Here is a 141,889-nt window from a genome sequence, read left to right on the forward strand (position 1 = left end):
GCACGTAAAACCACAACTCGTCTCAACGACTACTCAGCTACAATAAATTATTCCCCAAAATCGTGACAAAGCTATGCTATGGAAGACACATCACCGCAGAATGCTCATGAAGATAAATCGCGCGCTATATTTTCGAAATGGATAGAAGCATCCTCGACGAGAGCCACCTTCGTTTTCGGAAATGTCGGAGATATTAAAGTAGGTTTAGAAAAATGCGTGGAAAGGTGCGAGTGACTCGCGCCCTTTTTGTTACGTGGCATCTGCCCATTGACAATGGTAATGGGCGTGAAATTTCGGAAATCTCTGTTGGTCCCGAAGTCGACGAGGCTGGCTAGGGAGCGCTGACAAATTCTAGTTTATGACGGCCAAGGCGACCAGCTGGTCTAAAAACGAATCTCTCGCCTACTTTGGGACCATCTTTTGCATTGTCCAAGACGTCTTTTATCATTTACGCGTTGCGTTGCACGTACTGTAACAGTTTGGATCGTTCCGTTTTTGTTATTACGTGTGCCTAAGAGCCGGGATTAACTATTTTCAAACGATTTAACGATTTAGAGATTTAAAAGGTTCGAGTGAATTAAGGTGGATAAAATATACATGAAATTATATCGAATCTATACACATTATTGTATGAAAGCTGAAAAATTTTGGATGGACTTATTATCTAACGAGTATCTACTTAATTTATAAATTAAGTTTGTTTTTCTAAAAAAAAAAAAATATTTTCTCTATGACAAATAATAATTAATATGTTAATATTTGAAACTTAGAAATCTCAATTTTTTTAATGTAATGTAATTATAGCAGTCGTATTTTTACTAAAAATTATCTTAAAAAATTATGATTTGAATAAATTTAAACGAACATATAAAATTTCTTCTTTTTCTTTTTTTAAAAACAAAAGGATAAATTGTTTTCACTTACCTGTAATACTTCGTGGTAGCGAATAATTCTTGTCTTGAGTGATCGCGATCAGAAGCAATATCGATCGATGTAATCCGGCTATTAAGAGCAAGATCACTTTCTGAAAGGTGAATTTTTTCAGCTGCGACGGCCACACCACGGGGAAATAGAAACGAGTCGAAGGGAAACACGCGGCGAACACGTTGGTGAAGGGAGGCGTTGTCGCGTGAAATCGCGTCTACCCAAAATATTTGTATCTTTCGTGCATTGTCCATTGTATATCGAGGCATGGGTTCCACGGGGTGTCCAACAACTTAGAATGGCTTGTGGCCACGAAATTTTCATGAATGAACGTGGCGTCCCGACCGTTAGCCCACCCAAATCGCTTAAATATCTCTCAATGTCCATCTCTATCACGATCAATGATTTTCTGAAGTGATTATTCGAAGTGGTAATTACAATCTTTCCTTCATTCAATTCTATTATAAAACTAGCCAATATTAATTTAATTGTCTAAAACTCTCAATTGTTTTAACTTTAAACAGAATAGAAAAGACGTCGTCAAATTTTGTACTCATATTATATTTATTTATATTTTATCACTTTTATAACAATTATTATTATTATTACAATTTTCTTTTTCCTTTTTCCTTTCCACATACAATAGCAGAAAACATTTACAATAGGAAAAACTCAACATAGAAAAAAAAGAGTAAAAAGAAAGAAAATCTCACGAGATGGCACTCACGGTACGAACGCATTTAAAACGTTAAAAGTCTCTTTCTTCATTATTCTCTCAAACATTTACTCCAAAACAACAGAGTCAAGCATAAAAAAAAAAATAAAAAGAAAGAAAGGCATAGAGTATTTGAATGAATCTGGAGGACGGATGGAAAGGAGAAGGGAGGGATTCGTGTAAAGGGTGATAGAAGAGGAGGTATCGAGGATGGCACAGAGGGCAAAAGACGAGGTTACTGCGCAAGAAAGTGAGGGGCGGTGGGCGCATGATCCTCCTGAGCCTCGTAAGGTGAGGAGAGCAGCTAATAAGGCGTATCAGTTACCAAGGAGACGAGGTCTCCTTAACGGCGAAGAAGAATGGCGGGCAAGAAGGCAAGAAGAGGAACCCCCGAGGGTTCGCAGCTTGGAAAACTCATAAGTTTCAATTTAGCCGGGGATCAGCGTCCTCCGACGAGCTTTACGGGCTAAGCGCCGCGCCTTATATTGATTTTCGCCCATTTCGACCTTCCCCGACCAAAGCTTTTCCACCTTTTGGAGAACGAACCGTGGATGGAGAACAGGAGGATCGAAGAAAGTAATCAACGTCTGGGTAATACAAGGGTTGAGATACGAAGTGTTTCAGGTCGTCAGGGTATATTGGATGAAGATGTATTTTTTTTTTGTAGGTCTAAATTAGGTCTAAGAATTATTTGATAAAATAATTTGATTTTATTGGGAAAGGAATAATGTCTATCTATCTATATTAAGACTAGAATTGGTAAGTATTTGTGTAATCTAAATATAATATAATATTGCTTACAGATGATAAATATGTATATTATCTTGTTTCTATTTGAATGAAAAGTAACATTAATTTCTAGTTTTACGATTTAATCGAAAGATGCTGGATCAATATTTAATTTCGCACAAAATTTTATGTATCAAGTTCGGTTAAAAATAGAATTTTCAAAGAAATGAGATATCGAATTCTCGATACGATAAAATTTACGAATAAGTAATAAGTAATCCTCAAAGTGACGTTCCCCAATTTCACGTGTCTCGGAATCATCATTATAAAAAAATTAATTTTATCAAGAGAATCAGTCAATTTGATTTGGATTCGTAGTTTTTGAATTAATGCTTCTTGTAATATTTAAATATTTGTAATCTAATAACAAATTTTTCATGATTTCATTTGAAACAAAATTAAATCCCGATCTATAATTTTTCTATAATTTTCAGCATCCAATATCTATCTGAATCTATATCCATTCTACAAAAAATAGAATACAACGTATAGCATACGTATTTGATTCCACTTTGCGTCACTACATTTGAATAATCCACCGATGACTAAATAATCCCGGAAATATCTGTATCATTTACCATAACTGGAATTGATTCCAGGATAGGGGCACGTGTAAAATTAGACGCGTTGGCGGAGATGTAGTATGGTCACGATGCACGGATGTTTGTTATGCCACGGTGCACGAGCGAAGATTCCACGATCCGCGATGCGAATACCTTCGTCATAGGTACAATTTTAACTAACCGTCTCATTCATCGTGTTTCGCAATTCGAATACACCCACGTTATATCCTTAGAAGAGATTTTTAACTTTTATCATCGCGCCTTGATCTTGGTGAAAATTATTTTCTCCACATCGAATGCAAATGGATATTTATCGTTTCTAGTATTTTTTTTTTTTTTCTTTTCTTTCGACAATTTTTAATTAATCTCTCGAACGGACATTGACGAGTATTTTAATCAAAAAGAGCTTCTTATATTGTGAATTATTTTTTTTAATTCTGTAGAATTTTATATTGTAATTTATCATGATTCTTTTATATTACAAAGTTGGAAAAAAATAGTTTATGAATGTAATGTAACGATATTATATCTAAAGTTAATTTTGATATTAAAATGATTAAAATGAAATATTTCAATGTTATTTTTATATAGATTTTGAAATATGTATCTGAATATTAACTAAAAAAGTTGAAAAAAAAATAAAAAAATGAAATATGAAAAGTTTTATTTATCATATAATTATTGTTTTTTGTTTGTACATATAGCCCTTTCATTTATCTTCTGTAAATTTCTTTTGTTATCATTGTTGTGTATATTACTTATTATTGTCTATTATTATTATGTATTGTTCTGTTAACCATTTCTACTTCTAGGAAATAGTCAAAAGTTCAAAAATCTTATTGGTAATATAAAAAAATAAAAATGGATACGTGAAAATATGAAAAATGAACTCGTTTGAAGGACGAGAAAATTATAAAGAAGAAAATATTTTAATGGAAATCTCGAGACATGAACAAGTCGAACAAAATGTTTCACCCTGTACGTGATGACAAGGATGTGGGTGCTGCAAAACGTAGACGTCTAAATTTGAAACGTGAGCAGAGAATTAGGTCAAACGCTGAGAATTAGGCTGTAACGTTTATGGGTTTGCTTGCTTTTTACACGAAAAATTATTATTGATCGATTTAAACAAAATTTAGAAACTTGAAAAGAATTCAATCAATTTAGAATATGTATGTATATTATGAATTATTAAAATAAAACAATTTTTTCCCTAAAAATTGTTGAAAAATTACATTTTTGTAAATTTTAATCTATTTGAGTTTAAACCATTTATTTTTATGATTCAAATTAATTTTGCAATCATCATTTTATTATGTTTTACTCTCTCTTTCTCTTCTCTTCCCTATTTTTCAAAAAGATTTTCTTCCAAATCAAGATTTTAACTGATAAAAGCTACGGAAATCGGAAGTAAAAAATATAGATCTTCCATTTTATTTTAGTTAATAAAAACGAAACGTCAATTGGCATTTTTTTTATTACGCAATTATAAGTATTTTTTTGCTGAACGAAGAAATATAAATATTTAGTTTCTATTACGAATATAAATTACGAATATATATCTTAACGAATTTTAAAAACCTAATAATCAAATAATTTTAAAAAATTGATCACTACATAATATTGTGTACAAACTGTAATGTTACAATTCTCTAGATCGAAACTTTCGCAATCGTCCTTCTTCCACTACCGTGTAACCAGTGTGTACTATTACTGTGCCAACAGGAAATATACGCCCTCTTGTGCAACTTACGATTAGAATGTCTACTGCAGTTTACTTCGAGATGAGCTCAGCAGAACTTATCGGTCTTCGTTTAATTTTCGATCTAATTAGAGGTTGTTGCACTTCTCGTGAAAGAGAAAGGAAGTTTCGAACACGGTCATCATCCAAAAATATCGAGAGAGAGAGAGAGAGAGAGAGAGAGAGAGAGAGAGAGAGAGAGAAAATTAATATGAAATGTAATTAATCTTTCAAAAAAAAAAAAAAAGAAAGACAAATGTCTAACGAAAAACGAAAATTTAAATTAATATAATTTTTCAATGGATATTTATAAATATCTCGCGATACCATTTATGCATTTAATCACAAATAATTCAAGAACAATAACGCGATAATTAATCTTTTAAACGAAAATAAATGCAACGAAAAACGGAAATTTAAATTAATATAATTTTTTGATGGGGGATTATAAATATTACGTAATACCATTGAGTGAATTTTTTTCTTTTTTTAAATAACATAATACAATAACAGGATAATAAATCTTCTTTGCGCAGAAATGGAAAGAGAAATTGGAAAGAGATAATGGATCGATTCAAGTGACTGTGACTGTATAAAACGCGTCATGGGGGTCTATCAACACCACTCGAGTCTGGCCGTGGCCGAATTGAAAATAAATACGCCTCATCCCGATCCGTATCGCTGGGTCGAACGGTACAGGGAACGAAAATAGAGTTGCATTTAGAACACCCGGTATATACGTGCTAGGAGGTCGTCGCGAATGACCGAAGAGTGCCAAATCTGAAAGATCACCTTTCTTCCGTTCTTCTTACGAGCTGCCTATCAGCTCGCCTCTCTTCAACGTGTTTTAATATTCTTTCCTCCTCATTTTTTTCTTTTTTAGATAAAATAAATTTAAATAAAATAATTATCTAGAGGAATAATGGAAGACAGCTATTTACTTCAAAAAGTAAAATGATCTAAGGATTATTTATTGAATATTTTATACGTTGAAAAATTAAGAAATTAGGAAATAAAAATTTTTTGGAAAATTATATATATTTAATAGAAGAATCTTATAATAGTGATACTCCAAATTTCAAGATGCTTTCTTTAATATTTAATCTAGATAAAAATTAAAAAAAAAATCTATCAAATTTGTTAATCGTAGAAATTACTACAATAATCCACTAAAAAAAAAATTTCTGAAGTAACGAGTAATACTTCAAATCGCAAAGATCATTTAATTTAATTTAATAAAAATTCAGTAATTTTCTGAATCATAAAATTTTTTTAACATCCGTTCATCATGTTCAATTTTTTTCAGAATCGTAAAAATCGAGTATCAATTTTTAAAATTGGATCATCTTATAACGAAATTACGATACGACTAAGTTTTGAATACTAGGAAATTCCATTATTCGTATATTAAGTGGCGAGAAGATGTACTCCAGTCGCGTCATCACGTTCATCATTGTATTTTCGTTTCCAGTGACGTACGATTTAAAGATCAATCGACGTCATTCGGATGTTTTTAAACAGATGTATTTGCAACGATGTCGAGATTAAATTCATTGATCAATCACGTTTTCGATTTGATAAATTCCTAATAATGGTGGGCCATTAATTTTAAACAGAATTAAGGAGATTCGCTCTCCTTGTTGAATTATGGATAAAATCGAGAACGAGATAAAAACGATGCGTAATTGATCTTGTTGTTGTCATTCTTTCATCGAATTTGAATTGCAAATTAGATCGAAACGTGTTTAAATGATTGCGCGATGAAATTTCTTTCCATAAATGATTTTGCTTTTCAAAATTTATGAAATTAAATTTTCATTAAATTATATATCGTTTTTGTTCTATTTATATTTATCTTTGTTATAATTTTTCTTCTTTTTTTTTATTCTCATAATTTAATTTTAGCGAAATGAATTCCTTTAAGATTCTCTCTCTCTCTCTCTCTCTCTCTCTCGCTTAAAATAATTGTTGTATTTAACTGAATAGTTGAGATCACTGTTACAAAACATGAGAATGATTCATTGTGTCATTTATCGAACAAACTAAATATTTACGAAATCTTATTCCAGAAAAAAAGAAAAGAAAAGATAAAATACAAGAGTAATCACTTCATAAATTATTAAAGGAATTTCAAATTCTTAACTCACTTTATTTAATTTCAATATTTACTTCAAAAATTTTTTAAATACATTATTTTGAGAAATAAACATTTTTTTCTTTGGAATTAATATTAATTTTTTTCTCTGCCTATTATCTCGTATCATTAAAAAGTTATTTTGAGTTTTAAATGATTCATCCTATACTTTGCATTTCTTAAATAATTCGCCATCCTCGTGTGACATCTGAAACCAACCAACAAGCGAGCAACGAGAACCAAGAAAACCGAATAAAAACATGTCAAGCGTGAACTTTATGCATTTCTATCCAAGAGAACATACACGTGGGAAAATTGTGAAAATGGTGTGAAAAGTGTGTGAAAATTATATTCTGAAATGAATATTTCGTATAACGTACACGTGCAATGACATTTTCGCAACGAATATACGTATACAACCTTAGAGAAGGCCTCATCTCAAGGATTCAAGTATCGGATATTGCCAATGTCAATTTGGCCTGACGCTTGTCAGCATTTAGATATGACTGTGCGTTTAATATCCCTGTTTAATTCGAGAACAATAAAGAATAGCTAAACATCCGCCAATTCTCGGAATACGAAATTTGTCAAATTATAAAATGATGTGTTGCAAAATTATTATTACCAAATATCTATCGATTTCGATATTTTTGTGAGAAAGAAGATATTTATTTTCTCTTTTCATGAATTTATTCTGATAATTTTTATTGAGAAAGAGTAAATTAAATAAGAAGTGACAAAAGTCTCTAACTTCTAAGGTAGGTACTATTTTGGTATGGAATTTATTTAATTTTATTATATTTATTATATTATTATTATATAATATTTAATTAATAATATTCAGTAATGTAATCTTATTGTTTTATTCTTTTTCTTTTTTTTTACATTAATATTTTGTTAATGATTCATCCCGATGGACTATTTGATTGCTAGAAGTTTTTCCTAATATGGTAATGAAGTATTAATGATTTATCACGTCGCATAATGTCTAATTAGATAGTGACTCACGATCAAATGCTCAGACGATTATTTACAAATCAATGTCTTATGATCTATTACTATGAATGTTATTTTGTATACAATATTAATGTTGATTCTCTGTTGCAAATATAAATAAATAATTGTTTACGAATTATAATTATCTTATTTTTGGTGAATAGGAATGTGAATTGTATTATATTATACATTTTATTTTATTATTTAAAATGTTAAAACTATTATGAATATTATTATTATGAATATTATTCTTTTAATGAAAAAATATTTCATATATTAAAACAATTACTATAATTTCTATTATCACTAAATATATTTAATATATGATATTATTACTTATTATTTTTTAATTTTTCATTTATTTAAGATAGTGCTAATATATTTAATTGTACTATCTGAGATATCGCTAAATATTAATTAATATGATATATATCTTAGATAATGCTAATGTATTTAACGTGTACTATCTAAGATAAATAAGAATTATAATTTTGCAATTTTTCAACCTTCATAAAAATTGTCTATTGAAATTTATTTTAAATAACCACGAATCAAGTAGCACACTAGCGCCAACGAATATTAATAGAAGACTCAAGATCCACGTGCGTTCCTTTACTTTACTTTACAGTTAACACGTATTAATCTCAAAATATTTTATGTTCCACGTGCTTAAATTTGAAAGTATTACGCGGAACAATGACAGAAACAAACTACTTCCTGAATGAAAATGTATTCTCGAATCATCGATATCTGACAACCTCAATTGCACGCAAATTATGTATATAAATATTTTCTCATAAATTCTCGTCATTCACTTATGACCATTAATAATAATCGATCACTAATGCATATATTGGTACATATCTAACTGTAAGAAAATATAGCAGTTAAAGATCATTAAAATAAATCTCTATATAGATACCATCATTTATGTTTCTCTAATCTACGAATTTCAAATTATTAAATATCACAGCTAATTGTTCGAAATTTAGTAATATAAGTATTTTGAAATAAATTATTATAGCATTTAAAACAACTATTATATATAACATGAAATTTTTTTCCATTAAAAAATAATATTTTTTTTTATAATATTTACATAAAAAATAATAGGATCTTTTATTTTTCTGATTTTATTTAAATCATAATTTTGTCATACTACGATTATAGAATTATTCATTGATTCTAAAAAGAATCAACCAAGAAAGTATCTAATCCTAAAATTTCAATAAATAAAAAGATAGCTTTTTCAATCCAATAAAAATACGTTTCTAACGACACGCAGATATTTACAGGAAAAAAAAGAGAGAAAGAAAGAAAGAAAAACAGAAAAGCGTGGGCGTAAGGCGACCGTGAGGAAACGCCAACGAGGTAGGAACAAGTAGAGGAAAGGCGCAGTGGTCAGGCGAAGAGGATGAAGATACGCGCGGACTGATCGACCAATCGCGTCACGTTGGCGGGGGTTGTGCCATAAATGTCGCGTGGCGAGTCGCGGAAACTCGCCGACAGGTCGGCGCCACCGTACCGACGCTCGGTATACTAGTCCACATTTTTGGCGGCAGCCGCCCAGTCTAAGGTCCAATCCCCGAACCGAACGGTCGTCCGAAATACTTAGGTAAAAGGGCTAATTTCCAATCGATCACCGAACAACCGACATACGACAGTTTCTTTGCTCAATTGATTCTTTTTTTTCTTCTTCTTTTTCTCTATTCTATTTTTATTCTATTTCTTTACTTATTGAAAAAGAAAAAACGAGAACGATCGAGAAAAGTTTTTTTGATTTGACCGTGGGATCGCGTAACGATTCAATTATTTCGAGAAAGGCAGAGAAAAAGAGAAACAAATCACGTAAAAACGAGAAAGAGATAGATAACCGTGAGTGCGACGCTCTTTGAGGCTGAATCGCGGATGATACCAAGAGGAACGATTCCTTCAAAGGGAAGATTAAGGATTCACGTTCGCGGTATTATTCCGTTCTCCATGTGTGCGCCAGTGAAAAAGAGGGAAAAAAAAAAGGAAAAAAGAACACCTGACTGGACATGGCTACGCCTACGCTTGTCCTCTGCGTATATTTAGTAGGAATTTGCTCTTCCATTAACCTAAACAGATTTTTTTTTTATTGTATTACTTGTTTTGATTGTTTCATCCTTGTGTGCATTTTTCTTTAGGACTAATTAGGATTAATGTTACTAACGATGCGAATAAGAATTATGAAAAGATGATCTCTCTACAATAATCCTTTGAGACGAAAACGATTCAAGTATTATTATTTCACTTAATCGATTAATAAAGTAATTATAATTAACAAAAATTGGATTAATTTAAAATATAAAAAAATAATCGTTACAGTCTCATTTATGGAAAGAAAAAATATATCCCTTGCTGTTTACGCCCTATGTTTTTTACTATGGTAATACATGCATGACAATATTACCGATTGCGCGTGACATTACATTATAACACCCGTTCTTGAGCGTGGCACGATTGAATAACATATAATGTAGAACATATTATCTCATTATCAAACGAAATCTAAAATAAAAAGAGATACGACTAATAGTAATGAAATTATAGAAGTAATGAAATTATAGAATATACGTAGAAAAGTTATCGTCACCATAACCTATAAACCTATTATAAAATTATACAAAACGTTTCAAAATATAAGTGTCTCAGTGCGTTCAACGATCGATCGATCGAATAATACATAACCACGGTTCCGAATCGAAGTTCTAATTTCGTGGAAGCGCGTTTGTAATAGTTGGCGCGACTCACGTCTCGGTTTCGCTTCTATCGCATACCAATTCAAGGCAGACCAGCCGTTCCTTGCCGCGTGTTTCTCAAAAGATAGTACAAACTTACTGAAGATACACGATGGGTTGGTACGCGTGTATATGTGTGTGCCAATCACACAACCGAACAAATTGTTTATAATAATTGGCAGCGATTTGTTTGGCAGTTACGTAACGCTACGCGGCATGCCTGTCGAGATAAAAATATCCACGGGATGCCGCCAAGTCCGACGTGTCTGTTATAGCCGCTCTCTTTCTGCGGCTTAAACGCGAAATACTTTTTTTTCACACGTACATATATATATATGTATATATACATGTATTTATGTTATACAGTAAAGGCATAAAATTTAGCGAATAATACATATATATATTTATGTGATTTATATTTTTTAAATTATGTAGCATATTATAATTCTATTTCTATAATTTTTTTCCTACTCAAAACATTTTCTGCTAACCGAATATGGTTGGATGATCTAATTTTCATTTGTTCCTCAAATGTTATCAAAAATTAATAAATCTTTGAAATATTTCTGATAATGATACTTTTGAGAAAATAATTGAACAATAAAATTACTATTGGATTTAGTAATAAATAAATATAAATTTATTCCCTATGTAAGTTAATAGAAATTTTACGAATTATAAGGTTAAGATATATTTAGAAAATAATTGTTGAGGAAATCGTTGAATATTTTGCAGGAAATTATTTTTCATTTATACTCTTAGTTACTGAAAATTTTCTAAATCTTGAGGTTGAAAAAGAAACCGTGCATGATTTTGATGAAATCTAGATTTTAAAAAGACGAATATAAAATTACAAACGATCAAAATGACACGCTCCAGATTGCTCATTCTCTTAATATCATAGAATACGTCACAAGTGCCAAGAGGCGCCTCGCGCCGTTTGACAAGCTAAACTACGCGTCTGACCGAATTAAGGCGTCACTACTTTCGGCCAATCTGGCTAAATATAACGCTGCAAAAAAGTAACTTTCTAGTCTAGTGACAAAACTTTGAATCAAAACAATCATAGCCGACTGACGTCTCTGTTATCAACATTTCAATTTCCTTGTCATATTTGCCGAGATTTAAATTCCAACAAATTTTTTAAAATTATAATAATCTAATCTATAATTAAAAATATTGGAGTTTAAACTTAAAATAAATGGAATGTAGCTTAATATTAGTGAGATATAATAAATATTTGTTATTAAAAAAAAATAGTATATAATTTGAATATGCAAATAAGTTTTTAACTTTTGATCTTTTAATTTGAATATTTTTAAATATATATATTACATAATAAATAGATTCAATATTGTTTTCATGTGAAATTCAGTTTCTTTTTTTAAATGTGACTTTTTATTTGTTTTGAAAAAAAAATATAGAACATTTATTATTTATTTATAGGTAGATTCAATATTTATAAACAATCAGTAATCTACTTGACCTTGCCTTACATTTGTGACTATTTCTATTCAAGAATTCAACTTGCATTTCTGAGATACTACATTTGGATACGATATTTGTGTCTATTAGTTGTCCAAATCTCTTTACTTAAATTTTCTATTATCTACTTTCTAAATATCACGCAAATTAAAAATTATTCAAATAAAAATTCAGATAAGTGATAAACTTTACTATAAATAGCCAAAATTACAATAATATATATTAATGATTTATTAAATGTTATTGATTTTTAAAAAGTTTCTATTCTCTGATTGTCTACTCGAGCAACGTCAAAGGAAACTTTTGATGTAACCAGACATTTAATATTTTCTGGGAGAAACCGCTTCTCACGTTTCACCGCAATGTGTCAAGCTGACTGTCTCCGCTTAATAGTTAAAGTTTCAACATTGAAGGCCGACGTGCTAAAGTTTCCTCAGACCCTGATACATTCTCGTGCACCTTTTAACGAGTCACGCGAAGCCACACAGAAGAAGAAACTTACTTGGAAAATTCGTTCTTTAACAAATTTTTAGCACGAAAATGAAATTGATAGATAATATAAGATGTTAAAAATCTATAAATCAAAAAATTTTTTTCTCTATTTCTATTTTTTCTATTTCTTATTTTAGAAGAATATATAACTTTTCACTTTCCAATAATTAACATCTTAGTATTTATTGACACTTTTGTGACCAATTCTCTATTCAATTTCTTTCAATCTAAATTTAATTAAACGTAATACAAAATATTCGCAAAACACGCTTAAGATTAAATCGTAAAACATTCGTTCGATGAAAGATTGACATTTTTAAAGCATAATGTCTCGTTTAAATAATTTATACAATCTTTAAATTATCACTAACATTTTTACGATCATTTCATCTCTTCCGATCTAAATTTACAATTTTAATACCGATCGAATTCTATATTTAAAATAAAACCTCCGAACAAAATTAATCTCTCTAAACCCAACCCGAAATACGAAACATTCCCAATCAATCGCGTTCGAAAGTCGACTTATCCAAAGAATCCGCAGATCAAAGCCAAGCCTTGAACAATTGTTCAATTGTGATACGTGTTCTGATTGATCGAACTGGCAGGCGACAATGAAACAATAGGTAACAGGTGTCGGGGGCACCTAACGCTATCAGCTGTCATCGAGATTCATCCACGTGTCTGGCCGGTAGTCTGGCAAACGTCTCGTGTTATTCAATTCCCAATGGCCGCCATTTAACGTATAACGCATACGCGATGACGCACGGAAGTGGAACTCAGCTGGGTGAGAACATAACGCGGTTCTAAGCCAGCAAATGAAAAGTCACACCGGCCACGTATTTTCAATTTTTGGACCTACGCCCCGGATTATTTGCTTGATCGCACCGTGGCTATTTTTGGCAGTCATCTAGATTACACGCGTGCCCACCGAGTGTCGGATAAATCTTATTCGAAGAATGACGAGTAAAAAAAATAACGAATTAATTCGAGCTACTCATAAGAAAGAACAAATCGAATTTGATAAATTTGTGAATTTTTCAATGAATTTTATTTAATTCCTCGTAGGAAAGTTGTTGATAATTGTTGTTGATTATCCGTGCAAAGTTTTTCTTTCTCGAATTTCTTTTCTCGTCAAAAAGAAAAACGAAAAGTAAGGGAAACTTTAATAGATGATAGGAATAGACAAGATTTGAACAAGTTCTGAGAGGAATTAGTTTTATGCTAAGATGGAAGAATATCGTTATCTTAAAAATAATTCGAAATCGCATAAAAATTTCCAAATAATCAATAATATCAAATAATCAATTTCAAATAATCAATCCCGTGAAATAACAAACAAATTCGATCAAATCGATCTTCTGGATCCCGTATGGAATCCCATGGACTCAAGGGTAACCGCGTGCTGTTTAATGGGTCATTATCGTTGCCGCGGACATAAAGGAGTCCATTCCAATGGAGGGTTCGTGAAAATCGGTCAAAGTCAAACTCGTCGGCTATGCTGTCTTCGAACAGCTTGGATGTCCACCTGTTTCCGACTAAAAACGGACCGGGGCCCGGGCATCCTAAATATAGCGACCGCGAATCCGGGACTCTTACGTCACAAAGCATCGTTCTGTGGCTACGACCACCTAGTTTTTTTTTTATTTTCTCTTTTCCTCTAATTACGAACGCGTGGATGTGTATATATACTACCGCTTATAAGGATCCATAAATTTTGATCAATCTTTGGATCAAATATATTAATTTTAATAAATATATAATTATAATATTAATTTTAATTCCAAAATATACAAATTAATGCAAGATTAACGATTAAATGCATTATTTATTGGTTTTGTAACGTTAGATTATGAATTAAAATTGATTGTTAAAAATTTGTTGGTTATCTTTAACAATCTTATGGCAGTTTTGTTATTATTATATAAAAATCAATATTATTATTTAATTATTAGATTAATTATTAATTAATAGAATTGTATGAATCTTTGTATCATTAATTTTTATACTATTACTACTTTTTGAAAATAAATTTATAATAATAATGTATTATTGAATATAGTATAATTATATATATATATATATATATATGTATATAAATAATACAATAGATTTTATTATGTGATACCATATTCAATAAAATAATTTGAAATTTATTATAAATAAGAATTTAAAGTACTTAATAACTTCAAATTTTGATAATATTTGATAATAATGTAAAAAAAATGAAAATTGCACATACTTGTTTCTGATGAAATCCTGAATATTGGAAGAATGATTCCATTAATGTAGCCCCCAGAGACATCTGTTAGTGTAATAGAATACTAGTTATTATTCTATTTTATCTTAAGATTGAAATTGAGAAAAGAAAATATTTAGGTTATTTTTTTGAATTATATGGTAGAAAAATTTCTTATCATAAAACATTTTTACTGTTAATTGTAATGCAATTATTATTAATATTAATTTTTATTAAAATATAATTGCACATAAAAATGAATATACGTTCATGTATATTATTTTTTTTATGCTTTATATAAAGTATTTAAAGATATTTAATAATATATTCTACAAATATTCTATAATAATACATTTATATCGAAACGAAATATTCAAATCTTCAATCAAAAGTAGCTACATTACAAGTTATAAAATTTTCTTTGTAATTTTACTATATTTATAAATATACCAAGAAACAACTAACCTTTTAATAGATATAATTCATTTTGCACATTTGTTTCACTTAATTATTAAGAATTTGTTTCACTTAATTATTAAAAATTTAATTGATACATTATAACAAATTGCACTTCACTTTTTCAACCGAACGTTTAAACAACTATTTCAAATTCAGGTGTACCAATGTTTAAAAAACAAACATTCATATTAGTAATATATCAAACTTTTTAAATAGAAAAAAATTACTATTAAATATTAATGTACATTATATTATTCTTATTTTCGATATTAAAAAGAAATCAATTGATTATTAAAAATTAGATAGTAAATTTTCGATTTTTTATAATAATTTTCTTTGTTAAATACGGAGTTAAAATTTAAGGTTGGCAACAATTATACTATATAACAAAATCGCGCCAATATTTTAAATTATGAAAAAAATTTGAATATAAAGTATTTTTTCCTAATAATATTTACAACATTCAATATTATAAAGTATACAATATTATAAAATAATTATATATTTTAAGACTTTTTACATTTTTATATAATTATATATATATTTCTTTTATTTTTTTGATATTTCTATAAATTTGAAAATCCGTCAAACGTGTAATTATTTTGTTTCTTGTAATATTTAATCATAATTCTTAATTAAAATAACTTGAATAATATATCAACATTCATTAAGTTCCAACAATCAATTCAATTACTATAGAAATATGTTCAGTGATTAACCAAACTATACAATTACGAAGAAATTAATTCGGTCGCCAGAAACAAGCATTAATGGACGAGGATTTAGATCACGTATTCCAAATTTATTTCCGATGACCTTCGATCGCTCTTGCCGAGAATGAAATAGGAATACGTGCGAAAGCGTTCGAATGATCCAGGCCGAGTATGAAGTACGCGCGTTACTAAATTTAGCGACACCATTGCGTCAACAAAAAGAAAAGGCGATGCTCCTGTTTGTGTCGCAGTCTTCGATTGGCTGATCCAAGCAATGCCGCAACCAATCGTAATACACGTAATACTATTCGCTATTCGAAAACGGAACAATCAGATTTTCGCATGATTATCGCTTCCGCATTTTATTTAATGAAATATTTTATTGATATTTAAATTTACATATGTATTACATATTTTTTTTAATTATAAAAAATATAAACATTGATTGATATTATAATAATTAAAAAAAAAATTTGAAAATATAATTAATTTTACATATATATATAAAGATATATGTTATTATATAATTTCATTAAATATAAAATCTAATGTCAATATAAAATATAAAATCAATATAAAATCTAATGTCAATATAATGTTAGTCTTTATATGGTTATATTGAATAGAACTTTTATCTGAATTTTAAATAGTAGTTGTAAGGATACATAATTATATCATGTTTAACAAGAATGATGAAGAAATCGACCGCGAAAAATGTGTGTACTATACTTAGAAAACGACAGAATGCCAACAAGCACCTTTGCGAATTATCATCCATAAGTTCCTTATTTTTAGCGCATTCAATGTCTGCTAGTATTACAAGCCCTAAACTGTAACATTATCATATTTAATACTCAATATTTAATACTCAAAATTAGATATTCAAAATATCTAATTTTAATATAAAAAATTTTAAATTTTCCAATTTTAATATATATATAACTAACAAAAGATTTATTTAATAATTAACATTTTTGATTAATATTTTTTAATAATTTTAAAATTTATATTTATTATTAATATAAATAATTTACGCCAAGAAAGAGCAATTCCTACATTATTTAAATCAAAATCATTTATTTTCCTGATATGAAATATATAAGTACATTAAGCGGAAAAATATGTTTAATATGTTGAAAGAGAAGAAAAAAGAAATAGAGTTACTCACAAATATCATAAAAAAACTATTATAATTTAATTTATAATTTGTTTTTTAGCAAACGAGTGGTTTAGCAGTTCAGTAGAGCGGTAAAATGGACGCGCGCTTTAGAAGCAATCTCGACATGATTGGGCGCAACGAGCCCATCACAAGGAAAGCCAGATTCTGGCAAAGTTATGTTCGAGCTTTAAAAGGTAATCCATTGTTTGTTAACAAAGATTAAATAATTTTAAATTAAACTTTTTTCATTTCATTTCTTTTTAATTTGAATTTTTTTTTAATTTTTTTTTTTAAATTGTTCAATTTCTTTTATAATTTATGTTCATGTGCTTCCAAATCTTCCAGATTTATTGATATATGTTCATATTATCATTATTATTATTTGTATTTTATATTTCATAATTATATTATAATATTAAAATGTATAAAGATGTAAGAATATATAACCTTGAAGAAATTCATGATAATAAAATTATTGATAATGACAGGCACTGATGATATCAGAGCCCCTGAGCACACACACAGACCCCGCAGTATTTTCCGCTCAGATTACCCTGAGCTGCATTCCACCTCGTGGCCATTTGGAAAATCTATCTTTGAAAATCCCATCCACGCAGCTGATCGCATCAACGTTCCTGGATACAGGTAAGATTATTTTAGAATTTCTTACCGAGACTACATAAAAATCAATACTTAAGAATTTTCTAATGAAACTTATAACTTTATATAATACATTATAAATTACAACTAAATTAAAAATGTATCAAATTGATTGATATTTCAAGGGCAGCAATATATTTAAGTAAATTATACTTTTCTGATATTTTTTCTAATAAAAATGAATTCTTATTTTATCAAGGTACCTGCCTGTTCACCGTGAGATCTATGGTTACTCACCGAGGCAGATCTACCCGCATCAATACAAACCTGTAGAACGCTTCATCCCTGGTACGTACTAAAGAACTCTGAGCAAAAGTCCAAAGAGAGTGAACGACGTCATAAAAACAAAAAAATTATATATAAAAATCATAAAAAAAAAAACAAAGAGAAAGAATCGAAAAAGTAAAACGCGAAACGAAACGAAAAGTTTGGAAAGCTTAAAATGTTCTTGTACTACACACGCATCTCGAACGTCTACGAACGAGAGAGAGGAGAATATAACAAAAAGTAAAGCAAAAAAAAAAGAAAAAAATAATGAAAGCAAAAAAGACCTGAGTGAGAAGGAAAAAGAGAATGAACGAAATAAACGCATGAGAATGTGGAACGAAAGCATCATCGTCGCTGTACCATTGAATCCAATTAATATAACTGCTCGTTCTCGGGGTTTTCTTCCTTAGTTAATAATTTAAGTTCTTCTCATTAATTTGTAACCAAGTGTTTTTGGCTTCTACCTTGATTGAACAAATGAACAATTTAGAATAAAGTTCAAACAATTAATAATAATAAAATTAATAAATAAAAAAAAAGAAAGGCAATCGACAAAAACATTTTTGTCGGAGGTGTAAATATTCCAGAATTTGCGAATTTTCCCTCCAAAGTCTTTTTCAGAAGCCAAAAACGCCATCTTGGAAGATCCGTCTTGTATCCTTAGAAAAGCCCTCCACCTTTGCCTGCACCTCAATCGTGACTAAAAAAGAAAGAAAAAAAGTGAAAATGAGTAAAAAGAAACAAGAAAATGTAAAATATATGGGATGTTCTACCTTCACCCTTTTGAAAAAACTTTTGTATTATATATCATCCCTATTCGACATGTAAAATGTATATGTATTCTCGGACATATACGTATTTTTATCGTGTTAATTTATCTCAAATTCATAATTTAATTCTATAATCCGTGTCTCAATACCTCTTCATGTACACGAAATCATGTCATGATATGTGTAATACTAATTTATTTTACTCCATGCACTTTGTATCTAAGTTATTATACTTATATCGCTATATAAAAATGCATCTATACATACGTATAAATATATATAATTATATTTAAAATGTGCCCCAAAACTTGTCTGCCTCGCGATTATATAATTCGTTAAACTGGATTCATTTTTATTTTTCTTTTTAAAATAATACGATATATTATTTTTCCTTTTTTCAAATGAAAAATAAGATTCAATTGACAAAAAAAGAACGGAGCACTTGACATCCACTGATGATCAACGCTCTACTGGTGTTCATTAGTGTTTAAATTAATATATATCATGATGAGATAGAAATAGTTTTAGTAATCAATTAACGATTAACTCGATCATGATAATAAAAAAGTTTATTAAAAATTATTTAAACGTAGATAGTACGTCATCAATAATCAATAATCATTTGTGATACTAGTATAATTTCTGTATCATTAAATCGATAATATAACATGTGCTACAGATCTTCATATACACTAAATACAACTCAATATGTTGTCTTATAATGTGAATAAGCAATTTTAAAAAGTAATAATAATAATTTATAGAAAATAATTTAGCAGCAGATATGATGAATTGATATGCTACAGTCTGTCGAAAATCAATTAACCGTTCAAGGTTGCTTCTTCCATTACAAATAATATAATTGGATACTAACGTGCATATCTTTTACATAATGTGATATTATGCATCTATAGCACTATGACTGAAACAAAATAAAACATATAAATTTAATAATATGATATAACTTAAAACAATAATAAATTTTTAAAAAATTATTTATGTGATTTTATATATATAGAATAATAATAGAAAATAATATAATTGAATTTAATTCCTAATAGCCTTGATTAATTAATTAATTTTTGTCAGACAAAATAATCTATATAATCTATAAATAATCTATATAAATTTCGATGACAATAACAATAAAAAATTAAAAATTGTAAATAGCTGCTCAAGATAATGTCCATCTCTGTTTCTAAAAATCATAAATCTAAATGAAAATTGAAAAATTTAAATAAATTAAACGTAACAAGTGATCGACGCTCGTACTAAGTGATTGAAAGTCCTTATAGAGGCAACATTCAACAGTGAATTAATAATTAAATTAATATAATTAATACGACCAATCACAATAATACGTTAAACATCGGTGGATGTATCTCATGTTGACATCATCAACATGAAAATATCGATGGATGGAAATGCCGACAATCTACGATCAGAAGACAGACAGAAATGTGGCCAGGCATCGTGGATCATCGTTCATCGATCATCGATCACACTATTATCATCATCATCATCATCATCCACGTTTCTGTCTTCCCACTTCGTTGTCCAGTTGAATGAAAACATCTCCAGCTAAGCTACTGTTCTCTAATGGAATATAAACGAATCGCATGCAGCTCTGATTCTAATTTCTTTCCAGGCACTAGACCCAACAAGTGGCTTTATCTCAATAATCTCGTCGATATGAGCAACCTTAGACGACAACAAATTGCACGACACTGGCAGACTAGAGAAACTAAACAGCGAAACACGCTTAGTACCCAAATACGACTTCGTCATTGCATACGAAGGAAGGATACTGACATTTTGCGCGATGCTAATTTACCTATCTTTTAACCCATTCTAATTTTTGGTATTTTCTTAATATTGCATAAAGTCATATCTCTATTTTAAAATTTAGATTAGTATCTTCAAATAATTGAACTAATTATTCACTTTAAATGGTACATTATCAACCAAAAGCATAAAATTATACTAATTTTTTCAATTCAAATTTTGTAAATTTTTTCATAAAGAATTATAAAATGATTATAAAATGATTTTTCACTCATCATAATTATTTAATTAAAAATATAGTATATATATATATACTATATTTTTAATCAAATAATTATGATGATATATATATGTCATTATATATAATATATCATTATCAAGATTATAAATTGTTTAAGTTATCTAATTTCATATCTTTTGGTTTGTATTGTACAATACCTGCAAAAGATACATAAAAATCAAACCCAAGTATATAAGGGTTCAAATCATACTCAATGCACTTACTCGTGCCACGGTATTAATCCATTTTCCTCATCATCAACGAAAGCAATGATTTCATATGCATCTAGTGCTTATATAGTGCTTGGATCTTCATCGATGTAGTCAGACGATCGTCGAGAGAATATCACGATTTTCCATGGTTCAACAAGAGCCTGAGAAAAGGAAATACGATCAAAGCCATCTCGAAACAGTGGCCAATACTACTTATGAATTGCTTATAATAAGCACGAGAAAGCTGCTGTACACTGTATATATATATATGAAATATTTAATAAAATAAACTGACTTAAGGAAGATATTGATTGAAAATAATTTTTCTATTTTTAATACTATAATTTGCTAAATTAATAAATAAATTATATTTTTTTATTTTGAATAGATATTTTTTCCTTTTTCAACAAAATTTCTTGAAAAAATTTATTTTTCTTACCATTTTTGGTGGTATTTTTTAAGATAGTTATTCAAATTATTCATAGACGAGTTTATATTGGAATGCAACAATATTTTTCGTTGCGTTTCGCTTGCGCTTCAGATTTTTGATTTTTCATTTTTTGGTGTAAAATTGAAGGACTTTTCATTTTTTTGCTTTTTTGCCCATAATGACAAATAATATTTAGGAGATATTAATTATTGCAGCTGAGGTGGAGGTCGCAGTTTGATTGACATGTAACAAGCATTCTCAATAATCTGGAAAAGAACGAGATATAAAAAAAATAATAATAATAATAAAAAATTGATTTGATATAGATAATCGCAAAAGAAAGTAAAAAAAAAGAATACAGCAGCGATTCAAACATAATTATAGCAAAGAATTGAATTTATATTTAATAAAAAGAAGATAGTCATAAGATTTAGAATTGAAGAGAAAAAAAAACAAAACAAAAAGAATGAATAAAAGAAAATTCAATATGGCCGCCAAACTTGAAAAAGCTGGAAATTTTCTCTCGACGCTTTCGCGTTTTTGATTACTGATTTATTGAATTCAACATCGTCACTTATCTCCACTTATTATTCAATTATTCGATTTTTATCTTTCTATATAATTTAATATAAATAGAAATAAAATAGAAAAGAATTGAACATAGGAGATGAAAAAACGATGAGGAACAATTGACACTCCAATTAATACACGCTTTATTACGCACGCGTAAAGTATTCTGTTTCTCTGACTAACAAATGATAATCAGCTAGATCCAAAAATTTCTATCTTTTTCAGGAAATGGCATGTCTTTTTTTTCTCTTATTCCAATCCCTTTAGCCTTTCCATTATATCAGCTTATGTACGATAATTGTGGATATTGTGCAAACTTATAATGCATTTATTTGTGTGCATTTATTTTATTTTAAATAAAAATTTTCTATTTAATACACTTTACATATAAAATTTTTTATGCAAATATCCACAAAATGACATAATATAATTATAATTCTTTCCTTCAATAGTGTCTAAATAGTGTCTCATAAATTAATCAAATTAAAAGTAATTTGACAAATTAATAAAATCATAAAGATGAATTGGTGATAGATTGTAAAAAAAAATTGATCTGTATTTCGTTCAATCTCGATGATAGCCACGACTTCCTAATAATAACAGAAATAACATTTTGGGGCGTTTCTAAATATTAAAAATCATTAAGCGATCTACAAGCAGTGTAGAAAAAAAAAAGAAAAACATTTTTGGAAAATATCATACTTTTTATCTCTCTACTTTTAACGGAGAGGATGATGTGATTTTTTGAGGCGGTATTTTTCAACCTCACCAGGTTAGTATACTTTTTTATAGTTACGTGGCGTCGTGTTATATTTCTTTTTTGTGAGAGCGTCTCGAATGTTTCGTTTTTCTCTTTTAGAAGGAAAGAATCGTGAGCTTCGATGGGCTTTATTATACATATGTATATCTATAGCTTGCAGATAGAGGTAGAAACATGCACGGTTTGAAAGAATGAAATATTTATAAACGGGGATAAATCCTTGTAATTCGCACTTTGTACTTTTACTTATTGGTTTCTATCAGATTACAATTGAACATGATTTAACAGAACTTATTAACTTATTATTCTTTTAGTTGAATGAAATATTTTAGAGAGTAAAATACTTTAAAATAAATTGTATGGATAAAAAATGTTATATGATTTTTTATCTTTTTATTATTTTTTAATTATAATATTATCAAAATTATATCAAATTTTATTATATTCTCTCTAAAAAGCACTCTATATTTTTTATTAAAATTACTCACAATATTGCATGATAGCTTAATAATATCAATATTGCTACTAATGATAAAAACATCTTTTTTTACGTTATATAAATGCTTTAAGCTAAAATACTAAAACAGAGAAAATGAAGCGCAAATGAATAATAATAATTCGGATATATTTCGGCCAAATTCGCGAAAAATAAACCGATGATACGCACGGTTTTCATATTAGGTGTTATGATCACATGTAGATTGTAGTATATGATAATTCATATAGAATGATTCATCGAAGAAAGACAATTGAAAAAGATGAATCTCAAATCTTTCTATAGTTTAGTAACATGTTTTTTTATGTGAACCTGTTATTTTTTTTTTTTTTTATAAAATATCATCAGTCCTTCTCGATGGAATATAAGTTCTTCTTCGAGTAAACAAATCTTATTCTCTCTTTCCAAGATTTCAAGTCATTCTATTATATGAAAAAAATTTTATTAAAAATATTATAAATACTTAAAGTATTTTAAAGATTGTATTTCTTTTTTTACTCGAAGACAAGTCCATGCAAAAAATTGAATCGGATTTATAGTATTTGATTCGATTTTTTATTTATATTTTATATACTGAGATCATAAGAGTTATCAACAATTCATTGATAAATCAAATTGAAATAAAATTTTTTTAAATATCTATGGTAATATTACATATAAGATATAAATAATTATTTATTAATCATGATTTATCAAAGAATTTTTTTATAAGATAAAATTCTCTTGTCTTCTCTTCTTACCTTCATTTATTTAAGCACGTAACATCGAGAAATTCGCCTTGTCTTCAATTACAAATCAATATTTCATATAACAACGCGCGTTAAATGTTAAAAGTCACGTAATGCTTGACGAACTGTTGAATTCTCGATGTTGCATAAGTTTATCGATGCGTTTCTGTATAGATCAAACCCTATCGAACTTATTAAAAAATGCTAAAAAAAAATTAAGAAAAAAATTTACAAAGTATAAAAAATTCAGTATAAATATACTTATATACAAGAATTTTAAAATTGTTGCATTTTCATTAGGATTTTTATTCTATTATGTCTAGAAATATAAATAATTTTCTAAATCTAATAATAAATAACATGTATATCCAAAATGTTGCTCACAAATGAACTTACTAGAAATTACTTACTAGAATAATTGCAATGAATATCCAATTATTTTGAGCCAACATCAAAAAGTTCAGGAGGGTGAGATAGACAGGGATGCATGATTGCCACGAACGAATTTTTGTTTCATTGCCATGAATATCACAATACAGCGAAACCATTCGACCCTGAGCAAGCTTGGGCTGATCATCTGAATCGCTTGGCAGACATTGACAAGCTGTATCCAAGCAAATCGCCTTTGTTGGCTCGGCATATTAGCCCTCCTCTCAGTACGAAACGATTATTCGATATCCACGGTGAGTACCACTCGTTGCTTTAACTTCCTCTCAGATGTTTGATTTGATATAAAAGTTTTCATCATAAACATTGGATCTTCACACATAATTTATTAGAATATCAGTGAAATAAGTTTAATAACAAGTGTGAATAAAATAAGTGAAAAAAATAAAGAAGAAAATTCAATTCAATTTCTGTTGCATGCTATGCTATCTCTTTGTGACAAATTGTTGAACATTTGTGTGAAGATTATTAATGTAAATATGAAAACTTATACATAATTTGGATTTTAGTGAAATCATAATCGAAGAAGTTATTATGCTGATGTAGTGAAATGTTTCTATATACTGATTAAAGAGTTATTTGTTCTTTACATGAATAGAAATATCTTTTTACACTATTTTTTATACTTATTAGGTTATTTCACAGTTTCATCATTTGCTGATGAAATTGTGAAATATTTTCAGTCATTTAAATAATTTCTTTCTCTCATTTATTATTAGAATTTGTTTATTCATTATTTTACTTTATATTTCATGAATCTTTTTCTTTTTAAACATCAAATATTTTCACCATTCTTAAATATAAATATTAATTTGTTATTTAAATATAATTATAATGTTTCTTATTTACATCTCAAAATTCAGAATATAATTATGAAATTTATAATAATATTCCATTAAATTATTAAAAAATCTTAAATTATTTATCTTGTATTTTTTAATATGATTCATTAAAATCTCAAATTCCATAATAAAATATTATAATTATCGTATTGTCCAATGTTAAAAAAGATGAATAAAAACCTGTAAATGAAAATTACTTTTAATTTCAGGTAACTTGGTAACCGATTACGATTATTTACCATCGTTCCCTTCGTTGTTACGCAAGAAACCATTATTCGATCTCCTTGAGCCATCAGCAATGGCACCGATCAGCGCTTTCACTAGAGACCCATGGTGGTATCCTAGTTATGCTCCTTATATTCCAAGTTATGCTGCGAAATCCACTCCGTTTTATCTCAGAGATAGTTACCTAAGTCCTGTTAAACGTAGCTATCTATGGAGTCGACATCCCATCAGGCCTTTTGGTACGTATTCACTTTATCTTGTTATTAGAGATACTTTAATGAACAAAAAATAATTCTTTCTCTGAGAAAATAATCTTAGACTTATCTTTTAATAAAGTACGATTAAAAGTACAGTTAGAGTGTTATTGTTCTTTTGAAATATCTATTTTCTTTTGAAGTATACTATTAGTGATACATCAATTATAGATGTTTATATATTTAGAAAATATATATATGGAAACAACAAGATAAATTAATTGTAATAATTACTTCATTTTTTAAAATAATAGTTTTATAAAAACATTTATTTCTTTAAATAAGTCAATTTTTTCAGATAAAGAATGAGAAAAGATTAAAAACAAATTTGAAATAAACTATAATTCTTACCTTTATTTTCTTTTTTCATTATTTTTAATTATTTTTAAAAATCAATTTTTTAAAAAAAAAATCAAAAATTAAATCGTTGATTTCTCTAGAATTTAATAAATTATATACCATCACATAATTCGTCTGCAAACATCTGAAAACATCACATAATTCGTCTAAAAACATTGCAGTCAGCATGATTTAATAAATTACAGAGCAAAATTTATACGTAATACAAATTCAAAAATTTTGCAAACTTCTATTGCAAAATATCAACGAAAATATAAATATCTAAATACATAAGATTGTTCAAAAATTTCTGGACAGTTACCATCTCGTTTTTCACATTCATAAATTCGCTCTAAATTCATGAAATTAGAACATGATATAAATCAACAAAATGAAAAATAATACATAAAACAACTATTTAAAAAATTTTTGACGTTATTATACTTTTTCATAATAAAAGAACACATAATATTGTTATCGACTATTTATAATATCGATATGTCAGCATTTAATTATTTATAAAATTTTACAATTATTTCAAATTTCTTTTCACGAATGTTCGATCGAGCGTTCAATTACATAATATTATAATATAAAATTATGCTTGGCATTATTTGACCAATTGTTTACTATTTGGCTCAAATGTATGTATTGTTACTTCTGCGAATTATCCGCGAAATTCGCGGTAATCCGTGCCAAACGCGAACTTCCGGCTTCGAGCCAAATATACTTCTTTCTTTTGGTAGTCGATTAATTCACGTGTCATCGGATTCTATTAAAATCCTATTATTCAACTCTGTAACTATGTGAATCGAACAATTAATATTGCATAAAAGATTTATTATTAGAAACTCATTAAAATCTGATAGATCATATAGAAATAATAATTATTTCATACAAATTTTACTTAAGATGATTAAATGTTAACAAAACATTATGAATTAAAAATTAAGTTGAATTTTTTTTGTTTAAATTTTTCGAATTTTTAATAAAAGATAAAAAATATGAAGTTTATCAGAATATAAGTCTTATTTTTAAAAAAGCAGATTATATATTGTTATTTTACAAAAAATTCGAATCAATAATCTATTTTTTTATAACAATGACATTATGATAAAGGTAACACTTCCTTGGATAATCGGTATTTAAATATCATTATTATATTAAGATTCAATATCTTCTATTCAATAATAATTCAATATTGAAAAAATTTTTTACAAAAAAAATTATTTATAGATATTTGTAAACCAAAAATTGATAGTTGATTGAATTTAGAGATAATTTTAAAATTTTAAAATATACTTACACAAATACTTGATTTTAAAATTTTAAAATATACTTATACAAATACTTGATAATAAATATTGTCAAAGATGATATTGCAATTTTTAATCTGGTTACTAATTCTGATAATAATGTTGTTGACTTTACAACATTGTTTATCTCGAAAAAATTTTATATCGATATGAAACTATTTATTTTTTCAATATGTGCATTTCGATCGATATTCGTGTGAGAAATATATATCTATTCGATGTTTCTATACAAACAACTCAAATTAATTAATTCAAAAATGAACAGAAGTGATATGCAATTCGAATATATCTGTTATATTTCAGGAGCGTTATACTACTATTATTCGCAGCCAGTTCCACGATTTCACTTTACCCGCCCATGGTACAATAAACGTACCACATATTAAGAAACAAAGTGAGCGATAAGATTAAAATGTGGCCAAGTATTTCACTTACCTTTCATGTTATCCTTACATGTTAATTCTACCAACAAACAATCAGGAAGAACGATCACATCATACTGCTGTATATATTTCTGGCTACGATGAAATTTATTTATCAATTAACATGCAGCTAAATGTAACAAACATAACAGGACAAAAATGAAATTAGTTTTAAATTTAGAATCATTATTATATTTCGTGCCATTTGGATTGTTCGAGTAAACAAATTGAAATATCTGATTCTAACTATGTCATTATAAAATTATAAATTACTTACCTTTTTATAATCCAAAATGATCCAATTAAAAACAAAAAAAGACGAAGAATTCACAAAAAAAAACACCACACATTTTGTCTGTATTTTGTACGTGACTTATGTGCCTGGATTTACAGCGCCCTCTAATAGGATTTTTTTATTTGAAACTTGCTCCTCTATGTATATTTTACTCAACTAATATGCAATATACAATTGTGTACATATCGACTGAATATTGAGGCATGCTCTGCAAACAGAAACTTCTGGAATAAATTCATATAAAGAAAATAAAATCATATAAAGAATATTTATTCTTTATTTTACAATTATTGTTTTCATAAATCCGTAGTTTGTGTTTGTAGATGATGTTCGATATTTAACCAGCAGCTTCAGATGTCTCACGAGATATCGACAGATACCGGAAACACAATCCGTGTCGAAAATATTTTTCTTACCGTGTAAAGATATATTTCCTTTCTCTCCTTTGTTGAAAGATATTCTAATTCTTATTATGTGTACACCTACTATATCCTTATTTTATGTTTTGAGAGTTCTATAGAATACTGTATTGTATTTTTGTATTTTAAAACATGATAAAAATTCATTCATTATTAAAAATTGTAAAATTATTTAAACAATTACATTCCAAAGGTTAGAACTACTTAGAACTCTCGAAGCAATATTCATTTTATTATATTTTTCGATTAATATTTATATCAATCAATCGATTTTTTTGCAGCTCACGCCTATTGATGACTGATCGTCGCCCCGAATGGAACGCGTGATACGAAAATAAGCGATGAAAAAAACCAAATAAAATTACGAAAAAAGATAACAAAAAAAAGATGTGAAAAAGTATTTACATCGTATCCTAAACAACTATTCGATACCTATTGCCTGATTATTTTTTTTCTCACAGTACGTATCATCGTTCACGGAGTTCTATTTATTAACGTTTCTCACCATGGTTTATTGTACTATTCGTTCGTGCTGTCTACGAATAAAATAAACACTGCCCAAATTTTACTACAAATCTTCTTTTTTTACAAAAACAATATGATCATATACACGCGATCTTATCGCTTCCTCTTTCTTATTATTCGCATTTAAACATATTTAATGTAGAGCCAAATGTTAAGCTCACGGAAACAGGTTTGTACAACAATATGCATATTTATTATCTGAAAGTTTTACATCTTTAGGATGTTATTGAATTAGCTTATTCTGTCGAGATTCGATTAATGTAACAATAGCTGATTATGTGCACATAACTAGTATTATTATCTTGTATTTGACAGAGCATTGTCGAATCTCGACCGATCAGCCATTTACAAATATAATATCTATGTGTATAATTTACGAGTCTCAGACAAAACGCATATTATCGAGGGATCACAACCGCTTCTTTTACAATTAAACTTATATCGGGAACGGGAGAGAGAAATAGGGAGAGAGAAATAGGGAAAGTCAATGGCGAATATGAGAGAAGAAAAATGGCCATAATTAAATCGCCTTGTTTAAATCACATAATCAGTATAGAACTTACCTAAATGCTAAAAAAAGAAAATTTAACAGTCACAATTTCATCAAATATGCCCGTTATAATAAATTCATGTTTTTTCTCTATTTAACAATTTATAATAATTAATTCATTTATAATAAATTGATTAAAAATCTCTGAATATATAAAAAAAATTTACTATGATTCATCCTCGTTCCTTAAATAATAATTTTAATATAAATATTTTAATATAATAATTTTAATATAAATATTCATATAAACGAACTTAATAATCGTTTTTAATCGTCTAACAATGCTTTAAAATTGATTTATTTCACTTTCAGATAATAAGTTTGATCATTTCATCATTCACTTCTGAAATTGTATAAGTTAATCTGATGATACGGTGTAATCTAATATATTTTTTGTTTTCTTTTTTTTTTTATTTTTTTTCGTTTTTTTCAAATAATTTATTCTTTTATTTTTCATGTATTTTTGGTAAATATTCTTACTTATCTCTTATACACGTCGATATCAAATCGTTTTTGATATTTTTTCTAGATTTTCATTTATGTAAAAACTATTTTTTATATTGCACAACTTAACAGATAATTATTAAGTAATTAATGCAAAAAAAGTTTTTCTTAAAACAATTAAAAAAAAAGTTAATATTTTAAAGTAAAATAAAAATGAAATATCATATAATTGTTATGTTATTTAAATACTTAATAAGTAGAATTAAATGTATAATATATTTTATATCAGTTAATTATATACCTAAAAATCGAGTTATATTTGAAGAAATAAAGTTCAAAACATCTGAAAGTGAAATAGAAATGACAAAATCTGAGGACTTTCCTTTTTTATCCATTAACAAATATGATTTACATTTTAATAATTTGGTACTTCGTAGATCGATTTAATACATATACTTTTATATACCTATTTTATCGCAAGATTAAAATCTCTCAATGATTGAGATTCTTTTTCTTAAATACAACTTTGTAATAAGTATATTTTGCATCTGAAATAATGTTTAATACCCATTTATTTCTTTCGAGTATATGTCCTTCAAATAAATGCAGTAATAATAATCTGCATAGAATCATCATCTTAAAAATACTGATTCTCTATTTTTTTTCTCTTATTTTTCGTTTTTAGAGAATTAACAATCTAATATTCCTACAACATATCTTAAACGTGCGAATACTAGAAATTAAAGTATTCAAACGTGCTTAGAGATATGATTTAATGATTAAAGAAAAAAATAAAATAGAAAAAAGTATGAAGTGAAATGAAAGAATATCTATGTACATGATATAGCGCATTTCATTAAACAATAATAATTAAATCAGTTGCAAAGCAATGGCAATGATATTATTAAGATATTAAGAGTAATCAGCAATGTATCTAATAATTACACTGAACATTAAACATGGAAGCAATAAATAGTTAAAATGAAAATGATAATTTGAATTCCTTTTAAATACTAATGGCAATTAAAGGACCACTCATATTTAGAAGATACATATAAATAATTTTGAGAACACGGAAGTGATCCTTGATTCAAATGAAATGTATGTGAAAAAAAAGTTTTTCAATAACTATATTAATTATCATATTAAGATGTAAGTCAAGGAAGAGATAATTTCTCTTGATACTTTATTCTAAAACATAAAAGTAATACTCATGGAAAAGCATTAACAAAGTCAGAATTACTTCTTTTTTTTTGTTTTTGTTTGTTTTTAAACTTTTCATAACAAGCACTCGGGAGCCGTTCTATCGATTATTTTTAATTACTAATCAGTCAACATAATAATTACTTAAAATGCTAGATTGAAATTATACTCGAAGGAAAAAATTAAATCTGCTTTTTTTAAAGTCTTTAACGATCACAAAAAATTCTCGACGATCAAATATCACTACGTGTCTCATTCATTCCTTTTGTTTTTTTATTTTTTTGTTTTTTTTTTGTTTTTTTGTTTTTTTTCTTTGCTATGCATCTGTTTGGCATAACCGCTAGTTAGTGATAGAACATATCATACAATGTTATGCTCTTAATGTTCGCGCCTTAACAAAAATTTGGTCGCCTTATCGACGAGTTTCCTTAACTGAAGGAAAAACCGAGTACAAGGCTGTCATTTCTTTTTGGCTGGATTCCTTTGTGGTGTAGATGGTCTAGTGGCTTGACCCGTGTTCAAACTTAAGTACTGGTATTTAGCTTTCTTTTCTGATGGTTTCAAAATCTGCACGTATACGATTAATAAAAATTAAACAAAAATGTAACATGAAAAAATAAATGATAAGTATATTAAATATTGATGAATTTTACCTGAAAACTGCACATTAGAGTTTCGTCGACGCTCATCATTCCTCCAGCATTATCGAATTCTCCGCAATAATTTGGCGCGGAAAACAAGGTAACTAACTGTCTTTTCGCAAAAAATTCATAGCCATCTTCGACTACTTGATGTGCTCTACATATTAAATCCATATCATGACGATTTAAGAACTTCGATACTACATCTGGACCAAATGTGAAAGATACACCTCTATCATTTTCACCCCATCCCTAGAACATAAAAAACAAAGTCCAAATATATTAGATTAAAATTATAGGAAATATCCAGAATATAATCAAATATATAATGAAAAAACATTACCTGGACTTCTTTATCTGGATCTGACCATAACAAATCACAGAGAAGGCCAGTATCAGGTACATCTGTCGGACGCATAATTCTTTTGATTTGTTCCATATTCTGTTGAATAAAGAATAATAAATTTTTTTTGCACTTTTTTTTTAAATTAATAATTTTATAAAATAAATATTATTTATGATAAAATTTGATTACAATAATTATAATTTTTAGTAGAAAAATAAGAAATAATAAAAGCAAAATAACGTTAAGAATTTTTTTTTAAACGATGATTCTTTTATGAATGATAAAAATCAATATTTTATTATATAAAAATAATAATCTTTTGACATTCTAACCAGGATCAAACGTTTAATATTTTTTTTCTTAGGTTTATAAATAGAAAATCAATATTCCAACTGACAAGTTCTTTTTTAAATTTTCTTTCATAAATTAATATGTTACCGGGTAATTCTAAAAACAAAACATTTAAAGATACAGATTTTTATTATTGATAATTAACAAGAATCAAGATAATTATCAAAAATCCCATAAAATTAAAAGTATTGTTAAAATTTAGAAACATTAAAAGCCATCTATCAATTTAATTTTTATTTTTTAAATAAAAATTGAATATTAAATTTCTTTCATAAATATAAATTTCACGTGATATTATTTGTCTATGATTATACTAGAAGCATTATAAAAATTTTATAAATATATTTTTAATTTAATATACAAAAAAATAACATTTAAAATTTTATTTGGATAAAAAATCTATTAATATTATAATTTTTTTTATTTTATTTCTTGATATATTCCAAATTCTAACATATTTTGCGCATATTACTTTAACATTTTTTATTTCTTAATAAATATAAATATTCGAAAATTATTTCAAAAAATTTTGCAAATTATTTATGCAAATGTTTAATAAACCAATATTCATATTTCATAAAATAGTTGTAAGTTGTTACAAAATACTCTTTAAGACTACATCGATCTTTAACATAATATTTCCGCACGTAATATTACAAACTTCCTGTCTAAAAAAAAACCTCTTGATCAATATTTAAAAAATTTCTTAAATAAATACGATCTTTTATCTTCTAAATTTTTTATGATTGTTAATAATTCTATAAAATTCTATAAATAATATAAATATTAAATAAAATATAAATAATATAAATAATATAATATAAATATAAATTATATAAAAATATTTGACAAATTAATTTAAATTATTCAATTTTTAATCATTTCTGCATATCTTATACAAAAAATTTTGAAAACAATTCTCTCGAAAAATCAATATTAAAATCACCTGAAGATCTGGACTGAGACCTCCATGACAGCAAAATATCTTCTCATCGATGATCGCGGCGATTGGAAGACAATTGAAGCAATCGGTGAACGTTTTCCATAGTTTAATGTTGTACCGCCTCTTGCACTCGTCGTAGAATCCGTATATCCTGTTTATACTTGCGCATTCATGATTGCCTCGCAATAGGAAGAAATTCTCCGGATATTTGATCTTGTAGGCAAGCAACAAGCATATCGTCTCTAACGATTGTTTGCCCCTGTCTACGTAATCACCAAGAAATAAGTAGTTCGCCTCTGGCGGGAAACCGCCATATTCAAATAGCCGTAACAAGTCAGTGTATTGGCCGTGAATATCACCGCAGATCTTAAGTGGCGCCTCCAATTCGAGCAGGATCGGTTGTTGAAGGAAAATTTCCCGTGACTTGAGACAAAGGCCACGCACCTCTCCCTCCGACATTAAGACGGTCTTTCCTGGTCGGCATCCTCGGACTGCGCCCAAAAATTTCCACGTTTAAATGCATTTCCTGCCCGTTCCCGGAATGTCGGCGACGCATCGCGAGGCATCGGTGAGTCGTTTTGTCACAGGTACATCGAGCATAATTCTACGCTGGAGCATGAAGGTATCTGATTGCCGAGAACCGATTTTCAAAGGGGGAACAAGGGTAATACGATTACACGGATTCCACGGACCGTCCTATTGTTCGGGTTTTCTATTGTTGCTTATATAAATACGGTCTGATATGTTCGGGATTGTTGAGTTAATTTTCGATCGACTCGAATGACAAAGTTCGTTATTCATATATCACATTTTATGCTTAATTCTTCGAAACAATATTTGGATCTTATATATTTTCTTTTATTTTAAAACATTAAACATTTTTTATCGATCCTTTTATTTTATAATATTTTATGAATAACAAATATTAGTTTTGAATTTAAGAAAGTTTCAAAACTTTATAAATCTAACTTAACTTTATCGAAATCTAATCAAAAATTTTAATTCAATTTCACTTATTTACTATGCATATATTATATAAATTTTATATTGTGATTTGTTTGTGATTTAATATGTTTTGTAAATGTAACTTTTAAAGTTGCTTTAAAATTGAAACTTTCTTAAATTCAATTAATTCAAAGAATATATTTAACCAATATGTCAAATATTAAAAAATATAAGAATCAGTAAAAAATTATTGATGTTACAAAAAGATTTAGTCATATATTTGTATTAATAGCAACATTAATGATTGATATTCTGCAAAGATAAAAGAATTAAACGCAGGAGGTTCAATCATGAAAACATCAAGCGATACGATATATATTTTCTTCTGATGCAATAATCGGGGACACAAAAGGTTGTCGTATGCTGTAGTTATAATGCTTCGAAGGGATTAAGCGGCTGTATGAGTTCGAATAATACGCCGTATAAGCATAAACTTGTGGAATAGTCGAAAACAAAAGCTTGAAATCGGTTGGTGGTCACGCGTAAATACCACTGATCGTGATATATGAATATAGATTACGAAAATGTAGACGAATATATGGAATGATCATGAACAAATGATTATGAGCAAAGAAATGTAAAATTTCATTCGTAGATTATTTTTTAGAACCTTGTATCAGTGTCATTGGATTATTTATAGTTATAAAGGAATTCACGGTGCGGTTAAACTGGGCCGATGGTGGTTATTGGAAAACTGCATATCAGCAAGGTCACATCACGAGTATCTAAGCATTATAATTAATGATGGAGAGAGAGAACGAGAGAGGGGGGAGGGAGGGAGAAACAAAAAAGATGGAATTTCTGTTATGAAAGAATGATAAAAAATTCGAAAATGACAAAATGTCGGAAATGACACCTATTAATAATACAGTTATTTACGGAAACAGAACATACGATGAAAAAATTGTAGCTATCGTCATCGTTATATTTATTCACACGCAGTAGTTTGAATTGCTCTTTAGTCGCGTACTGCAATTTATGTTAATAGCATTATCAATTCGTATACTAGAATAGATACTTGGTAAAAAATTTAGTTATAGATAAAACAAAAAATATCATAGTTATTCAAAAAAATTATTATTCTTCGCCAAGCATTAACATCTTCATTCTAATTAAATAAGATTTTTTGCAATTCTAAAAAAATGAAATTTCTTATCAAACAATTATTAAAAATTTATACATATATAACATACATATATAACATATCTAATTTATTATATATAGTATATATATCATTTAATATTTGTTAATTTTTTTGATACAAAATGACAAATAAAAAAGAAATTAAAATTATTTATATTTATTTATATATTAAATAAGAATCTTATAACAAATATATTTAATAAATAAAGTCAGTGTTGTAATATACATTAACTGAACACATTAATAGAAACATATGTCAAGATTATATATATAAATAACATTAATATATATATTGATACTAAACATTTGTGATAATACATCAAATTGTGCCATAAGTTTTTGAAAAAGAATGTGATATTATTTTCCAAAAAAGTAGTCTAATTTGATAAGAAAAAAGAATAATAATTATACATATACTATTGTTATAGAAGCTTAATTCAACACTGACAAGTATCATATCAAGCATGCAAATAAACTAATCTGCATTCAAGCAATATTTTACGTGCAAATTGGATTGTTACAAATTATATTTTTTATATGGTTTATTATTCACAAAAAGTGATTTGAATTCAATGTTCTCGTTACATGGATAGTCCCAAAAGCTTTATCCTAACTAACAAAAATTTTATCTTAAATATATTATTCTATATATGTTTTATATACAGTTTTAATTTAAATATATAATTAAATATATAATGAAAAAAATTCACATATAATCAATAATACCTTAAAAGCTAATGGGACATCATCAATATGATGATAAAATTGATTGAGAATGAAGATGATATCTTGGGAGAACTTCAATATTGCAGGTGCCACAATGCTATATCTAGCTTCTACTTCATTTTACATTATAAATCATAAGCAAATGATGGAGAGCGTTCACGCACGACGTTGAGGCAGGTAAAGACGCAACTAAAGAACGGAAAAAACTACATGGGGTGGTTTCCTTATTGCGTACCGACAAAATCCGACGAGAAAATATCTTTTAGCTTGGCTTTCTTCTGAACCTGGTCTTTCTGCGTGTGGTATACTTTACCGCAAAGAGTTCCGACATGTAGCATGAGAAAAGAGAACAAACAAAAGAAAATAGTTTTGCCTTCTGGGAAAATAAATAAAAATACGGAATAAATCCAAAGACGTCTGGCATGTTTAAAGAATTACGACAACTGCAACACTGGAAGATCGATATTTTTTTCTTTTTTTTATCTTTTCTCTCTATTTAATATCTACGGATCACGAATTAAACGAACTTTCGACAAACGAGGAAATTCGAGGAAAACCATTTGTAGACTCGTGATACACAGATATCGGATGACAAAGTAGATCGCGCACGATTTAATCTTCCTCTGGCTGGAAAGAAATGTATATATACTCGATGTACGCGGCGCGACTTCATATCGAGCAATTTTCACTGGGTATTACGAAAAAAACTTTCGATTAACTGTACACTAAACTGAAGACTATATTACCAAGAACAACTTCACACTTTCTTTTCACAGAGGCCTCTTTTTTTTATCACGTACCTTCCAACAATCTTTGTATCAGGTTGTCGACGTTCAACTCGACATCCGCCATTTTTTCTTGCCACTGACTGACTAACCTGATGTTTGTAGACTAGATGATATGTTTGTATACGCATTTAACTATATATGACTCTTGTCGATTTGTATATATATATGTAAATTATTATCGACTGCTGGTCCTATGTAAATACGAAAAAAACATAGTAAACTTAATATTAAATATTAGTTTTAACATAAAATGATTATTGATTTGGGTGAATATGCAATATATTGCATTATATTGCATTTGATTTTTCTTTTTTTCTCTTTTCCTATATGAATATTTCAACAATAATACGTCTTATATAACATAAAATTTGTTGTGTTCTTATGTAAATGAATACGTTATTTACATATTGTGGGAATATTTATGATTTAATCGTATTATTCAATTTGCAAATTTTGCTTCGTTTTACAATCTAAGGTTATAGATGATATAGATATTTTTTGATAATCTGGTGTTTTGACGAATAAGTTCAAGGTGTTGGAAAAAATTCATAAAATATCTGAAGAATGAAACGCAAATAATGTAATCATTTTCAAGAATATCCATTTGTTTGATAGATTTAATATATTCGTCGAAATGTTAATTCGTCAAAAAATATATCTACTATAATTGAAGTTTAAATATTTAAATCTATAATTGATAATTTTGCATAAAATACAATACATTATATATTTATAAATAAAATCATAATCTACCTTATACATTTTCGTATAATACGTCATAAATATACATATGTATATATTATAATTTTTTAATTGCAACAATTTAAAATAAATTGAAATTATTCAAAAGGAAGATAAAATTATAGAATATATTTAGAATGGTATTAATTAAAAATAAGCTATACTCATGAATTAAATGTTTCTAAATATGTATAAAATTGTAATTAGATAGTTAAGTAGTAATACATTATATTTACAATAAATAAAAGATTATTCATTAATTTTTAGCTTAAACTAAGACATATTACATTTTTTTAATATTTTTTTTATACATTTAACAAATTAAGAATATATACTTACAGTTTAGAAAAATGTTGATTAATATTCAATACACAATTTTTCAAATTCTTATATGTTCTTATAATAACCTATTTTTATATACTGAACTATTTCTAATGCATCAATATACACAATTTTTAAACAAATGTTGCAGCTGCTGTACTTATAGTCTGGGATATAAAATAATAATAATATTGTTGAATTCAATTAAAAATATCCAATGTTTATAATAACTTAAGCATATTTCCTATGATAATCAGGTGGTGAATCTGCATAATCTTGTTGAAGATTAAAAAGTTCAGTATTATTTTTTTGTAAATATAATAAGAAATCGTGAAAATGAGACAATAATAATTGTATGCTTCTTTCATCTAATGTAGTATATGATAACATTCCTCCAAGTCTCACTGTAAAGATTAATTAAATTAATAATAATGTTTTCTATTATATATTTAATATATTATCATAAAATATAATTACAAATAGTACCAAACAGCCTCAATAAATGAAATGCACCATATAGTTGACTTGGCAGTGTTTCAGGATTATCATTCATAATTTGAATAAATTGTGGACGTTCCCATTTATATAATAATTGTAAACCTAATGAAATATTGAAATATTCGCGAATACCTTTAGTTATTTCTAATGTACTTTCCCTAAAAATAGATAAAAATATTAACTTTATAATAATATAACTTATATATAAAACTATATATAATTTAAATAGATAAAAATATTAACTTTACAGAAAAAATATAATATATAAAAAATAATACATTTTTAAAATTATAATACAATTACCTGACAGAATCATTTTTTCCTATTGATTTTGATTCTACATAGTCATCTAAAATTTTATCAACTGTATTTTTCACAGGCAAAGCAGGCAATTTATGATGTTTTAATATTACTTCTGATTCATCTATAAGTACATATTTTAATTCTTCTGGAATCTTAATTTTAACCTCCACTTTAGTGAGATATTCTTCTGTTTCACCAGATGGTTCTAATCGGCTATAATAAATTTTATATTTCATAGTTTATTAAATGAAATTTTTTCATAAATTTTAATAAAAGTGAAATTTCTTTGACATAAACCTGCGTTTTTTACGTGGAGCATCTGAAGTAGAATCATGAGATGATGATGGTGTTACATTGCTACTGGTACTTTTATTAAAACGACTAACACCTTTATCAACTGTTGCAACAGGAGTACTAGCTCTGCTGTCAGTATCCTTTTCACGTCCACCTTCACTTCTACGTCCTTGTGTTTTAGATGAGGTACTGCCCTTTTTATTTTTTTGAGCAGATTGTTGATTTGAATGTGCTCTTTGAACCTCTCTTTGTCTTTGTACATTTGCTTCGTTATATTTAAGTACTCTACTTTCCGGAACCCATTCATCCCAACTATTTATATTAAATTTATATATTTATAATTTCAATTTTATAAACATATAATAAATAAAATATAAATCTTACTTTTTATTCCATCCAGCATAATGAATAAAATATTTTATCTGTTTTTCTTTAGTAATGGAGGACTTTAGACATTTTGCTTCATATATTAATGGCCCATGAAAACATAGAACCTTTTCTCCTATAAATTATCACATATTTATTAAAAATCAAATTAAAAAATGAAAATAAATAAAAAAATATTTATTATTCAGTGATTAAACATCACACAAATATATCTTGGAATTTTTCATAGTTGTATTAAAAATTAAATGTATACCTTCTTGAAATTTACACTTCGGTGGCATACTTATCTCCTTTGAATTACTTATTTTGACTGTTAGTTTTTAAATCGTCAATTTTAAATATTGCCTAAATTTAGGAAATCGCTCGATAATTCGCGCCAATGAAAAACAATTGATTTCCACTGATAAATTTAAAGCAGAACTTTGAATATAGTGTCTTAGGCTTTATGTTCTTGTATGTTCACATCTAAAGGTTAGTTTCCAATATGAACGATTATATTTATAATAAAAAAATTTTAGCATTAGGGATTTTTCATTTGCACAATTTTCAAGCCTGAAACGCATATTTAATTTAAATTTAATTTGAGACTTGATATAAGAATAGATAAAAAAACAAAATTATTAAAACATTAGGTATATTTCTTTATGCTAAAATAAGTATTGCATATTGATTACAAATGATTAACATAACAGTTATATATTTTTTTAAGCCAAATGTACAATTTGTCAAGTGTATACGATAATTATCTATTGCTTATTCTAACCTATAATTTATTGATACAAAGTATGAAAATAACTACTAATATTATGAGCATATATACATTATGTCTTAACTTCATTTCTGTATATAAGATTATTATTATATATAAGTATATATAAAAAAATTCATATATATATATATATATATATATATATATATGAAACAAAAAACGACGTTTACTCTATAAGCGCTAACGCGGGAATGCTGAATGATCAATTGTAGCGCGACAATAAGTAGTAGCTCGCAAACATTGCGCATGCGTGCTATATTTGAAATAAGTAAATATGAAGATTTTTCATTGTTAATTTATATTATAATATTTTTGTATGTATTTTTTAACTTTTTTCCCTATAACGAAATCATAATTAAAATAAAATATCAAAATCATAAATTTAAATGTTAAAATTATAAATCACTTTACTTATATAAATTCATAATAATACACGGATGTGTCAAATATAGAGACGTTTATAAAGATCAAGTTTGAACTTGAATGAAGTTTCGACGCTTTATTTTTTTTATACCGTTATACGTATTAAACGTACATAAAAAATATTTTTTCTGCTACATTATTCGTTATTTTTTATATAAACATTTAGAACTTATATGTAAGTTTTACGAACAAATTTTCCGGTGCAAAATTATATATATCAACTTAAATTTAAAATCAAATCGAGTAAAAACGTACAAATGTTTAACGTCGAACAACGAAAATGTCGATTCGAATAGATTCTTATTTTTTATAATAAGATAAACGAAAATTATATTATACGAAAAATAATTTTTCGTATAATAAAGCATGATAAGTGAAAAAACACGAAGGTTATGGTAAATTAAAAACATCACATCTCCCTATGACGTTACACAAGGTTATATTTTGTAATTTCCTGTTCAATTTTTTTTTCTTTTTTCAAATCTTCTTTTTACTTTATCTTTCGACGGGTTGTGCCCGTAAAATGTGACAAAATTCTCATTCGTCGTATTGGTACATACATTGTTTAATTTCTTTTTATTTTTTCTAAGATCAGAATTAATTTTTTTTTTCTTTAATATTATTTCTGAACAGTCTCTCAAATACAATCGTAGAAAAGTATATTTGTTTGCGTACATATACGTACGTGCAAATAGTGATAAAAAAATCATTAATGAATTAGGATCAAGCTAACTTTAAAGAATATCAATATTTCTAAAGCAACGCGTTTCTAATTCTTTCTCTTTTTTTCTTAGTTTAAATAATCGAATCGTCGTTGTTGCTCGCCGCTAACAACAATAATAATTTATTCTCGATGCTTGGTTTCGCATAGATCGCGTTAAGTAAAGATCATAAAACTCTCGCTAAACGAGAAAAAAAAAGATTAAGGAAAGACTCTGTCGTCCATTATAAAATATAAGAAGCGCCTTATTCGACAGACTGCCAGAAGAGAGCCAGAGATTTTTCACGAATAATCAGGCTTAAAAAATGAAAATTCGATGGACTGCCATCTTCGCGATAAGTTATTATAAAAAGATCCCGGAAAGTCTGAAAACGTCGGAACGACAATTTTTGCTTCGTTTCTTTCCTTCTTTCTTTTTTCTTTTTTTTTTCTTAAAGTGTTATGTTTCTTATAACATACTTTTCTTTTCGAACAGATTAAAATATACAATATCAATGAATTATAATATTATTACACTTCTTAAAATCCCGGACGTGCTCAGACTTCGCCGAGATCCTCACAAACATTCAGGTAGAAAATATCGTAACTTCTCACTGGTAAGTCGGAATCGTTTAATCGAATCGCCGACCATAGAACATTCGTATCAATTAATTATCATCATTCGATCATCATGTCCATTCACACAGATTCACGCATTCTCGATTCATGTTTTTCATTTTCTTTTTCTGTATTTTCTTTTTTTCCGTTTTGCTTCCCCTCTCTCGTTGCACGATGTGTATGAAAAAAAGTGCGATGTTATCAGTTTAATCGGAAAAAGAAAAAAAAAGAAACGAGAAACAAAACTATTACAATCCTCTCTGTTACAGATAGGTATTGCGTTTTACGAAAGTTGTGCAGAATAATTATTATTCCATTTTTATTTTATTTTCTATTCGATAAGAGGATTCTATTCGACGAGAGGAAATTGTTCTGAACTATATTTTTATGCTCCTAATTATTTTTTGAAATATTATACGATTAATCATTGAAATAAATATATATATAGAGGGAAGGAAATCATTGTATCATGTTCACCATCTATGTTTAGAAAAAAAAAAAAAAGAAAAAAGAAGAAAAAATAAGAAGGAAAATAGTTTTCCAACTTATCCAAGTAATTAGAATTCAATTCTTATTCTGCACAATATTCGTTTGACTATAAAACATACATACTTATTACATATACATATAGTATATATACATGTACATATATATAATAAGTGAATTTATAAACTAACATTTTTCTCGTGTAATGCTTCAATAATTAATTATTATTTGTAATTAAAACTAACTAATCGATATTTCATGATAATCGCAATGAGGTGTCCACAGCATCCGGTTTTTCTTTATATTTTTTCTTTGTCCTTCGGGGTCGTCACATTCTTACATTTTGCCTGTCTGTGTGTGTATATATATATAATGTATATATATATATATATATATTTATTTATATATTTTTATATAGTATGTAAATTATATACAGTTTTGCAGAAGGGTATGATCATTATTGTGTAGGCACTATGGCTTTGGACGTACACTAAGTTGTACGTTTAGAGTACATCCTTAAGAGACTTCCAACTGAGACAATTCCATCCAGTACAACCTCGACTTCTTCAGGAACAATATTTATAATTGATACATCTTTGTTTCAATGAAATTTCTACTGAAATCAGCCTACAAACTTCATTTTTTCTTTTCCACCGCCGTTTCACGCGGCAAAAGTCAAGGTGCACCGGTATAAAATTCCTCTCGAAAAACCCCTTTTTATAAATCAGTTCCAGAATAACATTGTATCCTGAAAAAGAATCTTAGACATTTTTCATCGTTACGACTCGAATTGAATACGTATAGATGCGTTTACATGCAATATAAATACAGCCTAAGATTTTCTGCTTTTGCAATTTTCTTCTTTCTTTTTTTTTTTTCCATCGTATGCTCGAGTTCGTCTCCATGTTCGCTACGACATTGTCAATGAAGCTAATCCAATACGATGATGATGATCTATTTATTTTTTAGCCGGAATAATAATATTTTCTTCGATAGGACCATATCGTGAGATGATAATGTTTGTGTACGTGTGTTTCTTATGTATGTAATTTTTACATGCCATAAAAGAATCATCCGCACCGATAGATAATCATTATATACTTTTTCTCTATTTCACCTCGTGCTTTTTTTCTCTCATGCATCGAACTGTACAAATTTTCGCTCCCTACTCAGAAAAGTCGACCGATTACAAAAGTATATAGAATAAAAACTATGCCTTTCAACCGTTCGCATTTTCATCATTTCTTCAACTTTCTCTCTCTCTCTCTCTCTTTTTCTTTCACACACACACACTTTCTTTCTCTCTCTCTCTCTCTCCTCTCTCTCTTTTTGTCTTCACTTTCATCTTTTTACAAACAATTTATTCGTCGATAAAGCCTACTGTACGCATCGATCTCCTCGACAAAAATTTTTAATAATTACAACGTTATCCTTCCGGACGGCGGTCTCTCGGTTTAAGCACACGATTTAGAAAAGAAGAATCAGTCCAAGTGACAAGAGAAGGCAACCATCCGGAAAAGATTTATCCCCGTTGTTCTTATTTTTTTTCTTTTTTCTTTTTTCATATCACGTCGATATAAACATTACTCTAGGAGGGATTTCTTTCATTGAAATTACATTTTTTATCTGCGTACGCTACTTCACGTTTCTAATAATAATTTTTATTATACAATTCCATATAATTAACCATAGAAACGAAAAAAAAAAAAAAAAAAAAAAAAAAAGAAAAGGAAAAATATATATATATATATATGTATATATATAAAGAAAATATCGTAGTTATTCGTCGACACGAGTCCAGTCTCTCCTCTCTTTGAAACTTCAAATATATCCTCTTCCATCTATTTCATCCTTCTTACTCTTTCTCTAAGCCTTCATACGTTTACATCATTTACAATATTATTACACATTGCACAAGAAAACGGCTCAATACCGTCAGAGCAGCTTTACAAGTTATCATCCCAGAAACTTAATCGGTTACGACCGTATCAAGCCGGAAGTACTCACCGTGCGCATTAATCATTGCCGTGATATGTTTCTCCCTCCCCCCTCCCCCCATTATTTAATGCTTTTCTTTTTTTTCATGCAGAAACGAATTTCCCAAAGCGAATCGTGATACGTTGTATGCAGTTGATTTTTATGAAAATGTTTGTTTTCAAAGAACAAACTCAATTCGAGACGCATCTTTGACAAAATATTATTCGATTATAACATCATAATATCTATATACATTTTTCCAATGTATTTCCATTCATTTTTTCTTTTTCTCCGTAAAAATTAAGAAGCGCAAAATTATATTTTATTTAAAAAAAAAAAAAAAAAAAAAAAAACATTCAACGGCGTGTCGATTTTCCATGGATTGTGCCATGAATTTGATTTCGCTTTTTAAAAGTAATTATCAAATTTTCCCTGTTTCTATCTATTTCTATTCAAACAATCTAACATTTCTCTGCTCGATCGTTCCCTTAATTGTTAAAAATTGCTAATCGGTACGAAATAGAAAAGCGTATTAATATTGGATTAACCGAGTGATCGCTATCCATTCGAATGTTAAGGAGGCGAACTCAGAGTGGTATACTCCAAAAAAAAAAAAAAAAGACAGGTATGCGTGTGAATGTAGTGTTGCGTGTCACGACGACGACAATTAGGACGATATCCTTTAGAATTTGAAATCAAAGAGATCCGAAAGCCCTTCCTCTGTGCCTAACGAGAACGAATAGTCGTTTTCAGAAAGAGGCGGTTCCAGGGACAGTAGATGCTCACCAAAATCGAGAATACTTAGATCTGCAACAAAAGAAAGAGAAAATGCTGGGCTTGTCCAGTCGCATTGAACACCTTCACTTTCAATATTCATTTATTAATTTTATTCGTTTTCTTTCTTTGTTTTTATGATTTAATAATTTTTTGAAAAATATTCGATGTTACAATGTTAATTATGTTTGATTATTTAAGTTGGTTTATGAAATATTGATTTATTGAAATCAATTTGAAAAGATAATAATTAATAAGCAAGTATTATTATTTAATTTAAATAACAATTAGCAAAACCCTTAAGCAATGAGAGCTGAATGTTTGTTATATTAATTTATTAATCATTTTGTGAATTATATTATAATATTGAAAAATTTATGAATTATTTATTAATCAAATGATGAATTATTATTGAATTTTTAATTATTTTTATTTAAAATTAATAAAAATTTCATGAATTATTTATTATACTCATAATTAAGTGATAATTGTATGGATTAATCATGATAATATTTTGGATTATTTATTTTAATAAATTGATCTTCATTACTTTGTTAAAAACAAAGAATATAATTAAATTTGCATAAAATTAAAAATGAAAAAGTCTAACATTCTTTAAAGTTTTCTATCTTTGCTTAAAAAAAAAATTAATTTAATATTCTTAAGCCAGAATAGAAAGATTAAAAGTAATCTGTTTTTATAATAAGGTAACAATTTTAGACGAAAAAAAAAAAATATATACATACAAAATAGCATTAAAATATATACAAGCCAATAATTATTTTATCCATGAAACATACCTTCACGCGACAAGAGTTTTGTTGTTTGAAACCGTTACCTAACTAGAACTCTGCCTGTGATGTGATTTTAATTTAGTTAACACACAAGTCACAGCCAGAGCTCCATCAGGGTACGGCTATCCTCCATTGTTGAAAAAGTAGAGAACCAATGAAAAAGATAGCTTAAATTATTGAACCTCGATGTACAATAAAAAATCAACTCTTGCTATCTTCTTTTTTTCCAAAGAGATTATTTTTTATAAAAATTGTTATGGAATTCTTCAGTGGCATGCATTACATTTCTTTCAAGTTTCAAAAAAACAATAAAAATTACGAATCTTTCATTTGCTTACACGAACGAGAAAGAAACGTATTTCTAGTATAGTAAGTCCAGTAAATACCTTGGAAGTATAGAGACAAAAATAGTAGTTTTGAAAACATTTATTAAAAAATAAAATAAAATAAAAGTACAACTTTGTTAACAAGAAAAAAAATTAAAAAAAAAAAAAAAAGAAATATAATAACTATATCAAAAAAAAGATATTAAGAAAATGTGAAAGATTAATCAATTATAAAGTAATAAAGAAATTAACTAAGATTTTGCATTGGATTGTATATTGCACTGGATTTTGCACTAAAGTATCGTTATAAATTAATGTGTTAATATATATTAACAAACTAAAAAAAATTTCAAAAAGTGTAATAAGATGAAGACAAGCTTAAAATTGATATTCAATAAATATATATATATATATTTTTTTTATCTTATATTATATTTTTATATTAAAAAGATTATATTCATCTTATTACAATCATTAGCATTTTATACTAAGCATTTCTTATAAAACATAGCGATACATTTAAAAGCATACGTGCAAATAAAAGCAGCGTAAAAAAATAAATAGTAATAATTAATTCCATAAAAGAATTAAAATTAATATTATAATATGCAGATATATTGACTTTGTTTTTCTAAATTCTATTTTTTCCAATAGCATTCGCAAATTCAATGCGAAAAAAAAAATGAAAAGTAACGTATGAATCTTAAATTATGAAATATGCGCGATCCTACCTGGAGTGCTAATTTGATCCTCCGTTTGGAGTTGGAATTTGCCACCACCCATTGGTCCATAATCATCGGATTCACACAAAAGCGCGTCCCTCATGCCTGCTAAACTGGTAACTGTAGATATAACCGGAGTACACAAACGAGTACTCAACGAACTTTCGATAGAAGGTACTGGTTCAACCCGAACCCCGCTTCCTCCATTGGCCAGCAGTTCAGGAGGGAGACAAGGTATTTCGGATTCTTTTGACGAAGGCACAGGTTGCGTCGTCGTGTAACCCGGAGTGGGAGACGTTTTAACTGCAGGATCATCAGGACAAAGAAATACCTCTATTTCACCATGAGATGACCTCATATGCATTTGAAGCTGAATACACAAATAATAAATAATTAATTGTTAAAAATGTAAATAATTTCAATCTTAATCGATTTCTATGAAATTACCTTTTGTTGACCAAGATTATTAATAGGTTGTGGAACATGAAGTGTAGCTTCTGGTGGAGCTTTCACTGCCATTATAGCTTGGTCTTTGTACATTGGGACAGAACGTAAATCATGATACGTTACATAAGCGTATTGTCTGTCTGCACAGAGCTCCCTAAGATTTTTATCTGCACCATGAATTAATCGATCCAAAGTATTTTCTTTAGCTTCTAAATCTGCCACTTCTTTTCTGAGATCAGCGATATCGTTCCTTTCATTTGGTAATTGACCGCCTCTATAAAATAAAATAATCACATTTATTATCGTAGAAAAGCTCGATATTTATTGATAAATTAAATAACAACGTACTTCCATTGTATATTGTTTTTACTTTTCTTTTCCAAAATACCTATACCTTCCAATACATTTGTAATATCGTAAATACGACGTTTCTGTACTTCTAATTTTTCAGATGCTACATTTAAATCTACAACACCATCTTGACTGCTTTCAACTAAATGTATGAACTTTTTTGTAAGTAAGCTCAGTGATGTATCGTACCGCGTTCTCTCTACTGTTTTACCTACAATAAAGATAACATTTTTTTTTTTCTTTAAACATTATATAAATGATAATATTCCAAGAGAAATAAATGAAATTTACTTTTTGTAGGTGTATGGCCAGCTAGAGAACTTGATCCAGATTTTCTACGTTTACCTCTAGGAGCTTTAAAAGCAGATTGGCTAGGGCCTGTAGTTCCCATTTCCAAATTCAGTCTTCGTTTCACTGCTTGAACTGAAATTTGCTATAAAAATACAATAAAATAAAGTATTGATTGTTACATTGTTAACTTACTATTATAATTATAATAATTTATTATAATTTTAAATAATCATTTCGATTAATCATATAATTAAAAAAAAAATTAAGAATAAAAAATTTTTTTCATATTTATTAATAATAAATTTTTTAAATCATTTTTAATGTTTTAAATGTTTATTATAATAAAAAGAGTTATCATATTTAATTTATCTTTTTACTAAGTAAAAGTTATTTGGTTAAAGATTATCTTAATATAAATATAATCTTATTTACTTCAGTTCGTGGTGGTGGTTGTGTAGGTTTCCTTGTTACTTGATAACAAGGTGTTTGTCCATATTGGTGGTCTTGAAGATGAGGACTTGGTGTTTCTTCAGCTACTTTTTGTGCTTGTACTTCATCCAAAGAACTCTCATCTAAAAATTCTTCCTTTACTAAAAATAATTTGCATATACATAAATATAAAAGCAAAATAAATAAAGATATTATGAAATAATACAAATAATACGTACGTAATTTAGTCTCCACCATATCTGGTGTGACAGGCCTAGCAGGATCTTCTAAGACCACTTGTCTCCTTACTCGAGGCATTTTTATAGTTTATAACAATCTATAACAGTTATAAAAATATAAAATTATAAGATTCTTTATATAAGCTTTAAAATATGTAAGTTCGAGACAAATGATATTTAAATTAAAATAAATATTAATTTCTCATACGTTTTCATACATTTTTAGTTAAGAATTTTAAATATTACATAAACATTATATATATATATATATTAAAAACATAAATCATATTGTATTACAATCTATTGATAAGTTATATATTCTACTATGTGTTTCTTTTTAAATTTATTAAAATTAATATATATTTCTAATAATAAAACATAAACAAAATATAATTTAATATCAAATAAATCAAATTTAATTAAAATTAAATTTGAATGGTAATTGTTATCAAAACAATTAGTTAGATTTTTATACTTTATGTCATTACATATGAATCATACATTATATATAATATAAATATATATAAAAAAAATTCTTGAAAATATACAAATAGATATATTATTAAGAAAATATAAATATTTTTAAACATAATATATATTTTTAACAAAATATAATGAAAAATACATGACATAAATGTTCCATAAATTTCATTATCAAATATATAAAATATTATAATACAATTATTATTATACAATTATTAGATACAAAATATTAATAAATATTTCTATACTGTTTAAAAAACAATATTTTTTATTATGTATTTAAATAATTAATTACATTCAATATTTCTTTTTTAATACTACTATATATTTTTACAATTTAGCAATGATAAAATTATTATTAATTATATTTAATAATAACATTATAAAATCTTTTCCTACTTTTGATTTGTAAAATTGAATTATCGAAGTTTTTCAGAAAACGTGTCATACACTACAACATCGTCCATGAAGGTTAATAAATGTATGTATACTATTTTGGCGGATACTTATTTTTCATTTCATATTGTTCATCACAAAAAATTGTTTATTGTTTCAAACATATCTTTACTAAATATTCGTTAATAAGTATCTCGAGCATAGAAAGAAAGTTGTTCGGAAAAATTGAAATGCAGCATTTTAACTTAGATATTAGTACCTTGTTAACCTTGTCAATAGTATATGCTTTATCAAAAATATACCATTCATATGTGAAAATTATTGACAGCGAAGTGTGCGGATCCGATAAAAATTCCTATCGATCGTCGTCCCTTCATTCTCGACTTTTTGTCAGTGCCACCCATTTGTGAGTGTGTTTTACTTGGACGCGATAGCACATTTAAGGAGAAGCGACTTTTTAGATGCATATCAAAGAACAGACAGCATAGGAGAGAAGGTTTTTGTTCTTGAATCAAGCAACATTGGTAGATCCTAATAATAGAACTCGTATTCCAAAGAATTTCACATTTGTCTTCACAGGGAAAATGATAAACTTTTATGTTGAAATAAAAAAGATGGAAAATAAATGCATAATGATAAAAAATATAATTTTAATTTTATTATTATGCAATTAATAGAATAGAATATGAAATAAATTCTAAATTATTAAATATAATTGACAACATTAATTTTTGTTTGTTCTTAATCTTCAAAATATAATTTATTTTGTATTGTACTTAAATTATTTTTAAGTAATAATATCTTAGAAAAGATAAAAACATTTCTCAAGTATTATGAAATAAGGGAAATGATTAAAATATAATCATGTATAAAAATAATCGTTCGGAAACGGAACGTTTCAGTTCACAAAACGGAAGTGGTCGACTAAACGGCAAGATGACAATTCTACAAGTATTGAACATCTGGTGAAAACTACAGATCAATTTCTACATTGTTAATTTTAATATGAGTGTACAGCAGCTGCAAATATCGAGGAACATGAAAGTAAAAGCAAAAAAAAATTAAAACAGACAATGTACATTATGTGACACTTGTATTAGCTTTTCTGAAACTTTCAACAACAATTTTTTTGTTGAAAATAATAAAATTAAACTATATATATATTATTTTAAATCATTAAAAAATTTAAATATTTCATGTTTATCTACTTACTTTAATTAAAAAAAAAGAAATATATTGTTGCAAATATTAAAGTGTAATTTCGCGCTATTTTTTAAAATTAATATGAAAGATAATCTTAATTATGATATATTATTTCAAAATATGGTATAAAATAAAATTTATATTCAAAATTCACAAATTAAAATTCACAAATATTACATGTTTAATTTAAATTTAAAACATCATTTCTAAAAATATGTAGTTAATTATTGCAAGTATTCTAAATTGATTACAGTTTTAGATTAATTTCTCACATATCGATTCAGAAAAAATCCCTAGAATCATTCTTCTATTATCTGAGTATTCCGATCATACGATATTTCCTCACGTAAAAGTTGAGAATGACAAAACAAAATAGCCGCGAAAAAGAATAGAAAATCCTTCCTAAAGTCCTCGTTTTCAAAAGACTCGTTACGCGCCTGAGCGGAATGAGACCCACGGTGCGGACGCGTACGAGAATTTTCGAAAAAAAGAGCAAGCGTCCCAAGAACACGAGGCAGCGTTCCGGGTGTGGTTTAAAGAGGCACGTCGTAGGATCGTCGTGTTACAGCAGCCTTGCGTTGTAAGCAGTTTTAGAAGCAAACTCCCGGTCGAACTGCGAGGTTGTCTCGTTTTCGCCTATTTGGCCGAGTACACACCGTACTACATCGATTACAACAAGAGATCGTGGGGCCAATAGCACGGTAAAGCACATTCGAAGGTTGGGAGCAATGCACGGTACGGAGGCATTGATTGGTAGGATGTTATCTCAAAGATAAAACTTGACTAGTGTAACTCGCGTCGACGGCATTGGATGTAGAACTAGCCTAGAGTCCATCGATTAGTAGAGAAACGTGCTCTTTAAAACGCGAAACATAACGTTCGTTCACAAACGTTTTACATGAACGATTTTTAAGGAGGTATGCAATAAATCCAACGTTTTCGTTTAATGCAACAAAATTTTTCTTTTTTTTTTTTTTGCTTAAATTAATAAAATACTATATATATGTATGAAATCTGAAAAATGTGTTTTGCACTGAAATAAGAAATATAGCAAAAAATTTTCAATAGATTATATACAGATAAGTAAACATGCCTCGTGTGTATGAGGCTTCAGGCCCCAGATGTTAACGACGAACCTTACTGTCCCCCTTTTTTCATTCTTCCGCTTGTAGAAACTGCACAGGTTGCAAGGTCTATCAATGAATAATCGTTCTCTTTTTATCATTGGAAAAGTAGAAAATATATATATATATATTGCATTAATGAATCTATTTTACATCGCTTATACAGAGTAATTGTTCGCGATCAGCTGTTAACATAGATCGAAGGTTTAGAGGTTGTCTTTTTCTTTCTGTTTTTATTTTTATTTTTTAATACCGCGTAGAACGTTCGACCACGACAAACAACAAACGAATTCCGATTTTATTGAACACGGCAATGCGTACGCGCGATATAATCCGTACGCCACGCACCGAAGCGGCCATGCATACGAGAGCGAGCGAGTGAGCGCGAGTAGGCAGACAATGAGGGAACGCGATTATGCGAGCGCGCGCACACACACCACTCCTTGCCGATACGCACACATAGAAACGCACGATTCGCACGCAATACGTAGAGCCGTTTAAAGAGCCAAGCCGGGACTAGAGTATCCCTAGTTAGGCGTGCTACCGGCACGGTCATGAGGAAACCTAGAATCAGTGCACGCTTTCGCGATTGATCGCAAAAGATGCCAGCGACTTTCGACGACCAAATTGATTGAACTCGAAATAACGGATCATTTTTTTTCTTTTATTTTGTTTTTTCCCCATTCTTTCCTTTCTGTTTATGCGCTCCAGTAAGCACATCTTTCGTACGATTACGATAGAAAAAAACACGCACGGTAAAACACGTTCTTTTCGGATGGGAACTCGAATGTAGTGTTTCGAAACAATAATTACTACTTCCCAAGGCAAAGAAATTTTTCATTCGGACGAAACAAACGGATATTAAAAAACGATTTACGCGTGTTTATTCCACTTACTTGGCTCTCGAGCGTGCGGTAGAAACCGCACAGTATTTTGAGACGGAGGCCCACGCTCTCTTCCGGGAGGTTCAGCCAGCACACGGCGCGGCGCGTGTCACAGCACCGACGAGCGAGGCATATCCGTGCCTCCTCGATGGCAAATACGTCGCCGTCGTGGTCGTAATCGTTGTTGTCGCGTTGTCGATATTTCTAGATGCAAATTTCACTTATGTCTGTCGATGACAAGACAGACAAAACGTGTGCTCGGAGGACGACAACGAGTCTTTTAACCCGGTCTCCCGAGGCTAACCCGTGCACGAATGTTTCTCTTGCTTTTCGCTTCGATATATCATATATACACTTCGTACATACGATTTACTACTCTCTCGCCCTCGCTCGTTTTCTCTCCCTCTGTCCTGCTTTCTCAGTTTATAACCGTAGTCGTTGTCCTCGTCGTAGTCGTAGTAGTTGCGTGGCCTTTATTTCTCTTTCTATCTTTTTCCCACTCTCTCTTTCTTTTTCAAGCTTGTTTTTCTATATATTTGTTTCGCTCTGTCTCTCTATTACACTGGTGCGGTATCCATTTTCTGCAGGGCTGATCTCGGCAATAGGAACGACAGCCAGCAGCAGCAGCAGCAGCAGCAGCAGTAGCAGTAGCAGCAGCAGACTGGGGACCCGAAATAATCGCGTGTAAAAAGCCGAAGCCGTTTGTGTGCTTGCCGTGTTTTCAGCTTCCAAGGAATGTACAGGCTCTAAAGTTCACGATAAGCCCCGCCTCGACATGATCGGTCGAGCCACCGGCGAGGAAAACGAACCTTTTCTGTCGGGGTGTCGCGCGCGCACACGAGGCCGGCTCGTGAGCTGGGCGATTGGATGGACGGGGCTGGCTGGCGCGCTGGCAACTGGCTCGGGCTACGAGGCAGATAGACTCGCCTGTGCCGGTAGTAGTAACACCGGACCGCGTGTTCGTGCGCTTTATTCCGCTCTTCAACGTACAGTGTTACTGTAGTAGTGGCCTTCTACTACTGCTTCGATATGTTCTTGAACGCGTCTCTATCACGGTGGTAGTATGTGCTTAGGCGCCTGTCATGTGTCGGTGCGTTCGTGGACGCGCGCCTATAACGTACCGGCGCATCGGCCATCTGCCGGTCGTATACAGGAGTCGAGTACGCGCGCCAAAACCGTCACTTCGCTTTTCTCCGTAACCACCGCGCCGCCAGCTATCACAGATATCCAAAAAAGTTCCTAGACCGTGTCACCTTTTCTATGTTTTTTTACAAAATTTCACAGGGTCACTGTTTTTACTTATCTTTCGAATCCATCGAGACAATAATGATCTTCTAAATATTCACGTTATCGTTTGTTTATATTCCTTAGGGTTAGACGTTCCACAATGAATACACGATGTGGTGCGTTTTCGATACCCGCGTCATATATGTTGACATAAAAATAAGACGAGAAAAATTAACAATTTACGAGTTGCACAGACTTTTCACAGAGATAATGAGCACACGCGCCAAAACTGTCCCTCTCGTTTTCCATGAAACTGCCACGCAAGCTCCGACATGTAGGTGAAAAATCCCTATATCACGACTTTCCCAAGACACGTTCGCGTTTAATGTATTTTTTATTTGGTTTTGACAGTTTAAAACGTCAAAATATATTGCTATTATAGATTATTACCGTTTCAGTCCGCCATGGTCAGGGGTGTGCGCTTTCGAAACAAACGTCCACGCTTGATGTTGGCAGTGAGTCCCTTTAACGTGGGCCTTATCGCGAAAGAAAGAGGGCAAGAATGAAACGAATGAATAATATTCTCTCGAATTATATAATTTTCAATATTTTTTGATTCTTTTTTCTATACTACACACACACCCGAAGATTGGGAGGATCCCACTACCTATCGTTTCTTGCCCGAAACTAAGCGGGCGGTCGTCGCTTCCTTCACGATGGAGGGGTGTTGGACACCAGGGCCGTATCACTTTACACGTGCTAAAGCACGCTCAATTTTGTTTTCTATTTTAACAAATGATTTGAAAATTCTCAATATTAATTTGATTGATTTTATAATTTCGATTTTCTTTTAACTGAAATTTTATTTTAATAATATTTATGTTAATTTTATTTCGTTTTAATAATTTTCATTGACACAAGGCATAAGAAAATATTTTTATTATATGTTTATAAAAATATACAAATATTTTTTTATATAATATTTATCATACGTCTCTTATATTTAAAAGTTATTATTGACAACAGTAACCGAATAACTGTAAGTATATGTAAAAAAGAAAATTAGAAATGAAAATATTTACATTATTTAAACACATTTATATATGTTATTAGTTACGTTATTATTATACGTCGATGCTATTATGATATTCTTGACAATTATCAATAAGTTGCAGGATTCTTTAATACGTAGCTACGTACCTGAGATAGGTCGGCAAGAAGGGAGCCCGGTGTTTTCTTCGTAACGTATTTATTTGAACCCTACGCAACTACAAAAGGATCGTACCCTATGTAGGATGTAAGGGAGGGTATAGATCTCCCTTCTTGTTCCTATATTCATAAGTTTCTTCCTACTTTTGTGTCTTAAGTATTAAGCTAAGCTAAATTCCAAAAGTGTATCAAGAAATTAAAAAAGACATCGAGTAGATTCTGAAACAACTATATGTCTACGATTACGAAAATTTCTGGACATTCTGTTTCTGAAGATTCGAGAATCTGCATGGCAGAGTACGTGATCGCTTTTACTTCGGCATTTTGAGTATGTTTACCAATCGTGAATTCTTCCCCTAACGCCATCGCATTGATCTTGAAATTTGCGCGGTCGAATTTAGTGATCTTCACTTTCTGATAACATAAAATGATACTTTCTCTTACAAAATTTTTGAAATAATAAAAAACAAACAGTAGAAAATAAGAGTAGAAAATGTATTTTATTTTTTAAATTATTACTGAAATCACATATTAAATTGGATGATTTGTTGAATAAATATTCTTGCATAAGAAATAAAAAGTCGAAAAAGTGTTGAATAAAGCTGATGTAATTGAAAAAACATTTTAAGTGTAATGATGACAAAATTGTTATTTGAAAAATGAAATATACCTTTGCAACGATATATGGTTCGGCACTAAACATGAACAATAATTCATCGAGGAAATGGAAAAGAAGACTTTCTATGTCATGTCCTTCTGCTTCCACGTAGTGTAATTGTGTCATTTCAACGCGCTCTAAATCCGTCATGTATCCAAACATGGCCACCGCACATTGTTCGAAAGCTTCTTCTATAGTATCACCCCATGCATGTAATCTATAATACATTACGAATATTATAATATATATATATATCTAATCGTATAATTTATTCTTAAAATAATTCAACGATATATATTTTTCATTCTATTAACAAAAGTAATTTATTATTTTTAATTTTAGGTTATCTACGCAAGTAACCTCTACAATGTATCAGTTTTAATCTTACAAGGAATTTATGAACTAAATACTTACTGTACATCTGCTGTATGATCCAAATCTGAAAAATAAAACGTAGATACATGATTTCACTTATTTTCCTACATAACTGATCGTAAAATAACGTTCTAACTTTCAATTTTAACCAATCCACATGTAGCAAAATGGATGCCGGTATAACGACACACCGGCTGCCGGTTATTTCATTCTAACACAATGAAAGTCTTTATTTGATGAATTTAATGTGATATTATATTTAAAATACGATATACGATACTTACATTCATATTTTGCAGGAGGTATTACAAAATCTTCTTCGCTCAACTCGTCCATGATTGCGCACAGCTGATCTCACGTATGTGAATAACCGATCAGCTGATTCTCTGACAGGTTTAATCAATGGCGGTCCCGGTTATACGTACACAAGATTGTACTATATAGATGGCGCTACGTAAAAGGATGCTCATGATCTAGATTACCGATTGAGCGAAGTTGATATTATTTATATATTTTTTTACAAAATGATAAGATAGATTAATAATAATTGATAAAAAATGATAATGATATACAAAAATAGGATATATAAACGATTAATTTTTTTATTAATGTTTTTAATTGATTATGATATCTTATGCAGTCATTTTAAATGCATAATATATTTTTTCAATTTTTTATGTTTCAATGTTTATTTTCTCGAATCTAATGAAAAACGTAATATACTTTAAGATAAGTATAATTTACTAATGGATTAATTTAAAGTTACTTGAAATTGTTTCCCACTAGATATAACTTCACTGAAGTGTTTATAAATCACTATATAACATGCAGATTTAAAATTTGTGTCATTTGTACAGATTTCTATGATAATTATTCTATAATAATTATAAATTCAGTGAATGGTGAACCGCATAATGCTGCAATCTGCAAATGCTAACCAATAGACCTATATATTTATCGTTTGAATAAATACGATGTGTAATTTACTTATTCGAAAAAAATATGAAAGAATCCACTTCTATGGGATTAATTTCAAGGGTTAAATTTTAAGACATAAATTTTCTCATCTTAATAATATTAATCTTAATATTAATTAAAGTTTTTTGTCATTATCATTAATTTATCATCGAATATAAATATCAATAAACTCGTTAAGTTATTTTAACAAATTTTCAAACAAATAATTAATTATTTTAACTAGCCTTGATTATAAAAATAAAATTAAAAAATAATTTAGTCAATGGATTTACAATATTTAATTCGATTATTAATTTTGTTTGCGCAAATCATCCAACATCTTTGTCAACACGATCGTCGATGATCGACGGATCGCTTCGCCGATTAACTGTGTCGAACGATCGATCGATCGAACAACAAACGAGTGAGAGTCGAGTAGATTGATCAGGTATGTAAGTGCATAAGTATGTGGTACTGTTTCGTTGGCCGTTTTTCTTTGTCAGTCGTCTCCCCGATGGAAACTAGTTTCTCATATCGATGAGATGTGATCCAAGGGCGTCCGGTTCGAGCGCTCCGTAATCCCTGTTACATAAAACTGCGTAGACGGTACCGTAGCAATTCCTAAGGGACATCTCGTCGTCATTTGTTTACAGTATCATTTTCAACCAGCTAACTTCATGACAGGTATCTCACAAGGTCACAAGGTCACGGATGCCTATATTTTTTCTTGCACATGATCTTTACTCGCTATCTGTCAAAGATCAGTTTTTTTTTTTTATTTTCATATTATACGCTTTTTCTTATATTTTTCTCGTGATATATCGATAATATGAAGAATAATATGGATCTTTTGATGAAAAATTTAAAGTGAAAAATATATTATTTATTATTATAAGGAGATCTTTAAAAAGTAATTGTTTTTTTTTTAAATTTTCTTGGATTTAGATTTTGGTATATTAGATAGATTTTTCAAAGTTTTAGAAATTTTAAATTTTTTTAAAATAAAAGTTTATAAATATAAGATATAATAAGAAGACTATTGTCATATTTTTAATATTTAATTATAATTATAAAATATATTTTAATAATAGCCTTTAATAAATTAAAAAATTAATTATTAAATGTATTCTAATTGTTTTGCTTGAAGTAAATAGTCCTCCAATAGTCCTACTTGAACTAAAATTTAACAAGGATAGGTACCAGGTGTAAACGAACGACATTAACGAGCTTTTGCGTCACAATAAAGCTGGAAAAGCTATTTTCTTCACTTTATAGCTTAATTTATGATTACGTTATTATTCCGCATAGCGTGCACCAAATAAGAGTCTAATTTTTGAATTAATTTTTACGCATCATAAATTTTCACTAATCCATCCAATTTAACTTTCCTTTAAAATAGAAATGATTTATTTTGAAAATATTTATTGCAATTTATATATAAATATTTATTAAAATTTATTAAAATTAAATTTCTGTCCCTTCTTAAATTTGAACAAAGCAAAGAAACAAAGCAGAGAGCACGATTCACTTCACATTCAAATCCATGAGTCATAAAATCGTTTGTTCTTATTTTTACAAATGTTGCTATGTTACTACGTATTTTGTAATCGCACTATAATTTTGGTACATAACGTTGTAGGGTAATTAGATGTGGATGTGGCATTAAAACTTCATTCATTACATGTTACACAACACGCGATTTAGACTACAATCACAAGCAGGAGAAGATAAATATTGGTCGATTCGGAAACGAATCGGTATAATAAGAGCATCCTCAACAAAAATTTGAACGATGTATTATTATTAAAACGAACAAATAATTCATATTCAGATAATTGAAAAATTAATTATCTAAATAAACAGTTTCGCTATTACTTGTTATTTTTACCAATTTGATATTTATTGTTTGACATGTTTTAATGTATTGTTTCTAACTTTTAATTTCTAAACTTTTAATTTCAATCGAAGTTGGTGTATATTGCGACGAGTAATTAACAAGTATTAACTGCGTATATAACTGAAATTATCTATATTCTTTAATGAATCATATATGTATATTTTTGTAAATAGATACAGGATAAAATACAGAATGATTAAATTCCATGACTTTGATTTTAAGAAGATGTTTCAAGCATCCTTTTTTCCTTTTTAAAGAAATAATTTATGGATGAAAATTATAAAAAAAAATTTATTTAATATTCTTAATAGAAAAAAAACTCTTGATATCAAAATATTTTTTTATATATAGTCATTACATATTAAAATCAAAACATTTACTTCACGATCATTAAATTTTTTGTAACTAAAACTTCTTTACAAAATTATTTAACCAGAAGCAATATTCTCAATCTTCCTTATCAATCCTTATCCATCAATTACCCACGTATATTTACATATAATAATCATCTTTTCAACAAGAAAATGCTTCCAGTAACAATTTTCCAATAACAAGAATTCGAAATTTTATCTCATATTTTAACGATTTCATCACGTCAATCTCCCAAATGGAGCATCATCTTGTTGAAAAAAAAAGAAAAAAAAAAAAAAAAGAAAAATACTCGGTACCCAAGTGATAAAAGGTAAACAAGCGTGTCAATTATTCCGCTATCTCGGTTTCCGAGAACGCCTATGCAGAACATCGGTCGCGAGAGAAAAGCTATCGGCTCGGCGAGCCAGGGATGCCTATGCAGTGACAGAAAAGTCGAAGCTGGATCAACCCCCCTCCGGATCAGAACCGGTGCGTTCAACAAAAGAAGAGCGGGTTTACGCTGTTCACCGGAATCCACGACACATTACACACCGTTTACTCTCTGTCCGTTTCATAGGGCAGGCGTAGAAGCGGGCCGCTTCTCGCCTCTCACGTGTTGGCGCGCTTTAATGACATGCAATTTTGCAACGTAGCTCACCGCCACGAGTCCTTGGCGCTGGGAACTATATAAACGGACCGCTTATAATTGGCTAGGCTAGCTGAAAGATTTTTAACCGTCCAGCACTATGTCGTTCCAAGCCGTGGTCGTCGTCGCGCTATGCGCCGCCACCCTCGTCATGGGGGATTATCAACTTCGTAAGTTGAGAGGATCGAATATCTCTTTGAATATTCTCGCTATTCTTTCTTTTATTTATTTATTTTTTTTTTTTTTGACAAAGAGTAAGAGTCTTTTTTTTTTTAGGGAGGAAAGATTTTTGCAAAGAGGCGCGAAAGATAGAGTAAAAATGACTGAGATGAAGATTATTTGTTTTTTTTTTTTTTTTGTAAGTTTTGAGGATTTCTTTTTTAATATTGTGAATATCGCGTTTTGCAATATCGTTTTGATTTATTTTTAATTTTTTGGGGAGTAATTTTTTGGAACGGGAAGATCTTTTGCAAAGGATTGATTTAATTAAATGTTCGATTAAAATGTAGAAACTTTTTGTTTTCTTTTTTGTATTATGAGGTTGTATTTTTAGATAGTTTATAATTTTTGATATATCTAATGAGATTAATAATTTTATATTTAAGAAAATTAACGTTTGATCAGATTAAATGGATTAAATAAATGAATGAATTAATAGAATGGGGAAATAAATTAAATTAAAATAATTCAATGCAATACAAAATTTACTGAATACTTTTAAAATCATTATTGTTCGTAACGAAGCAGTTTCGTTTTTACCTCGAATTAGAGTAAAAGTTTCTGTTATTTGTTTCACAGAACTAGTGAAGTAGAAAGTTAAGATAGATAATTCCAGTGCTGGTAAGTTGAAATTTTAAAGCGAAATCTGAAAACCACCATTCACTGTGCGCATTTGTTTTCCCTCATGAATCACCCAGCAATTTGAACTTTTCTTTTTTATCGAGTTATAAAATTGCATCAAATCCTTATTAGCCTCTATTAACTGAGTTTCTTTTTTTTAAACAACAAAATCTTCCATTTTTATGAAAATTATTTTTCCTTCTCTCACCTATTAAATTAACTTAATTTATCTTGAAATTTTTCTTATAAGTTTTAATCATTTTATTTCACAGCTGCAACAGTGAAAACTTGCAAAAGGGATTCAGACGATTTTTCATCATGTTTGCGGCTCGCCATTCAAGAAGCATGGCCCACATTCGTTCCAGGTAATATTATCGTACATTTATCGATAATTATCCATCAGAGCAGAAAATATTCAAATGAACTGTGCACTTATGTATACTCGAACTCTGTTTCCAAACACGTCACAATCTAATAATCACAATTTTTTTCTTTATATAAACTCGTTTCGAAGAAACTCGTCCTTGCTCCATCCATTTTTTCATTTCTCTCGTGGGTTATTTTGAAGTGAGAAAGATTACATAACACCGTTTTATTGCAAAGATCATGAGAACATTTTTATTCAATATGTAAACAATGAACTTGTTTTTCCACGATAGAAATTATGGGAAATTAGAATGGACGACTGGTCGAAGATTTTGATTGGTCAAAGATTTTGACTGGTCGAGACTTTTCTTTTTTTTTTTTTTTTTTCCTTCGTGACTATTTTAAATTGGTAAACATGTTCCATTCACTTTGGCAAATATTTTTCAGGAGTATTTAGTTATGTCAACAGTGCATACCTTCATTTTCGATATTTCATTTCGTAATTAACATTCTGCAATAAACGAATATTTTTATTTTCAAAACAGAAGTAAGCAAATTTCGTTTCTAGATTTAAAATATGAAATTTTGTAAAATTGTAATTTTTATTAAATATTTGCACGATTTCCATAATAGGATTACCAGAATTCGGTATACCATCTCTTGATCCCTATTACATGGAATCATACTCGATGGAACACGAAAGTGGACAACTTCGTGGAAAAGTATCAGTCGCGGATGTTCGATTGTACGGTCTTGCCAAATCACGTTTCTTATCCGTGAAACCGGAAATGGATGGTGATTTCTTCCGATTGGAAATTGACGTCGAGATACCAAAACTTCTGATAGATGGCGATTACAAAGCCGAGGGATCACTGGCTACTTTCAAAATGGGTGGAAAAGGTATGTATGAGAAAAAAAAAATGAATAAATTAATAAAAAAAGCTAATTTTTAATTAATTGTCAATCACGAAATTATTATTATTATTATTATTATTATTTTATAATTTTCATAACAATGAAGAAAAGAAGCAAAATTGAAGATAGAAAACTTAAGAAAACTTAATATTTTCATCCCTAATAATAAGATTGTTAAATTTTTTAAATTATTATGCGAATAATATCTATACTTACAATACTTACTGTTTCGATTCAACAGGATTCTTCAACGTCAGCATAGAGAACATCAGAACCACTTGGGACATTTCAGGCCACGTAGTCAACGACAGATGGGTCGTGGAACATTTCAAAACCGCGCCAACGATCAGCAGCATGAAGATCTGGTTCAGCGATCTCTTCAACGGAAACGAAGAACTGAGTAAGTGTAATAATCTCTCCATAATTAATGAACCGAGTCGATGCACTTACACGTCACGCGATAATAATCATGCAAATTTCGTATCTCGATGACAGGATTACTATAAAAAAAAAAAAAAAAAAATAAAAAAAAGAAAGAAATGTATATAATACGTGACATAATAGAGAAGTACGAGGGATAATTGTTTACCTTAAGTCAGACGCTTCAAATCGATGTAGAAACTTTCATTAGTTAGATAGAAAGACTAGTTGTCTCGACATCATTGCATAATGTTACTGTTGAAGCGCATAGGGAGAGAGAAAGAGACTCGTATTTTTCGAGAGAATCCTGTCGTTTAATTAGCATGCATGCAATCGTTATACGCTGTTATTTGCCGCTTATTCTTATAACTTTATCTTTGGTTATGTTGTACGATCCTCCTATTGTATGGTCGCGATGTTACGTGATCATCGAGTTTGAAGAATGTATTTTTGATTTGTAATTTTTTGATTTTGCGGATGTAATAATTTCCTTCTTTTTATTTTTTTTCTTTTCCTCCGTTGCATTATCGTTTGAGAATATTTTAGATAGATATAATTATATCTTAATTATATTTGATTTTTTTTCCATTCCAAAAATTATTTAACTTTTTTTTCTCTATATTGTGTATCGATTGATAACAATATATTTTGAAATTGAAGTTGAACGTGAAAATAATATTTCTTGCTCTATTTAAATCAAAAAGTCTCACATTTCTCAATTTTTCATTTCAGTTTAATTTCTAAATAATTCTGAATTAGAGTATATATATATGTCCAATAAACAAGAATCTAATTGAATTTGAAATTTTTTTTCTTTACTTTTATCTTTTCTGAAAATAATGAGATCCTTGTTTTGTAATCAATGAACTTTCTGCGCGAAATTTACGAGACAGAGTAGAATGATTTATTCAACTTACGATAATAATTACAATTCAATCGTATGTTCCAATACATTTTTATTACTTGTTGTTTGACAATGGCAATTAATCGTTAAGAGTGATTTATCAAGTAATTTTTTTCTTCAACAGCGTTTAATATCCTTTCGTATAATCTTTGGAAACAATAATTTTTCCAATCTTAAAATGAACAATTTCTGCTTTCAGATCGTGCTGCTTTGGTCTTCATCAACGAATATTGGCCCTTGGTATATCGAACAATGTTACCAAAATTAATAGAAATGTGGGATACGTATCTGTCCGAGTTCTCCAATCGTTTCTTCTCAAAGATACCGTTCTCAACAATCTTTCCTTGAAATCAATGTTGAGAATATAACAAATAAAAATATAACAAATAATTACAAAAAAAATGATAGATTTAAAAAAAGACTCAACAAAGTTTTTTTTTTTGTTGAAACTAAAGGTGGAATGTTTCAATTCTCGTAATCGTAGCAAGATGAAATGAAAGAATCAAGGACTAATCGAATGATACTATATGATAATAATATAACACGAATGATTCTAAGAAAATTTTGTGAAATTCATTTGAATGTCAAAATGATCAATGTGATCTCTGAATATTTTTTTTTTTTTTTTTTTTTTAATTGTTGAAGACACAGTTGTTAACGCAACAGTGTTTATACCTCAATTCTTCAATTGTTTTTGAAATTCTTAATTGGATGAAACATCGGATAAATTTGAAATCAAATAATTAAATATTAATTTAGATGATATCATGATTTTGTACAATAAATAAATGATTTTGTGCAATAAATATTGATTCTTATACTGTTGTTCTTTAAATGAAGATATTTTCTTCTTTCAATTATTCAATTCTCTTCTTCAAACTCTTCTAGATTTTTTTTTTTTTTCATTGCATGAATGCAATATCATTGGAATATCAAACTAATATCATCGAAAATAAATGATTATTTAAAATATAAATCTATACCTCTATAAATATATATACATATATATTTTTCATGTACTTTATACAATAAATTCGATTAATTAATTACAAATTGAAATATCGTGACGATATTGTTTGTACCTTATAATCTTGTTCTAACCCAAGTTATTAATTTCCTAATTCTATGTATATACTAACTTGAACTATCTGTTTCTTCACTTATTTCTAATAAGAGAGAAAAAAAAAAAAAAAAAAGAGAAGAAGAAGAAGAAGAAACACGCGATTCAGGGCAGCAGAAAAACTTCCACTGGCACGTGGCGTAACAATTGATTAACAATTCCCGCAAAAAGTACGGACAACTTCCTCTTCAGCTGAGGTTCCATCACCTTTAACACCTCTTGCCCGTTCTCGCGGAGGAACAGGTTCGTTGCCTCGGCTATAAAATGACAAAAATTTATCCAAATCGTACGATTCGAACGATAATAATATTTTTTAAAATTAATTTCCAGGATCATTTCTATTTCTTACTCACTCAAGATTCGATTGTTATTGAATATCTTGTGGACACCCATCCTAACTTTCTTCACATCGAGGACAACGTCAAGATTATCCACGTTCAGATACGTTTTTCCATCCTTCACTCTCGTTGAAACAGTGCCTTTAACCACTGCCGTCACATCGTCGAATCGCGCGTGAAACGTTCCATTGCCACTGGCTGGTAGAATAATTAACACCCCTGAACTGGTGTATTAAACACGAAATAATATAAATATTCCTGTGATTCGAATCGAACTTCTAAAATCATCACATTTAATATTAACACGTGTACTGTCACCAATTATTGAAAAATAATTTATTTAATCGCCAAAAATTAATTTTACCAAAAAAAAAAAATAATAATAATAATAATGTAAATCCAACGTAATTATATAAGCACAAGAAAAAGTTAATAAGGTTAACGGTCAGGGAGAGCAAGTCTAAATGGAGAAGAGAAGAATTTGCAGATCGTGTACCTGGAATAATGGGCGTCCAAGATGAGGGCTGGCATTCGTACAATGGCTTCGAAGGGTGAGCCGAGTTTAATGTTCTCCACCGTATAGTTGCTCGCTCCCCTTACGAATAATTCGCGCAGTTGAACCTTGTAACCGTTTGTGCCACCTGTCAGGGAGAGAGTCAGCTCGTCCATCTGTTAGGATAAACGCAAATTTTGACAGACACACTAGTTTACAAACGGGTAATCACAATTTGCTTTCCTCGACCAATTTTATTGATTTTGAGTTATCTCGAATTAAAGGTTGAATTATATTTGGAAGATTCTGGCCAATTTATTGATTTTAAATTATCTCCAATCAGAGATTTAAAACGTACGTTTCAAATTTGCAAAAGGAATTTATTGATTATTATTTATATCATAAAATTTGTTCAAGCGAAGAAGAATTAAGAGAACGAAGAAATTTATATTTTTCTAAAGTTGTATGTTTGTAACCTAAAAGTTCTATCTGTAAAAATTGATAATTTTAACGATACATTGAAATTTAACGATAAACTGATAAAATTATTGAAAACAAGAGTAAGAATTCACGTGTAATAATTCTATTAACGAGGAAGCATTAATTTTCAATGTATCGATAGGATATCGAAAGTGGTGAGAGCTTACGCGAAATGGCTCGACGGAAGGCAGCTCGATTTCCGGTATCCCGACGCTTAAGTAAGGTCTCAGATGGTGCAGTGCGTCAATGAGGCATGTTTTCAACTGTGGGTCGCTTCTCGAACATTGTTTTATGTATTCGGCTGCAATTATTGAAGCATTAACATATGGCAATAAGTTAATTGGAAAATAAATTTTTATTATTATGTATTTATGTATCAATGAACATTTTTCTTGTAATTATCTACGGAAAATTAGAAGTATAACTTTCTAATCTTTCTTTCGATTAAATAGATTATTAATTACATCTTACAATTTTATCATATATATTTTTTTCAACTTAGAAATATTACAAAATAAAAGAGAGAAAAATTGTTCAACAACGTTAAACAATTATTTTCGAAAGGATAAAAAAAAAAAAAGAAGGATTTTAATTTATTACGTAACGCGATTAAGTTATTGATATTACAAATAATTCGTTTCAATTTCTCTTTGAATTGTTCGAGTAAATTCGACGTGAGATAAAGATCGAACATCGAATAAAAAAAAAAAAAAAAAAACTTGTGAAACGTAAGACCATCATTAAACAAAAAGTTAATGATCGTTAATCAAGGAAACAAGCGGAAACGTTGGTTACGCGAAAAGGTAGTTGCCAGACAACTTGTCACTTCTGAAACCGCACATTGTGAAATTCTAATGAAATTTCTTGAGGGATACTTGCACGACTGACCCTTTTGCCTCGCATAACACATTTATGTAACTCTTATTTCCCTCCTTCCCTCGCCATATAAAAATCCACATATTCCATATTTAACTCGACTGAAAATGAAAGCGCCTTCATCATTCTTATCAACAGTCACGAATTCAACCGAATAAAATCAACATTCAACGTATTCTTCGACTTCTTCCATTCTTAATTGATCGAAATTGACTTGTATCTCTCTGATCCAAAAAAAAAAAAAAAAAAAAAAGAAATAATCCTTTTCCACCTTCATCAACACACCTTATATCTTCTTATCAAACTTTCACTTCCAGGTTTTCTAACGACTCGGCTCCAACCTCCAACGAAAATCATTCGCAGAGAGCAAATGCATTCGAGAAATGCAAAAAAAAGAAATATCTTTAATTACTCACGATTAGAGTCGATGGAGAGGGTAGTTGCACCGGATGTAATCACGAGAAGGCACAAAGTGGCAGCGATCATCTCGAATCCTGAATAGTCTTTCCTCCGATTAAGGGCTCGAAGATGAAGAAACAGTTGGAACGATGTTGGAAAGCTTTCGAGGACTTGGCGGATCGACAAGTCGGGTTGGTCAGGTGTGGAACCAATGGACAGACACCCGAGACTCTCGTTCAACGAGCTCGAAATCTAAACAGCACCTCGCTAGTCCTCGACTGACTATGCAAGAGGGCATTGACAGATCGCAACTGCACTCGGATACTTTCACTGCTGCAACGTGCACCTGCGCCTTCTTCGTCTGGGACGAGTCTCTATGGTTAGATGATCGTGCTAGAGTTGTGTCGAAAGCGTACGACGCGGATAGTCTTCGATCTTTTCCAATCTTGCCGGCTACTGGCTGGAAAGCTGCCTCTTGGAATGCCTTTAAATCCGACTTCTGTTCTCGAACACTCTGCTTCTGGCCTTGATCATCGATAATGAATCGATTTTTATTTCTTTATTTCTTTCTAACTTTATATATATACGTATATATGTTCTCTTCTTTGGAAGTCGATGACGTCGTTCTGTCGTTTTCCTAGCTGTTGTTGGAATCCTGCCTTAGGATATGGAAAAATTTTCGTGCGGGTAAGATTTTTTTTTTCTTTTTTTTTTAATATATTCATCATCGTGCAGAATTGAATGATATTAATGATTACGTTTGTAACTAGAAATAATTGTGAGTTACGATGAAATTAGAATATTATCGATCAATCTTATTTTTCGTTTAATATATTATTGAAATCAAGTTAAGTTAGATCTACAAATGTAAGCTTTTTCTCGCATTGTTTTATCGATTTTTCTTTTTATTAATATTTTCGATATGATTTTAAAATTCTCCAACGTGTGGCTAACTTCTTCTCGTATTCTGTACAAATTAATAACAAAAAAAAAAAAAAAAAGGAAAAATATCGAATTAGGTTAATTGGACATTTTTAAGAATTTCAAGTATTATTGAGAGCATAAGGTTAAATATTTTTAAAGATTCGGTCAATCAGAATTTTAAATGAATATAAAATGGACTTTGATTGATTGAAATTTATCCTTCGAATTTTATTCTGCAAATTCGGTGATATTTTACCTGACACCATGACCGAACGAATTCAAAAGTGACAATCTACCAGTTAGTTTTTTGTATCTTCATAAAATAAAATTTTCTTCCCAGCTATAATAGTTTCAATATCGATTATTTTCCTTTTTTCTTTTTTTTCTTTTTGATCTTTATGACGTTCCGTTCTTTTTAAACTTTATTTCCATTCTTTGTAGCTTCGTGATTGATTTTCCTTTTCTCGATTCTTTCTTTTTTTTTTTTTTTTTTTTNTTTTTTTTTTTTCATATTTAGACGTTATGACATCATTTGATCGGTTTCCTGATCATTGCAATGACTTTTATGGTGTTCTGTTCTTGAGATTTTCCTCTTTGTATTAATGACACTCTTTTCTTTCTTTTTTTTTTTTTTTTTTGAAACAGACAATTTTTTTTTTGAACAGATAATTGAAGTTTCTTTGAATATTAAATCGAAGGAGAAAAACAATTTGGCGCCCCTATTCTGGCGCCTCTGTTCCTGATTGGCTAGCAATATCTTATATTGATTTTCATTTCCTTCTGTTCTTTCTTCTAAAAGACAATATTAGGCAAAAACCTGACATTTTTATCATTGTAAATCGTACATCGTTTCAAAATGTTTGTTAGAAAGTGATAATCTTTCGAGCAATTAGTCGAATACACTTGGTTTGCGATTGTTTGAGATTGTATGTATCTTGATATATGTTAAATAATCTCGACAAACAATATTAGAATATTTTACGAGTAAAAGTAAAAGAGCATATGTATAAACATAGACTAGTGAATGGTTTGCTATAAAGTTGTGGAAAACAATAGCATGTGTCTTGAACAAAGTGTTTGTAGATAAAATAATTTATGAAAAATAATGTTAAAAATGTTTTTTCTTATCAATATATATGTTTTTTCATTTCATAGAATATATTACCAATCCTGATTTGCATTTCATTAATTTTTCCAAAACGTTATATAACTTTAATATTGAATTTAATATTGAAAAATTGAAAATTTTTTTTTGTTCTTAGAAGAAATATTAGTTTTTCTTTTTTTTTTTTTAATTAAACAAATATTGAATCTCGTTTAATATATTAATAAATCAGTTATATAATATTCTTCTCAATGAAAACAAGTTTTCCTCGTATAATAAAATATAATAAAAATTAGAAAAATAATAAAAATACTGTGACAAAAAAGAAATGCTAAAGGATAGTAAATATATACAAGATTTTAATGAAAATTAAACGAACTTTTTACATTATCGAAATGTAAGATAACATAAATTTGTAACCATAATTGCACAATTTGTAATCTATTGTGCAATCAGATTTTCAATAGACTGAACTTTAGGTATGGATTCATGAAAGTGTTGAAGCAACCAACCATGGTTATCTTCAAAAAGTAATTTCAAGTTTGATGTTGAAAAATAATTTAATTTTATAATATTTTAATAAGGAATTATTGATATCTTTTACAAATTATTTTCATAATTTTATATAGAATTTTACAATGAATTTTATCATCAGCTTATAATTTGTATTATAATGATTACTTTTCAAAAATAAAATTAATAATTGAATTTTTCTCGAAATTTTACTCAAAATTATTCCTATAATTCTAATATATTACATAAAAAACTTTCACTTACTAAAGAGGTCGCGAAAGTGATCTTTACATTGATATATAAAATTTCTTTAATATTATATATCATAATATTTCATAATCGTTATGAAATGATTCTATGAAAATTATCAATGAAAATTAGAATTAAAGATAAAAAAATATCTATTATATTGTATTTACTTCAATGTACAACGTTTAAAAAAAAACAGCAGAAAAAGTTGGATAAAATATTTAAATAAATTTATAATGAATCAGTATACATCATTTGCATGTGATTGACATCTATTGACGAAGAAAAGAAACAAATAATTACACGTAGTATATTTATTTACTTACTTTAATTTTTTTGTATAGTTATCTCTTTCATGTATAATTCATTTCTTTTTTTAAAAAAAAATGTATGATAATAAAATTATCATATAATTATTTTTATAAATTCTTTTTTTGTATAAATCACATGTATTTTCTAAAAAAAATCTAAAAGCTGTGTTGATATATATTATAACACGATTATTGATCATTATATTTCTCTGAACTTTGTTTCAATTAAAGACACTTGCACTTTCAAATTTTTCACAAAAATTTTTCACAACTCATATATCTAAAAATTCACAGCTTTATTAACTATTTCCAATTAAATCTTTTTTTAAAAAAGAAAAAAAACATTCTCTCTTCTCTCTATATATTCTTCAGAAAGATTTCTTTCTAAAGACACTTATCTTTTTCAATAAAATATCTATAAAAATAAAATAAAATAAACAAAAAAAAATTACTCGACTATTCACAGTAATGATTCAATCCACTCAACTCATTAAATTAATAAATTATTAGTTAAAAAAAACTTTCACAAAATTAAGATAATTATACGATAAAATTAAAAATTACACAATTTTGGCTCTCGTCCGACGAGGAATAGAGTAACAGCAAAAATATATATATATCTTTCCAAGATATTCAATCGTGACATCTTATTTTTTTTCTTAATATTTTTTTTAGATGCTGATCTCCCCAATATTTCGAGGCAAGCTTACGTAAGATTGGCCGTAAATTCTCGCTCAAAACCGAAACACAGGTTAATCCTTCTCTCAGATGTATGGTCGAGAGTGAAAGTGTAAGCATCGTATGTACAGTTTTGTTAGCCTAGAATTGTGATTACCTTGAAGAAAACTGAACGCTGTTGCTGCGTTCGATTATCGACGAAGTACATTATCGATAGACGAGATGTCGATAAAAGTTTCCGGAACGCTGCTGCTCTTCCTGTGCTCATCATCGATAGGAATAGAATTTGGTAAATGAACGTTTTTTGATTTCCACTTAGATTAAAAAAATAATCGATACAACGTATAGAAAATTATTGAATTTTAAAGTTATTTGTTAATATTTTAATCGTGATATATAAGTAGAACGAAGTTTAATCTTATTAAAAGTAAATTATTTTTTCTAATTGTAATTCCTAATTTTTCTTTCAAACTACTATATTCTACGCTTTAAATTGTAATTGGAATGATAATTATTTTATGATAATTCATTAAAATAAGTAAATAATCTTTTTGCAATTTTCTGCATCCCTTTATTTATTAACATCTCAAAAACTATACTTGATCGCGTTCCATATCCAAAATATGATTTATCTTTTTTTGATAATTAATTTCAGATAATTTTAAAAAACTGTAACTCATTATTTCATTTTTAACAACAATAATATATTATTCTCGTGAATAACAATATATTATTCTTCTTTCTTCTAGAGGATCATTTCAAGGATTGCCACCCAAATGTCTCGAATTTCGACCAGTGTATTCAACGTGCATTAAATGAGATCCGACCTTATTTTAAGACAGGCGTTCCCAAATACGGAGCACACACCCCCTTCGAGCCATTTTTTATCAAAAAAGCGCGCACGTCACGAGGTATACCCAATTTCGGTTTTGTCATTACAATGAACAACATCGAGGAAGTTGGATGGGATTTGAGCAAAGTGACGAAGTTCACCAGCGATTTGAAGAACTACAAGGTGAAGATGTATACTTGAGTACTTACTCGCGTCTATGGAATAATATTTGTCGAATCTAATAGCCCCTTATGAATTTCTTGATTGACAATCTTTGATTGCCTCTTATGGGAAATAATATGAATTATTTATCGTTTCATCGAAAATTTACTCGTATTAATAGCGAGCACACGTAATATCATTAATATTTTTCATTTTCTTTTATATTTTTTTCATAAAAAAATTAAATGATATAATATCATACATTATTATTATTACTATCATTATTATTATACAATTATTATTATTATCATTATCATTATCATTATTATTATTGTTGTTGTTGTTGTTATTGTTGTTGTCGTTATTGTTGTTGTCGTTATTGTTGTTGTTGTTGTTGTTGTTATTGTTGTTGTCGTTATTGTTGTTGTTGTTGTTGTTGTTGTTAGTGTTATTACTCGAATTGGTAACATCATTCCTATTTAAAGAAATTATTACACCTATCTGTAATGATAATAATCTTAATCGTTATTATTCCATTTTTAGGTGGTGTATACACAAAATTTCCCGGACAAACGGTTAAAAGGTGCATACGAATTCAAAGCATCTACGTTTAATTCTACTATAAACAACAGAGGAACGTTCATGTTACAGCTTTGTAAGTGATATTATTAATTGAAATTAAAAAAAAAAAAAAAAAAATGATATTTCTATATTGTCTGATATACGATATTATTAAAGTTAACACTTAACCAATTTCTCGCAAGAAATTGAATTATACAATTATTCTCACAAGTATCATTTTGTCTTTTCAGACGATCTCGTTCAAACGACTACGGTAATCGCGAAACCAGGATCAAGGGTTTATGTGAAAGTGGAGTTAAACTCGATCAGAGACATGAGATTACACGTCACGAATTTGTTCTTCGGCGTCAAATTCATCGAGAATTTTATCGACACCGTGATAAACAGCACGTGGAAACAATTCTTCAAGATAAGCACACCTATACTCAACGAACTCATCTCTGACGGATATTTCGAATTATTCGATGGCACATTCCGCAATTTTCCATTCGAGAAAATTATCAAACCATATCCTTATACGAATTAAGAGACTCGTTTAAAAAGATTTCCATTTTCTTTGAGGACAACGAGTCATGAAAAATAATTAGACTCTGTCGAGATAATGGAACAGAAGAGGATTGGCATGTAAGTATGAATCATAAAGTATAAAGCATAGAAAGTAGAGAAAATATATTAATTTTTTTTTTTTAATATTAAATAATTATTAATTAAATTTTCTAAGACTAATCAAAAATAGTTTTATCGATGTTTAATTTTAGGAATATCTTCAAATCACATTTTTACGACGATTTAATGATAATTAATATGGATTTTAATTGCCACGTTAAATCATTAAATTACCATTGCTCAATTTTTGTCAATTCTACGCGGATAAATATTAATTTAGATCACCTCAGAAAAATGATAAAGTAAGAATAAGTGAAAATATTATTGCACAATGAATTTAAGGTAAAATAAAACTTTCTTTCTCTGATAACAAGCTATGTTTAAATATTTCATTTCACGTGAATTTCTCGTAACCTCAAGAACAATCGAGTTAAACGTTCCATTGCTCAGCCGTATATAAAATTACAATCAGGATGAAACGGAATTATCTCTTATACCGTGCATCCTATAACTATTCCACATGCTTCGTCTCTGATACCACTTCTCGCCAATCATGTCAATCATGCATTAATTACCTCTTTGGCAAATTACGTTCAAGGATTTATTCAAAAGATTCTTGGAAATCGGTCGAATCTTCCCTTCCTCCCCCTCGTGGAGGAATGAAGCATTACGAACACTTTCTTCTTCTGTCAGGATAGCTGCTCGCCTTGAGATTCTGACGGTCTACGACCTCGCATTCTCGCTGTACGTCGACTCTACGTTCAATTTGCGTTCAAAGGAAGACATTAGGTAACGTAGTGCTCGCATCGAGAATATATATCTTGGCGGCCATTGTCTTCTTTGAAGAGTAAGTGGAGCATCTTGCGCATCGTGGTCGTTGAATGAATACGTTCGTGCATCACGTGGATTTCTTTGACGTTCCTGTTTTATATTATATTTAACGCCAATGATTTTCAAATCTCTTTTTCCTTTTTTAAATTATAACTCTCATTTCTTCGAGATTTGTTTCTCTGATTTAATGATCCAGAAATTAAATTATTCCTATAAATATTTCGATCTTCTTTCTTTTTTTAAATTTTAAATGGCCTCACTTCTTCGAGATTTGTTTCGTTTTCTCTGATTTAATGATTCGATCGAGAAATGGTTAACTCGAAATTGGAATTATTCGTGTGAATATTTCGTTCTTCTTTCTTTTTTTAAATTTTAATGGCTTCATTTTTTCGAGATTTGTTTCGTTTTCTTTGATTTAATGATTCGATCGAGAAATGGTTAACTCGAAATTGGAATTATTCGTATGGATATTTTGTCTTACTCATGATTTTGTGACGTTCAATCATAATCAATTCCAATGGTGATCGAGTTACGGTGCTTATTAACGGTGCTTAACATTCTTCGCTAAACACGTATTCACTTCTCTGATGTCCGTTGTTCACGTCCGCCCGTTTAATCTTTTATTCGTCCAATTTTTATTGCTCATCGTAATACATCTCGACTAACACTAGGCGAATAAGGAGATCAAATCAATCAAGTTTGCATTTATAGAATTTAGATAAATTGTTCTTGCACATAGTTTTCCAAATAATTTAAAAATCTTTGTATTATGATCCTTCAGATTTTTAGAAATTTCAAGTTAAATTTACTCAAGAGAGTCTGATGACTGATGACTCTTGATGATTCTATATAATGTAAAAAAACTTAAAAAAAAAAAGATCGATTAAATCTAAAAGTAAATTATCGTTAATTAAGAGGAAGATAACATTCTCGAGAAAAAATTAATCAACAACCGATGAACGATACTTCAAAGTTACTTTTTTCTTTCGATGTTTTGCCGTTGTAACGGAGAGATAATTCTTCGAGAACTCTTCAACAATAGCGCATATTTTTCGCGAATCGTTTCTGTCTTTGTCTGTTTTTTTCACGCTGTCGAAGAAAGTAGCGGACAATAAGACTGCGAGAAAGTTAGTCGCTAAAATAATTAACGTGTACGTATCGTGCTCCATATTGACAACTTTGATGTAATAGAGGGGAAAGAAGAAGAAGAAGAAGAAGAAGAAGAAGAAATTTATGAAGATCGTTTCGTTGAGGATTCGAGAAGGTTGTGCTTTCTCGAAATCATAAAAATTATTATAAACATTGACCTATATATAATATAAAATATTGAACGAGTTTATATTTGTTCTTGGAAAAGAGGAAATACGAATGGAAAGTTAAGATGGAAAGGAAAAATGAAACGATTTGTTTAAATTAATGTTGATGTGATGAAGTTTTTCTTTTCTTTTTAAGAAACATTTATTTCGATAATATTAAATTTTAATGAATATCATATTTCGTAAATGAATATTGTAACCATGTAATTTTTAAGAATTACTTTAATTTTAATATTAATCATAATTCACGCATAATTTCTTTCTACGCGCATTGAAATCACCGCCAGATCTATTGAATCTGTTTTACCGACGTGATATCGTCGCTCTGAACGATGACTTTTTTGCCAAATTCTTTTCAAAATAATTTCACAATGATGACAAATTTCTTTTTTAATTATAAACGAACATAATTAATTTTCATACATAATTTTCATTCATAGCATATATTATTTTATACGTTTATCATATCGTGAAATAATTATTATCGAACGTATTAGAAATAATTAAATCATTACGAATCACGTTTCGAATCATCAATCTTCATTAAACGTCTTCGACTCGGTAAATTTCATTTTCTCGCCTCGAATAAAAATTAAATTCTTCAACAACATGCAATCATTCAACGTCTCATCAAATCCTCCAATCAATGTATCTTACTTTCGTTCTCAATATCGTTCATATTCACAAAAAAAGAAAAAGAAAACAGAAGAACCCTTCGATCTTTCGTGATCCATTTTCCTTCGAAACTTTCCTTTCGAATTATCTTCTTCAATCTGCTGCTGATAACAAAAGAAATCATCCTTGATTTATTATATAATCCAATACTCTCCCAAAAGTGAATCCGAACTGGAGGGAAAGCTCCCTCTCTCTCTCTCTCTCTCTCTCTCTCTCTCTCTCTCTCTCTCTCTCAGAGAGAATCGCCCGATCCACCGCTGGATTCTGTTCTCTGTCGTTCGTACGTAGAAGCCTCGAAGGCATAGCGGGGGCAATGTCAAGGTGGTATAAGGCCTGGTGCATCCCTGACGGCCGGTCATTCCACGCGGAGAAATTCTATCGAAGAAAGTCACTGGGAGGCGACGATCCTCGGAAGGGAATAATATGAAGAGTATCTCGTTTGTGCTCGCGTGTTCGTTGGTGTTAGGCGTGCAGGCGATCGGAAGATACAGGGGATTAGAGTTTTTGGAACCTTGCTCCAAAAGCGATTACAACGTGGAGAGTTGCCTTGCTAGATCGGCCAATGTACTCACCGACCGCTTCCGTCACGGTAAGATGTTGTTCGCCTTTGTTGTTAAGGATTATATAGTTAATATATATAATTTGCATTTGTCGATTATAAAGGAGAAGGTGGATAGCCTTGTCGTTTAATCTTTGAGCGATGTGATTTAATTTTCGTTGTAGATTTTTATTCTTTTATTTATTTATTTATTTTGAATTTATATGAATTTATATGAATTTATATGAATTTATATGAATTTATCGTATCGTAGTGTAGTGAAACGTTGATAGACGCTAGTACTCGTTTCATTTTCTTTTTTTTTTTTTTTTTTTTGATAGATGGATTTTTATATTTATAAGTATTTACATTAGTCTATCTGATGTGAATATATGAATATGTAAAGTATATCGCGTTGTTCCAGTTATTTTTCAAAATCGTCAATATACTATGTTGTTATTTTTGTCCTATTTCTTCGTCAAAGGATTCTTTGTGATGGAAAAAAAAAATCTACTTTTTCTCATTTAAATTAAAAGAGATTTGTATAGTCGATCCTAGAAAGGATAAAAAAAAAAAAAATTAAAATCTTTTTTACCATACAAAAATATCAACATCGTTTTAATTTAAAATTAAAATTATCGAAATCGAATATTATTTAAGCTTGCATTAATTTCTCGAAAAATAATAAAATATATTTGTTCTTCTACACATTCACAAATAATTCTACAATGTTATAATTATACGAATAAAAATTTTATTTCGCGCACTCGAATAAATTCTTCACGTCCCCTCCCCCTCCATGAACCAACGCATTCGTAACAAGAGACCCGTTAGATCACTACGTTTACTAGATGACTACGTTTTATCGCACGTTTGACGGGAGTCCCATTTTCTAAAACTGGAATTTGATGAAAAGTACGGAAGTCGAAAGTCGGAGAATTACAGATTGCGGGAGCACGTGGTGTCGTTTAAAGAGAAAAGAGAGAGAGAGAGAGAGAAAGAAAAAAAGAGAGAGAGAAAAGACACAGAAGCAGGTTATAACGGTGTATTCGAATGGCCATCCAGTGTCCTACATTCCGAGAACACTATACACGAGAGCACGATCGAATAGATTCGATTTACCTCGATTCAGATTGAATAAAACATTAAACAGAATTTTTACGAATCTCATTCTTTTATTTCACTGCTTTTCTCTTTTTTTTTTTTTTTTTATTTTATTGCTTTCGATTATTCTTGGTAAATTTCGATTATATTCTTGGTAAATAAATTAAATAAACACGATAATTAATTAATAGATTAATATTCGAATACACCAGATTAATATTCGAATATTCGAATTCGTTTATTAAAATATAAACAAAGTAAAAAATTGTTATCATCAAAATCGTATTATTATTATCGAAAAAAAGAAAAAAGAAATGGAATTATAATTTCACTTTAAAATTGAAATTTGTAAGGTTTGCCGCAATTGGGATACACAGAGGTGGAGCCCATCATCCTCGACGAGCTTCATATTGCCCTTGGCGAGGGACCAGATGGATATAGAGCTCAGTTCAAGAACATCACTGCAAGAGGCGTTTCCACGTTACGGGTGACAGGTTTGAGGGCCAGATTATCAGACGACGAGGTTCAATTGCAATTAGCTCTAAGCATTCCGAAAATCAGAGCTGCCGCTAAATACAGGTCGAGTGGCACCTTGCTTTTGGTCAAGGCAAGCGGAGCTGGAGATTATTGGGGCGAATACGGTGAGGAATTATTTTTAACGTGATATTTTACTTTTCTTAAATAAATCCTTCAATTTAATTATAATCAATAAAACCGTGAAACATTGAAATGGAAAGAGACTTATAAAGAAGAAGAACGTGAAGTACGAATTAAATTGTTAAAAGAGGATGAAATATCATATTAAAATATTTAGAAATGGTGTCCCAATTGGTGTATATAAAGGTATACATATATTAGTAATTTTAAACATATAAGCGAACAGTGTGATAGAACATCGGGCTAAGTGAAAAGGTAAAAGTCAAGAGCATCGTCAACTTTCACCGCCGACGCAATGCAAATTTGTTTTTCAGCTAACTTTTATGATCGCACCTTTTAAAGATTTCTCTGTTTAACTTAATAATAATATTTAAAGTCGAAAAAATTTATTCAACTCTTTTCTTATTGAGCAATAGTATTATCAGAAAAATTCTACAAAAAAAAAAATATATTTGTTTTATTATGTTATTTTATTATGAATAAAAAAGTGAAGTAATACAAAAGTATAACGTTTGCAATTTTTTATTCAATACAATAATAAATATATATATATATATATTTTTTTACACGTAAAGAAATTCAAAATTATAGATAGTAGTGTTTTACATCTTGAGAAACACTGTAGATGTACAGTGCGAATGGTATCATTGACCTCTCTAATGCATTCGCCTTGCAGAATGCAACCAGTTCTGCATAACTGCATCTTGATCTTCGCATGATAGCTTCGAGCAAAGTTTTTATTATCCATAAAGAAACAGTCTATAAAGATTCTCTCGATAAATCAATGCGAAATAAATCAATTCTCATGTATCATATAAATTCTGCTATTAATAAATTAAAATAAATTTTTAATCATAGAATTGCGAGTGTTTAAAACAATTTTTTTTTTTTTTTTTTTTTTTTTTGGTTATAGAAGGTGTAAAAGCAAAAGTATTTATCAGAGCGAAGCCATTCCTGGTTCAAGATCGTCGTTACTTGAGGTTGCAACAACTTAAGATGGATTTCAGTGTGCAGAATATTAAGATGGGTGTTGAAAATGTTCGCGACAGCAACGCTATAATTTGTAAGTATTTATTCAAAAGTATCGTATCAATAATTCGTGTTGTACGAAGAAAAAATTTTTAAGAGGAATAAAGAACTCGAAGAAAGAGAAATTTAATATAAGAAAAAGAATAAATTAAGAGAAATATTTAAACAATAATTTAAATAACAAATTTTTTTCTCGAATAATTTTTCTCTTTAATAATTTCAGTGGCAGCATTGAATCTTTTCATTAACACCAACAGCCAAGAATTGTTGAAGGAGATGAAACCGGATCTAAGAAGGAAATTAGTTCAAGTAATGACGACATTCGTGGAAAGGATCTTTGCTCAGGTACCATACGATGCTTGGATTCTAGATTAGTTATGAAAGTTGATACAAGATGACGGTTAACGAGCAAGAATGACCAAATATTTTGTTAATTGTTAAAGAAACAAAATAGCTAAAATGTCTCCCATTTTTATTTTGTTAATTTTTTTTTTGCAAAAAGATTTTCCACCAAATGCAAAAAGCAAAAAAATTAATTGAGTGCAATGGAAGTTTTAAATTTGATAATGAAATATTTAAATTATAATAATATCTAAACATAATTTTACCAATTTACCAAAAATCGATGTTAAATTGATTCAATCTTAAAATATTTTATGGTATTATTTATATTTTCCCTTGGTTTATTCATATATCATCATAATGTAAAAACTTTGTAGACATTTTGTATATTTTGTGTGAGATAGTGTGAATGATAATATCGAATCAATATCATCAATAACAATATTCATATTAAGTTATACTGTTCGTGTACTCATCGATTATATGACTAACTGAACAATGAAAACTGGAGGAAAGCTGCAAGCATTCGATATCTTTCGATTGTCTCAAAAAAAAAAAAAAAAAAAAAAAACAATGTATATATCGGATAAGATTTGTAGCTTTTTCTGTAGTTTTCATTTTTTTCAGTTTATATCATGATTTATATTATACACATATATTTTTTTACATATCTTGCTTAATGTTTACGTTTCTCATATACTTTCTTATTATGTATTTATGGTTATAAATGAATATTTATTTCATTAGATTAATTCATCGTTGTATTAAAATAAAAATTAATTCTTATCGAGTTTTGTGAAATATTATTTCGAAAAAAATCAAGCAAAATTACTCATGACTATTTTAAAGATAAATATAATATAAAATTTTCATTCTATGCACATGTATATTCATTATATATTTGAGAATAAGATATAAAGTTAATAGAAATATGGATATACGTACGATATAGACGTCATTTATAAATAAAACATCTTTTCTGAAATGTAATTACCATTTGCAAATTTGAAATCGATCTTTCCGTTGTATGACTCACATTATAAGGAAACATATAATATAAACTTTTTTTTTTTCTCTAAAAATTAATTTGCATAATACATATAAATGACTATTTTAAAAAAATATAAATCTTTTAATAAAAATTCTTCATAAAGATATAATAAAAATTATATAAGAATTTTATTTTATTTTACTTATGATTAATATTATTTCATTTATCTTTGATTCATTTAATTATCACAAAATTATAATTATTACATTGATTATTTATTATATTTTCTACGGAGAGGAACGAACGATACTTTTTTTTTTTTCTATCGTTCGACAATTTATCAATTTCAATGAATAGACATAATAAAATTTTTCATATACGAAATTCGAGCAAAATATGATGAAAAAAAAAAAAAAAGAGAAGAAGAAGAAGAAGGATAATTAATTTGTTTCGACTTTGAAGTTTCCGGAGGATTTCATGAAGATGATTGCTCTCCATTATTCTTCAACTATGATCGATCATATAATTCATGCAATCATTTAATTTGTTGCATCCTGTTCACAATATAAACTGAATATGATTGATTCAAGACAATAGAAAATTCCATAATATCAAAGAAACTAATATCTAAAAACTCAGTCAATTTTTCCAATTTTAAATCATTAAATTTTTATGTCTAACGATCATCAATACAAATAGCAAATCTGATTTTCAATTACACGAAATATACATATTCTTAAATGTTATTTCATTATAACAATTATATTATCATTATTATTATTATAAAATTTTCTTTCAACATTCATTTATTTAGAAATATAATTAATTGTTATATTTATTCAACTCGAAGATTTCGACCATTACTTAAGTTTATTTCATTGATATTCCAGTAAATACCAATCATTTTTTTATTTTGTGCAATTCAATGCCGTGATACAAGTTTACATTGAGATTCCAAGATGACAGTTATTTATTTACTTCGTTAATGTATCGCATTAAATAAAAATGTTAAAAACACAAAAAAGAAATTATATTGTAAAAGGCAATTTTTAATCTTACATTAAATTTTTTCACTCAACAATATTTTATAATAAAAGGTTGATAGTATTGGTAGTATATATATTTGTAAAATTGAAGGTAAAATATACGAATTATCGCTTAAAAAAAAATCTTTAAATTTTCTTATATATATATATATCTAGTTTTCTTTTCTTTTTTTTTTTTTTGTGATCATATTTCGATACATAAAATATTATAAATACATGTAAATAATATTACTGATCTTTATAAGAACTTAATTAATAATTCATGTTTCGAAACATGTATTCCTTGAATTTGCATTTTTATCTTAAACAATATTTCCGCACTTAGACTCTTATGATGTCTGAATATTATAGACGAAAAGGCATTTTTAAAACCTAGTTTTTGTATAATTGATTTTATAAAAATCAACTTCATACGAAAAACGAGTCAAGATAAAAATATTTGCCGAATTTTTAATCCTAATTCCTAAATTAAAATTCCAAGATAAAAATAATCTTAAACTGTTATTAAATATCAATGATATCGTCGAATCAGAGAGTCACACATTCACAAATCGAGGAAGTACATACGTTCGGACGAGGAGGAATCAAAATGGCGAATTCCTCGAAGTGGCATACGCGTTGAAAACCACGAAGATTCCATCGCATCTATTATTCCAAATGCGTATTTTCTTTCCACCGGCTATGCGTGTGCTATATACTCGCTCGTTTATTCCTGTTTATTCTTTCTTTTCTTTTTCAAAAAAAAAACAGACGATTAAACGAAAACGATCCACGATATTGGCTCGTAATATTCGATGACATCGCCGAAGGACGAGTCAAAGTACCATTTCTGCCTTGATTAATCGTGTGCTTAAATTTCTTTATAATAATTTCGCTCAAATATTTTCACTTCAATTGTAAATATAAATTATTATTGTATGACAAGATTTTTACTTGTTTCGAGGTTGATCGTCTCCTTGTCTTATTTTTTCGATCGAAGGAAATTTAAAATATAATTGACTGACAATTTTAATCCGATGCATAAAGATTTTGAAATATTGCTAATTTTCTACGATCAATCTTTTTTTTTTTTTATATTTGAAGATTGAATTTATATGCTTATATGCCAAAATTGAAATAAAAAATGAAGTACTTAATGTATTAGACAATAGAGATTTCTCTAAGAGAAGGGAAGAAAATTAATCTTATCGTATTTCAAATAATTAGAAAGATAATCGAGTTGGCATTTATGACATATTTATGTTGTGATTATAAGAATTGAAAATTAATCACGATAATCTTATTGGCAATTGTTATTCTTTCAAGTGATATCTCAAATTGCTCGTCGAAATTTTATATAATTACAATTCACACGCGAAAAGTTCACCACACTTTTTCAACTTTTTCAACTTAAGATATTAGAAACTGATACGTTCGAACGAATAAATTTCATCGTAAATAAAATCAACCCTTAGTTAGATATATCATTTAGTTAGATAATATCACGACATTTTCGTTTCATATTAACGTTCAGACAATGAGAAGTATCACGATACAAGTCTTGACACGATCACATGCTCAGAATTCGTGATCTGGATGCTGTAAAGCAAATATCATCGAACAACAACTGAAGAGAATTGGTCAGAGAGGGGGAGAAAGGTGGAACTATAAGAACTTGGGGCTAACCACAACAGTATTCACTTCTAGACCGACTATCTGATCATATGAATGACTACTTTGCTCTTGACATTCATAATCTTGTTCAGTTCGTTTTTAGAGATTGTAATATTTTATTCATCTCGAAAATATTGATTTTCTAAGAAGGAGAGATGAACAAGATCGCGCTAATCGGATCGATCGTGGTCATCACTTTTGCCACTGTTTTTGCGCGTGATTTGCGTAAGTGACATTTTTCAATTTTTTTTACTATGCTTTTTAAATTATTTCTTGAGTGAGTTTTTAATTAGAATCAATAATCTCGAAAATATATATTAATATTGCTACATTTCGAATTCTTGTTGGTTTTGGTTCAGAAAAAAATTTTTGTAATTATTTGAGGGAAAAATTTAACGTTTAGAATTAAAATAAAGGATCAAACGTATAGATATAATAATTTTTTTCTTATATTATTCGTTTTAACAGAAAAAAAATGAAATTGAAATATTTATGTCATATTTCAATGATGAAAACATTTGCATCAAAAAGATTTCAAGAATATAGAAGATAGTTATGTTTTAAATCATTAAAATTTATGATCTTTTTTTTCCATTTTGCTTTTTTGCATTTTATTACCATATTCTTACCGAATTAAGCAAGTTTTTCCACTAAACATTTGATTGACATTTAATTTGATTATCATACAATTCGTCAATTGAAAGGAAATCACCTAATTCAATTCTTCATCATCATTATATATCAAGCAACAATTGCAAAGAAACGTATGTACGTATTTTTAAAGACGTGTTTCAAAATAAACATTGGTCAGTATTTATAAACATTAATTTATGATAAGTTTGTTATTTCTTCTTAAAACTGTCAAGAGTATAAAAGATAAGATATTTATTCAAACAATTAGAATAAAAATCAAATAATCATAACCAATTTTTAAATTGAATATGAAATGTTAACAATGTATTATTAACACATTAAATGAAAAGAATATTTTCAATTTGATCAAATTATAATTTTTTTGAAAAATTATTAAATCGATAAATTTGAAAAATTTGTTACAGCCGATTTCATTCACGTTTGCAAGAAGAACGATCCGAATTTGAGCGAATGCATCACGGACAGCGTGAATTATCTTAAACCTTACTTAAAAAGCGGATTACCCGAATACAATATACCCGCCTTGGAACCATTTTTGTTGAAGGAATTGGTAACCACGAGTGGAGGAAACATTAAATTGAAGCTGAGAAACGTCAATGTATATGGAGCAAGTAATTTCACGATAACGAAGTTGAAGTAAGTTAAAAAAAATTGCTAAAAAATTAATTTCACATAAAATCTAATGTTTTAAAGTTTCAAAAAACAAATCAAATTAAATGTCAGAGAATCTAAAGAAACAATGTTACATATTTCCCTTTTGAGTATTAATTTTTTAAAGCATTTTGTTAAATTCAATTTTTAATTTTTATTTATCGAATTTAAGCAATTTTGATATTCAGAATGATATAATTTTATATATATATTTAAAAATTTCGAGATTCAGCAGAAAATTAAAAGAAAATTTAAATTTAAGGTTTTTAACTCCATTGTTAACATTTAAATTATCTCAAAAAATTAAATAATGAATTGATTATTGAATAACATTTGTAAAACTTCTAAAAGGACCGTGTTTCATTCATTCAAAATTCTGAAAAATTTAACTGTTTAAATTTAATTAAAATTATATTGTGCTCATATTGTGTTATATTGTGTTCTAACGATCATCATTATTATTTTGATTAATTCATCCTTGATTTCTCTGTAGATCGTAAAATTGTTTCAGTAATTTGAAATGGCAGAATATGATTATAAACTAAGTCGATTAAATGGTTAATCGCTCGAATGAATCTCTCGAATGATTCATTTCTCAATTTATTCTTCATTTTTTCTTTTTCCTTAAAATAAAAAAAAAATAATCTTGACTATTAAAATATCCAATATTAATTTACATCAAATTAATGTCAAGATAAAAACTATTGTAATGATTTCATCTCATTAAATATCAAAATAAGAAATTCTACAGAGATTTTCCTTTCAATATCCGATACAACGATATTCTTCGTTCTTGGTTAATGAAATTCTCTATTATCGTGTATAATATTAGTTCCTTATTACATTATTGAATTTTATATTTTATGTAATGAATTATATAAGAAAAATTAATAACCGATGATAAGAGATCATTAACTATCCGTAACAAAAAATTATTCAAGGAAAACACCATAAATAAAACGCCATTACATTAAACATACATATACATTAGAATTATGATAAATCGCGATCATTATTTATGATGGTATAAAATTTGCAAAAATTTCTTGGCATAATTATCTTATTTTTTTCGCCATTATTATTCCTTATAGTTGATTTACCATATTCAATTATTGAAATTAATTGCAAATCAATATTCAACGATGAATATTATTATTTAATTTCGATATAAAGTTGTATTTTAATGAATGTCATTCTAATTATTTGATGTAAAAAGAAAAAATATATACATAAAGACACTGAGTAAATAAAAAAAAAAAAAAAAAAAAAAGAGAGATTACATAATATGTCGTGTAAAACAGAAATGGGTACATCATTATGTCAAATTAATGACACGTGTTACGAGTTACAGCGATGAATGACCTGTCTTGAAAATGAAGACATTAATCTAGTCAATGGATTAAAGATATCCATGAAAATGATGTCGAATTCGAAAATTGATTCGAAGTTCAACATGAAATTTTAATATCAGAGATAAGATTGTTTAATTTCTTTCAATTTGTTTAATAGAATTATTAATTTTCATTCAGAAATAAATTTCTAGGTTACTATATAAATTATTATTCTTTTCTATTTATTTTTTTAAATTATTAACTATTTTATCAAATTGATTATCATTGAAGAATTATACAAATACTTCATTTATTATAATATCACGTTGTGATTTTGAGTTAATCTAATTCTTTTGCTAATTTAGGATCGAGACGACATAAATTTATTGAAAATGTGATACATAATTATTTATTGATCGTGTGACTCATAGACAAAAAAAAAAAAAGTTTAAATAAAGAGATCCATCTCTTAATATTCCACGTGTGCACGAGGTAATGGCCATGACACGAACTCTTGCGGTTCTAGTTAGAAATAATTTGTATGGCGAACGTGATACGCGGATCGCAAAAAGATATGGAACCCACGGAAACAATCTGAACGGAAACGATGAATGTCAATCGCGGATGAATCATTAATCAAAGAATTGTTATCGAAAAATTTCTTTCGAAGAAATTCGATACCAATTATTTTTTAAAATTACAAACAATTTTCCATTAAAAATATAATATATTTTTTGATATTGCTCGATCATTACCATAAAAAAAATGATCTCAGAATGTTATGTTATCGGTTAATGTTATATTATCGGTTAATTAATTATGACAATATTTGTCTAAACATGGAGAAGTTGTAAAACAAAATTTTACAATCAAGAGATCCGATTAATTAAATTAACTTTAACGAAACAAATTTCCAAATAATCTTCTAATCAAAATTTATTCTTTAATCATTTGCAGAAGCAACGTAGAAACTTTAAATTTCATAGTCGATTTGGATTTTTCAAAACTCAATATAAAAGGGGAATACGATGTGGATGGACAAATAATTCTGCTACGAATTCGTGGAAGCGGACCTATAATTGGCCAGTTCAACAATTGCAAGGCATTTGTGAAATTGCAAATGGAGGTGATAAAGGGAAAGGATGATCAGAATTACTTAAAACTGACCGATCTTCAAACCAAGATCTTCGTTGGATCTGGCTCCTTGAAGTTGGAAAATCTTTTCGGTGGTGATCCAGTTCTTGGAGATGCTATCAACGTTGCCATCAATAGTAATTTCGACTCTTTTATCCAAGAAATAATACCTATCATCGAGAGCGCCATCTCGAATACATTTACTGATATTTCGAACAGTATTCTGATGCAATTTCCTTATGAGAAACTTTTCCCAGGATCATAGATATTTTTATATATTTTTATATATTTTAGATAACGTGGATCAAAATCTTGTTGAACGATTGGATTGTATTATTAATATCATTAATGAAATTTGATAAAATAATAATTTTTTTTTCTATGATGATAAAAGAAATTTGATAGATAAATGAACTGGCGAAATCTTGAGAGTAAATTTTAAAAATTTTTAAGCCTTTTTTTTATTTTTATTATGAAATTAATATCGTATCAAGTTTTCAAACATGATTAATGATGATTTTTTATGAATTTGGATTAATGGAAATAATACTATGATTCCAAAAATCATTTTGTGATTCTCTTATGGTTCACAATTGAGATTTGGAATAATTAGGAATTTGATTGATATGTCTCAAGTAATTTTGTAAAATTTTGTAAAATAAACAAATTATAATTCAATTATTTCATTAATGTTATTAATTAGGTAGTAATGTTTTGTTAACTGGTTATTATTTTCATTAAATATAAAATATTTTTAACAAACATTTCTTTTATGATCTCATTACAAATATTCATATGTTATGCAATGGAAAAGAACAATACTTAAGATTTTCTAGAAATGTTGTATTTAAATATTTCTTTATATTGAATTAATAGCTGTTTAACGAAGCATTATATTATATATTATTGTATATTATTGTATAAGAGAGTTTAGATCTGAATTTTATTATATATTCAAAAATGATAATTCATTTTATTTCTATGTATGTTCAATTTGCACTTTGAAAATAAGAATTGTCAGTTTCTTTTTCTTTTTTTTTTTTTTGTGATTCACAATACAAAAAATAAGTATTACTGTTCTTCAATGATTCTTCATTCTTCTGATAATTTGATTCTTGAACAATTTGATTGTTAATTAATGTATGCATTATAATGTAATGTATACAAGGTTAAAAAACATGCCAAATAAATAAATTACAATTATTAAAAGAATTTTTTATTAACTATCTAAAAAATTTTTCTTGGTTATCTTGTAAGTTGTGTGATTTATAGATTGAGAAATAAAAATAAAATTCTAAGAAACTTTCCAATTTTGTAATAAAAAAAAAAAAATCTTGAAAGATATTAGGATATAGAAGATTGGAATATTTTTTAGATTTTTACAAAATTTTTAATCATTTTCTAACATTACAACTTTATTTAACATTACAATGACGCGACAAGTAATAATAATTAATATTCTAATACTTACATATTTATTTATGCATTTTTTAAATTATTTATATATTTTTCCATTTTTTAAAATATTTAAATTATTAGATTTTTTACAAATATAAATTTTATTGTATATTATTTTTATTTTTGCAATTATTTTAAATTGTTATATTTTTCTTGATTCTTGACTCGTTGAATTCTATACTCGAAATCAGTTAGTTATAATGTTAGAAGGCAAAAAACGTATACAATTTCGATTATTCGATTATATCTTAAAAATATCTTAAAATAATTGAAAAAAATATTTGATAGAATATTTTAATAAAAAAAGAAAAAAAGAGTTAAAAAATGAAAAATCATCATACATACATCGTTGCAGAAAATTGTTGGCAATAAAATCGATCAATGTTCTTCATTCTCTATCGGGGAGTAATTCATCAAAAGTGAAATGTTTACAGAAATTATTGCATAATTCAAGAGAATTTTTTGAAATGACCTTTTCTATATTAGGTGTGAAGATTTCTAATATCTCTTCATTATCAATCTTACTTAGCGTTTCTTTCAAAAAGTCGAAAACATCCGAATCGAATTCGAAAGACAAGCTTCCGATATTCAGATTTGGATTTATCGATTTGAAATAGAGATATTGTTTGCCATCGCGTTCTATTTTCTCCAAGAACAATTTCGCCTTTGATTTTATGTTTTCTGTAAACGAAATTTATTATCATTGTTGCATCCTTGACAAAAGTTTTACTTAGAATTATTAGAAATTGAATATTTTTACAAAATATTCATTATTTTGTAAATATTACATTATGATGGTAAAATTAAAAATTGAACGTGATATAAAATTATTATCAAATATTTTATATTGCGAATTAAAAATTAACTATTATTAAATATAAATACATATATATTTATCCATTTTTTTAAATAAATATTTCTTTAAAAGTTATTACAAAAATATTTTAACTAAGAATTGTATCTTGAATATTTTTAAAAATTTAATGGAAAGTTAAAATATAACACATATTAAAAAATTATTATCGATTATTTCGTGTTAAGAATGAACAACCAGATCAATTGATTCCTCGATTATACTTACCCCCTTTCAAAGTTAATTGTCCGTTTTTCTGTATAGGGACCAAAATATTCATGGTCATATTATAATCAACATTAATTTCATTTTTATCGAAATAAAAATTTATGTCCAATTCCATTTTCTCGAGGTCCATGTGCAAATATTCTATACGAAATGTCGATAATTGATACAATTTCACGTTCGTGCCAACAATCTTAAAGTTAGGCAAGTCGATAATCGTTATATCATCGAGCAAAAACGGCTCTATTGGCAATAAATTTATTTCGGGAATTCCCTCAACAAGCTTCTTGTTCAAATTTTCAATGCTTTTGATGACGCAATCATCGAAATTCGGATTCTTTTGACCACAGATTTGAATGTACGAAGCTGAAATCCGAGTACGTGATTTATTTTTCATATTTTTTCTTTGAAACGTGAAATTTTTTTTTTTTTTTTTGTTTTATTTTCTGAAATTAAACATTTCTATATTCCTTCATTCTTCTGACATATAAATTGTTTCTTCTGACATATAATTGTTTGGAATAAGATTTGAGGGAATGATTATGAGTATTCTAGAAAAGAGTTATTGAATATAACGACATTGAAATTATTTTGTTTTAATTAGGAATAGAAAGAAGATACGCATTTCCAAGGGAAGTATATAATTTCTTTACGAAGAAAGTTAGATTCGTAAATATTATGCAAACGTTAAAATATTAACAATTCTAATTCTATGTGATAGTTTCTTCCATAATATAGTTTGATCGATATAGAGCGTAGAATATGAAATGTTTCTTTCTTTATTTATTTTATATTTTAAACTTATTTAAAATCGAGAAACTATACATTTTCAAGATATTTTGGCTTATAACAATTTTATTTCAAATAATTAAGATTCATTAAGATTATATTATTAAAAATTTATTTGATAAAATTAATTTGGTTGTAAAGTTTATAAATGTAACATTACAGTTTAGAATAATTGATCAAAATTTCTTTGTCTAATATTCATCTTGATTGTTTTAACTTTCATATGCCATTAGATATATCTGCTTCGTTGTTTCTGTACAACATAGAATTTAAATGAAAAAAATGTTTTTCCGTATTGTTCGACCTTCCCTTGATTTAAAATGTGCATCATCATTTCCAATGTAAAATTCATCATATAAATCGACTCGTTACCCAAAGTAAATCATTTTTTTCTATAAACTACTTTTTTGTATTAAATTTATCATATTAATCGATTTTTGTCTATGTAAATTATCTTTAAATATATAAATTATTATTTTTTATAATGGAAATGGAATGGAAATTATCTGAAAATCTCTACTTATTTTAATTTTAAATCAATTAAAATAATCACATTTAATTAATTTTTTAGATATTTAAATGTATTTACTTTTTATTGTAATATAGATTTTCAATTTCAATATATCTTATAAAAAAGATTCAAACATAAATTATTATAAAAAAATTAATTTTATATATAATCTTATACATTTATTTTAATATCGTATCTTTTATTTCAAAGATTAAATATAAACATTTAACAAACATTTAAAAAAAAGATATAAGATAAAAGATATTTAGCAAATTTTATTTAAACAAATTGGATCATTAAAAAAAGCTTATTCTTTTCTGTCCTCTTCGATCATTTTGATTAAAACAGAAAAAAAATAATTTTAATAACTAATTTTCAGTATATATTCATTTATATATATTTAGTTTTTTATTATTCTTCTTCATTTTTACATACATATATTTATTATATAATTCTTTATACTATATTACTTACATTTATATAAATTAAATTCAATGCAAAATATTTCATTAATATTTTATTTTATAAGACTTTATTTTATAAGTCTTATTATAGCTTCAATATAATCAATAATTCATTGAATTAAATTGAATCACTAAATTCGTCTTGACTAGTTATAATTAATTACAATACTAATATATATAATGATAAATTTATAGAAATTTAATTAATTATATTTTTTTATATTTTAATTAACGAACACTTTTCAATTATTTACACAGATATTATATCAATTATGAATTTGAAGAATTCCAGAGATTTATTAAGATTCTTGATAGAGAACAGAAAAAAAAGAAAAAAAGAAATAGAAAAAAAATTAATTTGACAATTTTGAAAATTTCTGGAATACAATTTTTAATTTGAATTCAATTTAATATTTTTCTTTTATTTAATTTTAATTAATAATATACTTACGAACTTCAGATACCGTATTTCCAATAATGGCTATGATTACAAGAAGATACTTGGCATACATTTTTTCTTACTAATGATTTTAACTCAACCGATTTAACGAAGAAACTGATCCTCGTTTGTTTTTAAAAGCATATTATATAGAGCTTCAGTAATTAAAGAGAATATTATGTGAATGATCAAGATATGAATATTTGCATAATTATAAATAATTGTAAATTCATAGTAACGATTAAAAGCTATTCAAATTCAACACATATACAGGGTATTTATGTTATATGTGCACGTATATTTGTAGATCTTTGGAAGGTCGATTCTACATAAAAATTAGTATGCAAGAAATATTAGTTGAGATTTATTTATTAAGATTCAGAATTATCATATTAGAATGACAATTTCAGATTTGAAATTGTTTGTTTTATAATTATTGTTGAAAATACAAAGATATTTTTGTGAAAATTAATATTGAATTTATAAATTAAATTATTTAAATAAAATTAAGTTTAAATTAATATTGTTTCAAGTTACAAATTATAAACAATTTAAATTTGTACTAGATAAAGCGATGTTTTTCTTATTGTTATTTGTTATTTAACATTGAAGAAAAAATATAATAGAGTTATAGAGATCATTTTTTTTTTTGGCCTATTTAATTTTTATGTATTTCCATAAATGTATTCCAATAAATGTAAAAATTTATAAAAATGAAAATCTTGTAATTCTCATGAGAATCATGAGAATGAACTATGAATCATGGGAATCAAACGATAATATATCAAAATAATTAAATTATAAACAATCTTTTATTTGAAATATTAGAGAATTTATAATTTGTATTTGAATAATTAATTTATATGGATATACGTCGTAACTATTTTCTTACTGTATTTAAATATTGCGTCAATCTTTAAAATCACTGATCATGATGAAAAAGAAAAGTTGATTAAATGATTTTTTCTTTTCTCGATTTTATTATTACACTTAAAAACCTAATTCTTCTGCATTTTTTTGAGTAATTTATTATTAAAATAGTCAATAAATTAATTTTTAGAACTTGTTATCGTCTGAAAATATCGAAATTCGATCTTACTTAATCTATCTAAATAAATAACAAATTTTAAATAATACATTTTATTTGAAATAAGAATAAAGAATAGAATTTAATTTAAAATTTTTTCAAAAAACATTAGAAATACAAAAAATACAAAAATGAAATGAAAAATTAATTCAATCAACAGCCAAATAATGAAGTAATTCGAAGGAAAAATCATTGATTCTTTTTCAAAATCAAGAAGACACGAGATTGATCAGAGATTTAATTAAAAAATTTAAATTGTCTTTAATTTTTCCTTTCAATTAATTTCTATCCATATGAAAGTTTTTTTTCTTCTCAAAATTTCTCTGATCTTTCTGATGATTAACATATACACCTCATGCACGTATAATTAATCGATAATGAATTTATTTAACGAGTAGCCAATTTGTTTGTATTAAAATGCAAAATAAAACGAAGATTTCAAAAAAGATAAAAATATTAAGATTAAAATATTATACAGAAATATGATAAATACAGTATAATTCTCATAGAGAAGTACGAAGGAGGGATAAGGTATAAAAGAAGAAGAGAAAGTGGATTGTACGAAGTCAGACGATGCTCGAGTAGCAGACGAAGAACTATGACTTGTTCTTTCTTAATTGTATACTAGCAACGAAAGTATAATAAGAGAAACTACTGAATTTACTACCGTTTCTTTGTTACTTATTATCTTTGTATTCGATGTTTCGAGTAAAATTTAAAAAATCTTTCTATTATTATTCTTGTGAAGAAAATGGTTAATGGGGAAACGAAACGTTCGTAGTCAGACGTGTCTACAATACAATATATTGTAAGAAAAAGAAAAATATTTGTTTGATACAATTTTCATTTCCGATATTCGACGATATCAAAAATTGATTAAATAAAGAAATAATTTTGTATTCAATGTAAAATTTAAACAAATTATTATTCCTATAAAATAGGTAAGATAAATAAGATAAATAAGGAGAAACGGATCGTTTGCAGACAGACGCGTCCACTATAATACAATCAAAAGTAAAGAAAAAAAAAAGAAGTATTAAAATAATTATCAACAATTCTTTGAGTTCAAATTGAAATTGTTAAACGAATCGACTAAATCTCAACGAATTTTATCGATTAATTAAATCTTAAGAATATTAAATTAATATTTATTAACACATATGTCACAAAAAAAAAGTTATTGAAACAAATATTTTCCAATAAAACTTTGCAACTCGATTAATCTGACACAAAAATACGACACTCTCTTTCGAAGAATTCAAGGAAACATCTCACGATGTTGATACAAATTACAGAAACGATTAAAAAAAAAAAAAAAAAGAGAAAGAAAGAAAAAGAATGAAATCCACATTGGCCGTGTTGCAATTTATCACGAAGTAGATACTTACAAGATACTTACAACTCGAAACGTAGTAATCAAGATCGAATGTTCAACTTTGCTCGCATATTTTGTCACGGATCGAAGGATTTCGATCTTTTACTTTCGCCGTCTCGAAGTAAAAATCGCGGAAATCAGTTTGACCGATCGTTTTCCCTCTTTTTTCTTTTCATCCCCTACCTACGGATCGCAGCGCCAATGCTCGATGGCGGAAGAACGCCGATCTAACGTGGATCGTTTCGTTTCGCAATTAACTTTTTACTCGGTGATTACTATTTCGATCCACCGGTTACCGCCGGTTTTAACGATCGAGCGAAGCGGTCATTGTGGAATTTCTTATTTGTTAATAGACCGAGATCAGTATTCGGGCGTCGATGTGGATAATTGCACTGGCATGCGTGCTCTCCTCCACAAAATTCGATTAGGAATCGCTTCGAATCGAATCGAGTTTCTCACAGAGATAATTATGGACTAAAAGGAAAGGAAATTTTTCAAACAAATTTCAGATAAAAATCAAAATTAATTGTTGATATAGGTAGAAAAATATAATTTTTTAAATGCACGATCGAATTTTCGTTCGATCCAGTGTACAGCACAATGGTAATTCGGAAGTCTCTGAAAGATTCTTTGAGAAACGATTAGATCTTTCTGTCAAAGTAGAATTTTGTGAAATTTTTTGCTTCTTTTTTTAAAATTTTTATCGCGTTTCCATCAAATTGGCGAGTTTCGAAGACTTTCCAACACTTTCTTCAAGTAGACTGTAAAATTGCATCAATATTCATACGTAACGTTAAAATTAACAGCACGTAACAATTCAACTGAGAATCGTTCGATTTGCAATGCAAAACGATATTGCTGACACTAGTTGATTTTACGACATCACATGGAAAAATGGGAATTGTGGTGAATTAATATTAACGTTGCTTTTGACGTAGTCTCCTGAGATTTTAAATTTATTTCATACAATTGAGGAATATAGAAAAAAATGACACAGATAATAAATTGTTTAATTTAATTTTAAAACTATCTCAATATTACATTATTGTACGTAAGCATATTACTTAAAAAAAAATATGTCAAAATCCTTCTCAAAATAATTAAATATAAGTTAAGTTTAAAAGTATCTCTTGATTTGTAAAAAATGGAGAAAAAAATTATCGATTAATGGCGTTTGAAGCTGTGGCGGGAAAATTGAAAATCGTATCCTCCATTTCTAAATAATTCGAATTTTTTTTACTTGAAACCATTTTTTAAATTCATTGCACTAGAGATTGAGAATTATTAATATTATTATATTTGCGATTCCCATAAATTTTTTCAAGAATATAAAAGTAATAAATTAAAATTGATTTTTATGAATTTTCCATCTCTTACACGTGTCATAAAATTTGTACAATTTGTCTTTGTAAATTTTCCATGCATTTTCCTCCTTTCTCCTTGCTGTTTCTTTGATCGATTCTCTAATAATTTGCTACATCCCTTGATGAAACTTGTTATTACTCGTTACAGACATTTGCTTCGTTAAAAAACGTTATACAAAATATTATACAATTAAGCAATCTGAATTTGTGTGAATGGCGTAACATTTACTATGATTTACGATTGTTTACGAACTTACACGGTTTGTAATTTCACTGGCGCGCACATTTCTCATTTTTACAACTAACGCGTGTAATTGTAAATTCTTTACGTTATAATTCTCATGTATTTGTCATTACATAAAGAAATTCTTCGAGGATTCTTGAAAATAAAATAAAATATTTTTTTCCTTTAATACATGTTTCTAGGCCGTCTTGAAGAATGATTTGCTAATTTATTACGTTTATGTATTAAAAAACATCTATTTATACATTTTAATTTGATTTTATTCTTCTTCTTTTCCACTCAATCAATTCCATTCTTATAATATTCTTTCATAAAATGGCGTATTATTATTCATTATCATTCAGGATTTAATTTCAAGATTATTTGTCACTAATAATTTTTTTTCCACCCAGTCACGTAAATTATTCTTCTTTTATTTCTTCTCCTAGTCTGCAATTCTAAATTCAATTTTTAAATTCTTTTATTCGAAGCTTCTTCACTTCAAATTTAAACTCCTACATTTCTGAATTTTTCTGAATTTAATACTCAAAGATCCTTCGATCGCTAAAATAACTTAAACTTCATACATTCACTTTCAAGCATGCGATATATTTAACCAAAAATACTTCAGAATCATTCTCAATATTCACTCGAACGAAATTCTCCAAATTAAAACACGCCAAAACTCGTTTCATCGCCATCTTCGCACCCTTCTCCTCCTCCTCTAATTAAATCAAAAACTTCAATTTGCTCCACTTCCACTCCTTGCCTCTAAAATTTCTTTATCTTTTCTATCTCTCTTTTCCATCTCTTTATAGAATTCGAGCAACGAGGGAACGAAATTGGCGAAATTGGCGAAGGAAAAACGGATGGATCGTGGCAAAAGGCGATTCGACGCCAAGTACCACCGTTCTCCAGCCATCGACATCGGCACTATGGACTGGACCAATGACCGACAACTGGCACGAGGTAATCAACATGTCTGATTGCGATAAGGCAATCCTTGCACACCGTTGCTCGGGGATCGTGGGTTTAGATATCATCCCCCCGTCTTTCGATCGGTTAGTCGTCCAGTATCTGCCGCGATGCACGCTCTTCTTCCACGTCTTTGGTACGAACGATTTTCTCTTTCTCCTCTCGAGTCCATCCTAGCACAAGTGCAAGTATATCCAAGTTTCAATTATCATATTATTTGTGGTTCAACGCAATGAGGGAAGGTGGAAATGTGGTGTTTGTGGTGCGAACAACTGAATCGAATTTTGTTAATGTATTTACATCGAAGAGGGAAGTATCGATGCGTTTGTTAAATTGTGAGCGATGGAAATTATGAGTTAGATCAATAATGATACGATAAAACAGTTTGTATCACTTTTACTCTCTCTGGAATTGATCTCTTGAAACGATGATATATATATCTAACATCCTGTATGTACAATTTCTGAGTTAAATATTAAAAATGAGGTGTTAAAGAAAATAAAAGATTGTGAAAGTTCAGAAGTTTATTTTTCTTAATCTTGACTTGTTGACAGGATAATTCAAATAAATTATAGGTTTTATATATATATATGTATAAATTGGTGGTAGTTTTTGAATTTTATTTGATTGAGAAGCATCAGATATCAAGTGAAACAATCAAAATCTTAATTTTGGAAAATATATACAAAATAGTTTGTTTTAGAAATCTCTTTTGTTCAAACAATCTATGTTTTTTTACACTTTTTTAAATATTTCAAATATCAATCAACTGTCCACGTCTTGATTTGTGTTGACAGAGGATAGATTTTTCTATACATAAATTGATGATAGTTTTTACACTTTTCTGAATATTTCAAGTATCAATTGTCCACGCAATTCCATTCAATTAACGAACGTCACCGGTCAGAGATATATTATGCAGAAACAAAAGTAATATAAATACACAATTTACATTTAAAGATACAAAACACGGAAGAAATAAAGTTTCACAAGCCGCGGATCGAATATGTTTGCGGTTTAGAAATGCAATAATGATGTAATAATGCTATATTTCATTTACATTAAATTTAATTTTAATTCGTTCAAATCGATAATAATAATAATCTGATAGATTACCATTTGAATAAATTATCGTACTACATAGAATCTTTAAATTGATTGAAATTGTTTATTCTTAACAATCCTTTTAATATTTCTTTCTAATTCTATTTTGATTTATAAATAATTAATAATTACATTATTTATAATTAATCGTTATAATTAGAATTTTTCAAATTGTACATTAAGAACGTCTTAATAACATAATATGTATAGCCTTGATTCATTTTTAATAAGTTTTTTTTATTAACATTTTATTAACATCCACTTAAATATGTATCTATCGTATAATCGATCGATTTAAATGCAGAATTTCTTATTAAACGTTGATACGAGAACACAAACATGTAATTATTCTTCATTATTTAAAATTATTAAGATCAAATTTTAATAATATTTAAACAAATTTTTTTTTTTTTTATTATATAATGATATTTATATCTTAAGATTTTTTTTCTTTCAACGTTGGAAAATAAATAATAAAAATGGAAAATAATTTTCTTATAATTAATATAAATTTCTTATATTAATATAAACAAATGTTATTAAATTTAAAAAAAAATGTTATTTTATCGTTCCTTGTTAATTAAGATAGATCAAGGTTAAAAATTATATTTATATTTCTACAAATACTTAATAATGCGATCAACTGATGTTTTTCTATGTTTTTTTCTTTTTTTTTTCTAGCCTAATGGCACTTCTAGTTCCTGTAATCTTCGCCGTTTTACGTAAGTATTTCTTTATAATATCATCATCTTTAATCTTTAATAATTAATTTTATTTTAAAAAATAGAAGGATCTCTATATTGATTATATATTATTAAGATATTTTTATATCTTTATATATTTTCTATATTCATTCGTTTGAATTCGTAAATGGCAATAAGATTATAGCAGATTATAAATTATGATATCCATCTTTTTTTTTAACAAAATTATTCACGAATAATCTTAAAATAGATTCTATTTTTCATCTGTTAAAAATTCCTTCCATTTTTAACATTAAACCATTTATTTCTATTTCGAATTGATTACAAATTACAAGCTAATTTTGACGTCAGTCAAATGAATTAATCTCGAGAGTTTGTTTTCACAGACAGAGATCTTCGTGAAAAGACTTTTGAGAATCGATTGCAAAATTTCGATTTAATAGCGATTCTTCGAGAAAAATAGAAGTATGTCGCGTGCATTTTAAACATGGTTTCGACATTGTATCGTGCCACTTTTCAAAGAGGGCCACGACCTTAAACTCGTTCGATGCAAGATCGCCAATCCGATGCACTATTTTTTCACAAATCGATTGAATGGGATTCGTGAAAATTTGAATTTCGAAAAAATTAAATAATGTAAATATTCTAAAAAATAATCAAATTCCGAATCACGTGCTTGAAATTCTATCTATTATCTTCGAAATTAAAAATACGTGAATAATTATCAATATTATTAATCAAAATTGTATTTCTCGAATTTTTTTACATTTTACGATATCGTTTGTGATTATCTTCACGCTTCGAAAATCAAGAAAATTTCCATTAAAAAACGAATCATTAACTTGCAATTTTACTAATTTACCATAGAAATTAATAAAAAAATTCATCGTTCAAAATAGTATCAACTTCAACAAAATATTATTATTCATCTCTTTTCATTTCCTCTATAATTTTTTAATTCCCCTAGATTCCCTTAATTTCCTTGTGCTCCAAATCCATCTCTCGAATTCTCCCTTTTTCACTTCCAATTCCCTTTTTATCTGTCCAACCAACCAAGGAACGGATTCAATAATTAGTCAATTGAACAATTGAATGGCACAGCGTCGTACATAAAACCGTGCAAGAAGAGAGATCCGGACATAAACGAGTGCATCACGAGATCGATCGATCAGCTTCGCGACAAATTATCGGCTGGAATACCGGAATTCGAGGCGCCACCCATCGAGCCCCTGTACCTCAAGCAAATTCGCCTGTCCAGGGGACCGGTTGGAGCAAGACTTGACGTCAATCTCACGGATTTGCGGGTAAATTTGCGGAATGTCGATCGTTCCACATCGATCGACATTACTCTTTTTTATAATTTGAAAAAATATCTAAGTATATTTACGCTCACAATCTTGCACACAAGTATTTCGAAACGCGAGAGAATAATAAAATCGATATATAATGGGATCGATTATTCTAAAGGATTTTTCTTAAATATTGGAAAAAAGGGAACTAATAAAGGATTAATAAAAAAAAAGATCGTGTTACGATTGATTGATAAGTTTTTCGTGGAAAAAAATTTGGATTTCTGGAGCAATAAATGAGATACGATAATGTGATATTTCCTGATATTTTCTTGTATTACTTTTTTACATTTTTACTATTTTATTTTACAGGTGTTCGGCCCATCCACATTCAAAGTTCGAGATCTCAAAGCGGATGTCGAGAACGTGGTCTTCACTTTCAAGGTCAACTTTGAGAAACTCCATTTCCAAGGGAAGTATCAGATCGACGCGAGGGTGCTTTTGCTCAAGCTGACGGGGGAGGGAAACATTACTGGAACCTTTAGTAAATAAATTTCTTTTTTTCTTTCTTTTCTAACCGATTTTTTAGAGTTTTCTATTTTTTTTCTCCTAATGAATATTTAATTTTTCACCTCTATTTTTTTTTTAAGCCGACTATGATTCAGACGTCGTTTTACGGGCGCGCAAAGTGTACAGAGACAATGATATCTATCTCAACTTTGAAAGAATGAAAGTAAAGATCAGAATTGGCAAAGCACACTTGCATCTTAGTAATTTGTTCGGCGGTGATACTGTTCTTGGTAAGTTAATTATAATTCTTCGAATAATCTTTTTTTTTTTTTTTAATAATAAATTAGATTCTCAATGAATTAGAAAATAAGTTAAATCTCGTATTTACGAATAATTCAAAATAAAAATGATAATCGGAATTGAATTGTGAAATTTGATTGAAAATGATTGAAAGATTAATAGTTAATGTATAATTTCATTCATTTCTTTCTTTCTTTTTTTTTTTTTTTTTTTTTTTAAGCTGCAGCCACCCATGATCTGTTGAACAACAACAATGCATTATTCTTGGACGAGATCACTCCAGTATTGGAAACATCCTTGGCGGATCTTTTCACAAACGTGGCCAACAAGATCACAAAATCTTTCACGTACAAAGAATTGTTTCCGGATGATTGAATCTCCCTTCCATCCATCTTTATCTTCGTCTTGTAAAAATTTGTACAGTTGCATTTTCTATTAATTTTTCAAACGGGTTTTCATAATTAACATATAATCGTACGTATAGAAATTTTGTACAATCGAAGGGAAGTTTTTAAATTATAATAAAATTTTAGCAATTTGTTAATTTTATAATTAAAAGAATAATATTTATATATATATAAAGAGAGAGAGAGAGAATTATAAATGTACAATATATTTTGTACATAAAGTTTGTAAAATTATTTGGTGTTTTGAATATAGTATGAAAATAGAATGTACATTTCTATGTAATATTATAATAAAAATGAAATAAGATTTATTGAAACATTTATTCAATTTATAATTAAATCTATTAAACCAGATGATTGGAATATAATCATGACAAAATTACAAGTTGATTATTTTCTAGCTTTTAAAATCATACTTTTTCGTGTAATAAAATAGATGAATAATTATCGTCAATCATTTAATCATTGAAATTTTCTTTTTTAATAATTTTAAATGAAAAAAAATTTACAATCACAATAAAAACATAATTTTTCCCATAAGATATATATAAAAATATGAAAAATTTAAGAATACTAAGTTAATTATTATAAAAATTAATATATGATTACACAACAATAAAAATAATTAAAGCAAGAATTATCTATTCCATTTTTAATTTATCATTATAATACTATTGTAATGATCAATCATACTATGATGCATTTTAATATATATACCATGTATCAAAACTATTAAAAATAGATCTACTATCATTATCATAACGATTTAATTACTTATAAGTACGAGAAAAATCGAAAAAGAAGATTCTCTTTTTTTCAACACGTTTCTATTCAATTTCTTTTCTTTCCTTTCCTTTTTCTTTTTTATTTTCAACATCAATCTATTAACACTATTTTCAACATCGAGCAATTGTATACAACACGAAGTTTCAAACTTTTAATTATTCTTTAATATTTTTAACACGAAAAATTTCTCATTCCTCTCAATCATTTATCATTTTTAATCCACTATTCAATTATATACAATATATTTCATCTGTGCGAAATATCACGATATTATTACACTAATTTATTATCTCTTCTTAACGAAACGTGTCGAACTCATAATTAAACTTCTTGCATCTTAATCTAACGGACTAGGGAAGCAATTCTTGTTTCGTGAGAACGCTCAACGCTCTCGCGACCAATGCTCTGCTCACGGTCGCCGCTGTGTCCTCGATAATAGGACTGGCTATGTCCAGGACTAATCGTGGATTCGAGTTGAAGAATGTCGCTGCGGCCTCGGCTGGAAAGGAAGAAATTCAATGGGGAGAAGAGCGAGAAAAGATTGGGGAAAATAATTAAAGCAAAAGCCTTTTCACAAACGTGTGAAATTGTTTGTTGAATTTTTTTGAAAGGAAAGATTAATCGAAACTGGAAGAAGGACTATCATAATACGTAATATTTTCAAGATTAATATCAGAAGAAAAAAAATCGAACTTACCCGCTGCACTATGATTGGGAGGTGCTTTCAATTCGATGTTTCCACTTTCAACCCGAATTTTCGTCACCAACTTGTCGATCTCGATCTTTTGCACCCCCTTCGCGTCCGTCACTTCCTTGCCCTGTGCCTGCACGTCCACCTTCGTGTCAGCTTCGTGCCGGAAGGAAAGAGGATCAATTATAGAAGAAACACTCTCTATCTGTCTATTTCTTTCTTTACATTAAGCACCCCTGTATACTGCCCTCTTTTACCACCACGATTCCGTTCTCTGTCCACATGACATAAGGATAAAAATTTCACTCACTGAAATTCCCTCTGAAGTTACCAGCCCCGTTCAACGGAAGCAGTAGCAGCCTTCCCTGAACGTCGTAGTTGCCGTTCATGTGCACGTGCGGCAGTCGAACCTTGATGTTCACCGACAGATCGTTCGGGTTCGCCTTCAAATCGTCGATCGCGAAATTCGTTGCGCCATAAACGCGGATCTGGCTCATGTTCGCCTTGATCTTCAACGTCTCCAGGTTTCTGTCCACCGTCAACGAGGGTAGGAAAAGCGGGTCCAGGGCGGGCAGCTTCAAGGAGGGGATACCGTTGGCCAGGTAAGGGGTTATGGCGTTCAATTGTTGGAGCACGCACACGTTGTATTGTATCAAGTCGTTCGTTCGTGGACACGGCCTTACACCAGGCGCTGGGAACAAGAAAAGTTTTTTACGAACGGGAAAGATTGAAAAGGGAAATTTTTTTTTTTTTTTTTTTTAAAATACGTAAAATTAATATTAATATGGGGTCAGTTCGTAAGATTTTTTTCTTTTAAAATATGTAAAATTAATAACGTATAATTTTATATTAATAAAATTAATACGTCAGAACGTATTTGTAATTTCGTTTTTATGAATGAAAAAAATTGAAAATTTGGGGAGAAACTTTTTTCTTTTGAAACACGTAAAATTAATATTAATAAAGAGTTAGAACATTCATAAGTTCGTTTTTACGAATGGAAAAGATTGAAAATTTAGGGAGAAACTTTTTTTTTTCTTTTAAAACACAAAATTAATATTAATATGGGGTCAGAATATTTTTGTAATTTCGTTTTTACTAATGGAAAAAATTGAAAATTTGGAGAAACTTTTTTTTTCTTTTAAAATATATAAAATTAATATTAATATGGGGTCAGTTCGTAAGTTCGTTTTTACGAATGGAAAAGATTTTTTTCTTTTAAAATATGTAAAATTAATATCAATACGTCAGAACGTATTTGTAATTTCGTTTTTACTAATGGAAAAGATTGAAAATTTGAAGGAACTTTTTTTTTCTCTTTTAAAATATATAAAATTAATATTAATATGGGGTCAAAACTTTCGTAAGTTCATTTTTATGAATGGAAAATTTGGGGAGAAACTTTTTTTTTTCTTTTAAAACACAAAATTAATATTAATAAAGGGTAAGAACATGTTTGTAATTTCGTTTTTACTAATGGAAAAGATTGAAAATTTGGAGAAACTTTTTTTTTCTTTTAAAATACATAAAATTAATATTAATATGGGGTCAGAACATTCGTAAATTCATTTTTACGAATGGAAAAAATTGAAAATTTGGGGAGAAACTTTTTTTCTTTTAAAACACGTAAAATTAATATTAATAAAGGGTTAGAACATGTTTGTAATTTCGTTTTTACTAATGGAAAAGATTGAAAATTTGGAGAAACTTTTTTTTTCTTTTAAAATACATAAAATTAATATTAATATGGGGTCAGAACATTCGTAAGTTCATTTTTACGAATGGAAAAGATTGAAAATTTGGGGAGAAACTTTTTTTCTTTTAAAACACGTAAAATTAATATTAATAAAGGGTTAGAACATGTTTGTAATTTCGTTTTTACTAATGGAAAAGATTGAAAATTTGGGAAGGAATTTTTTTTCTTTTAAAACACGTAAAATTAATATTAATAAAGGGTTAGAACATGTTTGTAATTTCGTTTTTACTAATGGAAAAGATTGAAAATTTGGGGAGAAACTTTTTTTCTTTTAAAACACGTAAAATTAATATTAATATGGGGTCAGAACGTGTTTGTAAAGAGAAATATTGAAATATTTGTAAGTATAATAGTAATTGGAATGGAAGGAGAACTGGAAGGGAACAGAGGAAGAAACTATCGAGGTTTCTCTTCCTATCGAGTTTCGCAAAGTTTCTAAAAGATTGGAATTTTCGTTCGAGTTACCAAACTTCCCTCATTAGCAAAACTTCCTTTTACCTTGCGAAAGGGGTCCTGTGGCACTTCTATCCAACCAGTGAAAACCACACTGCTCGCGTGTTTCTTAAAGCCTATAATTATTTTAGCTGCACTCGGTTTCAACAATTTGAATGACCTGCTTTCCTTTGCTTAAACGACCAGTTAAATATCTAACAAAATTAATCTTTCTATAGCTTTTACGTTTGTTTTATTATACTAACCGTTTCATTGTAGTAATTACTTATTGTATCATTAAGTCGTAATATTCTTTTTAATTCAAACTCGTAAATTATTCGCAATAAAATAATTTTGAGATTACATTTTTTACATCTCCTCTATTTTATAATGTATATTCTCTTTCTTGTACCATAATTTTGTACTTCTACTTTTTCTTATCTACACATACACCAATTCAAATTCAATTTCACACGTTCCACAGAATCCAGAAATTTATCGCGGAAAATTTAATTTTTTTCGTGTAAAAATCTATCAAAATTTTTACATTTTTTTTTTTTTCAGTGAAAAATTGGCTACCTATACGTACACCTATGTGCATAAAAATCGCGAAACGGAAATCGGCGAACGAGATCAACGTACCAGATCGAAGCGTTGGGTTACTGAACGATCAACGATGATGATTAAGGAGTCACGGTAGAGCGGTTTTTTTTCTTGTTGGAGGCCAAATCTAAAATCGAAAGTGGATACACGCTCGATAGAAAGTGAAATTACGCTCGTTTTTTCTGCGACCGTAAAGGAATAAATTCTCGGGGATCATCAAGAAGAGAGCACACGTGTTTGAGAAAGGATCCGTGCAATGATCGATAAATCATATCCTATAGCTGAGAAAAGTGGATCTATTCGAGATACGAAGGAGAATCGTTATTTGAGTCGTTTCTTATTCGAAATTTTAAAGGATTGATTGATGAACGAGAGATGAAAGTCGAAGTGTTGTTGAAAGATGATAGTGATTTTAATTTCAAGTGTAGAAAAATTGATAGAAGAGGGATGGAAATCGAGGTGTTGTTCAGAGATGACAATGATTTTGATTTGGAGTGTAGAAAAATTGATGAGAAGAAGGGAGGAAAGTCGAAGTGTTGTTGAGAGATGATAATGATAATGATTGGGAGAGTAGAAGAATGTGTGGAATTTGTGGAAAGTATGTATGTAAATACTTGCAGAATGCAAATGGCATGCAGATAAACAAAATATCCAATTCTTTTCGTAATTTAATATTTTCTTTGTTAATAATAATAATAATAATTTAAAGGATAAAATAGATTTATATTTCATTTCTAAATAATTGCAAAGTTACTTTTATTATTACGTGAAAAAAATTGGGATTCTTCCTTTGTGAATGATTTGAAGTTGATTCAATGAATGTTTGATCAATATCGAGTTATCAAGAATAAATTTAGTAAAAGAAAAAAGAATCAAAAATTATTAATTATTCGCAAAATATTTGTCATCTAAGTTTTCTATGGTATACTAAGATTGATTAGAAACCCAATATGGCAAGATGTCAGTAAAGTGTCAGGTTAGCAGCACCTGAGCTTGCATTTAAACTATTATGGATCAACGTTACGTTTCAATCTTCTTTTTCTTCGATCGATTTACATAATTGATTTTTGTTTTTTTAACGTAACGCCATTATGAAATCGAATCGAGAGATAGTTGATTCGATATTTCGTCATTATCCTTCCTCCTATTTAAATCATACATCATTTGTGGCGTTGAAGAAATTGATTTATATGCAATCTGATAAATTGTTATTTCTTAATTCTAGCAAGTGATTTTTTTTTTTAAACTTATTATTAATAGTTGAATAAAAATATATAATTCAAACGTGAAAGGAATTCTAATACGAGCTCGATTCCATTTTCTGATTCCCTTTCCCTATGGAAATGGATCGATTCCATTCACCTTAAAAACGACTCTTGAAACCTCTCGATACGTTCATTGCGTCATATTTTATACAACGTGTCTTTTAAGGTGTCAAGCTTACGCGAGATTGAAAGTTCTTTGATCTGATGAATTTTTCAAATATAATTTTTCCCTCAATTTTGCTGCACCCTTTTTTCTTCAAATATTTCAACAAAAGGAATTGAAAACAATCCTTGTCAATTTTCTTATTTCACAATAATACAGGAAGTGTTTAATAATCTTAAAAATCTTTGATTTTCCTTTGATAAGTGAATATTTTCTTTAACATTATCCATTATTTTTATAATTAATTATCCATTATTTTCAAAGATTATATCTTGAAGCTATGAGAAGATCTTGCGAAATCGAAGAGAATTATTTTTATCATGAGAAAAAGAGAGAAAATTCTACTAATCGTTCCATTCATTCTATAATTTATTAAAAGAAACAAAGAATCATACAAATTATCATCTCACTTAATCTTCTCTCTATCCTTTCAAAAGGAAAAAAATTTCTACAGAAGTACGCAACACAGATCAAGATCAAAAAATAAAATATCTCGAGAGAAATTTGAAAATCCTGGAAAAATTAAACAAACTTGACGACGAATTTAATCTCATCCTCTTCCTATTATTCGTAATAATAAAAAAAAAAAACCATTCCAAAATATACATCTCAAAAAAAATTTGAAAGAAGAAACGAAACTACACGACACACTGCTCGACTTAACAACACTTAATCCCCTTAAATATCCTCTTCTTAAAAAAAAGAAAAATCCAATGGAAAAAATTGGAAAAAACGCAACACACGTGGATGAAGAAAAGAAAAAAAAAAAATATACATCTCGTTCGTTGAAAATGTCGGTACTCACGCAGTTCGGCGAAGGCAGCCCCGGTGATCCAAGCGGAGATGAGGGCGAGCCCGATTAGAGACGTCATCCTTTCGACTGGCTGGTGTCGGGAGGACGCAACGTGGTCAACGTTGTATCGTTGGAGGAATCGAAATTAGCAACAGCGATATCGAAAATGCGTGCGATGGCCCGCGCGCCACGGTATATATGAACTAACGCCACTTTCTCCGAGTGAGCAGAGCCGCCCCACTCGCAGCGATGGTAAAATTTATCACGGTAGAATGCCTCCTTTTAACTCAGTCAGGGCCGTACCGCGTGTACCCGTTTTGTTATTCGATAGAATTCGCGATAACCTGCACGCGGAATCGTGCGGAGGTAGGTCAGGATTGATAGGTCTAATGGCGGGTGGAGAAAATTTTCGAGAAACGTTCGGACGCGTTAATCGGGATTTTTCCATTTTTTATGGAACTTTGAGAGATGTTCGATGGGTGGTCTCGCGTTTTCGAAGGAAGTTTGAAGGAAGGACTTGTACTTTGGGTATTCGAAGATTCGATGCTTTGGCTTCTTTTCTTTCAATTGTTGCTTTCAATGGATTTTTAAAGATTTAAGGTTTCAAGTTTGGATACTGTGAGAGGATACTTTGATTATTTAGAGATTCGAGATGTATATTTGGGTATATTTGGGTATATTTGGGTATATTGGGTATATTTGGGTATATTGGGTATATTTGGGTATATTGGGTATATTTGGGTATATTTTTTATTCAAAGGTAATAAATTAAAATATTTTGATTATTTTGGTTGCTAAGATTCTTGATTCTTTTTAAAGATATCTTGATATTTTTAAGATACTTTGGATATATTTATTTTTTTCTTTAAAAATAGCAGAATATTTCTCTGGTTTGGTTTCTTTATTCATTCAATTTTTACATTTATAAAAATCAATTAAGTATATTGATCGAATTATGTAATTTATACGGATTACACAATTGTCATAATATATCTTGTGGCCTCCATTGGAAAGTGGGAACTATTAACTTATTTGAAAGACTTGTCATATTTAAAATATAAATTTCTAAATAAATCGATTTTGTATTTATATAATAGCATTTTGTATAATAAGATTACTCAAACTTACATAAATCTTATTCACAAACAAATAAAAACATGATTTAAAACACAACATGATTTAAACATAAATAAAACATAAAAAGATTAAATTTCTATAAACTCGAAAAATATTATTATTAAATTCTCGGAGGAATTTTTATTGCAATTTATTATTAACATTCTTACATTATGTTCTCCATATTAATGTTTAAAAAATTAAATTTCTCTTTCTAGAGAGAATTTAAAAAAAATAATTAATTTTCTCCAATTTATAATAAAATACATTTAACCGTAATCAGAGAATAATTACAGGGAAAAAAAAGAAAAGAAAAGAAAAGAAAAGAAAAGAAAAGAAAAATTCGATTCGAAAATAGAAATTTACAATAATCCATCAAACAAAACGAAGATTTCATTTCTCTCCGCCTACCTACATATTCAATCCCAGCTAAAATATTTTTCTCATCGGGTAATTTCTTCAATTATAGCCTTCTTTAACGACATCCTCGTAATTTCTCTCGCCACTGTCCGAGGATCGCGATAATGATTCATCTCACGATGAATCGTCATTAATCTAACAGGCCACTCGTCCTTGTCGCAAATTCCACATAATATTTCCTGCAATAAACCGAGATTTCGAAAGAACACGGATAAAAAAATTATGGTTCGTGCAAACAATCGTTAGTCTTATCTTTAAATATAAGAATAAGAAATCTCGATTGAAAAAGATTGCTACGATTTTGTAATCGAGTGCGTTCAGCTTTTTTTTTTTTTGGGTCGCTAAATATCGAGTGAATCATTCTAAAAAAAAAGTTTTTGCAGTTTTAGACGGAAAAATGTTAATTGATTTTTTCTGTTTCGACGTTTATCAAATGTCGTAAGTGAATCGTGTTTCTGATTAGCGATAAGAAATGTTTGAGAAATGTTCTCTTTGCAAATTTTCTGGAACTTTTGATGGAAATTTAGCACTGATAGACGAATGGTTCAAAATAAAATTATTATTAGAAATTTTAACCCTTTATAAGAATGTAAGAGTGTGTAATTAAAATTGATTAGAATTAAATGATTGAAACCATATTACCAATAAAGATACATTAAACTTATTTTCCAGATCAATCTCTTTATTTCAACATCTTAAATTTTCGATATTTTTATACATTCGTATACATACATATATTAGTTTGTTCATTTTTCTTGCATAAAATCATTTTTAAATCAAATTGTGTTAAAAATATTCCTAAACTCTCCTTCTTATTTTGTTAAATGTATTAATATTACATACATAATGTAGATTAAATATATAATTATATTAGTTCTATTAATCCTTTCACTTTCAACTTCATTTTTAATCTAAAACAAACTAAAAACAAATTAATTTCGGTCGATGTCAATTCATTATACTCTCATAATTTACCATCTATTATATTTTACTTGCAAATTTAATTTGATATTGATATTTTAGCGCTTTACAATTATAATATTTCAACATTCTCATTATGTTAATATCTCATATTCTTAACCATTAATTCCAACAATTCGACATCGATTCATTCTCACAACCGAGATATCAAATTTAAATTTTCACGTGAAAAATAAATGAAAAAAAATCTCTTTCTCTCACGTGAAATTTTTCTGCAGCCACTTTCCCCGGGTCAGCCAATGTTGCTGCAACTCGATGAATTTTCCAAACAAGATTATGTAAAATTGAATCCCAACTGGTTTCCTAGTAGTGCTGAGAATGGTATAAATACACGTAACATTTGGAAACTCGTTTGCGAATTGGCTGACACAATCTGGGAAACGTGATCAGTTATATCAGATATACGAACGAGTTTCCGGTGTGAGCAAAGGTCACGAAACGACAATAATTCATAGTTTTATGTTGGTTTGTATTTTTGAGCGAAAAATTGTGATTCTTGGGAAAACATTAAATTGGAAATTTTTTTTTTTTTTTTTTGATTCTTCAAGAAATTTTTCTTCGTTTAATCCTTTTATTTTTGTGCAATTTTTACAATTAAATTTTTCTATAATTTTTAGACATACTTAGAATTTTATTCTTTTCTCTTCTCGCAGAAAAATAATTTTTAAATTTATTATTTCCTTTAAATAAATTGATTTTGTGATTAAATAGATGTATTTTTGTAACAATTTGATGATATTTTAGAAATATCAAGTATGATGTTGATTTTTTGTTGTGCATTTGGTAAATGTTTGCATTAAATGAATTCTTTAGAATTCTAAAAATTAAACTATTTTAACTTATAATTACTTATCTACTATTTAAATAATTTTTAAGCGTATACAATGTAAAACATGTGTGTAATAAATATACGTATGAAATTCAATATATGTAACGTGATATACTACATAAGTTAAAACTAAATATAATATCTTACTTAGTAAACAAGTTAATCAGTTAATAACTCTTCGAGTCATAGCCAGTAAATAGAAATATAATAAATAGAAATAAATAAATAAGTAATTATATAGAATCATGCAATTATTGATTAATAAAAAAGATAATTGAAAAGATCGTTCGAAGAAATATGCCATTTATTACATAAACAAAAGAAATATTATCTGATGTAACTCTATTTCTTAAGATGATACCTTACCTTATTCGTTCTATCTTCGACACACAAGAAATCGTTAACAATTTTTAGTGCTGCAAAAATTTCATCTTTTTCAATTTCAAAATATATATATATATATAAAATCATTCTAAAAAATCATAAACACTTCTTTCATATTCAACGAAACTCCATCCTCTTGACACGTTTCCTCTTCGAACGAAAGAATTATTTCGACCACCACGTATTACACAATATAAATCTGTCAAAACGATTAAAGCCCAACTGTCCTCGACACCGGTTTTAATTGACCGGAAGGTTTTTGTACATTTTGTAAATCATCGCATCCGCCGTTTTGTCGTTCAGGGCCTTGGTGGCCAGGTCATCCGCAAGCATGGCGGCCACCGCCTCCGCAGCCATCAAGCCTGTGGACGAAAGTCAATCGTGAATCTATTATTAAGCGAGTTAATACGCTGGACATTATTGATAGGATGCGTTAAAAGCGTCTGAAAGCGGACTTTTACTTCTCGTTCGATCGATGTCAATACACTCTTACCGCTACTTTTACTTTCTTCTATTGTTTTCTAAAACGTTCGATGGAAAGAATACTTTACACGTGCGTAAGAAATTAAGCTCGATTCGAAATTGATCGGTATTTGTTGGATTAATCGTTTTCGAAAGACGATATTTTTAGATGAATTTTACTCTTCAAATTCGAGAGTTTGGCATAGAATTTTGAGAATTAAGAATTCGAATGGTTGAAAAAAATTTGAGGTTTGATCAAAAGTTTGACAATTTGGGGAGGAGGGAGGGAAGAATTCGAGGAATTTCAACATTTTCAAGGAAACGAAAAGAAAACGAAGGTGATAAGACTCTTGTGTTTACACACATCTCATACTTTTAACAGGAAGCGTTTCTTTCTTTCGAGTCTTACCTTTTATGTAATTGCACGCACGCTTAACACGTTTTAAACGCGAGGCATTCATCCGGTCGTCGATACTCATAATCACATCTTACATATCAATCGTTGCACTTAATAACAATGAATTATTAATTATTAAATACCTCTTGTATTTATCTCTTGTACATTTCCATCAAATTCTCAAATCAATTAAACCTACTTAGATATAAAATTGTGTGATGAATTTAATCATATCATTCTCATAACTTTTGTTTCACCAGAATAATCCGAGAATATCGTTCGTTTGAATAAAAATTTTCAGAAATCTAACTTTCTCAAATTCTTAAATTCTTAAACTGTGCATAAATAGAAAGACGAAATCGAAATTTTCAGATTATTATAGTTTCTTTGTCACTCGTAACACTTTAGGTTTATCGACATCGCTTTCCTCAATTAAGAATTAAAACCTTTCTTCGTCTCATAATTGTGGAAGAATACCGGTTTCGTGACGCAACAACATCGACAGATGAAAGAGGTTTTTACATAATGTTGAACTGGCTTTGTTATCGTTGATCGAACATCGACAATTACCTTTTTTATACGTTTCCCCATTGACTCGATTCTTTTTATTTAATTCGAGAAAGAAAATTCATTACTAAGTCGAATTATATAAAATGTAATGTTTTGATCGCAATTATTAAAGATCTTGATCAATTTTATTCAATTTACAAAAAATTATTCAATTTACAAAGCTTACCATTGCTGAGAATCGATTTCACTGGCCCCTCTTCGTCCATCCCCTGAAGAGAAACATTTTTCTTCGTGGCATTTAATTTGCTCCTGGCCGCTCGAACCATCAACTCGTCCTGCCCTTTGGTTTTCTTCAACTCGATAGTGAAATCACCGATCACATCAGCTGCAAATAACGATATATATTATTTCTTCAATATAAAAAAAAGAGAATATTCGAATATTCTTCCAATATCGCAAAGTATAAATCGATACTTTTTACACCTGAATGAATATACTTACAGAAATTCCCATTGAACTGTCCTCTTCCTCTTACCAATTCCTGCCCAACCTTGCCCATCAATTGGTAATCGGATTTCACGCGAAGCAGTGGGACCCTGATTTTCACGATAACGTGCATCACATCGTCCTTGAAAATCGATGAAAAAAAATATGAACAATGGAGAAAATTGCAGAGATTAAATAATAAGGAGAAAATAATAATAATAAAAGAAAAAGGAAATCATTGAGAATAATTTGAAAAGAGGAAGGGACGATTGCTCACATCAGTGTCGTTCCCTCCATGAGCACGTTTTCGTCTTCTCCCTTGGCCAATTTTCTGCTCCTCAGGATTCTTGGCGTCCATCCCGCCGTAATGATAAACCAACTGCATACCTTCCTCGAAGTATCCTTGCCTCTCCTGATAATCTCTCGCGTATCTCGACAATCCATCCAACCTCTTCGCCTCTATGGCCGCCTTAACGGCGTCGTTCCTCTTCGTCAACGATTCCCCCTCGGTACAGTTGCGACTAATAACTCGTTTATTCTCCAGGATATCCTGTTTACATAAACCACCTTACGTGAATCGAGGTTATAAGACGAATTTCTTAGGAGACACTTAAGTAACAGTGGACGTTTATATAATTGTAATAGATAGAAGCTTTTCAGGTTCATTCAGAAACACTCGAATTATTTATTAAAAACAATTCTAAGAATTCGTTCTTACATTTTTTTTTTTCATCTTATATAAAAAAATTCCTACCTTTGCGTCACCGTTCACACCGAACACTCTGGCATTCCCCTTAGACTCTATTCTCCCGTTTCCAAAGCGCTTCACGCCGCCATTACGCTCCCCATCCGCGTAAACGATATCAATGTACCCTGGTTTATCCTCCAAATTGTTCCTCGATCGATCACGACGCGCCTCTTCCCTGCCGATCTGTCCAGGGACGAACCTCTGACCCCCGGCCACGCTCTCCACATTCTCTGACGCCATCGTCTCAACGTCCCCGTAACGATCCTCCCCCCTTCTGCCGCCAAACTTCTTCTCCCTTCTCTCATCCTCCTCTCGTCTGCCGTGTTCCTCTCTGCTCCCGTCGACGTAGGAACCAGACCTGGCTGCCTGGCTCCCCTTCCGATCGTAGTTTCTCGGGTTCGATCCGGAGTTCATCGCGCTCATCGCGTAAATCATCTGCACGTCGGAAGGATACCTCAAGTTCTCGATGATACGAGCGGTCTCCGACCTGGAGAGAACTTTGGCGCCCTCCATGTCGAAGGAACCGAAGCTATTAGGCTGTTGGTGGAATTTGCGTGGCTCGTTGGCTGGCGGCCTCATTTTCTCCGCTTGAATCTTCATCAAGAAGGGGTCGTACATTCTCAGTCTCTCCTCCTCCCTTGTCGAACCGAATTTATTTACCTGTCGATTCGCGGCAGAGACTATCGCCTCGAAGCTCTCGTTTTGCCCTTTCGGCTCCTTGATCAATGTGTGGAACCTGTACCTGATCGAGTCCAAGTCTCTGAGATCGCTGTAGCTCACGTAGCCGGCCTCCAGTTCGCTTAGGTTCGATTTCAAACGGCCTCGAGCTATGTGGATGCTGTCCAGCCTGGACTCGTTCAGCCCAGTTATCTCCACGTTGCGAAGAATAATTCTGTAACTGGTGTTACCCTCGGATTGATCCACTTTGATCGTCGGAACCTTCAGGGGATCCAGCTTTCCCGCTTTCGAGAATCCACCTGACAGAAGCTTGGACCACAACTGTTGAGACATTTCTAACAGAGTTCCCTGACAGTTTGCCAAGCTCAGCAAAGCTAGAGCAAGGAATATCGTCTTCATCATCTTCATCATTGCGTCTATTTATATCTTTTTTGCTGTTTCAGAATGTTTCCAGAAAAATCTTTATTCCCCCTTTTTCCCCCCAGAACCGATTTCCTCAACACTTCGATACCCTTAATTATTTCCAAAGTTTAAAAGAGACTCTTAACAAAAGCCTCTTTTCTTAAATCACTTCCTTTTAGGAAACACTTTGGAGAACCACTTCGAATTCCAAAGAACCTTCTATTCCTCAGCCTTGATCTCCCAAATGTAATCAGGCTTGATCACCAAGAGGACGATTACGGCTACCACGACGAAGACGAGAAGAAAGCAGAGCAGGGTAGCGCACATCAACACTCCCGAACGATTCGTGCCTCCTCCAGTTCTTCTATCAATCGACGACACCGATCGACTACTTCTTACCCTCCGCAACCATCTCACACCTCGTTGTATCCCCGTGCAAAAACGAGTCGACGATGCACCCGCGCCACCTTTTTATATCGCGTCGTGGAAGGGCGTCCGGGGATCTGGGCCATGGACCAATCTTCTCATTCTTGTTCCCGTTTAAGTAAATGCGATCCTTCTTCTAGTTTCTTCTTCCCTCTCCTTTTCCCTCCAGTAACTCCCCCATCTTGCGTTTCACTCCCGTTGCGAGGAGAGGTATATAGGGGGCAAGGTCCTTCCTTTCGACCTTAAGTGGAAGACGTAATGGCGGGTCAGAAGAGGCCGCAAATAGCTATCGAAGCTATGTTCGATCGATGTTACGCAATTCACCTTGCTCTCTTAAATGTACGTGCGTGGTATGGTGACTTTTTTTTTTTTGTGCTTAATAGGTTTGGTACGGGGATGATGGTGTTAAGGCGAGACTTAAGTCCTCGATGGAGGTTGAGCTTGATATCGAAGGTCTGTCGAGGACTTATCGACGTTTTGTTGCGATTTGATCTATTTTTTACTTGGATGTTTGAAACAGTGAAAAGAATTATGCGAATAGGAAAGTTAATGAAAATTTGTTTCATTTGTTCAATGAATAAAATGTGTATGATAAAATGAAATTCATAGTAATTTGATTAATGGAAGTTGTTAAGCTGCATGATACGATTTGATTAATTTTTATGAGGCAAGATATAATGATTCTTTTTTTAATTATAATATAAGAAACGATTCATTAAAAATAGTCATCATCATTAATTCGTCGCTTCCTCGAGCGATCGGTTTAATTTGCAAGGGGATTCAATCGGCACGAAGGTGCAATAAAAATTGATACGAGACAAATATTGGAACGTTTGAATTGCGTGATCCGTAAAAGGAACTGCGAATGCAATAGAAAAAAGGAGGTGTCAGCGAAATTGCTAATCGATGCCACGTTCCATAATTTTCGACGCCACGCGAAATTATTTCGCGCTCGAACCTCGCCGTGGCAACAACCATGCTCCTCCACGTCCCCTTCGTAATATTTTTCGCGACAAGTTGCTTGTCCATCGCCATTCCATCGCCTATCCCAGAAATACGTAAGTAGTTCGTGTAACAAAAAAAAAAAAATATATATATATATATAAATTTTTATTTTAATATCCGACGTATTTTTAATTATTTTATTCGTATTATAGTATATTTAAAAAATACACCCAGTATATAGGTGTTAATACCATCAATCTGGAACACTTGCATTTTAATCGATGATGAATCGTAGAGAAAATCATGTGGAAAGAATCGAGGTCTTGAATTCTGGACAAGGTTAATGATAGAGAGAACACAATGCTCGGATTTATTTTTAATTACGTTTAATTATGTTTTATTTACAATCGTAAATTAATCGATGAATTTTTATACCTAATCGTATACAATTCAAATTATTCTTCTCCAATAAGTGTAATTCACAGGATTATTAAATTTTTATATACATCTTTTACACAAATCTTTTCTTTTTAAGATAAAATTAATCGTAATTTTATACTTTCCTCAGCCTCGTTCTTGAAGATATGCCATCAAAGTGATCCGCATCTTAGCGACTGTATAAAGGAGAGTGTCAATTCCTTGAAACCGTATCTAAGAAAAGGTATACCGGCCCTTGGAATACCAACGTGTGAACCACTCCACTTGGACGAGATCGAGATCGATCAATCTTCCGGTCCGATCTACATCCGGGCGATCTACAACAACGTGTCCATATTTGGAGGAACTAATTTCGTACCTAAGAGTATCAGGTGGGTTCTCGCATACAAATATTTCTTTTCACCTTTCTAAAAAAAAAAGAAGAAAAAAATGTTATCTACATTTTTCTACATTTATATTTCTATATGCCGAATTATTCACATTCTCTTTTTAAAAGAAAATTTAATTAAAATTTAATTAAGTCTATTTTTCTCGCACAATAAAAAAAAAAAAAAAAACAAATTTTCATCAAGAACATTTCTTGAAGCATTCGATAGATATACAGTTTAATTAAATATTTTATGAAATCGCGAAATCTTCGACGACAATGAAACACAAAGCGTGAGAATCATTTTTCCATCAGACTCGACTTGGATAAAAACGTGATACGATTGAAACTCTTCATCCCACGATTGGAGATGGTGTCGAATTACGTGATGGATGGTAGAATCATGATGCTATCGATCACGGGGAACGGGTTGGGACACGGAAACTTCACCGACATCGACGTAATTGTCACGATACAGATGGAGCGGTATCTGAACGAGAGGACAGGCTCGATTCATCAGGCTGTCGACGATATTTACGTAGATTTCGAGATCGGGCATGCCACGGTGCACTTGGACAATTTGTTCGACGGTGACGAAATGTTGTCTGGCGCCATGAATCTTTTCCTCAACGACAATTGGAACACGATTATCGCCGAGATTAGACCGAAATTAGAGGAGACTATAGCCATGCTTATCATGAAATTCACGAACACGATTTTCTCCGTGTTTCCGGAAAATGTGTTGTTGCCACCTTAGAAGTGATGTAACAGTTTATTTTTTCTTTTTCTTTTTTTTTTTTTCTTTGTTAATGTTTATATTATAACGTTGAACGATTTTGTAAGAAATTTGTTTTATAAATTTTTGTATTTTATATTTAATTAATTGTATACAATATATTTTATATTTTATACAATGTGTTGTGTATCTTATGCTTGTTTGAGAAGGAGAAAATTTTGAATATTAAAATTTAGATATTTTTTTTTTTTTTTTCTTTTTGTAAAAATTTCGATCTCAAAAAAACGAGAAACATTCTCTCTTGCGTATGTTATACGATATATATGCGATAGAAATTCGCAACAAATCGTAGAGGGCGTAAGAGACACTCTTTTCTCGGTGTCGGTATTTCAGAGCATGGAACAAGTTCCATGAGATATCTAGATACTTTTACACTTCGAACATGATGTAACGCCTTAAGGATGGACGAAGATAACTCGCGAGACAAACGTGTAAAACGTGGAACGGTATTGCAGGCGTCGTATGAAATCGCAAATATCACAACAGTAGAACGTGATCCGTGATTAAATCTTCGACAGAGTTTCGAATTTCTTTTGAGAAACGAATTTATTTTTTTCTTTTCGTTTCAAATAAAGAATGGCCAAACCTGTTTCTACAGTAGAGAAACTGGTCCACATTTGAACGAAATTAATATTTTTCACTTCTTTCTGTTTTTCACCTCGTTGAAAACCTGTTCTTTCTTATTTTTCTTTTTTTTTTTGTCATTTTCAAGTATAAATTTGTAAAAAAATCGGAATTAGGAAGTCGTACAAAAATTGTAAGAATAGAAGGTTTAACAAGTATCGATGTCGACACACCTTTTTTTTTTTTTAATGAGTTATAAATTGGGCAACAGCGACAAGTTCTTTCGGAATTTCTTTAAACGATGTGAAATGTTTGAAAGTTTCAAGGTGTTCAAACAAATGGCTGAATCATTAAAATCGGAATGGGTGGAAACATCAACACACGTGTAACATTAATTCAACGATCATAAACGATGGTATTCAATATTAGTAATAAATATTTAAATTATTGTAATAATTATTATTAATAATTCTAAATATTTTAAAAAAAATATACATATTTTAAAGAAATATCGACCGGATATGATAATTAAAAGATAATGATGATATTTTATATATTATAAAATTAGATTGAATCAAATAAATATAAAATATTAATTTTTAAATCATCATCATCGTCATTAATTTTTTAAATCTTTATTCGTTTCATCAAATAAATATATATTTGTCATAGAAATGGGAGGCCAATTGTAAAATACAGCTTTCCTCATCGCTCATTTCCGAGTAATTTGTCTTGTATGCAGTGCACGATCCTTATCAAGGACCAATTCGAAAAGACAATACCGCATTACACATTCATGACCAGCTATGCACTATCCACATATCATTGGACAGGCAATCGTGACTTACTATTATTAACTATTAATAACTCCTGACGGAAGTTTAAAAATAATTATAATTTTTTTTTTCTACATAATATCCTTCTTATTATAATAATTAAACAAATCTTCTTTCCTCAATTTCGTTCCAATTTATTTCTCCTCCTGTTATAAACAATTTGTTGCAGATCGATATCTTTCTTAATTATTTTTGATTTCTTTTTTTTTCTTTTTTTTTCGTCTTCGTCGAATTTTAGAAAAATCTTAAAATCCTTGGATCCTTGGATGAAAAAATTCAGAAAATAAAGATTCGTTAATCTAGAATTTCCTCGATCCTCGATACCCATTTCAAAGTGCAAGACACACATTGGGCAAGATTTACTTAGACAATTGGACTTAAACAAACACGATTTTATTTCTCCGCTTGCCACTCAACCGGGTTCTTTCGTCACACATGAAAATCTGGGAAACAATGGTGTGGAACGAAAATGAAATCGCGCGGCGAGGAGCGTGAAACGAGGTTTCACAATGGTTGTCGGTCGAATTAATGTTATTAAAACGCTAGTAATAGAGGTTGGTAAGAGAGGATGGATGTAGAGCTCTCGCAATGATCGGGCAGAAGCTCGATTGCGCAAACCGTGCTATTCATTTGGCGCATATACAGAGCGCGTACACTTTTCTTGGGCTTGACTGGGCCCCATTATCTTTCCATCTGTTCAACCACGATGGTTCGTTGCGCAATGGTGAACATTGGAAATTAAATGTCGCCTCTGAACAGGTGGATCTCGATTATGAAATCGAACGATCATTGTGATCCTCAAATAGGTTGGCGTAGGTCTGAAATGAAAAAAATCGTTGCGAAACGAAAACCAACTTCCCTATTTTATCAGATCGAAGAGTAATCGATCTCTATCTCTTCTTTTTTTTTTTTTTTTAAGAGAATTTTTATAAATTAAATAATAAATTAAGAAGTGATATTCGTAAGGTGAGAATATTTTTGCTCTTTTAAATTTTAAGAAAATTTATAATTGAAGAAATTTATAATTTAAGAAAATTTATAATTTAAGAAAATTTATAATTGTCTGTAATAAAGAAAAATTATTAAAAATTATTAAAAGCATTGCAACTTTTTTAATCCAGGTGATATCTAGTTAGAAGTTTTTACAAATTAAATTACGAATAAAGGGATGGATAAGATAAAGATAAAGAAGAAAAATTTAGAAAAATATTAAATTAAATTAAATGCAAGAACAAATATTTTCATTTACACGAGAAATACAAAGAGAAATAAGAAATAAAATAAGAATCTGACAAATTAATTTTTCCCAAATTTTCAATGATGGAATTAATGGCAAAAAAAATGCGCATCGATTCCACTCATGAGAAATGGAAAGAAGAATCGGCGACGGCCGAATAGCAGTCCTCAGAGTAGGGGAATGCTTGCATATAAGACAGAATACGAAAGGAACGCGTGTTTAGTTTACAAGAATCGATCCACCTAGCTACCTTGATTTCTCATCTCGATTATAATCTCGTGTGTTCGAAGTAACTGAGAGAAAAGAAGAGAAAGAAATTTATTTAAAAAAATCTCCTCAACTTAAAGAAGAAGAAAAAAAAGAATATAAAAAAAAAAAAAAAAAAAACTAAGTGAACTAGTGTGCATTCATAAATAAACAAGTGCAAATTCAACTTGAATTTTAAGAATAAAAAAAGAATAAATAAATAAACTATCGTTATCGGATATTTTAAATAGAATCTTTTTTTTTTAAATTTAAAATTTAAAAGTTCGTTCACGTTAAATTCCTATGTAAAAAAATTCACATAACACGTTCGATTCTTCAAGATCATTTTTTATCCCCATTGGTGGACCTCGATCGAGGTCGAAATTCTCCAACATGCTTCCCCAACGAAGGATAACGATCTGTGCGGTGATTTTTGGATTGTTCTCCGGCGAATTGGTGTCCTGTGATAAGGAAGAAAGCAGAAACGCCGCATTGAACGAGCCCGACTTCGAAACTCGTAAGCCAATCCAAGTGCCATTCTCATAGATTTTTAGATTGTTATGTGATCTGAATCTGTGTATCTTTCTTGCTATCGAATTATCGTGCGAAATAATCTATCATTCAATTGGCGTGCGTCAACCGTGTAATTATAAAAAAAAGAATAAGGAAAAAAGAAACAGGAATAAAAATGTTAAAAAGTTGATAAACGTTACGCAATCACTTTCCATGGTTTGAAACGACAATTGATAACTGTAATAACTGTCAAATGTGGATAATTAATGTAATATAATAAAAGACAGAAAAATATTTGAAAGTCGATACAACTTTCCACAATGGCGACAGTGGAAAAATAATAATTATTTTAATAAATTAATAATAAAAAAAATAAATAAATAAAGAATAATGCTCCTTCAAATTAATACATATATTATAGAGTTCCAGTTATACAACAACTTTCCACAGTTCGATAAACCAAGGGGATCTGACGATGATTTAACAATTGATTTAACACTCGTGTTCAGACAAACGATCAATTTTATCAGACGAGTTATTTCAAACTATTCAGAAGAAATTTCACATGCCAGATTGCCCAGAGACCAGTTTCATTACAATAAATATAATTTTTGTTCTTCGTACTCAAGAATACGTACACGTATTCTACGTAGAACCGGGAACAGAATGAAACGAAATAGTATTACGAGCGAGTAATTATTCCTCGTATTTTCCTTTTACGATCATTGAGCGTATCAGGCCTTTCTCTTTACACGCGGAGAGGAACAGTGGGAAACGATTGTATCGCGGAAGCGTGTTGCATTGCACCAGTTTCTCCTCGTGGTGACAAACCGGCTGACAATTTGGAGCATAACTTTGACCAAGTGTTCCATTTTCTTTTTCCCTTCTTTTCCTTTTCAATATTATTTTCAAATTTATTTTCAAAAATTAATCTAATCGATTATTCGATTGTTCCTTTCGAAAAGAATTGTAGAAAAAATTCAGTTTGGAACTTTTCAAATTGTGGAGATTTCCACTTCTTCAGCGTGAAAGTAGCTAGGGTAAAGGATAATTATTAATCGTTATTTTCTTTTTTTTTTTGAAAATTGTAAAAATTGAGATTTTCGAGATTCAAATGTTTTTTCCTTTGCTTCTAAAAATTAGAGATTCTTTCGCTTGTAAAATTTTCAAACTGAAACAACAGTTGGTCGTTAAATTTTAGAAAATTTTTGAAAAGGATGAAAATGTATAGAAATTGAGTTTTTCGACATTTTCTTGCTATATCTATTTTCTATTTCTTAGCACGAATGGAAGCAGATTGCTGGATAATTTATCGTAGGAATGTTCATAAATTTTCTGATACCATCATTGTTTCGAAGGTCGAATTCTCAAACTCGTTGTAATTATAATAAATTCTTGCTCGTTAAATTTGCAAGGCAGATTATGAACGTGTCTTTTATTTGTAAATTAATGTGAAAAAATTACCGTGTAAAATATTTTTCAAGTAATTAAAACGTTATTAATTAAATATTAATATCTCGATTCGTAGATTCTAAAAGTCTTCTTCCTCCGAAGATTAGTCTCAAATCGACTTCCTATTCAAGCTCAAAACTTAATAAAAAAAAATTCTTACTTCATCCACAATTTCATCCAAACTTCTCATTTTCTAATGACGTCTCTTCATTTCTTTCGTAAAAAAAAATTTATCATCATCCTTCCACCGACAAGAAATTATTTCTCGAAATCATCCTCAACGAAAACGCATCCTCCTTAACACAATTCTCTCTTAATCAAAACGAAATTCATCCAAAGCAAACGTTCAAATTCCGTCCAAATTTCGAGCTCCATTATTTATTTGAAAATCGTAGGATCATCAATACAATTCATCGAGAGCAAAGATTCGAAACATCCTCAAATTTCGTCGTTTATTAAAGTACGAAAGGAAAATCCAACGCAACGTTATGGTTATGGCGTTGGTTGAACGGCTAATGGTAGCATGGCGTAACGACTCTCGATGGCGTGGCGAAGGTTATGTCAGAGATTGCATAACGCGGGCCCGTGGATCGGTAATCGAGCGGAGAAAGTAGCGGCCTGGCCGATGTTTAGAGCTGGTCTTACGGCTGGTATCCTCGACACGCTCGTCTTCGCATGATTCCTCGAGAGTGAAAGCGTAAACGGGTAAACCGGAACGGTGCATCGAACGGTCCAGATTCTTTCGTTGGTCATGGACCTTGCAACGACCATGATGATGATGATGATGATGATGATGATGACTCGATGACAGAGATGAAATTTAGCTAAAAGGTTTTATTTTTATTTCGTGGAATTGTAATTGAATGGTAGGGTGAGGATATTAGTGGTGGTGTATATTTTGAATGGGGTGAAATTTTTTAGAAAAATTTTACATATAGTGATTTTTAATGTGTGGATTTTGATTAAAATTAGTTTGAATATGGTTAGAATTGGGATTAAGTTTAGAATAAACTGGTGTGTTATGATAATGATAGTAGAGCAAGTGGTTTATATTGTAAATAAGATGAAATTTATTTAGAAAAATATTAGTGCTTTTGAGCGTGAGTATTGATTGAAATTAGTTAGGATTAATTTGAATATAGAAATAGAGCGGGTTGTGCAAGTGCTATGATTAATGGTAGAGTGATTGAAAGGCATTGATTGAAAATTCAACTTTTAAAGTTTCTTTCGAAAAGTTTTATCAATGGTTTTCAGTTGTAAATGTTAGAATAGAAATTAATGTGAATACAGGATGGCTTTATAAAGGTTAGTTAAAGGTTACTTAAAGGTTAGTATATTTTATCAAATAGTTAGTTAATTGACATATACGTTAATGTTATATTAATGATGAAATAAAGTATATTGCAACTAGGATTTAACTTAAAAAAATTTCTCTAGGGAAATTTTATCAATAATATATACACTAGGATTGAAAGTTGAATATAAATATAGAATGGCTTAACAAAGATGGTGTAAGCATACTATGTTAATAAAGATAAAGATGGATCTATGAAATTGACAATCAGTTAATTTCTTCAACTATCAATCTAACTAATTGTAAAACCAAATGTTATTTGTTATTGATCACAGGAATGATCAAAGATATTATGGGATTATAAAGTTGCGTGGGCAGTTATGGTATGCATTTTTCTCTCCTATTCGATTAGACGTGGAAAGTTTGGTGTTAGTTTCACTTTTGCTAGATCTACAGCTGATCCTAAGCTAAACTAAACCTAACCTGAACTGAAAATATATACATATTATAAATCTAATTCGATAATCTAGTAATGAAATAATCGAAAAGATTTAGTCGAATCTGAATTCTGATTAAAATGTTCTTAATCCTTATATTTACCATTCAATTTTTGATTTCAATAATTATCTAGTAATTAATATTGTAATTTTAACAAATTAGTAGTAAATAATCAATGGTAGTTAAACGATAATTCAATTGGAATTGAAATTTTTTTTTTTACTCGTCTTCAAACAAAAGAATTTAAAATAATGACAACAAATTTCCATATAAATTAATCCCTATGTTAATATCCATTTAAAGCTAAAATGCATATTTGGTTTCTCCAAGTGTTAACAACAGAGACAATAACAACACTGTGCTGCATTCACGACATTACACGCATTCAAATCACTTCGTAAACACCGTTTCCCCATATTTTATATATGTTCTCTTATATTGTTTCTCTTAATCATTTCACTACTCTGTGTGTCAACGTTCTCACACTATCATCATTTAAAATTTTTCACATAACATATTTTTTTATATCATCACACACACATTTGCATCAATCTCTCGTATTAAGTTAATTGTTCGTTTCAACAAATTGCTTAAACGAAAGGGGAAGAAAAAGTATATAAAAAAAATATATATAGTAGAGAAAATTATGAGTTATAACAATTATAAATAATGATTGTTAATGATTTATAGCTCAAAGTTTCAAGCCATTGTGCGCTATCGCCTATTATTATAGCAATCCATCAATCATTCCACAAGCTGCGAGCAAGAAAAGCGTGTGTTGCGTCAAACAATAAAAAAAAAAAAAAAAAAAAAAAAGAAATCTTTAAAAGTAATGACTTGTATTAAAATTTAACGAGTTTCGAGTAAAATGATAAAATAATTTTATAGTTTAACGATTCATTATACGGGAAAACAAGTGGATTCAGTTTTCGAACTGGATGGAATGAGTGAAGAAAAAAAAAAAAAAAGAGAGGGATAATAAATTCCAAAAATTAAAATAAATTAAAATAAGTTTTTCGTATCCCTTTGTAACACGTGGGGGAAAAGAAAGTAGCGAAAATTATGCGTCGTAAATTTTCTTCGCTGATGTAACAACGTAGGGTATGATCGCTTAGTAAGAGGTTCTTATTTAAAGTTTTAAGGAATTCGTATTTTTATAAATTGTGACTTGTGTTCGAGGGAAATTGCTCTGTAACGAAATGGAGAAAAATTCGAATAGAGGAAGTCGTTTCTGGATAAACGTTCATGATTTCTTTTTCTTTTTCTTTTTTCTTTTTGTGATCTATGTAACTTCAAAATATTGTCTGTTCGTTGGATTGAGTAATAAGTTTGTTTCCTAGTTTTTTTTTATAAATTTTATTTTTGTGTTTGTAATTGTATTAACGTTATATCATTGAGATATTCAATGAGAGATTGAAATTTTGACACATTTTGTAAATATATCATATTCGATTTTGATTTGGTGATTCGATGTTTGTAGAATAGAGTTTTATTATTCCTTGTCAATGATAATATCTAGAAAATTAGTATTTCAAAAATCTTGTATGTGAAAAACTTCCGTGATCTCTATCAGGATAAGAATCAATTCTGGGAATATTTCAAAGATTCTATGAATTGAATTATGTGTCAAGTTCGAATGTTTTGCATTTTCATAAAAAAAAAAAAAATAAATAAATAAAACAGTCTCTGATCAATCTTGTGAATAATAATGCATAATAAAGAAGTAAGTAGAAATTTCTTTCAACGCCAGGTAAAATATTTGAAAAGAAATAGAATATTAATTAGACGAGCAAAATATTTTTCTCTATCTTCTAATAATTTTAACATATTTTAATATTTATATAATTACATAATATTTTAATTTAATTCATGTTAAGAGTTGACAAGGAACGACAAAATAATCGAGAAATTGGATAAATTTTCTAAAGACACTGAAAGTGATTGCATAAAGATAGAAGAAGTAGAAAGATGTGTAAATAAAATATAACAATCCGAAATGAAAATTTCACCCTCCATTCTATAGTAACATGGAAAATTTGAGATTCTATTCTTTCAAAATTTTGTATTTTTTCACAGCTGAATACATATTACCCTGCAGTAGGTCAGATCCCAAGATAGACGTGTGCTTTCAGAATACGTTGAATCATCTGCAACCATATTTGCTGAAGGGTGAGTAAACATTTTAAGAATATTCTTAAAATTAATTCTTTATTATTATTATTTTTGTATCACGAAATACGGAAATACTATTTAACTGAAGTATATATTACACTTTAAGAATATAATATTTAAGACAGAGATACAAAATTTAGATTATATGAAAGATATACGAATTTAAATTTGTTTCTATTGTCTAAAAGAAAAAGAAAATTGAAACAGAATATGGAATTAGAATGAAGATATATTATGTAATAAGCTCTCGAAATCAGTAGGTTTACATAAGGTGCAATCAGTGTAATTTCGTTTTACTTGAGTTACTTTATATAAATTAAAAGTTTTTCTGCGACTTTGCTTCATTTCTCGTGTTTATTTCGAAATTTATATCAAGATACATTTATATTAAAATATACTTGAATGCTTCGTCTCATCATTTCGAAATTTACATTTACAGTCATCGCACATATTTATACGAAAATAAAATACGAATCGAATACATATAAATCTCATTGAATAAATTGCTTCGTTCCCGATCTTCATTTCTCTTAAATTTTATTAAAAATTTCTGGATAAATTCTCAAATTATCCACGTCACATCATCAATTATATTTGCATAGGTATTCCTGAACTGGACTTACCCCCGATCGAACCGCTGATCATCCCCGAACTGGGAATGGAGAACGGCCAAGGGGCTGTTCGTGTCAGGGCATTGTTCTCAAATATCACGGTTATAGGAGCTGGAAATTACTCGTTAACGAAGTCACGAGTCGACGTGAAAACATACAGGCTTGACGTTCATTTAGCATTCCCGAAGATCGAACTTCAAGGCCGTTACGAGGTCGTGGGGAACGTGTTGCTCTTCCCCATTCAGAGCCACGGCGAATTTTGGGCCCTCTTCGGTGAGCCGATTACATTATCCTTTCTTCATTTTTTATGAAATAAGCTTCTATAAATATTAATCAGAACAAACAAAACAACCTTTTGAATAACATATTTGATACTCATATAATTATTAAATATTTTTATAATTTATATTGTATATTGACACAAGTCTGCTATTCGTGGTTAATTGAACAGGGATTAAAAATTTTCATTTACATTTAAAAAAAATTGATCAACCCCTTGGCAATCATCGTGATGAGATCATAAAAATATATTTATTTAAATTTTACACTATCCATTTTTTTAAATCTTCGAAATAATTTCATTCAAATGAGAATGAGTTCTTCTGTCAAAATTTTCTTTTCCCAAAAGAAAAAAAATTATATCGATCCACAACGATATAGTAGAGAGAAAAAAATAGAAGTTAATCGAAATCTCCTTCGACATAGAAATTTTGGTATCCATAATAATGTTTGCTTGCTTGCTTGCTTCGAATTCGAAAATTCGCTTTGAGAAACTCGGTAAAAATCGGGAACAGAAAAAAAAAGGAAAAAGGAAAAAGAAAGAAAGAAAGAGAGAAAATGATGGAATTGCAGGTGATGTCCAGGCGGTCGCCCGTATCCAGGGCGCGGAGGAGATCCGCGATGGGGTTCGTTATTTAAAAGTGGCGCGGATGCTGGTCGATTTCGGTCTTGGCCGCGCCCGTTTCCGGGTGGTCGATCAATTGAACGGCGACAACGTGATCGGCCAAGCGATGAACCAGTTCCTCAACCAGAACGCGAAGGAGATCATCGAGGAGATGAGACCGGCAGCGAGCGCCAGTATCGCGAAACACTTTAAGAATTTCCTTGGCAAGGCTTTGAACAAGGTCCCGTTGAAAGTTTGGCTTCGTGACACGTAGCTCGTTCTCTAATTCTTTCGAGAATCACTCTCCTTTTCTTTTTCTTTTTTTTTTTTTTTCCTTTTTTTTTTATTTCATTTTTCTGAAAATGATTTTACACGTGGAATTGGAACGTGAATCGATGAGAGTCAAAGGTGAGAATGGAGAAGGATTCGTGGATATTGATGGACAGATTATTTTGACGACTTCAAATTGTGCATTGATGCGGATTGAAGAAGAAGAATGATATTAATTCGGGGAAATTTATCGTTTTTTTTAAGGATTATTATACGAATCGAGGTGGTGTTTGAGTGAAGTTGTTTTTGGTTGTTTGAACTTTGGTTGAAAGTTTTTCTTTTCTTTTCTTTTCTTTTCTTTTCTTTTTTTTTTTTTTATTTCTTTTAAAAGTGAAATTTTGGAAAGTTTTTCTTTCCTTAGGATGATTCCTTTCTATCCTTTAATTTTTCTATATTCTTTTTTAATTTCATTCTATTTATGATGTTTATAATTTTCAGAAGAACGAGTTCAAAGAACAAATTCAGAGATGTCTCTATATTGTACCATTTTCAGTTGTATTTCGAAACAAATGTCTAGTATTATTGTAATTACTTATCGTTAATTTCAATTGCAATGCAGTGATATTTCGTTTGACATTTGCATTATCGATGATGTACGGTACGTACACCGTGCATTAAAGACAGAATTATTGCTGACCTAAAAATGTATTCAATTTTGCAATATTTCTTGCATCGAGATTACACCTATAATTCTAATACGGTATAATTTAATTTTATCTTCTGATAATTTTCCTTTTACATTTATCTCGACAAAATGATTATTGTTGTTCAAATATTATATCGAAGTTTAGGACAATCGTGAATTTTTATTTCCAAAGATATTTCTCCTTATCGAAATGTCAGATTAAACGGGAACGAGAAAGGAAAAATAAAAATATAATTTTACGTACTTAAGTAAATAATTTTGTCGCACTATCTATCTAGAAATCTTTTCGAATAACGTGTGATGAAATTCGAGATAATAAGATTTTCTGTGTACGATGTAACATTGTCTGCCAGGATTACGATAGTTTCTTGTTTACAAAGGTACGTAACGACGACACATGGCATTAGTCATTATTGAAAACATTTATATTTTATGTTTTCATTATGATTCAAGTATTGTAGATCTATCGTAGAAGATATCATGCCTTAAATATACGTGTAATAATAAAATTTTAAATTTAGAATTCAATTAAAGATATAAATAAAAATGTCAAGATAGTTTCATACATGTTTTAATCGTTCGTTTTATTAATTCCCTGTAGATTGAACGAAGAACAAATTTTTCCATTTTAAATATTCCATGAATTAATGAGAAAAAGTATTCTTGGAAACTTTGCACTTCGAGAAATCAGTAAAAAATTCCCTAGAATTCTCTAGAATCATCAATCGTATATTTTCCATGAATTAATAAAAAAAGTTCAAATCATCAACAATAAAAATAAAATAAAACTTTTCACCACTTATATACAAATCAAATATAATAAATTATCATCTCAAATCACTCTCATTAATTGAAAATATTTAATTCGTCATTTAATATTATCTTTCGACATTCAAAAATCAAAATCAAAATCCCTCATTCATCTTCATAAACAAAAATCAAACAAGAATCACTCTCAAATCACTCGATCTTCACAAGCACAAGAATCGAACAAATCACTTCTTCTGCAAAACAAAAATTAATATTCCATAAAATTTCGCTCAATCCATCACATATCCCATCCACGATTCTTTATAACCAAAAATCGTACGAATCACTTCTTCTGCAAAACAAAAATCAAAATTTCGCTCGATTTCATCCATCACATCCATCCGATCCACGAATCTTCACAAGCGAGAATCTCTCGAACCTCAAAGTTTCCCTCCAAAATTTTCACTCCAACGATCCAACGACCCGTGAATACCTCGTCCACGCTCAGCCATGCAAGGAAGGAACGAAAAAGTCGTAGAAAGTCGCGCAACATGCCGATAATGGGAATTAGAATCGCGGTAGTATCGTATCGTTATGACCTATGACCCCTCCGTGTCACGTCCTCTCTCCCTCCTGTGGCAATGATTCCTTGTTGAAAAGTAGCCGGTTCCTCGCCTCGTTGTCGCACAACCGTTTCGAGAGCGCGCCAAGCCGCTTTGGCGTTGTTGTCGCTGTTGAACACGCGCGGCGACGCACCATTTAATCCGTGCACGAAAGGGTGGCGAAGGGTGGGTGCCGAGATCGGTGGCGAGAGGAGGTCTGCCCCGATGGTGGGCCGAGGGACACGAGTTTAGGAGGACATTGGCTCGGTTCAGTGGTTCAGTCGAGAGAAGGAAGGAAGCTGGTCGAAGGAGAGGACGAGGCCGTTAACAAAGATGATGGCCCAATTCACCAAGAGGCAATGGCTCACGTTGATCGTCATCAGCATCGCCGATTTCGCGAACGCGATCTGCGTTTCGCTCCAGGCACCGTTTTACCCGCAGGAGGTGAGTAATAGAAATGGAAGGATGTTTGGGTGTCGCGTTGGTTTTGCTCTGAGTTGTAAGGCAATGAGTTTTCTTCTAACTTTCTTAGATGAATATGGATGGAGGAATTATTTTTGCCAGTTGATTGATTTTCGATTCTTTTCTTTTTTTCTTCTTGTTTGTTTCGTGTTTTGGATGAAAGAGGATGAGGTTATTTAAGTAAGTTGTTTGAATTTTTTTACGAAATGTAGTCGCAACTCGAGAGAAAGGTTAGAAGACATATTGTCTCGAATGATTGTACCGTGTAAATGATACGAAATTTAATATAGGAAGTGTTATGATACAAACGCTTCTTGTATAATTGTATATGTTTGTATAAGATGGATTTAGACTTCGTCGTCGTGTCGATTGACTTTTACAGTGAGTTTTATTATTATATTATCAGTTATAAGCTTGTTTTGTCGAGATAAACGAGAGTAGAATTTATTTCTTAATTTGATTACACTGTTGTTTTTAAATGTTAAGCTTGCACTCGTTTACAAATATTTTAATACAATTTGATTATTTTATTGCGATATAGAGGGTATTAACTCCGTTATCTCCCGACTTAAGGCAAATTTACACGATTCGTGTAAAATATCGAACGAAATTAAACTTGGAATAAAATCGGTTTATGGCAGGGAGGATTTTTTCTGACGATTCAATTATTCACGAGATTTCTATATTTCGTTAAATTTCTTTATCGAAGCTTGAAAAGAAAAAAAAAAAAAAAGGAAAAATATAAAGAAAATGGAAGAAGGAACGAAAAGAAAGTATCGATATAAGTCGGTGCATGGCAGGAAGGACGTTCTCTGTACGATTTCTTATCGGTCTTAACTTGTCTGGAAAGGGGTTGAGTACATCGACGCTCGAGTATAAGTTATCAATTCTACGTGGTTCATTAAGAAATTACTTACTTAACGCGATCCACGCGTCGCCTGATATACGTGAAATCCATGACAATAAGAATCCTATTCTCATAGAACGTTCAATAACGTATTGTTAAAATATATATCAATTGTTTCCATTTTAAAATACGCCTTGTTCAATTTCAGTATAAATTTTTGTATAAATTGCAAGTTTATTTTTCCAATGAAAAATATTTCTTTTGGATAAATAATACGTAAGAATAATTTTTATATAAAATCTCATTAAAATTTAATTTAATCGAATTCATAATTAATTTATAAAATTATATATATATAATTTTCCCTTTCGTTGGTATATTTTATATTACCGATAATTCAATGATTCTTTAACAGAAAAAACTTTAACAAGGATCAAGTACGAATAATGGAATGAGGATGAATCTTCAGAATTGGAACGTTCAATCGGATCGAAACGTTCGTGATAAATTAATCGGCGAGTGACAAGCCAATGTATAATCGCCAATTAATGCTGCATCAGACGAGTCATTAATTTAATCAATTACGTGTTTCTGAAATCAGAAAGAGAATAATCGCGGTTCCTTGCCACCCACTTGTTTATATATTCCACCAATTTCTTCGTCGTGATTGAATTCTATTAAGAATTGCTTCGACATTTTGTTACAACGTTACATATTGTGGGAATTTTTTTTCTTTTTCTTTTTTTTACAGACAGACTTATGGAAATGGTAAAAATTGCGTAACGTAGACAACGCAAAAATTGTATGGCGTCGTCGAAACGATTACGTCAGTCATTATCATTACGACTTTTTTTCAAATATTTATAAATATATCTGGCTCGAAAACAAGTAATCTCTCTTTTTGTTGAAGACGATAGCTTGAGAATCGTAAATTATTCGTGCTGAAAGTTGTTACACGTACGCTTGCAAACTTGACTTGATGAAAGTTTACGAGGAAAAATAGCAAGTTGGAGGAAAGGATATGTTGGAGCATCCCTTTTGATCGAAAGATCCAAATAATAATTGATAATTGGAATTTTCAAAAAGCTGCTAATATTACTAATATTTATTATTAACAATTATTTATTTAATTTGAATTGTATGGTGATTCCTTAATTATTCTAATTGAGGATTTTAATTAATCAAATTATTCTAATTTGAAATATAAAAATTTGATAAAATATGATAAATTAAAGATTTAAAAAGATTCGTATCGTCCCAAGCATAATTAATGAAATGAGAAATTCGCAATATCAAAAGTAAACAAAATTCGCTTAACTAAGATATTTTATAGTTGAAAAATTTTTGTTGAATAGCCTGATGCAACATAACACGATTGTTAACTAATGCTTGTGTGATCTTTTTCTAGATGTCTTTTCTATCCTCCACCATTTTCTTTCTTTCTTTCTTTTTTTTTTTTTCCTCTTTTAAAACACGAGTATAATATAACGAAAGTAAGTGTCGTGTGTCGTGAAAAAATGAGAAGGTTTAAATGTTTAAACGATGAAAATGAACTTGTACTTGCACTTGATGGTAATCAATAAACGTAACGTAATACAAAGTTAGAAAAGCAAGTACTAAGTGAATCGTCAAATAAATACTCGTAATCTTATTAGCTAGACGTTAATGAAATTTTCTGATTAGCAAGTTAAAAGTTTTTTACTATTTTGGCCACTTGGAAGGCGCCATCTTTTTTTTTCTTCTTCCTTTTCTCGAGATAATCAAACGTCGTTTATATTATTCTTCATTGTATCATTATTTTCTATATATCTCTCTTTTACTGTACGTAATAATTATTTAAATTCTTAGAAAACTTTGTAACTTTGAAATATCTTGAAAATCGTAACATCCTTTGATGAGATCAAGGAAAATTTACATGAATATTTAATTCGAGAGAAATATTAATTTTAATTAAAAAAAAAAATCTTCTAAGATCGAAAAAAATTTTTACATTTTAAAACATTCGATTCGATAGAAGAATTATTCGATATATTCAACACGATTAAAGAATCGATAAACTAAGTAAGTGAGAATTATGAAACGATAATCGATCGTGTCACAAATAAATTAGCAATAAATTGTCGCTTATTGTGAAGTATTATATCGAATTACCAGTTTCGAATACTTTTTCGATGATTCACGATGCCAGACACAACAAGAATTATCTATGACGCATTTAAGTAGGTATACTTATATACTTACTAGAGTTCGATGTGTACAACCTATGGTTGCACTTATGTAATAGCGTTACGTATGTAGAAAAGTACAATAGAATATTGCATTTCTCTTTCAGAAAAGAAATCTGTTTTTAAAAACTCTTCTTTTTCCCCTCCTCTTTTCTGAATACTTTTCAATCCTCAGGATAATACACTTTTCTCAGATTCTTTCTTCAACCTTTCTGGGATTTTTAAACTTTCTAATCTTTCTCACATATCGTTCCAATTTTAAATTTTGCCTGGATTCTCAAAAGAGTGATTTTTATTATATAATTTTGAAAAATTTATCGGTGGTGAAATAGAATAATCTTGGAATCTTTTAATTACGTGATTGACATTCATCTTCGTTCGATACTTTGTACAAAGTAATTTATTTTGTCATTTAAATTATTTTCTTATGTTAGATATACACGAGAGATATCCGTTTCCAATGTAATTACACTATCTCTATTGGTATGAATTATTTCACATTGTTATCTCCTGTTATTGTTAGAGTTCTATTTCGGAGCGTATTATGCTGACAGTGAGAAAAGATAATTTATTTGTTTTGATCTCTGTTACAATCTTTTAGAAATTCTTCATTATAGTAGTGACACACTCGCATCCGTAATCTCGCTGTGTAGTAAACACTTTAATTGGAACACAGATCGCGTATTTATCTGTAACACGTCTACTTTTTGACCGGCTGCTGCCAGATAATATTCGAGAAACGTGAATGGTAATGCCGATTTAAGGAAATCGATATATTCGAATGTAAATCGAAATATAGAACGTTTATTTATAGAGATATAAAAGAAACATTCTCTGAGAAATATTTTCTATATATTTTCTCAAAAGGAATTATCTTTTGCAATTTTAAAGGATATACATTTATAGGATTAGTTACAAAAGTATTTATAGCATAAGAATTAAAAAATTTCCATTTTGTATTAATTTATAGGATTAATTCTAAAAAATAATATTTCTGTTTTTTATTTTTTTTTTTCGTTAATTTACTTAATCTATATTTCCAAATGAAACGAACATTAGAACGCATCTTAGTCACAAGACAACTTATCCTATTATTATCACAAAATATGTCATTTCGTGTCAATTAATAAAATGTTCTTATCAAAAATGATTCGAATGATTAATATAATGCAGATAAAAATTTCGTGAAAATTTTGCAATTTAACACAATTTATTTACACTCGTACGAATAATAATTCGTTAAAATGGAGTGAAAACATCTTTCTAGATTAATAGACAAACGAATCAATCTTTTTCGAGATTTCGTCAGAATCAAGTCTTGTCGTTGAAAATTATTTCTTATCTTATTTTAATCAAGTTTCTAATTTTAATATACAGCTAAAATACCACTAATTTCTATGTACTAATTTTAATTTGTCTTTCCAATCTACACTTCCAATCGTACACTTAAAAATCAAAACAATGATACTTCTTTTATGAATATTTAATTTTTAAACTTAATTCGATAAAGAATCTCTATTCCTTTCATTTATTTATATTTAATTATCATCTATATATAATATTTCTTCAAAACAAAATTATTTTATTTTAATCAACAGCAACAATTGAAAATCAACGATAAAAGTTTTTCTTATTTTTCTGAAATCTTCTGAGGAACCGTTTTCCTTCAACAATCTTCGTGACTCTTCGCTGAGAGTGAAGTGTCTAAAGTTTATCAAGATTTATCATGGCCAGCGTTAATTGCACTCGTGATAATGCGACGAAATGCGTAGCAATAATATGGAATCGTCTAACACGATTTCGAATCTTGAAAGGTTAAAAATTATTTGTTAAGCTCGCGTGCACCATTTTTTGGTAATTTTTTTCTTTTTTCGCAGGCTGAGAAGAAAGGAGCATCGCCATCCGAGTACGGATTGGTCTTTGGGATTTTCGAGTTCATCGTGTTCATCATCAGCCCTCTATACGGACAATACGTGAGTGAAATAATTATATTATAATTTATCGTTAATTCTTGGTTAACATTCACTCGAATTATCTTGCATTATTTTTAAATTAACGTTTTTATCTATCAAACTTTCTTGTTGGTATTTTATTTTAGTATCGTGGCAATAATGGAAGAGAGTTACCATAAGTAGGTACATTAGATTTTGTTACAGAATTTCAAATTTTTAAAGAAACTTTAAAAAAAAAATCATAATAATTGTTACAAAATATTGAAATGAAAAGAAAAAAAAAGGAAACGTTCGTAAATAATTGATTAAAAAGAATTATTCGACTATATATATATATATGTAATCTCAAACCTGAGGAATGGCAGTTCCAGTTTACTTTACTGTATTAATTTGCCTACTTGTAGGCGCTCGCTTTTCATCACCAATATCTTTTCTTCCTAACGAAACTACTTTCACGTCCAAATAAAACTAAAATAGTTTAAGATCGACGTGTTTCTCAATCTTCGAACGTGACTATAAATATCATTCTTATCTTTACTACTAGAAAAAAAAAGAAAGAAAAAGGAGAACAAAAATAACGTGATCGAAGGGACCGAAGAGATAAAGTATCGCTCTTCGAGCCAGCTTCCAAAACACTTCCATTTAAGACTCATATTATTCATCAATTTCTTCACATTAATTAAATTATATTCAAACGTCGTAAAGAACACCAAACAACAATAATCAAGTTTTAAAGTTTTGAATTTTTTTTTTTTTTGCAATTATCAAAATAAAAGAATCGCCATGATTAAATATAACAATTTCCACCACTAACAATATCATAAACACTTATAATATAAGATTACTTTCTCTCAATGTTCTCACGACACGTTTTCATTTACATTTTGACAATAAAATCGACGATCTTTGTTAGCTAAATCGAATCGGGCCAAAGCTGTTGTTCAACGGCGGTATCCTGACAACAGGGACCTGCGCCATCTTCTTCGGCCTGTTGGACAAAGTGAACGGCCATTATCCGTTCATAATCCTTTCGTTCGTGATTAGAATCGTGGAGGCTATGGGGAACGCGGCGTTTCTCACCGCAAGTTTCGCCATTATCGCCAAAGAATTCCCGGATAACGTCGCCACCACTTTCGCCAGCCTGGAGACCTTTTTCGGTCTGGGCCTGATCGTTGGCCCAACTGTCGGCGGTATTCTTTATCAGGTAAGACGATAATTTCTCGAAAAAAAAAAGAAAAGGAAAGAAAACTATTCTCGTAGATTTGAAACGCATTAAGGATAATACTTATGAATCATTTGTTCTTCTTTGAAAGTCTTACTTTGAGTAATCTTACTTTAAGAGTTAATGGCTCTCTGGATTAGAAATGGACGCAGAATGGATTGGAAGCAATTGTAAAGAGATTAGGATAATGGGTCACTTTAGAATTTACTTTTTGAGAGATATTGAGGCTCTATCTTGTATAAGATGTTGTAAATCTGAATTGTATTTTTAAATTAATTGGATTGGATGGAACAAGCTTGCACTATTAATAATTTCGAATGGATTATTAATAATTTTTTAATACAGGTTGGAGGATACACGACACCTTTCGTCGTCCTGGGATCAGCTTTATTCACAACCGCGGTCATGACCATCTTCATCCTACCAGTTCATTCCAACAGCAATCAAACTAATCCCAATACAGTGGGTGAGTGGATTTAACAATTTTTAATGCAATTAATCGTGCATAATAATTGGTCAATTGCGATTTAAAATATATTTTTCCAGGTGTGAAGAAAGCTTTGAGAATTCCAGGCGTATTGATCGCCACGTCCTCCATAATAGCGACCAGTATGAGCATAGGATTTTTGCAAGCAACCCTGGAGCCTCATTTAAGGCAATTTGACCTGAGTCCTATCGTTCTAGGCTTGATGTTCGTGATCAACGGCGGCACTTACGCCATTACCGCCCCCGCATGGGGGTGGCTCTGTGACAAGCATTCGCATCCGAAAGTAATTATCGAAATACCATTATCTGATTAATCATCCTTTTAATCTTGGTCCCGAATAAAGATACGAAGATTCGGCAATTTTCGAAAAATTGTTTTCTGAAAACGAGCATGAGATATGGAAAATTGACGAATTTGAAAAATTTTTTTTTAGGTAGCTACCGTAGCCGGATGCATCCTCGTGGTAATAGGATTTATCTTAGTCGGACCAGCACCTTTTATACCATGCCCAACTCTACTCTGGATGACGATCTGCGGTTTGGTTGTTCACGGTTTAGGTATGGCTGCACAACTGGTTGCCAGTTTCACGGATGCTTTGAGGACGTCGATGTACGTTTGATCGTTAGTTAATTCAATTATTGATATTGCGATGATAACTTTGAAATCACGAAGATGGTGAATTTTTCGAACAATTTTTTCCTCTTAACGTTTTAGACAATACGGATTCCCAAATAATTTAGAGACCTACGGTCTGATCAGTGGATTGTGGACAAGCACGTTTGCGCTCGGAGCCTTCATCGGGCCCAGCGTGGCAGGAATTTTATTGGACAATATTGGATTCAGAAATGCTACCATGTTCATCGTGCTGCTTCACATGCTAGTGGTAAGCGTATTCGTTTTTAAATCACCGTTTCGCGTCGTGAAATTTTCGATAATTTATCAGAAACTTTCATTTACCCGGTTTTGGATTAATATTATAATGAATAATGAAAGTGGTGAAGAAAGAAATTTTTGGAAATTCAGGAATAATTTATGCAAAAAAAATTGGCTCTCTTGGTCTGATCATACATCTTCATTCTAAAATAATTATTACCAACAGAAAACTTTCTAGACAATTAGCAACTATTATCATGTCAGTCAGTAAAATTAAATTTAAATATTTCTGTATTTTACGATCCATTGATGAATCATAACAGGCAATATACCTTCCAATTCATCTATTGATATTACTATTCCTCCATCGTGCATTCCCTTTAATTCCACGATATCCCAATTCACACATCCAGATGATCGTTTCCACACGTATAACAATATTTCTTATCTTCACCCCAACAAAAGAGGCCTTATTCCATCCCTATCTAATCTAACCATCCCTATCTAATTCGACCACCTATAAACATCTCTCTCACATTTATCTCTATATCTATACATACATACATATATATGTATAGGGCGCAATGGCAGCTGTGTTCCTGAGCACGTGCACCCTGAGACACAAGCCTTACACAGAGATCAACGCCACGGCAGAGGACCCGAGGACACCTTTGACGGACAGTTGCCAATCGCGAAGCGGAAGCTATCGCCACCCCTCGGCCAGGGGAGGGCAGGGCGTGCCGATCGTGGACAGGCCGAGCGGCATGAACTCCTTGATCGTTTGCAACAGTTACTCGAACAGGGCCGGGGCATGGTCCAGGGCGTCGTACAGCGGCCGTTACTCTCACAGTTACGGCTCGATCGAGACGAAGAGGTATCTGGAGATGACCACGTGACGGGTGTCGTTGTAGAAAAGAAAAAAAAAAGAAAAGAAAAAAAAAAAAAAAAGAAATAAGAATTGCAACATCTCGGACAGGGTCGTGCCCCGCCAGTATTGTGATCGCCTGATTTTGACGTTTTTCGGGCTCTGTGGATGGATTTGTTCGAGGGGGGAGGGAGAGTTCTCTATTGACCTGTCGTTGTGATAAATAAATATATATATATATATGTATATGTACAGTCGATTCTCGGAAGGAAAAAGGAAAATATTGAAAGGTTGAGGTTTATTGTGGTTAAAGTTATAATAAAAATTGTTTCGAGTTGTGAATGATCGAACGAACGAATGTTCGAGACACCTCATAGATGAGGTGCGAAGGTTTTAACGATAATGTTTATAACTCGATAAATAAAAAGCCTCGATTGACATTAATGTTTCGTCATATGGTGATTTAGATGCGTTCGTTTAGAATTGACTGAGAGATGTAGTGAGATAGGAATATATTAACACTCTGTGTGCACGAGTGTGAGAGAGGCAGGTTAGGGGAATGGTAATTTTTTTTTTTTTTTTTTTTTTAGTATCTTAATATTCATTTCGAATATCTATTTTGAAGAGTTTGATAAGATGATTTACGTGCATTTGTGGCAATATGTTTGATTCAAGTTGGATTAGTAATTCAGAGTTTAGGTTGAACTTTAAACAACTGATTGAATGGAAATTGTAATGGTAATGTCTATTTGAAATTATATTTATATTCACTTTGCATATCTCGCCGAAGAAATCTTTATAAAAGGTATAGGTAATAGGTTGATAGTGCGTGCACGTATAAAAGTAAATTATGTAATATTTCGTCAAGGTAATAATAAAAAATGAGAGAGGTGTTTCGCGAGGTTTATCGGGAGGTAAATTTTCTTAATAAAATTTAATAAAATCGATGGATGGAAAGATGGCGAGTGGAATAATAACGAAATGTTTAATAAGAATATATTTAGTCGAGTGGAAGAAATATAATGTAGGTGTTAAATTAATCAAATTAGGATTTCTTCTTTTTTTTTTTTTAATAGGATCCTGTTAATTATTTATTAATAAGAATTTAATAATTATCTCATATCGATGATTTTAAAAATTTCGAATACGAATTGCGAACCATTTTAATAATTATCGATTCTTATTTAAAATATTCTTATTTATTTAACAGATATTATCTAATAAACAAGTTGAACAAAATGAAATTAGTAGAAACTTAGTAGAAACTTTCTACTATCCTTATGTAAGTGAAGTAATCTTATCAATCGACTTCACTTCACGATTTTTAATTGATCATGAATGAAAGAAAGAAAGAAAGAAAAAAAAAAACGTTTCTTCGAAACGAAAGAGTTGGGAACAGTTCTTATTTGATTCTTGTGAAAAAACGAAACGAAAGATGGAGATTTCTTCTAGGATCGAATCTAAGAGGATTGTCAAAGATAAATCGAGGAATTTATGATACGAATGTTTCAAACAGTATTCTCAGGATACAGATGCAAGAAACGTTGCACTTCACAATCGATTAAAAACTATCATTTTTAACGAAGGAAGAATCGTTGGTTCGATCAATGAAACAATTGAGAGATTGAAAAATAATTGGAAGGAATTGGATAA

The 141,889-nt window shown here is 29.4% G+C and overlaps 16 protein-coding genes and 2 long non-coding RNA genes across 28 annotated transcripts; 8 read left to right on the top strand and 10 right to left on the bottom strand.

Moving 5' to 3' along the window:
* The first annotated feature begins 9,321 nt into the window (after window positions 1–9,321).
* Window positions 9,322–29,256, top strand: LOC122716296. 3 transcript variants are annotated; one of them, XM_043939225.1, is made up of 8 exons: window positions 9,322–9,477; window positions 17,230–17,365; window positions 17,660–17,816; window positions 18,031–18,119; window positions 24,669–24,812; window positions 25,628–25,882; window positions 27,856–27,946; window positions 28,970–29,256. In XM_043939225.1, the coding sequence occupies exons 2-7, from the start codon at window positions 17,266–17,268 to the stop codon at window positions 27,936–27,938; spliced, it is 828 nt and encodes a 275-aa protein (XP_043795160.1). In that variant the 5' UTR covers window positions 9,322–9,477; window positions 17,230–17,265; the 3' UTR covers window positions 27,939–27,946; window positions 28,970–29,256. The 3 variants fall into 3 exon arrangements, with proteins under 3 accessions (XP_043795160.1, XP_043795162.1, XP_043795161.1); XM_043939226.1 differs by lacking the exon at window positions 9,322–9,477 and adding an exon at window positions 9,501–9,825; XM_043939227.1 differs by lacking the exon at window positions 27,856–27,946.
* Window positions 20,720–24,680, bottom strand: LOC122716297. Of its 2 annotated transcripts, XR_006346993.1 has the most exons (5): window positions 24,540–24,680; window positions 24,142–24,333; window positions 23,573–23,823; window positions 21,585–21,841; window positions 20,720–21,306 (listed from the first exon to the last, which is right to left on the bottom strand). It is a non-coding gene; the product is annotated as an uncharacterized LOC122716297 (long non-coding RNA). The 2 variants fall into 2 exon arrangements; XR_006346992.1 differs by lacking the exon at window positions 23,573–23,823.
* Window positions 25,805–28,963, bottom strand: LOC122716298. Its single transcript, XR_006346994.1, has 3 exons — window positions 27,988–28,963; window positions 26,249–26,381; window positions 25,805–25,915 (listed from the first exon to the last, which is right to left on the bottom strand). It is a non-coding gene; the product is annotated as an uncharacterized LOC122716298 (long non-coding RNA).
* Window positions 29,257–31,344: 2,088 nt separating the features above from the next.
* On the bottom strand, window positions 31,345–37,520 carry LOC122716294 (serine/threonine-protein phosphatase PP1-beta catalytic subunit). Of its 2 annotated transcripts, XM_043939220.1 has the most exons (6): window positions 37,366–37,437; window positions 36,801–36,872; window positions 33,695–34,182; window positions 32,395–32,493; window positions 32,064–32,303; window positions 31,345–31,977 (listed from the first exon to the last, which is right to left on the bottom strand). In XM_043939220.1, exons 1-6 carry the CDS (start codon window positions 37,415–37,417, stop codon window positions 31,870–31,872), a joined length of 1,059 nt encoding a protein of 352 aa, XP_043795155.1. In that variant the 5' UTR covers window positions 37,418–37,437; the 3' UTR covers window positions 31,345–31,869. The 2 variants fall into 2 exon arrangements, with proteins under 2 accessions (XP_043795155.1, XP_043795156.1); XM_043939221.1 differs by lacking the exon at window positions 36,801–36,872 and having other exon boundaries at window positions 37,366–37,520.
* Window positions 37,521–38,476: 956 nt separating this feature from the next.
* On the bottom strand, window positions 38,477–40,316 carry LOC122716295 (mortality factor 4-like protein 1). Of its 2 annotated transcripts, none has more exons than XM_043939223.1 (6): window positions 40,151–40,316; window positions 39,895–40,012; window positions 39,514–39,822; window positions 39,217–39,429; window positions 38,902–39,071; window positions 38,477–38,819 (listed from the first exon to the last, which is right to left on the bottom strand). In XM_043939223.1, the coding sequence occupies exons 1-6, from the start codon at window positions 40,176–40,178 to the stop codon at window positions 38,647–38,649; spliced, it is 1,011 nt and encodes a 336-aa protein (XP_043795158.1). In that variant the 5' UTR covers window positions 40,179–40,316; the 3' UTR covers window positions 38,477–38,646. The 2 variants fall into 2 exon arrangements, with proteins under 2 accessions (XP_043795158.1, XP_043795157.1); XM_043939222.1 differs by having other exon boundaries at window positions 38,893–39,071.
* Window positions 40,317–40,867: 551 nt separating this feature from the next.
* Window positions 40,868–54,324, bottom strand: LOC122716284 (transcription factor E2F2-like). 3 transcript variants are annotated; one of them, XM_043939203.1, is made up of 8 exons: window positions 53,346–54,324; window positions 49,244–49,341; window positions 49,008–49,165; window positions 48,576–48,717; window positions 48,282–48,495; window positions 47,934–48,207; window positions 47,496–47,856; window positions 40,868–45,677 (listed from the first exon to the last, which is right to left on the bottom strand). In XM_043939203.1, the coding sequence occupies exons 2-8, from the start codon at window positions 49,320–49,322 to the stop codon at window positions 45,553–45,555; spliced, it is 1,353 nt and encodes a 450-aa protein (XP_043795138.1). In that variant the 5' UTR covers window positions 49,323–49,341; window positions 53,346–54,324; the 3' UTR covers window positions 40,868–45,552. The 3 variants fall into 3 exon arrangements, with proteins under 3 accessions (XP_043795138.1, XP_043795139.1, XP_043795137.1); XM_043939204.1 differs by lacking the exon at window positions 53,346–54,324 and adding an exon at window positions 50,425–50,760 and having other exon boundaries at window positions 49,008–49,147; XM_043939202.1 differs by lacking the exon at window positions 53,346–54,324 and adding an exon at window positions 50,425–50,760.
* Window positions 54,325–55,484: 1,160 nt separating this feature from the next.
* LOC122716283 (protein archease-like) lies at window positions 55,485–57,169 on the bottom strand. Its single transcript, XM_043939201.1, has 4 exons — window positions 57,087–57,169; window positions 56,842–56,866; window positions 56,440–56,644; window positions 55,485–56,183 (listed from the first exon to the last, which is right to left on the bottom strand). Exons 1-4 carry the CDS (start codon window positions 57,136–57,138, stop codon window positions 55,998–56,000), a joined length of 468 nt encoding a protein of 155 aa, XP_043795136.1. The 5' UTR covers window positions 57,139–57,169; the 3' UTR covers window positions 55,485–55,997.
* Window positions 57,170–60,669: 3,500 nt separating this feature from the next.
* Window positions 60,670–64,660, top strand: LOC122716305 (circadian clock-controlled protein daywake-like). Its single transcript, XM_043939238.1, has 5 exons — window positions 60,670–60,823; window positions 61,766–61,858; window positions 62,493–62,759; window positions 63,016–63,174; window positions 64,298–64,660. Exons 1-5 carry the CDS (start codon window positions 60,754–60,756, stop codon window positions 64,444–64,446), a joined length of 738 nt encoding a protein of 245 aa, XP_043795173.1. The 5' UTR covers window positions 60,670–60,753; the 3' UTR covers window positions 64,447–64,660.
* Window positions 64,661–65,086: 426 nt separating this feature from the next.
* LOC122716306 (protein takeout-like) lies at window positions 65,087–68,300 on the bottom strand. Its single transcript, XM_043939240.1, has 5 exons — window positions 67,822–68,300; window positions 66,697–66,830; window positions 66,053–66,225; window positions 65,572–65,780; window positions 65,087–65,475 (listed from the first exon to the last, which is right to left on the bottom strand). Exons 1-5 carry the CDS (start codon window positions 67,889–67,891, stop codon window positions 65,324–65,326), a joined length of 738 nt encoding a protein of 245 aa, XP_043795175.1. The 5' UTR covers window positions 67,892–68,300; the 3' UTR covers window positions 65,087–65,323.
* A 3,292-nt stretch (window positions 68,301–71,592) lies between these two features.
* LOC122716304 lies at window positions 71,593–74,068 on the top strand. The gene is made up of 5 exons (XM_043939237.1): window positions 71,593–71,873; window positions 72,334–72,599; window positions 73,122–73,233; window positions 73,391–73,784; window positions 73,919–74,068. Exons 1-4 carry the CDS (start codon window positions 71,807–71,809, stop codon window positions 73,684–73,686), a joined length of 741 nt encoding a protein of 246 aa, XP_043795172.1. The 5' UTR covers window positions 71,593–71,806; the 3' UTR covers window positions 73,687–73,784; window positions 73,919–74,068.
* A 2,943-nt stretch (window positions 74,069–77,011) lies between these two features.
* Window positions 77,012–88,480, top strand: LOC122716245. The gene is made up of 9 exons (XM_043939140.1): window positions 77,012–77,177; window positions 78,584–78,871; window positions 79,801–79,950; window positions 80,140–80,290; window positions 80,714–80,720; window positions 83,809–83,818; window positions 84,099–84,173; window positions 85,007–85,238; window positions 87,542–88,480. Exons 1-9 carry the CDS (start codon window positions 77,012–77,014, stop codon window positions 87,981–87,983), a joined length of 1,521 nt encoding a protein of 506 aa, XP_043795075.1. The 3' UTR covers window positions 87,984–88,480.
* Window positions 88,481–89,211: 731 nt separating this feature from the next.
* Window positions 89,212–92,584, bottom strand: LOC122716308. 3 transcript variants are annotated; one of them, XM_043939243.1, is made up of 4 exons: window positions 92,470–92,584; window positions 90,258–90,620; window positions 89,522–89,857; window positions 89,212–89,434 (listed from the first exon to the last, which is right to left on the bottom strand). In XM_043939243.1, exons 1-3 carry the CDS (start codon window positions 92,528–92,530, stop codon window positions 89,565–89,567), a joined length of 717 nt encoding a protein of 238 aa, XP_043795178.1. In that variant the 5' UTR covers window positions 92,531–92,584; the 3' UTR covers window positions 89,212–89,434; window positions 89,522–89,564. The 3 variants fall into 3 exon arrangements, with proteins under 3 accessions (XP_043795178.1, XP_043795177.1, XP_043795179.1); XM_043939244.1 differs by having other exon boundaries at window positions 89,297–89,351; XM_043939242.1 differs by having other exon boundaries at window positions 89,212–89,857.
* A 4,935-nt stretch (window positions 92,585–97,519) lies between these two features.
* On the top strand, window positions 97,520–101,919 carry LOC122716303 (protein takeout). 2 transcript variants are annotated; one of them, XM_043939235.1, is made up of 6 exons: window positions 97,520–97,617; window positions 99,267–99,307; window positions 100,391–100,593; window positions 100,951–101,122; window positions 101,229–101,378; window positions 101,609–101,919. In XM_043939235.1, the coding sequence occupies exons 1-6, from the start codon at window positions 97,592–97,594 to the stop codon at window positions 101,761–101,763; spliced, it is 747 nt and encodes a 248-aa protein (XP_043795170.1). In that variant the 5' UTR covers window positions 97,520–97,591; the 3' UTR covers window positions 101,764–101,919. The 2 variants fall into 2 exon arrangements, with proteins under 2 accessions (XP_043795170.1, XP_043795171.1); XM_043939236.1 differs by having other exon boundaries at window positions 97,593–97,665.
* A 784-nt stretch (window positions 101,920–102,703) lies between these two features.
* LOC122716309 (circadian clock-controlled protein daywake-like) lies at window positions 102,704–108,363 on the bottom strand. Its single transcript, XM_043939245.1, has 4 exons — window positions 108,297–108,363; window positions 103,583–103,963; window positions 103,279–103,428; window positions 102,704–103,080 (listed from the first exon to the last, which is right to left on the bottom strand). Exons 1-4 carry the CDS (start codon window positions 108,361–108,363, stop codon window positions 102,932–102,934), a joined length of 747 nt encoding a protein of 248 aa, XP_043795180.1. The 3' UTR covers window positions 102,704–102,931.
* Window positions 108,364–111,899: 3,536 nt separating this feature from the next.
* Window positions 111,900–115,697, bottom strand: LOC122716302. Its single transcript, XM_043939234.1, has 5 exons — window positions 114,624–115,697; window positions 114,147–114,419; window positions 113,885–114,011; window positions 113,610–113,768; window positions 111,900–112,376 (listed from the first exon to the last, which is right to left on the bottom strand). The coding sequence occupies exons 1-5, from the start codon at window positions 115,695–115,697 to the stop codon at window positions 112,255–112,257; spliced, it is 1,755 nt and encodes a 584-aa protein (XP_043795169.1). The 3' UTR covers window positions 111,900–112,254.
* Window positions 115,698–117,099: 1,402 nt separating this feature from the next.
* LOC122716307 (protein takeout-like) lies at window positions 117,100–118,630 on the top strand. Its single transcript, XM_043939241.1, has 3 exons — window positions 117,100–117,181; window positions 117,637–117,877; window positions 118,189–118,630. Exons 1-3 carry the CDS (start codon window positions 117,100–117,102, stop codon window positions 118,628–118,630), a joined length of 765 nt encoding a protein of 254 aa, XP_043795176.1.
* Window positions 118,631–121,792: 3,162 nt separating this feature from the next.
* Window positions 121,793–130,452, top strand: LOC122716255. Its single transcript, XM_043939157.1, has 4 exons — window positions 121,793–122,069; window positions 127,386–127,478; window positions 128,084–128,365; window positions 128,945–130,452. Exons 1-4 carry the CDS (start codon window positions 121,946–121,948, stop codon window positions 129,247–129,249), a joined length of 804 nt encoding a protein of 267 aa, XP_043795092.1. The 5' UTR covers window positions 121,793–121,945; the 3' UTR covers window positions 129,250–130,452.
* Window positions 130,453–131,411: 959 nt separating this feature from the next.
* On the top strand, window positions 131,412–141,300 carry LOC122716265 (MFS-type transporter SLC18B1-like). Its single transcript, XM_043939173.1, has 8 exons — window positions 131,412–131,747; window positions 136,715–136,810; window positions 137,703–137,993; window positions 138,357–138,477; window positions 138,558–138,781; window positions 138,932–139,107; window positions 139,213–139,381; window positions 139,950–141,300. The coding sequence occupies exons 1-8, from the start codon at window positions 131,637–131,639 to the stop codon at window positions 140,265–140,267; spliced, it is 1,506 nt and encodes a 501-aa protein (XP_043795108.1). The 5' UTR covers window positions 131,412–131,636; the 3' UTR covers window positions 140,268–141,300.
* Window positions 141,301–141,889: the final 589 nt, after the last annotated feature.

Source organism: Apis laboriosa, unplaced genomic scaffold (assembly GCF_014066325.1).
Source record: "Apis laboriosa isolate Shangri-la unplaced genomic scaffold, ASM1406632v1 scaffold43_cov150, whole genome shotgun sequence".
Classification (NCBI taxonomy): Eukaryota; Metazoa; Arthropoda; class Insecta; order Hymenoptera; family Apidae; genus Apis; species Apis laboriosa.

What these genes read in the sequence shown, in the direction of transcription:
- LOC122716306 (XM_043939240.1), bottom strand. Translation starts at nt 67,891, where the DNA reads ATGATCGCTGCCACTTTGTGCCTTCTCGTGATTACATCCGGTGCAACT. An exon ending in CTTCCGTCGAGCCATTTCGC is followed by an intron (nt 66,226 to 66,696) that starts GTAAGCTCTCAC and finishes TTATCCTAACAG; the next exon opens with ATGGACGAGCTGACTCTCTC. An exon ending in TTGGACGCCCATTATTCCAG is followed by an intron (nt 65,781 to 66,052) that starts GTACACGATCTG and finishes TTAATACACCAG; the next exon opens with TTCAGGGGTGTTAATTATTC.
- LOC122716283 (XM_043939201.1), bottom strand. Translation starts at nt 57,138, where the DNA reads ATGGACGAGTTGAGCGAAGAAGATTTTGTAATACCTCCTGCAAAATAT. An exon ending in GATCATACAGCAGATGTACA is followed by an intron (nt 56,645 to 56,841) that starts GTAAGTATTTAG and finishes AATGTATTATAG; the next exon opens with ATTACATGCATGGGGTGATA. An exon ending in AACCATATATCGTTGCAAAG is followed by an intron (nt 56,184 to 56,439) that starts GTATATTTCATT and finishes TTATGTTATCAG; the next exon opens with AAAGTGAAGATCACTAAATT.
- LOC122716245 (XM_043939140.1), top strand. Translation starts at nt 77,012, where the DNA reads ATGAAGAGTATCTCGTTTGTGCTCGCGTGTTCGTTGGTGTTAGGCGTG. An exon ending in CACCGACCGCTTCCGTCACG is followed by an intron (nt 77,178 to 78,583) that starts GTAAGATGTTGT and finishes GAAATTTGTAAG; the next exon opens with GTTTGCCGCAATTGGGATAC. An exon ending in TGTTTTTGCGCGTGATTTGC is followed by an intron (nt 84,174 to 85,006) that starts GTAAGTGACATT and finishes AATTTGTTACAG; the next exon opens with CCGATTTCATTCACGTTTGC.
- LOC122716284 (XM_043939203.1), bottom strand. Translation starts at nt 49,322, where the DNA reads ATGCCTCGAGTAAGGAGACAAGTGGTCTTAGAAGATCCTGCTAGGCCT. An exon ending in AAAAACAATATACAATGGAA is followed by an intron (nt 48,208 to 48,281) that starts GTACGTTGTTAT and finishes TTTATTTTATAG; the next exon opens with AGGCGGTCAATTACCAAATG. An exon ending in ATAATCTTGGTCAACAAAAG is followed by an intron (nt 47,857 to 47,933) that starts GTAATTTCATAG and finishes TTGTGTATTCAG; the next exon opens with CTTCAAATGCATATGAGGTC.
- LOC122716295 (XM_043939222.1), bottom strand. Translation starts at nt 40,178, where the DNA reads ATGCCACCGAAGTGTAAATTTCAAGAAG. An exon ending in GAAGTGTAAATTTCAAGAAG is followed by an intron (nt 40,013 to 40,150) that starts GTATACATTTAA and finishes GATAATTTATAG; the next exon opens with GAGAAAAGGTTCTATGTTTT. An exon ending in GAGGCTGTTTGGTACTATTT is followed by an intron (nt 38,820 to 38,892) that starts GTAATTATATTT and finishes TAATCTTTACAG; the next exon opens with TGAGACTTGGAGGAATGTTA.
- LOC122716265 (XM_043939173.1), top strand. Translation starts at nt 131,637, where the DNA reads ATGATGGCCCAATTCACCAAGAGGCAATGGCTCACGTTGATCGTCATC. An exon ending in CACCGTTTTACCCGCAGGAG is followed by an intron (nt 131,748 to 136,714) that starts GTGAGTAATAGA and finishes CTTTTTTCGCAG; the next exon opens with GCTGAGAAGAAAGGAGCATC. An exon ending in AACTAATCCCAATACAGTGG is followed by an intron (nt 138,478 to 138,557) that starts GTGAGTGGATTT and finishes ATATTTTTCCAG; the next exon opens with GTGTGAAGAAAGCTTTGAGA.
- LOC122716304 (XM_043939237.1), top strand. Translation starts at nt 71,807, where the DNA reads ATGTCGATAAAAGTTTCCGGAACGCTGCTGCTCTTCCTGTGCTCATCA. An exon ending in ATCGATAGGAATAGAATTTG is followed by an intron (nt 71,874 to 72,333) that starts GTAAATGAACGT and finishes TCTTTCTTCTAG; the next exon opens with AGGATCATTTCAAGGATTGC. An exon ending in AACGTTCATGTTACAGCTTT is followed by an intron (nt 73,234 to 73,390) that starts GTAAGTGATATT and finishes TTGTCTTTTCAG; the next exon opens with ACGATCTCGTTCAAACGACT.
- LOC122716308 (XM_043939243.1), bottom strand. Translation starts at nt 92,530, where the DNA reads ATGTATGCCAAGTATCTTCTTGTAATCATAGCCATTATTGGAAATACG. An exon ending in AAATACGGTATCTGAAGTTC is followed by an intron (nt 90,621 to 92,469) that starts GTAAGTATATTA and finishes CTCGGATTTCAG; the next exon opens with CTTCGTACATTCAAATCTGT. An exon ending in ACAATTAACTTTGAAAGGGG is followed by an intron (nt 89,858 to 90,257) that starts GTAAGTATAATC and finishes TTTCGTTTACAG; the next exon opens with AAAACATAAAATCAAAGGCG.
- LOC122716303 (XM_043939235.1), top strand. Translation starts at nt 97,592, where the DNA reads ATGCACGCTCTTCTTCCACGTCTTTG. An exon ending in TGTAATCTTCGCCGTTTTAC is followed by an intron (nt 99,308 to 100,390) that starts GTAAGTATTTCT and finishes TGAATGGCACAG; the next exon opens with CGTCGTACATAAAACCGTGC. An exon ending in CGGCGGTGATACTGTTCTTG is followed by an intron (nt 101,379 to 101,608) that starts GTAAGTTAATTA and finishes TTTTTTTTTAAG; the next exon opens with CTGCAGCCACCCATGATCTG.
- LOC122716307 (XM_043939241.1), top strand. Translation starts at nt 117,100, where the DNA reads ATGCTCCTCCACGTCCCCTTCGTAATATTTTTCGCGACAAGTTGCTTG. An exon ending in ATCGCCTATCCCAGAAATAC is followed by an intron (nt 117,182 to 117,636) that starts GTAAGTAGTTCG and finishes TACTTTCCTCAG; the next exon opens with CCTCGTTCTTGAAGATATGC. An exon ending in TTCGTACCTAAGAGTATCAG is followed by an intron (nt 117,878 to 118,188) that starts GTGGGTTCTCGC and finishes TTTTTCCATCAG; the next exon opens with ACTCGACTTGGATAAAAACG.
- LOC122716309 (XM_043939245.1), bottom strand. Translation starts at nt 108,363, where the DNA reads ATGACGTCTCTAATCGGGCTCGCCCTCATCTCCGCTTGGATCACCGGG. An exon ending in GGCTGCCTTCGCCGAACTGC is followed by an intron (nt 103,964 to 108,296) that starts GTGAGTACCGAC and finishes TCTTGTTCCCAG; the next exon opens with CGCCTGGTGTAAGGCCGTGT. An exon ending in TCCCAATCATAGTGCAGCGG is followed by an intron (nt 103,081 to 103,278) that starts GTAAGTTCGATT and finishes CTTCCTTTCCAG; the next exon opens with CCGAGGCCGCAGCGACATTC.
- LOC122716302 (XM_043939234.1), bottom strand. Translation starts at nt 115,697, where the DNA reads ATGATGAAGACGATATTCCTTGCTCTAGCTTTGCTGAGCTTGGCAAAC. An exon ending in GTGTGAACGGTGACGCAAAG is followed by an intron (nt 114,420 to 114,623) that starts GTAGGAATTTTT and finishes TTATGTAAACAG; the next exon opens with GATATCCTGGAGAATAAACG. An exon ending in ATGGAGGGAACGACACTGAT is followed by an intron (nt 114,012 to 114,146) that starts GTGAGCAATCGT and finishes TCGATTTTCAAG; the next exon opens with GACGATGTGATGCACGTTAT.
- LOC122716305 (XM_043939238.1), top strand. Translation starts at nt 60,754, where the DNA reads ATGTCGTTCCAAGCCGTGGTCGTCGTCGCGCTATGCGCCGCCACCCTC. An exon ending in ATGGCCCACATTCGTTCCAG is followed by an intron (nt 61,859 to 62,492) that starts GTAATATTATCG and finishes TTTCCATAATAG; the next exon opens with GATTACCAGAATTCGGTATA. An exon ending in TTTCAAAATGGGTGGAAAAG is followed by an intron (nt 62,760 to 63,015) that starts GTATGTATGAGA and finishes TCGATTCAACAG; the next exon opens with GATTCTTCAACGTCAGCATA.
- LOC122716296 (XM_043939225.1), top strand. Translation starts at nt 17,266, where the DNA reads ATGGACGCGCGCTTTAGAAGCAATCTCGACATGATTGGGCGCAACGAG. An exon ending in TTATGTTCGAGCTTTAAAAG is followed by an intron (nt 17,366 to 17,659) that starts GTAATCCATTGT and finishes TGATAATGACAG; the next exon opens with GCACTGATGATATCAGAGCC. An exon ending in ACATCCCATCAGGCCTTTTG is followed by an intron (nt 25,883 to 27,855) that starts GTACGTATTCAC and finishes GTTATATTTCAG; the next exon opens with GAGCGTTATACTACTATTAT.
- LOC122716294 (XM_043939220.1), bottom strand. Translation starts at nt 37,417, where the DNA reads ATGGCGGATGTCGAGTTGAACGTCGACAACCTGATACAAAGATTGTTG. An exon ending in TTTCTCGTCGGATTTTGTCG is followed by an intron (nt 34,183 to 36,800) that starts GTACGCAATAAG and finishes TTTTGGGCGCAG; the next exon opens with TCCGAGGATGCCGACCAGGA. An exon ending in GTCTCAGTCCAGATCTTCAG is followed by an intron (nt 32,494 to 33,694) that starts GTGATTTTAATA and finishes TTTATTCAACAG; the next exon opens with AATATGGAACAAATCAAAAG.
- LOC122716255 (XM_043939157.1), top strand. Translation starts at nt 121,946, where the DNA reads ATGCTTCCCCAACGAAGGATAACGATCTGTGCGGTGATTTTTGGATTG. An exon ending in CGAGCCCGACTTCGAAACTC is followed by an intron (nt 122,070 to 127,385) that starts GTAAGCCAATCC and finishes ATTTTTTCACAG; the next exon opens with CTGAATACATATTACCCTGC. An exon ending in CGAATTTTGGGCCCTCTTCG is followed by an intron (nt 128,366 to 128,944) that starts GTGAGCCGATTA and finishes ATGGAATTGCAG; the next exon opens with GTGATGTCCAGGCGGTCGCC.